Source organism: Bos taurus, chromosome 6 (genome assembly GCF_002263795.3).
Source record: "Bos taurus isolate L1 Dominette 01449 registration number 42190680 breed Hereford chromosome 6, ARS-UCD2.0, whole genome shotgun sequence".
NCBI lineage: Eukaryota > Metazoa > Chordata > Mammalia > Artiodactyla > Bovidae > Bos > Bos taurus.
The window spans coordinates 19,152,342-19,274,237 of NC_037333.1; the positions used below are offsets into that span (position 1 = coordinate 19,152,342).

Sequence of the window (121,896 nt, forward strand, 5' to 3'; positions counted from 1 at the left end):
TAATGTAAAATGTTTCTCTAAATTCAGTGAGCCACTCTAGCAAACTAATCAAATCCAAAGCAGGGTTGTAGGAATCTTCCATCTGTAGCTGATCAGTCAGAAGCACACATAACAGCCTGGGCTTGCAACTAAGGTCAGAAGTGGGGACTTGGTTGGTAGTCTTGTGACACTGAATTCTTAACCTATGGCATCTGTTACTGTCTCCAGGTAAATTATGTGGATATTTAATATCAGAATTGAGTTGAATTCTTGAAAATCCTGCTGGTGTCCAAAAATTGTTTGGTGTGTGGGAAACAACCCTCCCTCCCCCAACCTGCATATACATACATTGGAAATTGAATCTTGGAACACCAAAAGACTAATTATGATGAGTATTTTTTCATGTGCTTATTGACCAGTTGAATAGAACTTTTTTTGAGAAATATCTGTTCAAATTCTTTAACCATCTTTAAACTGGATTGTTTTGGTGAGTTGTGAAAATTCTTTACATATTCTGTTTACTAGACTCTTATGAGATATGCAGTTTGCAAATATTTTCTCCCATTTGATGGGTTGTATTTTCACTCTCTTAATTATGTCCTTTGCACAAAGTGTTTCAATTTTCATAAAATTCATTGTGCCCATTTTTTATTTTATTACTCATGCTTTTGGTGTCATAGCTAAGAATTCATTGCCAAATCTGAAGGTCATGATAATTTACCTGTATATTTTCTCCAAGTTTTATAGTATTAGCTCTCACATTCAGGCCATTGATCAGTTTTGAGTTAATGTTTGTATATAATATGAGGTATGGAGGCAATGTCATTCTTTTGCATGTGGATATCCTCTTGTCCCAGCTGTATCTGTGGCTGTCCTTTCCCCAGGGTTTATTTATGAACTCTTAATTTTCTTCCATTGATCCATGTGTATGTCTTTATACCAGTACCACAGTTTTTATTACTGTAGTTTTGCAGTAAGTTTTAAAAATGGGAAGTGTGAATCCTCCAATTTTGTCCTTCTTATTCAAGATTATTTTGGCCATTTGGGGTTCCTTGAAATTCCATATCAATTTGAACATTGGTTTTGTTGGAGAAGACTCTTGAGAGTCCCTTGGACTGCAAGGAGATCCAACCAGTCCATTCTGAAGGAGATCAGCCCTGGGATTTCTTTGGAAGGAATGATGCTAAAGCTGAAACTCCAGTACTTTGGCCACCTCATGCGAAGAGTTGACTCATTGGAAAAGACTCTGATGCCGGGAGGGATTGGGGGCAGGAGAAGGGGATGACAGAGGATGAGATGGCTGGATGGCATCACTGACTCGATGGACGTGAGTCTGGGTGAACTCCAGGAGTTGGTGATGGACAGGGAGGCCTGGCGTGCTGCGATTCATGGGGTTGCAAGGAGTTGGACACGACTGAGCGACTAAACTGAACTGAACTGATTCCAATTTTTTCAAGAAAAGGTCATTGGAATTTTGATAGGCATTGTTATGAGTATGTAGATCACTTTTAGTAGTATTAAGATATTGATGTTTTTTAATCCACACATACAGAATGTCTTTCAACTTATTAAAATCTTCTTAAACTGGTAGATAATTATTAATAGTTGATCTAAGAAAGGAAAAATTTTATTCCAATGTTTTATATATATATATATATATATATATATATATATATATATAATGTCCAATGTGACAATCTTTCAGAAAGCTCTGAGGACTATTCTACCTGTTAAAGGTCAAAGCACAATTATACAAAGTTTTGAGACAAAGGGTTGTATGTCAAATGATGTATTGCTGACAGTTTACATTGTCCAGATCTACACGTAAGAATGAGCAGTGGATCATGGGTTATCATGGCCCCTTAGCAGATTAAGAAGGAAGGTTATCTCCTAAGGAGGTCTGGTTAAATGCACAATATACCCTAAAGGAAATGAGGAAGCCCAAATAGGAGAAGAAAAATTTCATGTTTAAATTGCTCCCACCTTGCCATAAAATATAAATTTTATTTCATCACATTATTTAAGCAATGTGTTTTTAGTTTTCTGTGTACAGTTCTTTCATCTCTTTGGCTAAATGTATTCTTAGTTATTTTATTCTTTTGGATGTTATGGATGAAATTGTTTTCTTAATTTCCTTTTCACATTGCTCATTGCTGATGCAAAGAAAAACTGAGTTGTTAATTTTGCAGCTTGCAACTTTGCTGAATTTGTTTAGTAACTCTAGCAGCTTGTTTGTGGGTTTATTGTGATTTTCTATATGTAGGATCATGACATCTGCATTAGAGATAGTTTTGATTTTGTGTGGTCTTGGCCTGCAGTGACTTAAAGCAGGGTTTTGGTTCTTGGCCAGAGATTGATGTCAGATCATGGGAGTGAGAGCACTGAATCCTAACCTAACTAGACCAGTGGCTGGTCTAGTGACAAGGCCCTAGTTCTTTGGCTTTGCAGAAAAGAATTTCCACAAAGATGGAATATAGTGAAACAAGTATTTATTAAGAGAAAAAGAGTACATATAGTACATGTGGATAGACACACAGGCAGACTCAGAAAGAGTCACAGAGTCATATACTTATGGTAGTTTGAGTTACTTTTATGGGATATTTCTTCCAGGTTTCCCTTGGCCAATCATTTTAATTTGCTGATTCAGAGTCCATAGTTAGTATATCTCAGGATCCACCCATGTGTATGCACACATCTCTTAGCCAACATAGATTCTACAAAAGAGGCCTGTGGGTAGTTGGCATCACTTAGCATCACTCCCCTTTTGACCTCCAAGGAGCCTTTCTGTGTGTGTGTGTTTGTGTCTGTGTAATTGGTGAGGTCTCCTGACTTTGAGACATATGTGGTCTCTTACCTTCTATTTGGACAGAGCCCAGCCTCCTTTCTCAATTGTCCTGCTATTCTCATCTTAGAGAATAGGTCCTCAGGGGCATATGAGTGCTGCATGCTAAGTCACTTAAGTTGTGTCCAACTCTTTGTGACCCTGTGGACTATAGCCTGCCAGGTTCCTCTGTCCATGGGATTCTCCAGGCATGGACACTGGAGAAAACTGAAGTGGGTTTTCACGCCCTACTCCAGGGTATCTTCCTAACACAGGGATTGAACTTGTGTCTTATGCATTGGCAGGCAGGTTCTTTACTACTAGCACCATCTGAGCAGCCAGGTCCACAGGGGATGAATCTCTAATTGCTTTACCTTGTGAGGCCCATCTACCTCCTCTCTCAAATACCCACTAAGAGACCTCAAGAAATCTTTATTGGGAAGATGAAGGGCAAAGGTCTGTTTTCTGTAGCTTCTAAAGCATGGCAAGGGGCTCTTAGACCCTACCTAGTTGGGGTCACAGAGCTCTCAACCTGTCTCATTAAGGGGCCCCAGAGTGACTTTTATTGTTATTTCGGCAGGATCTGCTTTGAGGAGTGGCTGAAGTCCCTGCATCATCATTATCTTACGGTGCCCTGGAGAAAACAAACTGATTAGAGAAGCAGGGGTCTTTTACTAAAAACCAGTAAACGACTATTATAATCAGAGGCTCAAGCAAGGGTAGGAATCTGGTTATGCAAGGTCAGCATATCTGTTAATCTCAGGCTTAAAATTTTAATATCTATCTCTAAAATGGAAAGTCTGAACCTGTTGGTCTCAGGCCTCCTTGTTGGACTGAAAGGTCTAAGTTGCAGATTTGCAATAATATGGAAGACAACAAAGCACTAGGCAAAATATAGCATAAATCAGTATGGCTGAAATGAGGAAGGTTATAAGAAAATGGAAACCTCCCATCAGAAAGTTTTTAATACCTTGTGAAATCCAGAAGAACAAGTTAGAAAACCAGTTTTCAATTCTCCAGCCTGTATTGAATAGCGAGGATTGCTAGCTAATTGTTGAAGCCAGGTTGCTTGCTGTTGAATTTTCTCAATGTCCATCTCTACCTGAGTAGAGGTGTTAATATAAGTGCAACAGGAATTGTTGGCAACTGCACATACTCCTCCTTCTTCTGCCAACAGATAATCCAGTGTCATATGGTTGTCAAGTACAGCCTTGGCCAGTGAGTCTAGAGACTTCTGTAAACTAATGAGAATTAGCAGTACTGTTAGCTATGGCAGGAAGAGTATGAGACAAGTTTCGAAGGACATGTTGGTGTGCAGCTACTCTCCACTATGGTAACAAGGTTTACCCAAAGAAACAGGTGTCTCTGTCTGGGATGGCACCAGGTAAGTCTCAAGTTAATCCAGTGAACAGTTTTGATGAACTCGGCCAAATGCTTCAATTCATTTAAGGAGTGTATTGAGAAAGGAGTAATCAAGGTTCCTGGCATATACTGTGTAGGTGTGGAGTTGCTGCATAGGCAATTAGTGGCCCGTGGTTTCTTACCCACCTGGCATATGAAAACATATCCTGGTGGGATACAATATAGACTAGTGGGCTTAAGGTTTCGAGGCCCAGCCGCTCAATTCTATTGTTATGAAAAATGTTCTCCAACCTGATTGTTGTTGAGTCACTAAGTCATGTTTGACTCTTCTGTGACCCCATGGACTGTAGCCCCCAGGCTCTTCTGTCCATGGGATTTCCCAGGTAAGAATACCAGAGTGAGTTACCATTTCCTTCTCCAGGAGATCTTCCTGACACAGTAATCAAACCCAAAGCTCCTGCCTGGCAGGCAGATTCTTTACCACTGAACTGCCTCGAAAGCCCCTCCATCTTTTTTTTCCCCCAAGATGTCAGTTCTTTTTTTTTTTTTTAATTTTTTTTTTAACTTTACAATATTGTGTTGGTTTTGCCATATATCAAAATGAATCCGCCACAGGTATACATGTGTTCCCCATCCTGAACCCTCTGAGCCTCCTCGGAAGCCCCTCCATCTTGATACTTGTTCCTTAAGTGTTGATCCTTCTTCCTTCGGGTAGCAATCTAGACTCTGAGCACACATAGGTAACTGGAATTCTGGTTTAGGAGGAGACACTATAAAGTTCTGGGGTGTGTTAATGCCAATTCTTCGTCCTTCTAGTTTGGCTTTATTTTCTCTTTCTATTGCTAAGGGTGGACTTAGGCAAGAGACATTAGAATTTTCTTCAGTAGGAAAATGAACAATTCTGACCCTGTACATTACTGTTCTGAGCCTTTGGATCTCTGGTAGAAGAGCAATTTCCATCAGGAACTTGGTTAAAATTCCTTATGGGATGGGAAGGGGGTCGTTCTGGTGCATGATGGACTTAGCTTGGAGTAAACAAATTCAGCCTTCTGTCAACTGGGTGGAGGAAATGAAAGTTTGTGCATTGCAAACCAGAGAGCTGTATGTCTATCCTGTGGGTAAGGAAAATAGTCATAGAAAAGCTAAGGCAATTATTAGCTTTATAGCAGCACCAGTCAGGATCATATTTAAATCACCCAGCAAGGGCAGAAAAGTTCAGTGAATTCTGAGAGCAAGGGTGAGGGCAAAAAAAGACAATAGTTATCATTTACCAGAATATATCTATTTCTCTGTAAGTGGAATGGAGTACCAAGAGGCAAAAGGAAGACTGTAGCTGTGGATACTTAGGCCTAGGGCCTTTTTGAATAGTAGATTCAGGTCTTGTAGTGGCTCACTCCTCCACCTGAAATTTTCAGGCTGTCCTGGATCCTCTGGATCCTATGGAGTCTTGGAGGAAGGAGTGGATTCACAGGGATGGGCTGGAATGTGGGTCTTCAGATTCCTGTAACATATCAGTAGAAACAGGTTTAATCCTGGACAGATGAACCCAGCTGGTGAACCCCTGGGGTTTGACTACCATAGGGGTTGCTCAGCAGGACTTGGGAAGAACCCTTCCATTTTGGGAGTAGCTGGTCATCAGGGGACTCATTTTTCAAGGTCTTTTAAAGTACCCACTTTTCAGAGTTTACAACAGAGCCACTGGAACTGTTATCTGGAGAGGGCTGTACTCTGTTGCCATATTCCTATTTTTTTTAATTTCAGTTCTTATTTTTGGCTGTACTGGGTCTTCACTGCTGCATGGGCTTTTCCCTAGTTGCATTGCACAGGCTTCTTATTACAGTGACTTCTCCTGTTGCAGAGCAGGGGCTCTAAGGTACAACGGCTTCAGCAATTGCAGCTCCCAGGCTCTAGAGCACAGGGGTGCGTGGGCTTAGTTGCTCCATGGCATGTGGGATCTTCCTAGATCAGGGATCAAAACAGTGTCTCCTGCATTGACAGGAAGATTTTTTTTACCACTGAATCATAAGGGAAGTCCTGTTGCCATATTCTCGTTTAGGCTTTGGGATTTAGCCTAGGTTTATGACACCTAGAATACACTGCTTCCCTAGTGGCTCGGATGGTAAAGAATCTGCCTGCAAGGCAGACCTGGGTTCCATCCCTGGGTTGGGAAGTCTCCTGGAGAAGGAAATAACTACCCACTCCAGTATTCTTGCCTGAAGAATTCCATGGACAGGGGAGCCTGGCAGGCTACAGTTCATGGAGTCACAAAGAGTTGGACATGACTAAGTGACTAATGCTAGGTTTATGAGCTTGGTTTTCTGGATCACCTAGCATGTTCAGAGTAAGGAACGGTCTTCCATATGTCATTTCAAAAGGGCTTAACTTAGTCATTGTTTTAGGAGCTTCCCTGACCCTTAAAAGGGCTATTGGCAGCAGGCGATACTATGCCTCTAGCATATCCTAACAGAGTTTGTACAAGGTTTTTTTTAGAGTATGATTAGCCTGGTCCACTTTTCCTGAGGACTGAGGTTTTCAGAATGAATAGCTGCTAAGTCACTTCAGTCGTGTCCGACTCTGTGCAACCCCATAGATGGTAGACACCGGGCTCCCCCGTCCCTGGGATTCTCCAGGCAAGAACACTGGAGTGGGTTGCCATTTCCTTCTCCAATGCATGAAAGTGGAAAGTGAAAGTGAAGTCCCTCAGTCATGTCCAACTCTAGCGACCCCATGGACTGCAGCCCACCAGGCTCCTCCAGCCATGGGATTTTCCAGGCAAGAGTACTGGAGTGGGGTGCCATTGCCTTCTCTGCAGAATGAATAGAGGTGGTAGCTAATTCCTAATGCTGCAAAAATTGTTGAGTTACTTTCACTACAAACAAAGGTGTATTGTTACTCTGAAGATGATGGGGCAACCCAAATCTAGGAATAATTTCCTTTAGGAGCACCTTCGACACTTCAGTCTCTTCTCTTTTCTAGTAGGGAAGGCCTCTATTCATTCAGCAAAGGTATCTATAAAGACTAGTCAGTATTTGAAGCCCTGAAAAGAGGGCACCTGAGTGAAATCTACTTGTCTTCTCTTGGGTAAGTCCCACGTTGCCGTACTTGGTTAACAAGAGGGAGAGGCTTGACATTGCCTCCTGGATTATGGATGGTATGAAGGGCACAGGCTTGAGTAACTGTCTCCAGGAGCGCTTTGATAATTTTCCATTGGTCAGAAGTATGAGCAATTTCTGATCTATGTGCCACCACCCATCTGTTCCCTTAATTCCCTCTCTGTCTTGTGCCCAGTGCTTTTTGGAAGTCAAGTACCATGTATAATGTTAAAAGGGGTTAGGGATGGCATTACAGCCACTTTGTTTATGGGCATCAAAGCTGCTTTCTTTGCTTCTCAATTTGCCCTGTTGTTTCCTCGGGAAATGTGAGAAGTTCCCTTTTGGTGCCTGCAGCAGTGAATGACTGCTACCTGTTTTGGTTTTTGAACCGCTTCTATGAGATATAAGATCTCAACCCCATATTTTATAGAGGAATTTCTTACATTTAGAAGTCTCCCTCTTTCTAGATAGCTGTGTGGGCATGTAAAAAGAGGAAGGGATATTTTTAGTCTGTGTACATATTTACAGTATTTCCTCCCCTTAGGATTAAGGCTCAGGTTAGAGCTAACAGTTCAGTCTTTTGGGCTGAGTTTGTTAGGTGGCAAAGGTTTTGCTTCTATGACTCTGAGTGCTTACTATAGCATATCCTGCCCTCCTGACTCCATCTTTAATGAAACTACTGTGATCGGTAAACCATTCTTCCTCAGGGATTTCTATACCTGGTCTGTTAGGTCAGACCTATAGGCACAATTAGAACTGGACATGGAACAATAGACTGGTTCCAAATCAGGAAAGGAGTATGTCAAGGCTGTATATTGTCACCCTGCTTATTTAACCTATATGCAGAGTACACCATGCAAAATGCTGGGCTGGATGAAGCACAAGCTAGAATCAAGATTGCCAGGAGAAATATCAATAACCTCAGATAAGCAGATAACACCACCCTTATGGCAGAAAGTGAAGAGGAACTAAAGACCCTCTTGATGAAAGTGAAAGAGGAGAGTGAAAAAAAAAAAGAGGTAAGTGAAAATGTTGGCTTAAAACTCAACATTCAGAAAACTAAGATCATGGCATCCGGTCCCATCACTTCATGGCAAATAGAAGGGGAAACAATGGAAAAAGTGAGAGACTTTATTTTGAGGGGTTCCAAAATCATTGCAGATGGTGATTGCAGCCATGAAATTGAAAGACGCTTGCTCCTTGGAAGAGAAAGGTATGACTAACCTAGACAGCATATTAAAAAGCAGAGATATTACTTTGCCAACAAAAGTCCATCTAGTCAAGGCTATGGTTTTTCCAGTAGTCATGTATGGATGTGAGATTTGGACTATAAAGAAAGCTGAGCACCGAATAATGGATGTTTTTGAATTGTGGTGTTGGAGAAGACACTCAAGAGTCCCTTGGACTGAAAAGAGATCCAATCAATCCATTCTAAAGGAAATCAGTCCTGAATATTCATTGGAAGGACTGATGATGAAGCTGAAACTCCAATACTGTGGCCACCTGATGGGAAGAACTGACTCATTGGAAAAGACCCTGATGCTGGAAAAGATTGAAGGCAGGAGGAGAAGGGGACGACAGAGGATGACATGGTTGGATGGCACCAGCAACTCGATGGACATGAGTTTGAGTAGGCTCTGGGAGTTGGTGATGGACAGGGAAGCCTGGTGTGCTGCAGTCCATGGGTCACAAAGAGTCAGACATGATTGAGCTACTGAACTGAATGGGCACAGACCTGGTCAAGGGTTTTGAGGCAAGAATGTGTTAGCTATGGGATTTTGGTGGGCATTAATGTAGTTAAGAGTGTGGCAAGTATTTTTTATGTATAACTTATTTATTTTTGGCTGTTCTGGGTCTTCATTGCTGTACAGGCTTTTTTATAGCTGTGGAGAACGGGGCTGACTCTTCGTTGCAGTGTACAGCCTTCTCACTGCCTACTCTTGTTGCAGAGCACATGCTCTAGGTGCATGGGCTTCAGTAGGTCTGGGGCATGGGCTCAGTAGTTGTGGTTCCCAGGCTCTAGAGCACAAGCTCAATAGTTGGGACACACAGGATTAGCTGCTAAATGACATGTGGCATCTTCCCAGACCAGGGATCAAATCTGTGTATCCTGCATTGGCAGGTGGATTCTTTACCGCTGAGCCACCAGGGAAGCCCAAGAGTGTGGCAAGTTTTGAGGTTTAGTTCTGGAGAGTCAAGGAGCAAAGCCACTTAATAATGCAGCCTCCTGTTAGCCAATGGTGGCCTTTTATCTCTAGCATCCCTTGTACTTGATGAGTACATACAGTTGATGAGGCGTCCGGCCTTCCAGGGGCTGTCCAAAGGTAAGTTTGTTAGTTTCTTCCACTAAGAAAGTGGTGGCAACTACTGTCCAGAGGCAGCCAGGCCAACATCAGGCCATGGAGTCTAGTTGCTTGGAAAAGTAACCTATAGGTGAGGAACTCCCCCTAACTTTGGTATGAGGACTTTCACGTCTGTCCCCTGCTTGTCAGCCACATATAAGATGAATGGCTTTTTCAAGGTGGGAAGACTGTGAACAGGGGCTCATTATCGTTAAAAATCTTTTCCTATTCTCCATTCCAAAGTAACAGTTCTGTATCTGGGCCTTTAGTGGCTTCATATAGGGGCTTAACTATTAGCCCGAGTTCTGGAATCCAAATTCTACAAAGTCCTGCCTTGCTCAAAAATGTATGGAGATGTTTCTTTGTCTTCAGAGTGCTTAGGCCTAACATAGCTTGTTTTCTATTTGGAGATAACTGTCTAATTCCAGGGTTTATAATATAATCCCAAATATTTAACCTGTTGCTTTGAGATTTGTGCTTTTGTACAAGAGACTCTGTAACCCCAGGTCCCCAGGAAATTAAGGACTTCCATGGTATTTTGATCCATGGGGGGACTATATATTAATATATCAGCTACATGCTATAGAATAGCACCTCATTTTAGGTGTATTTCCCTTAGTTCCCTTCTCAGGGCCTGGGTGAACAAGTGTGGGCTTTCTGGAAACCTCTGAGGCAATATCATCCAGGTATATTGTTGCATTTGGCCCAAGTCAGGGTTAGTCCAGTCAAGAGCAAACAGATATTGTGATGAGAAATGAACTGGGATGAAAAAGAAGGCATTCTTGAGATCTAGTACCGTAAATGATATAGCGTCCTCAGAGATCTGGCTTAATATGTTGTAAGGATTGGCCACAAGGGGATATACAGTGACCATTGCATCATTTACCGCTTTAAGGTCTTGTACCACCCTTTGGCTTAACAGCTAGCAGAATAGGAGTATTGCACAGAGTCTGGCAGGGCAACAAGAGGCCAGGCCTTAAAAATTTATCCATGAGAAGTCATAAACCCTTCTTCGCTTTCAACTTTATAGGATATCATCTCCTGCTAGGTTAGGCAGTTTCTGGCCTAAGGCTAATTCTTATAGGATGGGCATTTATGGCCCTTTCAGGGATTTTTTTGTCCTAAACTGAGGGTCAACTGCTTGTAGAATATGGTGGGAATAACATCTTGCTCTTCTGGCTGGTCTGTCTTAGAGTCAAGATAAGGGGCTACTTAGGGCCTCCTACTCATAGTGTGGCCCCCAGGGAGCTCAGAAGGTCTCACCCTTGTAATGGGGTGGGACATTCAAGTACAACTGAAAAGCATGTGAAATCAACTACTGCTCTTACTGGCAAGTGAGAGACCAGTAAGATAGTGGGTGTGAGGCTTTCCATCAACACCAGTCACAGTACAGTTTTTGGAGGAAAGAAGTCAATGTGAGAAATTAAGACAGTAAGTGATTCCTGTATCAATTAAAAAATAGACTTTCTTACCTGCCCCTGCAAGAACTAGCCGGGGCTCCTCCATAGAGACAGACATCTCATTGTGGGGAGCCGCCAGAATCCCTGGGCTATCTCAGTCGTCCAGCATGGCCATCTCGAGAGCAGGAGCCCCCGCTTCCCCTTCAGGACTGAGGGCAGCCCCTCTTCCAATGACCTGTTTGTTGGCAGGCTGGGCATGGCCAGGGGAACTCTTTCTGGCAATCTTGGGCCCAGTGGCCAGTTGACTTGCATTTGTAGCATTCCCCCTTATTGGTCTTACCTCTAGCTGGATGGTTGGACGTTCTTGCCCCCTCAGATTGTCCTGAGGTAGCAAGGCATGGCTGTCAGCAACAGCTATCTGTTGTGTGTTAGCCCTGGCCTGTCTTTTCTCACTTTGGATTCTCTTTTCCTCCTGAGCTTGGTCTCAATTATTAAATACCTCAAAGGCCACATGTAGAAGTTGGGGCATGGGCATTTGTGGGCCAGATTGTGCCCCATATCAGGGGCTGCTGCTGCTAAGTCGCTTCAGTTGTGTCCAACTCTATGCGACCCCATAGACGGCAGCCCACGAGTCTCCCCCATCCCTGGGATTCTCCAGGCAAGAACACTGGAGTGGGTTGCCATTTCCTTCTCCAACACATGAAAGTGAAAAGTGAAAGTGAAGTCGCTCAGTCGTGTCCTACTCTTAGCAACCCCATGGACTGCAGCCCACCAGGCTCCTCCATCCATGGGATTTCCCAGGCAAGAGTACTGGAGTGGGGTGCCATTGCCTTCTCCGATATCAGGGGCAGACTGGTTAATAAGGTGTTGTCCCAGAAAGGACTGACCTTCAGAAGTGGAGGGATCTATGTTGATATATATTTCCTAAATGGCTCCACAAGCTGCCTGTGAAAGGGGGCTGGGTTTTCCTTTTCTTCTTGGGTCACTCCTTTAAACTTTTCATAGTGAACTGACTTTTTGATAACACTTTCTCATCCCTTCTAATACACATTGGCTCATGTGCTTCTTGGCTTCTGTTCCCTCCCAGGAATTATGATTCCAAGGGGGCTCCTGGCTTAGGACCGCATCTCCACCCATAGTATAATGTCTAGGTTGGTCTCCAACCAGCTGGTCAGCGTGCCCCTGGGCTTCTGTCCAGATTCTGTTCTTCCTCAGAGGTACAGTAAGTAGATAAAATGACTTGAATATCCTTCCAAGATAAATCAAAAACTGGAGTGAGGGCATGAAACCCTTCAACAAACTTACTAGGGTCTTCAGAAAATTGGCTCAGTTCCTGTCTGCATTGGGCTAAGTTGGTTAAAGAGAAGGGCATATGTACTCTGATCCTTCACCATTTGCCACTGCCTTGAGAGAGCATAAAATTAGGATCCTGAGTGATAGGAACTCCAATTAGAGTTACCCCAGAGGGACTAGTCTCTGTTTCTTTGGATAACAGAGGTTATGGAGGAACATAGGAAGGTGGTTCAGTTCAGTCACTCAGTCGTGTCCAACTCTTTGCAACCCCATGAATTGCAGCACGCCAGACCTCCCTGTCCATCACCAACTCCCGGAGTTCACTCAGACTCACGTCCATCGAGTCGGTGATGCCATCCAGCCATCTCATCCTCTGTCGTCCCCTTCTCCTCCTTCCCCTAATCCCTCCCAGCATTAGGGTCTTTTTCAGTGAGTCAACTCTTCGCATGAGGTGGCCAAAGTACTGGAGTTGCAGCTTTAGCATCAGTCCTTCCAATGAATACCCAGGACTGATCTTTAGAATGAACTGGTTGGATCTCCTTGCAGTCCAAGGGACTCTCAAGAGTCTTCTCCAACACCACAGTTCAAAAGCATCAATTCTTTGGTGCTCCGCTTTCTTCACAGTCCAATTCTCACATCCATACATGACCACTGGAAAAACCATAGCCTTGACTAGATGGACCTTTGTTGGCAAAGTAATGCCTCTGCTTTTTAATATACTATCTAGGTTGGTCATAACTTTCCTTCCAAGGAGTAAGCGTCTTTTCAATTTCATGGCTGCAATCACCATCTGCAGTGATTTTGGAGCCCCAAAAAATAAAGTCTGACACTGTTTCCACTGTTTCCCTATCTATTTCCCATGAAGTGATGGGACCAGATGCCGTGATCTTGGTTTTCTGAATGTTGAGCTTTAAGCCAACTTTTTCACTCTCCTCTTTCACTTTCATCAAGAGGCTTTTTAGTTCCTCTTCACTTTCTGCCGTAAGGGTGGTGTCATCTGCACATCTGAGGTTGTTGATATTTCTCCCGGCAATCTTGATTCCAGCTTGTGCTTCTTCCAGCCTAGGAAGGTGGAGTCAGACTAATCAGAGGGATCAGGAGAAGTAGGTGCCTCTGGAGAAGTAAGGGTTCTGTCAGAAGAAGGAGGAGCTGGGTTTTCCCTCTGAGAGACAGGAGAGCTTAGAAGAGAATCATATAAAATGTCAGGAGAGTCTTCTGGTCCTCCAGGCTTTAAATTATAAGAATTGTATCAGGCAGGATTTTGGTAAAGGACCACAAAGCCTGAATATAGGGACTCTCACTCCACTTTCCCATCCTGCAACAATAAAGATCCAATTGCAGGGTGATATTATACGTTAGAGACCCGTTTTTTAGGCCATTTTTCTCCATCCTCCAACTTACACAAAGGCCAGGCACAGCTACAATAGAATTTAAGTTTTTCCTTTTTTAGCCCTTCAGTTAAAAAAAAAATTCCAATTCTTTTCTCCCCCCTCCAACCAGGCTTATTAAACATAACAAAATTCTGTATACAAGGTGACCTAAACCTGCTGCTTCAAAACATGATACTTTCTTTATCTAGTATTTGATAAGTATTGATAGTATTCAATCCACAGAATGTCAAAAAGCAGTTTACTCTAAAATTAATAGAAAAGTACCCAGTGCATATTACATGAATGGTCTAATTACTGGAACTCTAATAGTTCTAGAAGATAATTAAGTATGACTGAGTCCCTGTGACAGGATGCTGGAGAACCACTATGAGTCATCAAGAGGCCATTTTGTGCACGGCCAGTGTGATGCTGTCGTGCTTCTAACATCCCCATTATCTAATTCTAGACATACCACGGGAATATCAGTGGGGTCTAAGGTTAGCTTAGCTGCTTGCTGGGCTAAAACAGATATCACCCCAGCATGCTCATGTGACAGGGTTCTGAGGCAGCCCAGATTGAGCCATTGTGAATCCGTGCCTAGCGCTCCAACAATGGATGGATTCTTCATCGTGTCCTCCAAGTACTGCTCTAAGGTAGCTCCATCCCACTGTGCATTGCCTTTCTTCATCACTGGTGTCAGGTCAGAAATTCTGATTCTCAAGTACACGCTGTATATAAGTATGTACAGAGGCGTTTCTTCTGGCTCAGAGGGGGCTCCTCCCATGTTGAGTAACCTACACCTGAGAACAAGAGAGCACTCCTAGAATGGAATCCAGTGTCTCAGAAACATTTACCAGGAAGCTGTAACCTGGATATCAGGGCGTCCCCCAAATTCCCTTCAAATCTGATGGGGTTTCAAGCATCCTCTACTCTCCCAGTGATTTCTGACCAGACATCTCTGGCCCTCCTTTTGACATTGCGCAAGTTGCCTCCCACAGCATACCCAGAGGAGGACTTTGGAATTAGAGCAGACTGGTTGTCAGGACTTTCCTTAGGAGGTATTCCTTGTCTAGAGAGCTTATGTCCTATAAGTCTTCCTACACTGGGATGTGGGCTTCCCAGGTAGGGTAAAGAACCTGCCTGCCAATGCAGAAGATATAAAAGACATGGCTTTGATCCCTGGGTCAGGAAGATCCCCTGGAGAAGAGCATGGTAACCCACTCCAGTATTTTTGCCTAGAGAATCCCATGGACAGAGGAGCCTGGCAGATTTTGGTCCATGGAGTCTATAGAATTGGACACAACTGAGCAACTTAGCACCCACTCATGCATGCCCACTGGGGTGTACTCCTTGTGACTGAGCATCCACAGAGTTTGTAATTTAGGCTTCTGGGTAGTGGTCAGCCTGATAAACCATAGCAGTGTGTTGGCTGCCAAGGCCTGGGGTGAAGGGAGTCCAGTGGATGCAAAGAGGAACCCTTGGAGAAATTGGAGCTGGGCACTATGGAAGATGGGCTTCCCTAGTGGCTCAGATGTTAAAGAGTCTGCCTGCAATGTGGGAGACCTGGGTTTGATCCCTGGGTTGCGAAGATCCCCTGGAGGAGGGCATGGCAACCCACTGCACTATTCTTGCCTGGAGAATCCCCATGGACAGAGGAGCCTGGCGGGCTACAGTCCATGAGGTTACAAAGAGTCAGACATGACTGAGTGACTAAGTGCAGCACCCAGCAGTGTGGAAGATGGCACAGGGTCTACGGCTTGAGGGCTGAGAGAGAAATTGTCATAGTAAATTTCTGAGGATTGAGTGAAACGAGAGACTAAACAGCAGGAAGACCCCAAATCCTTTGCCCTATCTGCCTGGCAGCTAAGATAGAATGGAATCTGTTTGACACAGACAGTACCGGGTATGACAGTGGGGCTGCAGTTTAGGAATGACATCCTAAACTCCTTCCCTAAAAGGGCTAGGAGATAAAATGTGGAGAGAGACCTGCTTGTATGAGTCAAGTGGGAAAGAAAAGAATAATGGAGGGTTCCAGATGGGACAGTGAAAGAATGAGAGTGAGACCGCTTGGGTTCAGAAATCATGTTTCCACCATGTTCCACAGGACAGCGTTAGCTGTCCATCAACCATTATTTGAATCTGCAAGGCCTGGGGATTCCCTTGCCAGCCACAGTGTTGCTGGCGGGGCCATAATGCTGTGAGCAGACAGATTACACCTAGCATCATCTTGAAAAGAAAGCAAAGGGGAGAGCAAGAGAAAGAAAGCAAGAAGTAAGTTAGGGGCCTCAAGCCGCAGCCATGTGAAGCCTGCAGTTTACCGTGATTTTCTGAATTCCTAGTTTTCGGCGCCAGTTTTACTTCTTCCTTTCCAATACATTTTATTTCTTGTTGTCGTCTAATTGCATTAACTAGATCATCCAGTAAAATTTTGAATAAATGATTGTCTTATTTTGAACCACTTTTCCCTTCTTTGCATAAATCTTTGACTTTCTGGCATAAATCCCGTCATGATATAGAATCTTTGGAATGTGCTTTTGGATTCAGCTTGCTAGTATTTTGTTGAAGATATTTGTACTTATAAAGGATACTGATCTATACAGTTGACACTTGAACAATGTAGGGATTAATGGCACTCACCCCCTGGGGAGATTGAAAATCTGAGCATCACTTCATAGTTGACCCTCCCACTATAAAGTGGTTCTGTATCCATGGATTTAACCAAACTGAGGGCATGTAGTACCGTGGTATTTATTGGGAAAAAAAATCCACGTATAAGTAGACCCCAATAGTTCAAACCCAAGTTGTTTGAGTCAACTGTATTTTCTTTTCTTGTTATATCTTTATCTAGTTTTGTATCAGTAATGCTGGCTTCATAGAATGAGTTAGGAACTGTCCCTCATCCTCTATTTCTTGGTAGAGTTTGAAAAGAATTGATGTTAATTCTTTAAATTTTGGTAGAATTTACTAGTGAAGACATTTAGGTGGTCCTGGAGTTTTCTTTGTTGGGTGGTTTTGATTACTGCTCCAGTCTCTTTGGACTTCCTTGGTGGCTCAGACGGTAAAACGTCTGACTACAATGCAGGAGACCCAGGTTCAATCCCTGGGTCGGGAAGATCCCCTGGAGAAGGAAATGGCACACCACTCCAGTATTCTTGCCTGGAAAATCCCATGGACAGAGAAGCCTGGTAGGCTACAGTCCATGGAGTTGCAAAGAAACAGAAAAGACTGAGCGACTTCACTTTCACTTTCATTACTTGTAATAAGCCTATTGAGATTTTGTTTTCTTGAGGGTTCTTTTGTTTGTTTGTTTCCAATTTGTAGGAATTTGTTCTTTTCATTTAGAATATCTAACTCATTAACTGTTAACTAACTCGTTAACTAACTGGCATATAATTGTTCGTAACAGTCTCTTATAATCATTTTTATTTTTGTCAGGTTAGTAGTAACAACTCCAGTTTCATTCCTGATTTTAGTTATTTAGAGCTTTTTTTGGTTGTTAGTCTAGTTAACGGTTTCTAATTTTTGTTGATCCTTTCAAAGAACAAATTTTTACTTTTATTGATTCTCTGGGTTTTCTCTCTTTCATTTTCATTCATATATATTTTCTTCCTCCTGCTGTTTTTAAGTTTAATTTGCATCTTTTTTGGCTGGCTCAGCAGTAAAGAATCTGCTTGTCAATACAGGAGACATGGGTCCAATCCCTAGGTAAGGAAGATTCCTTGGAGAAAGAAATGGCAACCCACTCTGGTATTCTTGTCTGGGAAATCCCTTGGACAGAGAAGCCTGGCAGGCTACAGTCCATGGGGTCGCAAAAGAGTTGGACATGACTTAGCAACTAAACAACATCAACATGGATTTTAGATCTTTTCACCATTTACTGCGTTCACTGCAGTACCTGAGCACTGCCTTCGTTGCATCCCTTGTTCATAGAAGACTTAATATTGTTAAGATGGTGGTAATCTCTGAAATTGGAGAAGGCAATGGCACCCCACTCCAGTACTCTTGCCTGGAAAATCCCATGGACGGAGGAGCCTGGTGGGCTGCAGTCCATGGGGTCGCTGAGGGTCAGACACGACTGAGCGACTTCCCTTTCATTTTTCACTTTCATGCACTGGAGAAGGAAATGGCAACCCACTCCAGTGTTCTTGCCTGGAGAATCCCAGGGACGGGGGAGCCTGGTGGGCTGCCGTCTATGGGGTCACACAGAGTCGGACACGACTGAAATGACTTAGCAATCTCTGAAATATTCTATATATGGATATTCTATATGGATAGATAGGGTGGGTATTCTATATATGGAAAGTGTATCCTCCTCCATATAGAATTTACGAATACTTAGTTTTGTTGTTGGTTAGTACTAATTCTTAAATACTCCATTTACTTCATTGCTTTGGTGAAGCTCTTTGGGCATTTTCTTTCAGTTGTGAAGTTTTTGATTATTAGCTCATTCCATTTACTTGAAATGTCTGTTCAAGTTTCTATTTGTTCTTGACGCAGTTTCAATAGTTTTTGTCTAAGACTCTATGTCATCTGGGTTCATTGACATAAGTTGTTCATAGTATTCCTTTAAAATCCTTTGTATTTCTATAAGGTCAGTGATGATGTCCCCTCTTTTATTCCTTAAAATCCTTTGTATTTCTATAAGGTCAGTGATGATGTCCCCTCTTTTATTCCTGATTTTGTTCATTTAAGTCTTTTTTTTTCTTTTTCACTCTATCTAAATGTGCATAAATTTTAATTCACCTTTTCAAAGAACCAACTTTTAGTTTCATTGATTTTCTATATTGTTTTTCTTTTTTTTCTGCTCTAATTTTTATTTTCCTTCTTGCTTACTGTGATTTAATTTGTTCTTCCTAGTTTTACAAGGTTCTTTTTTAATATAGGCATTTATGAATATAAACTTCCCTCTAAACAAGGGTTTAGTTTATCCCATAAATTTTGGAATATTTTCATTAATCTCAAAATATTTCTTAATTTCCTTGTGATTTCTTCTTTTAGCCATTGTTTAGAAGCATATTGCTTAGTTTCCACATATTTTGAATTTGTCATATTTTCCTTTGTTACTGATTTCTGATTTCATCCACTGTGGTAGAAGGACCTATTTTGTATAATTTCAAGCCTTTTACATTTAAGATAGTGTCTTATGGCCTAATTCATGTCTGTCGACATCTCTATGCATTTGAAATAAACATATACTCTTGTGTTTAGTGGAGTGTTCTATAGATATTTGGGCTTCCCACATGGTGCTAGTGGTGAAGAACCCACCTGACAGTGAAGGAGAGTAAGAGATATGGATTCGATCCCTGGTTTGGGAAGATCCCCTGAAGGAATGGATGGCAACCCACTCCAGTATTCTTGTCTGGAGAATTCCATGGACAGAGGAAGTGGGAGGGCTACAGTCCATAGTGTTGCACAGAAGTCAGACACAACTGAAGTGCATGCGTGCATGCTGGTTGGTTTATAGAACTTTTCAACATTTCTATATCCTTTTGATCTCAAGTCTAGTTGCTTATCCTTACTTAAGCTTTATCTTTCTTTTCCTTAAATTGGAAAATCTCAATTGACCAATCTTCAAATTGACTGATTATTTATTCTACCAGCTCAATTCTGCTGTTGAGTATTTTGATCATTTTTTTTCATTTTAGTGATTGTGCTATGATATCCACGTTTTTAAAATAATATTTACCTCACTTCAGTCGCTCAGTCATGTCCTACTCTTTGTGACCCTATGAATCACACATGCCAGGCCTCCCTGTCCATCACCAACTCCCGCAGTTTACCCAAACTCATGTCCATCGAGTTGGTGATGCCATTCAGCCATCTCATCCTCTGTCGTCCCCTTCTCCTCCTGCCCCAATATTTCTCTACTTAATTGATATTCTCTATTTGTTGAGGCTCAGAAGTTTCTTGAAGGAAAGAATACACTGGAACTAAGTGAATATTTGTAAATATACATCTTGCTATCATGGTCCTTTATACCATCCAACAATGAATATTAACAGAGATGAAGGCCCTAGCCACCCCACCCCCCACCCAGTGTATTATCAGTAAGGGCTTGTAATCCAAATTTGATTCCAACACCAGGAACATGAGCATCACCTGGGAGCTGGTTAGAGATGTAAAATCTCAAGCCCTGCTCCAGATTCCCAAATCAAGCTGAATTTTTAACAAGATTGGGCTTCCCTGGTAGCTCAGCTGCTAAAGAATCTGCCTGCAATGTGGGAGACCTGGGTTTGACCCCTGGAGAAGGGAAAGGTTACCCACTCTTGTATTCTGGCCATGGACTGTATAATCCATGGGGTTGCAAAGAGTGGACATGACTGAGCGACTTTCACTTTCACCTCCCACACACACGTGCATTAGAGCTTGAAAAGCAGTGAGCCAAAGGTCCTAGAACCCATCACATTTTCAGAGCCTTCAAGGTATACCAGTATTTACAACAGCAACTTTGCATTTATCTGTATGACTCTGATAAATGTCCATCTTCCTCTCTAGTTTCAAACTCCACAAAGGGGGTTGTACCTCAGAGCCAGGCACATAGTGAGTGCTGTAAAATCTGTCAAATAAATCAGTGACTCTGAGATCTTATAACTCATTTGCTTCTTCTAACTTCAAACACTTTAGGAAGAGGTTTTATTTCTAAAATATTTGGAAAACTTCAGTTTTCTCAGATCTCCTAGAAATGATTAGGAAGGATCTCTGAGATAAGGAAAAAACTGAGATAAGGAAGCTGAAGTTTTTTATTATCTTTTGCTTAAAGTATATATTTATACAAAATTTGAGCTTCCTAGCCACTAAGGGTTCTCTGAGTCCTGGAAAGGAAGAAGCTAGTAACATATTCTCTATAATAATTCTGTAGGACTAATTGTCAATCTTTAGATTTGTCTATCAGGAAAGATTAGAATAGGAGTAAAATGTCACTAACCAAATCAACACTTTTTTTAAAAAGGCTCATAATTCATATATATATACTTATTTATATCTTTATACTCCTTTACATAAAAAGATTTAAGACAAATGTTTAGAAGTAAATGAGACATGAGAAAACATAACTAAAGCAATTTGCTGAGGTATGACATGTTATAGTGATTTTCCGATCTTTCTCAGAAAGCATAATAATGTGGTAATATCTTTCAACTAGAAAATTATTCACAACCTGAAAGTTGAGAGTTATATTTCATTCAATGGCAATTTTTAGGACTTCAAGCCTGGGAGGCAGCATCTCAAGTAATCCCGAGAGAACTGCTCCAAGAAAGCAAGGGAAGGAGCCAGGTTATATAGAAGTCTTGCATTAAAGGGCAGGTAGTCTGAACATCAAGATTATTGTTAAAGAAAACTAGATATCTCAAGGAATTTCTCACTTTTTTTGGTATGGGAAGATGCAAGAGTCTGGGCTCAGTGAAATCATTTCTTTGATATGCAACTCAGCTCCCTGGGGTTTCGATCCCTGGGTTGGGAAGATCCCCTGGAGAAGGGAAAGGATACCCACTCCAGTATTCTGGCCTGGAGAATTCCATGAACTGTATGGTCCATGTGATCGCAAAGAGTCAGACACGACTGAGCAACTTTCCACTTCACTTCACTTCCCTGGGGCTAGTATCCTGTGTTTTCACATCCTGAGTTTCCTCAGGGCTCACCATAGGGAGTGGCTGCAGGCTAATGGCTGCTAGATGGTAGGTATTCTTTCCTTTCTCAGCTCTGTTTCTCAGGGCTCACCAGCTCAGGTTGGAGGGCTGCAATTGCTGATGACTGCGACATCCTCTGTTTACTGATAATGGCAATATTTTATCATCTTTGTTCCCAATATTCCTGGTATTAAAGTGGTTCTACTATAGATGGCTTCTGTGAAAACTCAAATTACCTTGATAATTCTTCCAGGTAAAAAAAAAAAAGAAACTCAAAGAGACGATTGGTATTATTAACAGTGTTTTTATTTACAAAGAATTATTTTTATTTGGCTGTTTGGAAAACCACTAACATTTTTCACTTTTAGAAAACATTAAATAATAAACAAGATGTTATACAGTACTTTGGATAACTTCTTCGATCAGTGTAGTGCAATGTACTATTGGCACCTAAAAGTCAAATTTTCTATTTTCCCCTTTCATCTCCCGTTGTGCAGTTATATGACCAAAAAGGAAATGAATCATTAAAAATGGATCTAAAGCTGTATTTCCTGGCCCCTAACTCAAAGGCTTGCTGATTTATATTCCCCCTCCAGCCCTGCCTCCACCAAGTTAAATGATGAAAGATTCTACAGTCCTATTGTTCCAAAAACAATACCATTTTGTGGGGCCTGGAGATTCCAATTGATGAGAGAAACTCCTGCTATTAGGTGAAGGAAAGGTCCTGGCAGTGGTGTTGGGCATGGCACTCTTTTTCAGTAGCCAGGTTAAGTTGTCACACACACTGCAGGGAGATTGCACCAGATAAAAATCTCTCTCAAGCTATGTTCTTAGCTATAGTCTCTCTAAAAATTTGAAATATCATCCATTAAGCAAGTGAAAGGGTTATAACTTTACTAAGAAAAAAAATACACACCACCACATTAGGCTGTCACTGAGATACTAAAATATCTGCCCATCATACTCTTTTGGAATAAATAGATTTTACATTTTTTCCTATTTTTTTTGGGGGGGGGGTTGTTTTTGTAACACTTCTAGGCTTGCCATAAACAGAGAGACCTTTTCATGAGCTCAGTACTGTGGCTTTCCCCCTTTTGATTCCTCTCTATTCGGAGGCCAAGAGGGAAATACCTCAGTTAGACCTTAGCTTAAGTCCATGTTACTTAGGCCTGGAAATTTTCATTACATAGTAATACAATCAAGGTATCTTTGGAGAGATTCTGTAATCTGTTACTCTACCTTGAGGTAAGAACACTTTTAACCATCTTAAATTAATAGAAAAGAATGTTATCAAATTTTTGTAAAGTCTCAAAAAAATTCACACTTTTTTTAAAAACAAAAGATTCTAATTTAACAATTGTCCCTGCCAGGAAACGCTCCCTCACACTCCAGTCTAAGCCTGTTTCCTCTTGTTCTATTCTTAGTGCATGTGGAGAACAGCTGGTCACCATCCTCTCTGTACCAACCCTTTATATACTTGAAAACCAGCAATGGTTTGCCCCTCAGTCTTCTCTTCTCCATGCTGAATAATCCCAGTTCCTTTAACTTTTCATCATAGATCTTTTTTTCCAACCCTTTAATCATCTTTGTGATTCCTGGCAAAAACAGCAGAAAATATTTTGATTACTTAATCAGAAACGAAAGCCTCAGGAATAAGTTGCCTTTTAAAAGTTCGGTATGTATATTTTTAAACCTACAAGTAAACTTTGCAGGGAGGAAATGTAGTCGGGGCTCATTGATCTTAGAATTCCAATCTTGTCCTGTGGCCCTAGTGTGTGTTTGAAACCCATTCCAGCACATCCAGCGCCTCAAAGCATGAGATTTGCCTCCTATCCTTTCCTGACACAACAGCACATAGGTCATGATCTAGATCTGCCTAAATTTATACTGGTTTAAAATTAGTATGAAAATCTATTCAACGGAGCTTCCCCCATGCTTCCAAACACCCTGCTTCCACAAACAGAACCTTTTCTTCAAAACAACCTGAACTTTCATAAAGCTTCTTATAGATTACCAGAAAGAGCCTTGATGTTACGGTAAAAGCTGTTGGTTTTCAAGCGTAACCTGAGACAGTGAGGGTTTTATATGTTAACCTCAGTTTCCTGTCTATTACTGAATGGTCTACTGTCCTTTGTAGTGATCAAACTCGATGCCATTAAATTCACCTCCTATGACCACAGCCTGACACCTCTTCCAATTTTCTCTTGCTGCCAATATAAGGTCATGGAACTGGATGCCATTCCACCGCGTATTTTTTAACTCAAGAGATCACAAGCTGCCTTTCCCTTGCAACTAGAGTCTGTAACAATTAGGAACACGTAACTACTTATTACCAATAACACATTTACACAAAACACAATACTACTAACGAGGGATTATGTGCCCACTTTACATAATTGTCTTTAGAAGAAAAATACAGTTAACAAGAATAAATGCATCTTGATATGTTATACACCCTTCTTTTACAAAGAGAATGGCAGTGAAAGAGTTCAGGAACTATCCATACCGAGTGGAGAGCAGAAACCAAATTTCACAAGTACACTGTACAACACATCTTAGGGGAAGTCACTACTACTTGTGGTACAACACTGAACAGATAACAGAATGGCCATTTGCACAGATTTCTTCTGAAACCTTCTCCCATAATTTGCTACAAGAAACACCTTGCAACCAGGATGAAGGATGGTATAGGTCACACACGCCGAAGGCCTTCTTAAGAGACTCAGCATGAAAGGTTAACACCCAAAAATGACTTTGGACACATCTACAGATGCCCTCCTGTATTTCAAGGAGGGTGTCACTGTTCGTTGGGATTGCACAACAAAAGCAGGCCAGCGGGATGTGGGTCACCAACCAGACTTTCCTGACCCACTCTTTTCCTAGGCCTGATAAGAGGGAGGAGAGGACAGGAGGTGAAGGCTGGAAAAAGAGGAGGGAGCAACACAGGGGTTCTTTGCTAGTTCTGGAGTTGCTCACGTTCTTCAGAGCAGTGGCCTTTTTTCAAGCTCACATCATCCAATCCAATCTCCCCAGTGTGACCATGCCTTTTTTCACCTTTGAAGATGACCTAGAGAGAGAACGCACACACGGGTCAAGCCTCCTCTGCTCCTGTCCAATGTCTGCTCATTTACCAAAATAAAGGCAACCTTTCCCCAAAACTAAATAGTAAGCTTAACAGAAGGAAAGACTAGAACAGAGTTGCCAGTGTCACCGATGCTTGCCTTTTGGTAGGAATTTAAGTCATCAGTCGACTGTTCACCAGATCACCTTACCCAGAATCAGTTCTTCTTTGAAAAGTCATTCTAAACAATAGACTAGTTACATTTAGGAATGATTATGAAGTGGAGACTTTGTCAAAGATTACCAAGGTCAGAAGAAAAGAGTGGGATGGAATATAATGGTGTAGAAATTAGGAGCCAAAGATCTGAAAGATCACAATCATGCAGCCTATCTTAGATGTTTTCCAAGTTTTGTTGCTTAAAATGGAGCAGAACCAAACACCCTGATGCAATCACAGCCTTGGTCACTTATGTAAAGACCAAAGTCTTTCCTGCATTTTATCTTCTGTAGAGTATCCTTGCTCCTTTTAAAACAGAAATCTATGTTAGGGTGTGAAACAACTTACTGTTTTTTATCTCCAAACAATGTAAATATTGAGAGAAAATTTCAGAAAAATAGTAAAACAAAATCCAATTCTCTGATAAAAGCTGTCTTCAAGGACTCCATCCTTTCTTTTTAAAGCAGTTTCTAGAAACTATACATCTAGTTATAGATGCAGAATCCCCTAATAATTTTTATAAGTATCGCCATAAAGACGACACATTTCCCAAATGCATTCACTATTTCAGTGGGGTGTTATAGATCTTTTATTGCCACCTATAACTTGATTACTTCAGATAAAATTTATATATTCCATCGAAGCTTTCCCCACATCCTGTCCTGAATAGAATAATACTTTCCAAACATATTGTTCTGGTTCCCACCCAAGGCTGCTTAACTATGATCTCTGAGCCAAAGAGGGGGAAAAAAAGACTTTAAAGAAACATTTAAAAAATAACCCACTTTAGGGTAGCTCATGGTGCTCATAGTTTGAAGTATAAGGAGTTTGAGTAAAAGGAAAAGCAGGTTAAGTCCACCACAACCCCCACCTTTTGAAGTTTTTGTTAACTTTTTTTAACTTTTGCAACTCCTAATTTTTTTTTTTTTTCCATTAAAAGTAGGGGCTGTTCACCAGGGTCAGGGGAGAGGTGGTGATCAGAGGTGGCCGTGAAGAACATGTATGAAGGAGCACGGGGTTAAAGAAAGAAGCAAGAGGCAGGGTCACCGCGCCTGGAAAATGCAACAGCCTCCGGCCTGAATTCAGGAAGAGAGGAGGAGGCTTCCACTGCAGACCCCCGAGTTCTCCTCTGAAAGGAAAACCTCCCCGGTTCTGCGTCCCTGGTGGGTCTACTTACGCTCTTGATGTCGGCCCCTCGCAGGGTGATGTGCGTTTGCCTCCAGCCATGGCCACCATTTCTTCCCCACAGGGCTGCTCCGTGGGCACCGTGTTTTCTCACTAACACCTGGAGCGTGCCGGAGTGCAGCCCCGTCACCTTGTGCCTGAATGACAGGCACAGGTCCCCTGCATGCAGGAGGTGGCCGAGAGGGAGCAGCAGGCGGGCGGCCCTTCCCAGCGGGCCTTTGGCTGCTGAGACTGTCAGATACTGTCCACCTGCAGGGGAAGAGCAGGGCCGTGTGTGCGCATGCGCTCAGGTGTCTGCTGGCACCAGGGCGGGGACTGGCGCTTCACTTCTGTCCTGGTAAGCCTCAGGCTGTGCCAGTCATTTGTAAATAATTGCAGACTTTTGAAGGAGGAAGACAGGACTTATCTCTATGACTGTCTTAAATTCTGTGGTTTTCTATTAACAGAGAACCTTTGCTCATGAGGGTCACAGATTATGCCAAGAATGCCTGCAATAGTAATCTTAATGCTATAAATATTTCCAGTTGAATATGATCAGACACACACAGGCAAACACACACTCACCACCTCTTGATCCGCATACATCTACTGCCTGCCTGGTGTGGTGGTTGCCTTAAGTTGCCAGGGAGAATTTTCTAGGTGGATTTTCTACTTCCCGGCAGTAGAGCCGATGGTGATTTAAAGGGACACTAGATCTGATTATTCTCGCTTCTCCCCACTTAAAAAAAAAAAATCTCTCAAGGGAGAAGGATCATTTACAAATGAGTTCACTGTGGTTCTCATACCTGACCTCAAGAAGCAGCAGAAATGTTCTGGGAACCTGCCACCCTTCCCAGAGCATCAGTATTACTTGGAGGCAAATAGTTTAAAACATGTTTATATGAAAACAAATCCATAACAATGCAATTAATATATATAATTTCTATTATGTATACATGAATACAAAATGTTAATAAAATCTTTCCCTTTGGAAAGGTCACTTTGATGATCTTGGATCCTCAGGGCTACAGCTTTTGCTTCCCCCTATTGTTAGAGGAACTGCAATTAAGGGGGAAAGATTTGAGCAGCAGTGATGTGGAAGGGGGTGCTGCTTCTCAGGATAGGGAAAGCTGCAAGTCATATTTTGAAACTCAGTCCGTGTACAAATGACATTCCCCTCAGGCTGTTTTATTGCAACCAACTGAAAAACACACTGATGTCTCAACACTGACTTGTCCATAGGAAGAATGTGGTTGCAATGCTAAACATGTGTATCTGTTTTGGTAGAAACACCACTTACATTTCATTGGAGATGATTTCTTAACACAAACTGCACAAGACATGACAAGGTTTGGGATGTTATTCTGCAAGTGACTTCTCCTCTACCAAGTCCCCTCTGGGCCTTTAAAGACCCAAAGAGGTGACCTGGGTGTACCTGTGCAAGTGCTCCATGAGGAGCATCTCATTCAGCCTGCTAACAAGCCTTGAGGTGAACACCTTTTAGCTTCTGCATCTGCAGACAAGCCTGAGGTTTTGAGAGGTGAAGTCACCCAAGGTGTCATCCAGCCACTGTGTAGCTGAGTAACAGTTTGAGTTCAAAACTGCTTGAATACCTGTTCAGCATGGGAATCACGTATCTCCACAATTCCCTCCTCCAGGAGACTATGAACTCTTTGTTGTAACCAACTTCTCCCCTAAACCCCGTTGCATTCCTAATACATGGTAGGTGTTTAATGCCATTTGTTGAATTAATGATGTTCCAAGAATACAGCAAAAAACAACAGAGAAATAAGTCCCTGAGTCATGTACTTGACTCACCAAAACAAACACAATTTTTTGTACTCCTTCCACCTCTCTCTTCCTCAAATGAATCCAAACAATATTTTGAGCCAAAATATTTAGATGGATTTAGAATGTCTCCCTGTTAGTCAGCTTTTTGAATCATCACAGGTATTTTGGTCAAGACAAAGATATAAGGTTATTACAGTTAATCTGTAATATTTAAGAAAACAAGGATTATCTTAAGTCCCTGTGGAATGGATACTATCACCATACCAGATACTGCCTGCAAACAAGACAAGCTAACAAAAACCAAGGAATCCTATGAAGAGTCAAATAATCCTTTTATATAGATACTTCAAATTCTATAAATGAGGTTACAATTGCTCTCCCCGTATAGGGCTACTTTGTGGCCACTAGGAATTTTTTATTTTGTTTTGTTTTTTAACCACAAAGAATTTTTTCCCTTTTTAATAAATGGAGCTATTACAACTTTAGAATGGTAAGGGAAAAGTGATTGAGCATTCCAAACAAACTACCCTATTAAATATTTTCACTTCTGATTACAAAATACTGGTTTAAATATAAAATTACATTTATTTTCATGGATTCAATTTAAAGCATCACAGTATCTAAAGTTGGTTTTGGTCAATAATAGATGCCAGATATACAGGTGATAAAATTTTAATTTCAAACAGATAGGAAATGATATCTGGACAAGGTTACTTACTACAGCATTGTCTGAACTATCCAAAGGCTGGAAACAACTGAAACGTCCCTCAGTGGATGGCTGTTTAAATACGTTTAAGGAGTAATGGAGTAACCACCATTAACAAGAGTGAGGGTGCCCTGTATGTGCTGATACAGAACAATCTTCAGCAGCAACAGCTAATACTATTTTAATGGTAACTCTGGGCCGGGGACTGCCTTAAATGCTTTACATATGTTTAGCAGACACTACTGAAGTAACTTAACTTGCTCAAGATCAAAGCTAGTAAGTGGTGGTGCCAGGTTACAGCCCAGGCTTCCTGGCTTCAAAGTCCACACTCATGTTAACTCTTAAGATAACACCGTTAAGTGGAAGAAGCAAGGTACCGAAGAGGGGGCTGTTGTGTGGAAAAATCTCTCTCTGGAAAGGTAACCAAGAAACTGGCTGCATCTGGCAGCCAGGGTTAGGAGGGAGCTTTTCTTTTCCTGTTTTCAAAATAATGTATTTCAAAATAATGTTTCTTAATGCTACAGTAGACATACTTGTACATACATGCTAGCATATAATTTTATATTTAAATGAATTCCCTGTAGCTCTCAGTAGCAGGCTGAGTCAGTTGCCCTTAACTCTTGATTCCCAGAGATTAGGGTTCCAGGAAAAGGGTCCCAAGTTTAGTCTTGACGCTACAGGAAAAGGACATGTATTCAGGGTCACAGCAACAAGTCTATAGCACAACATCACATCTGTCAGGAGCACACACTCCCTAGAGGATGGATTAATTTCACTAAGTCACAATTAAGTTCAAGACTGAATGTGATAACAAAATCTAATCAGCACGAGGAAAGCAGCTAATAAATGCACTTATTTTGCAGCTATTTCTCAAAATTGTAAGTTTGTTTAATTAAGGTTTGTCTTAGAGATATTAGTATCTAAGAATATTTGCAAATCTGGATCTTGCATAAGAAATACACAACATAAAAATCAGTCATAACTGCAGAAATCCAAACATATGTTCCCTTACAAATGGTATAATCTAGATAGAAAGAAGCAAAAAGCAAACAGTTTGGTAATTAGAATAATCACACAAAAGTGATTGATTAAATTGCTTATAGTCTTTTTCTGGCCTTAAGCATGTGATATACACACAACCTCACCTGGACTTCCTAGAAGAAAAGTAGGCTCAGAAAGTAAGCTTCAGTAGTATTTATCATCTGAGTGTGTTAGAATCTGTATATGGTCAGAATTTCCCGATATGTGCTAAAAAACAAAACAAAACAAAACAAAAAAACCCACCTGCAATTATGCCCTGACATATAAGCTGTATCATCTTTGGTCTTCTAACCACCTCTTCTAACTCTGTCATCTTTGGTCTTCCCATCCATTTTCCAAGATAGAACTCTGCTCTCTGATTTCCGTGGATGACCTGGGATGTTCCATTCTGGTTCAGAGGCTCCCAGGGCTCGAATCCAACCCTTGTCCAATTCTCAAAACAACACCTTGTCATGTGTCGCCCAGTCCAAGGTCCCCACTGACAGCCCCCTGATCTCTCTTTAGACAGCTCTGACTATGGGAAAGTTCTGATAGTGAGCAAAGGTCAGCCCCCCTGTAAGTTTCTACCTACTGATCCAAGTTCTTATCCCCTTGCGGTCACAGAACAACGGAGATAGATGTTGCCGGTCATGTATTTGAAAAGCTGCCCTGTTCCATTATTTCTACTCCAGACTAAACATTCTGGGTTCCTGGCTTTCTTACCTGTTTTTCTATAAGCTTTGAGATATCTTTCTATCAAGGTCATACTCTTCTGAGTCACCGACAATTACCTCTTTTCTCTGACTGGTAAGAACCAAAGTGTATTTTGCATTCTAGAAAAAAATACCTATTTCTATGCAAATGACCCAACTTTCTGGCAGCAGTGACACAGGGTTCACTCACATTGATTTTATCCATAAAAACTCTAAGTCTTTCACACTTACTGCTAAGTCACATCCTTGCACTCCCACAGTTGTGTGGGTGGTTCAAGAGCTACACTATGTATTCATCCCCAGGAGATGCCGCCTCTTAAGTGTGGCCCACTGGTCTAATCTTTGGAGGGTGTTTGTGTCAGCACACACAGTTGCTTTCTCCCATGGCTTTAAGTTATCCACAGATTGGTTAGTACGCCTTCAACATCCAGTTCATCCAAGCTGTTGGCAGAAACCTGGAGCAACCCCAGAAAAGGGGCCAGAGCCAATGAGCAGGAGCTGTCTAATTACCCAGGCAGCTACCATTCCTTTCCACTTGTTCTGTATTATCACAGCCAAAGGACCGTTTCAGACCTTTTTCTGTCTACCATTCTAACTGCCAATCCTCTTTTCATTTTCCTCTTGGAGGGCAAGTGGATTTGGTGGGGGTGCAGGGGTCGGGGGGGGCGGGGAGGGGGGGTTGGTCACAGCAAATTTAAATATTTACATATGTGATGAATAATAAAAACTATTGAAAAGTACTAAATTGGTTCTAAAAGACAGTATTTAAATTCTAAAAAGTCAAACATTTCACATGGGCTGTTTACAGACAAGTGCAATGAATTCTGAGTTGAGTGTGAATTACTCTCCCCAGTGTACCTTACTTAGAACAGTTATTCATTATGCTTATGAGCATTATTCACCATTTTTCACATCAGGTTGCTAAAGATCCTTCCTTCTATAGCACACTACTCCGGGTCAGTGGTCACTCAAATCTCCAGGCCTGAGACTTGCTAATCAGATCATGTACACAATCCCAGGACAGGGAGTCCAGGCTGGATGGGGCCAACCTCAGTAATGCTGCAAGGGTTGTGGGCACTGAACTGCTGAGGTGGCTGCATAGGCAGGATAGAGAGGCCTGGATGGGAAGTCTGTTCTGTAGCTCTGTAGCCTTAGGAAACTGATGTAACCCCTGGGCCTTTGTGAAATAAAAACATTACTTCCACAGGGTAGATAAGAGGATTAAATAAAACTGAGATGATGAATGAGTCAGGACTATAGTACATATCAAATAAATGTTGATTTCTCCCTTATTCACAGTTATCTATGACATTAATAATAATGTCATCTGTCTCAGAGCTAACCTTAAGTGAGAATGAGAGAGAATGTACTGGTATGTGTGTATGTGAGATTAAAAATTATTTTATAGTTAAATCTAAAAATCCCTCTGAATTTATTGCATACTTATTTTTTAAGAGAAACAGTTAGTCGTTCAGTCGTGTCTGACTCTTTGTGACCCCATGAATTATAGCCTGCTAGGCGCCTCTGTCCATGGAATTCCCCAGGCAGGAATACTGAAGTGGGTTGCCATTCCCCTCTCCAGGCAATCTTCCCAATCCAGGGACTGAATCCAGGTGTCTAACATTGCAGGCAGATTCTTTACCATCTGAACCACCAGGGAATTTTTTAAAAGCTTACCTCAAATTTCATTTTTTAAATATCTCTAACATTTCAGTCTTAGGGGATCTAATGAATATATTTTGGCCCCCAATCTTTAATAACTTGCTACTCAAAATGTACATGAGGGATGAACCTGAAAAGTATCCCCAGGAAGTATGAGAAATGCATGAAAACCTACATTTTAACAAGGTCTCCGGCTGATTTGGTGCATACTGACCACTAAGAAGAGCTGATTTTAATAGAGCATATCCTCAAGCTAACCTTTACATGTTCTGTGCTCTATCTCTATAGCTGGGATAGTATTGAGGAACTAGGCTTTTAAAGCAAGTAACTTTTTTTTATTCTTTTTTTCATGATTTTCATCTTTCATTCCCTAGTCTAGAATCGGGAGTGTAAAAAGGAAAAAAAAGAACCCAAACTTCTCACCCTTCCATTAAGTTTGACTCACCCATAAAAGATTAACTACTAAAGGGAGGAGGGGAAAACCAACAATAATATGTAGCTTTGTTTCCTGAAGCAAGATGACAAAACATGTTGTAATTTCTGAAACTTTAGATTTGTAGGACATGTGTAATTTAAAAGTCTTAATTTTCCGAGTGTCTATATTTACATCTACCTTTGCAATAACATTCACTTGTAGAAAAAGTGGTGGTAATTTATAACGAATTTGTCCAACATCCAAATTAGACTGAAAATTAGATTGTGAGAGATCCACAACTTCACAGAAATTTCCACTGTTTCCTTCTACTATTTCTTAAAGAAAGACATAATCAAGAAAACAACCAGGGACTATATGATGGCTGCTGTACCATATTATTTTTATCCTTGGGCAGGGGGCACTACACATAACTTTATATGTTAGAATGAGTCTACATGTTTTATATTTACACCAAGCTGTTTTGAGAGAAATTAGCTGGCCTTTTAATAAATTGCTTGTCTACTTATAATTCTAATTGCTAGCTAACAAATTCAGTTCACCTAAAAAAATGGAAGATGAATGCTGGACACACGTTCTTTTCTACTGAGTAAACAGAGAGCTGTGTCGCAGCATCCTTGGGTAGCGGAACTGGGTCCTCAGATAGGACCCAGCTGAAATGTGTACTAGAGTTAGACGAATGGTTTTACCTGCTGGATCCCTCACTGGTTCCCAGTGCACGTCACTGTCTTTTTCCCGGATCCATCCACAAAGCCCATGGTCAAAATTACAACTGTGTATCAGAACACCTGCAAGGAAATTACCAGAAAGATGAGTAGACCACAAACCCAAGGGCTAACAACAAAGTCTTGAGAACTAGGAGTATCTGTTCAAGTGTTCTCTCCTGTCCACATTTAAATATCCCACCAGAAGGTCTGTCCATGAGATCAAAAGGAAATCACATGAATCCTTTCTCAGCACAATGGTGCATCAGTGCTCAGCTGTAAAAATAGAACACACCATTGCTGCCAAATTATGACCTTGTTACATCATCACGTATAAAATATGACTTCCTCCTCAGCTTAATGCTGCTTAAATATTTTTTAAAAGAAGATAATGACGATTCACTGTTTTGCTCAACTGATCTAACTACAGGGGAAACCAAGTGGTAAAAAAAGAAGAAAAAAGTACCATTTTCTCAGATGTGACCAAACAATCTACAATTTAAAAGCTGTTTTACTTAAAGCTGATTCATGTTGATGTAAAGCAGAAACTAACACAACATTGTAAAGCAATTATCCTCCAATTAAAAAATGTTATTCTAATGAAATAGAGGGGAATAGTGTCATTATAACAGTACTAAGAATATAGGGATCTACCTGGATCATCCTTTGCTTCATCATCTGCACTGACTCCTCTTTCAATTTCAAATATTTCAAACAAGTCATTTGAAGGCTGCCGTGGAACTGCAAGAGAGATGCATTTTGTTCAGTTTTAATGAGGCATTGACAAACAGGCATTACCTTTAACAATGGGGGAAAGACATAGGTATTACACTCATCTGGAAACTCCAAAATATTTCATCACAGTTCATATGAGGATTCATGAAGTTTGTTCTGGAGAGATAACATTTTTCTGGGTACAATTTTAATAAATGGGTTTCAAAAGCTTCTAAAATTCAACATACATTAAAAAGTATCTGGAAAATACATTTTAAAACAGCTACCAATTTCTAGCAAAATATCTCTATGAAATTCTAAAATTTGTCTATGAAAGATACATTATGGGCTGTTTTAATGGGCGGGGGGGATGCCTGTAATTGCAGCGAACGGTTTAACTTTCTAACCAAAGCATGAACTCGTCTCCAGTGTACTCCGCATCTGCGATAGGCTTCAGGGCTTAAGCAGGATCCCGGGCTCCTTTTAGATCAAATCCAAACCCCTTAGCACAGAGTTCACAATCCACCCCCTAAAACACACAGTACTGCCCGAACATGCTGTCCTGTTCACCTCTCTGACCCCCTGCCCAGCCCGGGATGCTCTTCTTCCTGCTAATTAACCAATCTAACCTCCCCTCTCTGTTACAAAAAAAAAAAAATGTTTTTTTTAGTCGCTCAGGCATGTCTGACTCTTTGCGATCCCATGGACTGTAGCCTGCCTGGCTCCTCTGTCCATGGGATTCTCCAGGCAAGATCTCTGTTCAAAGCTCAGCATAAATACCACTGGCTGGGTGAAAACTCTAATGTTCTGAGTGAATTCAACTCTTCCCCACTGTACTCGGAAAGCTCATATTTACATGCTGCCATTCCACCCTTTCCTAAAGAACTGCAGTCATTTACACACATGTGCGTCTCTCCCTCTGCTGGCTTCTGAAGTCCTGGAGGGCATCAATCACGTCTTATTCATGTGGCATTTCCAGGGTTGAACCAAGTGACAGGCATTCAGTAAGTGTTTATTGAGTGAATGGGACGACCTTGTCAGAAGCCCATGTACACTTTAAAAATGGATTCATATCCATTTATTTACTTCTTCAATGTACATCTAACTGCCACACATATGTCAAGCCCTGGGGGAGGTCCCGAGGAAACAGACTGCACAAGAGCAAGAAGGACCCGGCCCCCTCGGAGCCTGCATTCTAATGGGAGAGGCAAATTTTAAATGTAGAATTTAGGACACTACAACTCCAAATTCTAATGAAAACTAGCATGGAAAAGCGCCAGATGATGTCAGGGAGAGTAGCTGGGCTGGGAGTGGAGAGTGTGAGAGAATGCTGGTGGTAGTGGAGGGGATTCTTGGCCCAAGACCAGGGAATCCTCCCTTTTCTTTGCCAGAACTTAAATTAATTAGCTCTATTTTTATAAGGCAGGGAGGAAAGATGTAGAACACCAAGGAACAGACATCAGTCAAAAAAGTTCTTTTTCAATAATGTTCCAATGATTTTTAGCAATAATTTTTAAAATTAAGTAACAAACCCATAATACTTGCCCTGATTTTTTTAGCTTACTACTTTTGAAGTTTTTCTTTTGTGGAAATCTAAACACTGAAGCCCCTTCCTCATCTCCACCCCCTGCCCCCCACTCATATATACCCATCTGAAATACAGCATCAGATGGGTGGAAGAAGAGAGGATAGTTAATGGACAAGATCTCGGGACAAACTGATCACAAGCGCCCTTGGGGAGGCCACTTTTACACCCAAATGACTGACAGCAAAGTCGTCCAATTTCAGCTTTCCTTTCCTCATCTGGAGTTCTGAGAGGCAGTCCGCCTCTTATGACTAGAAATATTACAGGGTTGTAGGCACACATGTTTCATTTCTCATGACATAGAGTTTTTTTAAAAAAACCAAATCCATAGAACAATTACTTTTTTGTTCCCTTCTCTTGTTATAGAATATACAAATCATCTCTGGACTGGAATAGCTCAAATTTGACACTACCATATTTTAAGGGCATTATGCTGGGAGGGATTGGGGGCAGGAGGAGGAGGGGATGACAGAGGATGAGATGGCTGGATGGCATCACTGACTCGATGGACGTGAGTCTGAGTGAACTCCGGGAGTTGGTGATGGACAGGGAGGCCTGGTGTGCTGTGATTCATGGGGTTGCAAAGAGTCAGACATGACCGAGCAACTGAATTGAACTGAACTGATGAAGGTTTATCAGCCCCCATTTCTCTAAATGAAGGACGTCAAATGGTAAGGAGAGTCTTGGTGCAGAGGGGAGGACAGGACAAAGGTTTCCTGGCACAAGGGCCTGTTTTACCAAGGAGGTCCTCTCTGAGCAACCACTGATCAGTCTGAGACGGAAAGAAGATGGAACCTTCCAAGCTAAAAGCCAAGTGCTGGAGACGGGGAAGAGCGAGTATTTAAGGCAGTGAGTACAAAGAAGGTGCTTGGAAATATGAGAGAAAGGTATTCACAGTGTCTGGAGGATGCTCAGAAATGAAGAAAGTGGGAGGGATGGAGGTTAAAAGTAAGGGATGAGACCACACGTTTGGAAAACAGCCACTCAGAGAATTAGTCATCTAACAACTTGTCAAGTGCCAGATGGTTCATTAGTATTTTAGGCACTTCGTTTCCAAGAACCATTTAATTTAGCAGTGGATGGTCATGCCCACCTTCATTGCAGTTCACCGGGAAGTATTCCAAGGAATTTAGACCTAAGATGCTCAGCAGCTATTAGTTCTTACAATTGTGTGTGCTGCAGTCTGTGGCTCTGCTAAATTATTCAACGAGTCCTCCTTCCTTACACACACCAGTATGGACTGAAGTGTCCCACTGAAGTGTCAAGAGAAGGTTCACTACCCACCCCCTGGTATATTTTACAGTTTATATAAAACTTTAAATGAAATGATTTCCACTATGTACAAGAAAAACAAATGAACAAAGAAAAAAACAGACTAGAAAAAAGTGATGAGATATACACTCCCATGCTTCACACTTACATGGTCAATTAATATATGACCAAGGAACCAAGAGTCTACAGTGTGGAAAGAACAGTTTCCTCAATAAAAAATGTTGGGAAAACTGGATGGCCACATGCAAAAAAAAAAAAAGTGAAACTGGATCATTATCACACACACAAAATGACAGAATGGGTTAAAGACTCCCCGGGGAACAGGGGGCTGACCAGAAGACAGATGCATGAACATCTCTGAGAGGAGCTGCTTACACTATGACCTGCAGGATGAGTTACTGTGAGCTGGCGCCCTAGAGACTGATCAGGTATGAATGTGAACATCATTCCAGGGGCAGAGCTCACGAGGGTGCTGGAGGCGGTGGTGGAGAGGGGAAGTAGGGAGGGCTCCAAATAAAGCTAGAGGTGCAGGCAGATTCTGCAGGGCCTTTTACAGCACTGTGAAGACTGTGGACTTCATTCTGGTTGAAACTGAAGTCTCTAAGACTGTAACAGAGGAGCGCCAAGATCAGGTACAGCATTCTGGCTGGAGCGTAGAGGATGAACAGGGGGGATTGGCTGCCAAAGGGCAGTTAGGACCACAATTAACACCAACCAAAGAATGTTTTCATATACTCTTTAGATAATTTCCTAAAACCTTCTCTTCCATTAGCCAATGTTTCATCCACCGAAACCTACTTCTTATAATCTTATGAACTAAAATAAAGAGAAGGAACAGGTACTGAAGCAAGCAGACAGACGGATAAAATGTGGTTGGATGGGGCTCAGGGGCCCAGGATGTTCCCGATGGCTGGGGGACACAGGAGCCCTGAAGCCTGGGAGAAGAACTGGCCACACAGACAAGCAAAAAACCTCTTAAAAGGAACTCTGCCCTGGGATGTTCTATTAAGTATATTTTCCTCAGGGATAATGATATTAATATATAACCTGTTTTCATAAATGAGGTTTCCCCAAGAGTCAACTGAGTATTTTTACCAAAAAACATTAAAAGTAAGCACAGTGACATATATACTCTACTTTGTATAAGTGTTAGTTGCCTAGTCGTGTCTCACTCTTTGCGACCCATCCGGCTCCTCTGTCCTTGGAATTCTCCAGGCAAGAATACTGGAGTGGATTGCCACTTCCTCCTCCAGGGGATCTTCCCAACCCAGGGACTGAACCTGGGTCTCCCGCATTGCAGGCAGACGCTTTACCAACTGAGCCACCAGGGAAGCCCCTAAAGCCTATGTATAAAATAGATAACTACTGAGAACCCGCTACACAGCACAGGGAACTCTGCTCAATTTCCCGTGGTTACCTAAACGGGAAAGAAACCCAGGAAAGAGATTCATGTACACAGATAACTGATTCACTGTGCTGTAGCAGAAACTAATGCAACACTGTAAAGCAAGTCAACTCCAATTGAAAAAAAGGTAAGCCCAGTGAAGGAAATGTAAATATTATCCCGCACACCTACTACCAGACTTCTTTCAAAGAGTAACTACTATAGCAGAATGTAAGCACAATTTATTAAAGGTAGGTTTACAAATTCTGTTTCTGTTCCAGGGTGGCTCCCATGACATTACCCAGGCCAGTTTTGGCATTTGTTGCAGGACTAGAAGATTAAAGATAACACTGTCTTAAATTCTTTCTATACTTAGCGGTTTAGTTCATCTGGAGAAAATGGTACATACGTAACTTCCCTAATATTCTGAAGGCTCTTTCTTGTGGCAGAAGTGGGCATGAATGACAAGGGTTTTAAGAGGCTATCTCTCACCTCTCTCTGCTCCCCTCCTCCTTTCTCCCCTCCCCTCCTCTCCCCCTGCCCCACTTCCCTCTCTCCCCTGCCCTTTTCTTCCTTCTCCAGATGAAGAACATACACAGTACAGCTTTAAATCACCACAGGGAAGCAAATAAAAAGATTAGAAAAGAGATCTGAAATTTCCTTAACTACCTTAGAGAAAATTCTCAGTCATCTACCGATCACTAACAAAATGCAAAAGGTTGCTGAGCTCCACAGAAATAAGCCCCAGTGTGCCAAAGCTTTCACTGTGGGAAAAATCCCCAAAGTTCAAAAGACACCTTTGGGCTGAGAGTAAAGAGTAGAACTGGAAAAAATTAAATCTCTAGTGAAAGGTAGGAACATAGACACAGCTAACAATAATCAGCCCCATTTTTGTAACTTCTCTTTCTCTTCTAGTAAGGTTGCAGGATGACTTGAAGCACTTGCCTAGAGCCACACCAGGAGAAGAGAATGTCTAAGAGATGGCTTTTCTCTAAGTATGACCTAAGAGTGATGACTCATCTTTTCTAGATCACAGATCACTGGACAAGGAATGTGGAGGCAAAGAACAAGGAAGAGAGGAGTGGTGGGAGGCAAAAGACAGCATCTCAGACTCCTTGCCTTTCATCCCCACTCTGTAATCTCTGAAGATTCCTAGGTTTTACCACCAGAAACATTTTGTCCCTTTGCTTTCCTATAAGCCAAAGGAAGTTAGAAGGTGAGGCCTGAGTCTGAGCCCTAGAACAGAGCACAGGTGGTACCATAGCCGACTCTCTGACTATTGCTGCCTGGATGAGCACAGCACCAATACCCTGGGTGACACAGAAGCCCACCACTGTGAGGGACAGGCCTCATGCCCTTGGGGCTAATGAATCACTTCAAAGGAAAAGGGAAAGCTTTTATTTCTGGTATTTAGAAGACCCATCATGTAAGTTTCCCATCTACATAGATTCATCTCTGAAAAGGCTGTCGTCACTATTTGCTCAGTAAAGAAGTTGAGGTGATACTGTCTCTGTTTTAACATTACCACTGTTCAATTAGGTACCATAAATACCTAAAAAAATAAAACAGGATATTCCAATTACTTGGTCATAAGTAATGAAACATGATAAAAAGCATCAGAAAAATATAAACTCAAAACTAGAAGACAAAATAAGGCTGTGTTTTTATGAGTTAAGTGGGACATGTTTTCTTCACCATGTAAATGAATTCAACATTATCAATAGAAGTAGTACAGCTTTTGGGTATTGAGTTCTTATTGTATGCCAAACACTATGGTAAGAGTTTTACAAGCACTCTCTCACCTGATTTTCACAACAGCCCAATGAAGCAGATACTGTTATTACCCCCACCTACAGATAAGGAAACAAAGGCACAGGAAGATTTGATAACATGCTGCAAGTCACAGAGTGGCTATGAGCATAGTATTTTTCATTACAACTCTAAATGTGCACAGCAACTCAACAAAAAAATCTGATCTCTGACTTTGCTCATGTTCACCAAGAACTCAATTTATACCTTCCGGAGAGAGCTATTTTTTTTTTAAACAGCCATCACAGGATCCAATTAAAATATAAATAAAATGCCTTGAAAACTTTCAGAATTCACAGCACTCGAACCTGACCTTCAAGCAGTCCTTCAAAACATTTGTTGAAATTTCATCTTCAGGAAGATGCCAGGCATCTTCTCCAGGGTCTCTCTAGGCCTTACGGTCTACTAGAAAGCAAACTAGTTTGAAGACCTTTTCACCCCTCAGCAGAAACAATCTTTTTACTCATCACCACACAGAATCAGAAAAGAGATCATATTTCCATGACTATGGAACAATGTGATCACACCAGCCACAGACTGCAAAATCCGTAAAAGGGAAAAGAGAAAGAACTTGTGGACAGGAGGCAGCCAAGCAGCAATCATTAAAGTGCAAACAACTCTGTCTTACTGATGGTGCTCAATTGGAATTTCAGCACACAGTCATGATCTAGAGTATTACAGCAACAATGAGTCTGTTTTTCTGATATGGCCACTCTTAAAAGCCCCTGATACATATTACATTATATTCCATAATCTTTATTCTGCAACACTTTCCTTCTTGATATGGCCCAGATGCTATACACTATGTTTTAGGCACAAGTGTTAAATTTTAAACAACCATGTGTGCACGCTCCATTGCCCAGTCATGTCCAAATCTTTGTGACTCCATGGACTGTAGCCCATGAGGCTCCTCTATCCATGGAATTCTCCAGGCAAGTAGACTGGAGTAGGTTGCCATGCCCTTCTCCAGGAGCTGTTCCAGACCCAGGGATAAAACCCGAATCTCCTGCATCTCCTGCACTGCAGGTGGAACAACCCACAGCTGGCTTTGTCTCCATTCATGGCATGGTTTTGCTGTACTGAGTTGTCACTGTGTTTTAGGGAACCCTACTCTTCAGTAAAGAACTTGCCTACAATGCAGGAGACCCAGGTTTGATTCCTGGGTCAAGAAGATCCTCTGGAGAAGCAAATGGCAACCTCCTCCAGTATTCTTGCCTGGAGAATCCCATGGACAGAGGAGCCTGGTGGCTACAGTCCATGGAATTCTAAGAGTTGGACATTTTTAACATAGTCTCTGTCTGATTTATACACACACTGAAAACTGAGACATGCCTCCCCAGAAAGTCCAAACTAGTTAATGTGTGGATTAGGACTCTACATCTTAAATAAGTACCCTAAATTACTCTGGTTCAACTGGGCTTCTGATAACACTCTGAGAAAAATCTACTTCCTGATCCCAGTGCTATTATATTCCTTGCAGAGCTTTCTAGCTAAAACTGGACAAATCTGACACGCTCAATTATAAACAAATTTTGAAAGGTTAAAAATAGAAGTTAACAAAACTTTGTGTTTTTAAAAACCAGAAAGTTCTAATAAAGTTAACATGATTCACCATCAACATTCCCTGGGGTACTTTTTCAAAACACAAAACTCTCTTGCTAGGAGGGTGGGATTCTACAGAAGACAATGAAGGACAGAGAAGCCTGGCATGCTTGGGGTCGGTTGCAAAGAGTTGCACATGACTTAGGGACTGAACAACAACCACCCTCTCCTAAGGAATGACTGTTGTAATAAATTACTGTGACCAGTAATTTACTACGGGGAATGGGAAGATTAAAAATCACTGCATGAGGATAACAAAAAGACAGTGAAAATCACCCCAAACATCAACAACTGGATAGATCCATGGTTACTATTTTGGTCTTTTTTCTTCCAGACTTTTGTATTCATACAGACATAGGAAGATGTGTATTTTATACCTAATTGGGATCAAATGGTATATCCAGTTCTGTATATTCTCTTTCACTTAACATTTTTATAAATTAAGTACTTTTCCAAGTCAGTGAACATTTTTTAGAAAAAGAAATCAATGCATAATATTTCACTGTATTGCTAGACTGGAATTGCATTTTTCCCTAACATCCTTTACTTTGGGTTCTATATAGCGTTTTTCCTTTTTTCTCTGCTTTGGGATCCCTCCTACTTGCTCTGATACCAGATTTTTGTCTTTGGTGTTCACTTGGTCTTCAACCTTTTAGCAATCCCCTGCAGCATACCTCTGATATCCAGGCAGGCAGCCCACCAGTTAAATCTGCCTTTCTTGCTCTAAGTCTGCCCGGTAATTTTCTGTCCTCCCTACACCCCCTTACTACATCCCCACCAGGCTCTTTGAGTCCAAGATCAACCCAGTAGTTTCAGAAACCACATAAATGACAGCTAATGGGATAAGGCTATTGGGTTTGTGGTCTCTAGAAGTCTTAGTTCAGCCCAGCCTGGTCTGAAGTGGGCTATAATGAACTCTGAGCCCAACAGTTAAATAATCCCATGGTTAAATCCATTTGGGAATTGATGCACCTTATATGCCTCTTCAAGAGATTCATAATGACCGCTAGCATATTGAAAAGTCCTATACTTAACAAACCTATTTAAGTTGACTAAACCTGCAGGCTTACTCAGTTGCTCAGTCATGTCTGACTCTTTGTGACCCCATGGACTGTAGCCCACCAGGCTCCTCTGTCCGTGGGCTTTCCCAGGCAAGAATACTGGAGTGGGTTGTCATGCCCTCCCCTCCAGGGGATCTTCCCAACCCAGGGATCAAACCTGAATCTCTTGTGTCTCCTGCGTTGGCAGGCAGATTCTTCACCACTGTGTCACCTGGGAAGCCCTGACTAAGCATAGGATCTCTCAAATTTATTCGACTTCAGAACTTTTTTAGGTATACACTTGCCTAATATCCCAGAAAACTAATGTTCTATGAAACACTTTGAAAAGCATTGGTCTGTCCCATTAGTGGAGGAACAAGAATTTAATGCTGTATCAGGTAACTTTGAAAGCAAAAGTGTTAGTCGCTCAGTCATGTCCAACTCTTTGCAACCCCACAGACTATAGCTCACCAGGCCCCTCTGTCCATGGGATTCTCCAGGCAAGAATACTGGAGTGGGTTGCCATTTCCTTCTCCAGGGGATCTTCCCAACCCAGGGATTGAACTCAGGTCTCCTGCATTGCAAGCAGATTCTTTTACCATCTGAACCACTAGGGAAGCCCATCAGGTAACTTCAGTGTTGCTTAAAACAAGCTAGGGCTAGTCCTGCAAATATATCTGATTATAACTCTGTTCACACAATCTGAAAAACCTAGGGTTCCTCACGTTGAAATTATTTAAAAAACATATGCTTAATATTCCATATCATATATAAAAGTTATTGTCTTAATCACATATTATTTAAATGCTCCCCATCACAGCCATTCCTATAAAATACAACAATCTTTTACATTTCACAGTATTTAAAAATTCGCAAACATTTTTACTTGTATTATGTTTGATCCCTGAAGCACTCTATGAGAATGTTAAATACCACTGCCATTTAACAGATGAAAACATGCAGGTAGAAAACACAGTAATCAGTCCAAAGTCACTGAACTCACATGTAATAGAGGTGAGAATCAAAACCATATCTTCTGATTCAATGTATTCTATCCTCAACACTGGCTAAAAACTTCTCATTTTCATATGCCTCTGTCTTATATTCTTTTCCAATGTCTTTTGACTGTTTCTCAGAATCATGCTTAAAAATTTAGAAGTATGTTAGATTTAGTTTTCCAGAGAATGTTTTATTTTAATAGCTACATTAAGCTTCATCAGCCTAAGAGAAAGATCATAAGTCTGAAATAAATTAGATTATTTGGGGATAGCCTGTAAGAATCAATAGTCTATTGAATAGTTGAGAAATAGCTGAATCCAATATAAAAATCCATTTCACTTCATTCAACAAATATTTCTGAGCGCCTACTCCGTCCCAGGCATTGTATGACCCGCCGCAGGGGAAAACACTTGCTGATTAGATACCTGCCCATGAATCTGCACTATAACATACCTGGCAGAGGAACCTTAACACTATTTCAGTTCAACACCATTTATTCATTGGATACTTTCTTCATTTCTGGCATAATTATTTCTTGCTGTTGTTGTTGTTCAATCACTAAGTTGTGTCTGACTCTGCAGCCTCATAGACCGCAGCACATCAGGCCTCCCTGTCCCTCACTATCTCCTGGAGTTTACCCAAGTTCGTAATTTCTTAAGCCATCCTTACTCTCCACTGGTCTGAGAATAGGCTTTGGCTCTCCTCATTTCATGAATTTTCAGTTGATGTTAGTTACAGCCACTGTTGGGCAGTCTCCAAATAGCCCCTTACTTTGATTGTATTTTTCTTTACATTGAAAGATATATATGTTTAGTGGAAGAGGTTGTTAAATAGAACTTTTCTTTATATTATGAATTAAAATCTTAGAACCACTCCCTTACTTGGAATATATGCTATAGACTCCAGACAGCAAATTAAGAAGCTTCCAAAATATCCTCATCCATGCTAATTTAACCAGCAGCTATGACTGAAGATGAACTGAGAGTGGAATTTAATTTTTGGCAGGAGTATCCCAAAGCAGCCACGCTATCTGCCGCATCCAACAGTCTTGGCATGGGATCAAGGTAATTCTTTCTGAGGGCAAGTCTTTAAGATCACAGTCTCTTAAAACGAGTACTCTCAAACATCATTGGAGCCCTGCATCTCCCCAGTTTTATCCTGCTAAATGCTAGGGGTGAACGTCAATGTTATTTTTAAATTCATGTGTGTTGGTATAGAGAGGAATAATGGGAAGAAAGAGACTATTAAAAAAAAAAAACACATTAAAAGGCTCAAAAAGAGGTTGAACAAAGCAAATTTTGTTCTAGTAATAAGGGGACAACCTCTTCCCCACTTTCAAAACTTCTTTACCTACAGCCTCTATCTCCATTGACACCCATTAAAAATCTGGAATCTTGAATCCAACCTGGTTCCCGTATAGATCTAACCACCAGTTTACAGTAAAGACAAGGGGTAGTTGGCCAGTTTTTCTTCTCAGTCCTTGGCTCAGCCTGCCGGTTTGCTGGGACTTTATTGCATATGCTTTGCTGCTTCCTACCCTTGCGCCTCTGCTGTGCCCATGAACCATGCCTCCCTTTTTTTAATCCCCTTTGCCCCATTTCACTCAAGAAGCCTCCCCATTCCCCAAACTGTCCCTGGCCAGTTAGGTACCCCTCTTCCCTACCTCCACTTCTCTCCCACTAACTAAGTACTACAGTTATCTTCGGGGCAACTGTCTTTTCCATCAGCGTGTATGCTTTTCTGTTTTACCTTCGTAAGGCCAGTGCCTAATACAGGGCCTGGCATTCTAAAATGTTTACTGGTTGAATGAATGAACACTTAGATTAAAAGTTAAATGGCATGTGCTATGTTAAGCTCCCCATCTCTGAAAGTTTTCAACTAAATCTGAATAGGTTAGGAGAATTCTCATACTGAATAGAAGCTATGATCTACTTATTCTTTCCTTTTCCACTCACATTCTTAGTTGCCCAATTGACAGACTTTTATATAGCTCTTTATAATATGTCACAATACGGATACATGACTTATACTATGTATAACTGGTTCTTATTCAAGACATGGCCTGTGGCTAACACAAAAGACCACAAACAGCCAAAGCAATCCTGAGAAAGAAGAACAAGGTGGTCGGCACACACTTCCTGACCTTAAGGTATACTAGAAAGATACAGTCATCAATCAGTATGGTACTGGCATAAAAACGGACATTTAGACCAATGGAACAAAATCAGGAGCTCAAAAATAAACCCAAGCACATAAGGTCAAATAACATTTGACAAGGGACCCAAGAATACTTAAAGGAGAAAATTCAGTCTCTTTATAAATGGTGCTGGGAAAACTGGATAATAACAGGTAAAAAAGAATGAATCCAGACCCTTATACTACTCACAAAAATTAGCTTGAAATGAATTTAAGACTTGAACAAAAGACCTGAAACCACAAAACTCCTAGAAGAAAACAGGAAGAAAGTTCCTCAACACGGATCTTGGCAATGATTTCCTTTGATGGGACCTAAAGCACAAGCAAGAAAATAATAAGCAGGATGACATCAAACTAGAAAGCTGCTGCACAGCAAAAGAAAGCATCAACAGAGTGAAGAGACAGCCTACAGAATGAGGAAAAATATTTGCAAATCATATATCTGGCAAGGAGTTAGTATCTAAAATATGCAGGAAACTCATATAACTTTATAGCAAAAAAAAAAAAAAAAACCACCACCAATAATTCAATTAAAAAATGGGCAAAAGACCTGGGTTCGATCTCTGGATTGGGAAGACCCCCTGGAGGAGGGCATGACAAGCCACTCCAGTATTCTTGCCTGGAGAATCCCCATAGACAGAGGAACCTGGTGGGCTACAGTCCATGGAGTTGCAAAGAACGGGACACAACTGAGTGACTCAGCACAGCACAGTATAAGTCAAACCATTATATGCTGTACGTCCTTAAACTTCTACAATGCTGAATGTCAATTACATCTCAAAAGAACTGGAGGAAAAGTCCCCCCAAATGTGGCAGCATTTGTGACTTACTGAACACATCTCCTCGAGGTTTCTGAGTATCCGTCTGTATCTTGTTGTCAACTGTGATCTCTCTTGGAGACGTGGTGGCAACTGGTGCTACGGTTGTCAGTCTGGTGGTTGGTCTTTCCGGGGCTGTTGCTGGTGGAGGTGTTCTGAGTTCTGTGGGTGGGGGTGGAGGGGGTGTAGGCTCTGGTATTGGCTTTGGTGTAGGCCTAGCTGTTGGCTTAGAAGTGGGCCTGTCGATCATGACGGGAGGCATGTATGGTGTCTTCAGAGGCCACCTAGTACTTCTGACATCAGGAATCCAATTACCGTGTCCTCCATCGCCCTTTGAGATGGTACCATTTCCCTTTGGAACATGAATAGGACCTGAAGGTTCAATCATTACTCTTGGAATATCTAGAAGAGTAAATATATTTTAATTAGTGCATAACCATCTCTCCTTAAAAACAAAGATATCGACTTGTAAGAAACAAACACATCAAAATACCTCATGCCAATGAGGCTTACTTTTTACATTTAGAATATTCCCCTAATGTAAGTCATGCTGTTTAAGAAGAAAAAAGCAAGTACTAGTGTGTATATATAATATATACATATATATACTCAAACACACATCGCATAAACATATCTGGTGGATGTACAAAGAATTATATTGTGTTTCTAAAGTGAAATGTATCAAAACACAGTTTTAAGTATTTGTAAAGTAGAAAGAAACAAGAATCGATGAGATTTTTTTTTAATGCAGAGATATTCTAAAATTTTAAAGTATGAGAAATGTATATTTAGAGTCAATGTTAAATGTCCCCATGGTACGTGTATATTAGCAATATAAAATCGTGTTTAGAATTGTCTAAAGACTAATACTTTTCTTTTCCACACTTCATATAAATTCAATTCACACAAACACATTCTCACTAAATGCTCTATTTATTGTTTAATATTTGGCTTTCCTTCCCCTTTATTAATTTATACAATTGCTTTTTAGAAAAATGTCCAGAGATCATGAAGATCATCTGTGGAAACTTTGTCCTTGATTGTATTCACCAAAAGGAATTAATATTTAATCTTTCTGGAATGATCTACTCCAGACTGGGCATATAACCACATGACCCTTCAAAAATCCTTTAATCCTGATTTTATGCTCCATGATCTTCAGTAAATATTTTACTACAGAAATTTTTAATTTATCTATTGCTGCATGAAATGTATGCTAAATTGTGGCCTTTGGTTTGTGAAACTTTCATCTTGGAGGGTATTTTTTTCCATGTTTATCTACTAACATAGCCATACTACAAATAGAATGTATAAAGTTTTAAAAAGCAAAACAGTTCTGAACATAGAGAAAATAAATAAAGAAATGCTTTTTTAATAGCAGAATTGGAGGCATAAACCAGAGGAACACAAATGTACAAAATATTCAGATTATCCCAGCATTTTAGTCTAATGATAATGACAAACATAGATTTATTTCTGATTGTAACAAAATCAAATTCTCAGGAAGGGCTCTAAAATGCCTTACCTGCTAAAGAGAAGCTATTGAGAGAGTTCAGTCAAGGAACTCAATGCTTTTAAGATTAGAGTCTATCATTGAGTCTTTAATTTTTTAAAACACCTGAGCAAGTGATTTTTATTTGTGGAAATCAAAGACTAGTTTTACTAGCTATGAAAAACGATATTTCTTTGATACTTAATCTTGTTCCTTATCTTCTCTAGCAATGGCCTTTGTGTGACCCTGTACTTCCTGCTGGAATTCAGAGCTGGGAGAGAAGCATGACTCACACACACAATTCAGTCCATCGCCCTGGTATCCGTCTTTACATTTACACTTGTAGGACCCGTGTATGTTGTAACATCGCGCAAAGCTGCTGCACTGATACTGCCCAAGGGAGCATTCATCTATATCTGCATCAGGAAGTAGGAAAAGAAGAGGTTTATTTGGGAGATAAATAATGAGTCACAAAAAATACATAGTTTCAAAAAAAAAAAGGCCTCTTTTTTGCAATGTGAATGTTCACGTAAAATCGCAGATAAAGGGAAGAAATAAAGTACATTTGCATCCATGACTACTAGGGTTTGAATTTCACGTCTGCTTAATTTAATTGCCAGTAACCTCCTGTGCCCTTGACATCCCAGTCATCATCATAATTAAGAGATCTTTCCGCTCCACAGGAAAAACACAACACAATGCAATGGCTGGGGTTTATTACCGTGACATTGGTATTTGCCTCCTATGTACATGAGGTCGAAGCCTTTATGACATTTGCAGATGTAACTCCCAAAAGTGTTCACACACTGCCTGTGTCTGGGGCAGGAGGCTCTTCCAGTAGCACATTCATCAATGTCTAGAAACAGAAGCCAATTGCATTTTAGGAAGAGCAACAGCATGTTCAGGTGGAGTAGATTTTAAAATAAACAATTATCTGCAAACGGTTGCCTGACGTAGTGGCTCATCATAAATGTTATCCGGCTGGTGGCCCTGGCAGGCAACATAAATTCTGTATCTCCAAATTTCAATTCATCCTTACAACCCAAGCTGTCCTCCTCTTGCACCACATCACAGGATGCACTACACCTATATCCCCCTGCTAGCCTGAACTAGAAACATGAGTCATCCTTGACAACCCCATTTCCCTTAATCTCTACATCATTGATCCCAGCTGTTTGTTTCTCTGGAAAATTCTGTGAACTCATTTACTCTGCTCTTCACCTACTGCCATGACTATAGTCCAAGCTCTCCCAGGATAGACTATTATAGGAGCCTCCAAACTGGCCTGTCCTCTGCCAATCTTATCCCCTCCAAAGCATTCCCATTCAATTGCCAACAAACGATTTTATTAAGACATAAGAGGGCTTCCCTGGGAGCTCAGATGGTAAAGAATCCGCCTGCAATGAGGGAGACCTGGGTTTGATCTCCTGCAGAAGGGAATGTCTACACACTCTAGTATTCTTGCCTGAAGAATTCCATGGACAGAGGAGCCTGGCAGGCTACAGTCCATGAGGTCGCAAAGAATCAGACATGACTGAGCGACTTTCACTCTCGAGACCTAAGAAGGGATTGTTACCAAGCTCAAAACTCTCAACTGTTTCTACTTGCTTTCTGAATCCATTCCTCGTTCCTCACCATGTCTTTGGTGACCCTGTAATAAACAGTCCTCACCTCCCTCACCGGCTGTATCTTAAGCCACCACCCCTCATACTGTGTACTTAAGGGTATGGTCTTCTTTCTTTCCAAACCTCAAAGAAGTCAGCCTCTCTTTCACTGCAGTGCTCTAGAACATGTTCACCTGCTTGGCTGATTCTTCACATGGCCAGCAGTCCAGGTCTTACTTTATGGCTATCTTGACCATTATTTTCTAAAACAGATCCTTTCTGTTTTTCACTCTCTTAGTACCTCATATTAACAGTTGATATTGTTTGTAATTTCACTGGATATTTCTTTCTTTTCTGTCCCTCCCATTAAAATATCAGTTTTGTAAGGATTAAAATCTGGTCTGCTTTGTCCATTACTCTACATCCTAGCACTTAACAGTGTCTGGAATATAGAAAGTACTCAATAAATATCTCTCAAGTCCCCAAACACCTCCATTCACTCAGTGCTTACTCCATGTAAGGTACTACAAGCTTAGCTTACTAGATGCTAAGCTCTTTGCATCCATGATCTCATTCAATCCTCACAAGGGTTCCATATGGCATTACTCCCATTTTAAAAATGAGAAGACTCAAGCTCAAAGAAAGGAAGTCTCTTACCTAAGGTTACATATCAAGTCTATGGCAGAGCCAGCTTTGAAATCAAAGCCCACACTCTTATCTTTACTGCCTTCCTAATTTACAGGAGAAAAAAATCAAATCCTTAAGTGCAGGACATGCAGTCTAGCCCTGTCTACCTGCTCAGCTTCAACGCTCACTGCCCTTATGTCCTAGAAATACTGAGCTTTTCTTGTTCCCTGAACACTGCGCTCCCTCTCAACGTCAGTGCCTTGGCACATGCGGTTTCCTCTGGCTGCACCTTCCTCCTGCCCCTCACAAGGTCTTCACAGAGAGAGTGGGTCCCCCTGTGAGACATGTGACAGCCTCTCAAGGGCAACTAATTTCCTGATGTTATTTAACTGCCCTTTTCCTTTCTCTCCATCATATTTCATTTTCTTCCTTACCCTCAAGAGGCTGCTGACAGAGATGCTTGGACTTACAACTCACCCACACAGGTCCTCCCGTCAGGAGCCAGCTGGAGCCCAGGAGAGGGGCACTTGCACCGAATTTGACCTTTGACAACATCACAGCCATACTGACAGTTTGCCATGGAGCACGTCAGGGCACCTGGAAAGACAGGGACTGTCTGCCTCAGAGACGGGGAGCATGCCTGGTCCCCAAAACAGCTATGTTTTCTACTTATCCTGAAATCAGTGACACGGAACCAACAATGAAGACAAAACGGGCTTAATTCTCCAACAATCTAAAAAAAAAGTCAAAAATAGGAAGGAGATCTCTTCCCTCAGAGATGATTAAGAAGTGAACCAGTTCTGTTAGTATCTGGGGAAGATCCTTAATGCATCTGAAGAACTAAAAGACAAATGTAAAACTTGGAAAAATCATATGGAACTTTTTCCAGTGGCCAAGCCAAATAGAAAATGGAGGTTATTTTTCCCTGATTACTCATATTAAGTGTTGGTCTTAGCTAAAACATCCAAGTAATTGCCTCAACCATCCCTTAAATGTCTCCAGGTATAGCACATTTCCCAGTGAGCTGTACAAAGATAGAGGAGTCTAGCATCCCTCCCACTTGTTCATAAGCATGAACTCGCCGCACTGCAAAAAGTTCCACGCTAAATATGAAATAATAAAATTAGCTAACCTTTTATTTTATAAAATGCAATCCAATTAGAGATAGCTGATACCTATTGATAATTAACTGATCTAGCTGATCTATTTCAGTAAAAATAAAATTCAAGTCATTAACTATTAGATATCCTATAACCACAACCTCAATTCAACATTCAGCCTGCAGAGAATTTTAGGCCATTGTCCATTTATAAAACACATCCAAATGACAGTAGGAAACACCATCCATTTCTTTCTTACAAAGACACATGTGAAATCTACTTTTAAGTTATTATAAGCATTTTTTTTTCATTTGAACTATGCTTTTTTCAAGAAAAAAGCTGTAACTTAGCCTTCAGACTATTATAAAGAAATGTAAAACTGAAGTGAGTGGTTTATTGAGTATAAACCACTTGTGGGTGGTTTATACTCAATAACCAGGCTGGGTGGATTCCCTACCAGCCAACAGTTTACTGCCCAGCCTTATGGAGAGCACAACAGTCCTCAAATGGTCACCAAAGTTCTTTTTCTACATGGAACAGTTCTTAAACCAGATGGAAGACAGGGAAAATGTGCTAGGAATAACATCAGAAGACCATTTCCAAATTAATTTGACATTGGCACCCACAGTAAAAGAATGCTAGACATCTACAGTGGGCAGCTCTTCTGGTTTTCCATTCCTCAGGCACACATACAAACACACGCTCACATCCTGCTTGGGAGGAGGTTAGGAGGCCACTCTCACACACTTGCCGGGCATGGCGTGCAGTCAAGCCCAGAGCACTTATAAAGCAGTTAAGATTCTTGACATACTTGAGCAGGACCCATCCGGCAGAAGCATGTATCCACTGAGACAGTAGCACTTGTAGCTGCCGAAAGTGTTCATGCACCTGTGCTTGCAGGGCCGCGGCTTCAGGCCACACTCGTTTAGGTCTGCAGAGAACGGGGAGGAAGCAGAGAGATGACAAAACCTCGACACCACTGCGAACCACTGCAAATGCTTCTCTATGCCGAAGAATAAAGGGAAAAAGTCAATCAAGCTATCGTAACCAGCCATAAACATAAGAGATCGTTTGCTCACAGTGTCTTCATTTTAATGCTGGTTACACTAGAGCTGTGAAGAGTCTGCTAGCAAAGGTGACCAGAAGCCTTATAACAATGGAAGGCTGTGTGAATTTCTGGGACTTAATCTAACATGTGTGATCTCTCTTTACAGAGGACAGTTGGGGAGATTCTCCTCACCGACACATACATGGCTTATCATCCCTAGAAAGAGCAGTGTACACACCATCTATCTGACTTCAACATCCTCAAAATATCTGGGGTTATACTGCTAGATTCACTCTGGTCCATGTGATCTTCCTACTTCAACTTCTTGTCTCTGTTTAAAGAAGATACTGTGTGAACCTATCTTAGTTTGTAGAAAGTATACGGATTTTTAATATTAGACTGCTTTGACCTTCCCAAAGAAAGGCTATTTTTTTTTAAGAGGATAGAAGCTCAATGAATTAGAGTGATCACTGTTGAGGTTCCTCTTATTCATAGTCTATAAACTAATCTCAGATTAAAGAAGCTTCAGTCTCCTACTATAGTAAACCATTCGAGTCACAAAATAAACTTAAAAAAAGACCCTCCAACATTATTTTCATTCATTCTGCAGTTAGGAAGGGCATATAGAAATACAAATGGACAATACATAATAGACTATCATCCTGTATTTTAGGTTTACTGGTTTAAATATCAATACGAAGGGAGCTAATGAACTTCACGTGAGACTTTTCCAACCCAAGTTGAACATTGCCTCAAGTGAAAATAAATCTCATGACAAATATACACTGAAACACTAATGCCCAAAATACAGATTTCATTAAAAAGAAATATGACGTGTTTATTTTGTCAGGACTGCCAGCAAAGGCACCTGATTAGCCTAATTTAATTATCTATTAATCCATGTCATCAAATTGGAAATATATCTAGTTACAAGTTGTTTTCAAATCTAACTAAATTTAAATCTGACCTGCTCATTTATTAAAAGTCTATACTTTTTTATATACTTAATGTATACATTTTTATATACTTAATGTAACCAAGTACACTGTTTTTTAAAACCATCAAGTAGTTATTTCATATAAAAATTTTAAAACTGTTTTACCAACTTGCCGATTTAGTCTATTTTCTAACCTTAACACAACTGTGAGCAGATCCCCAGCTGGGTGAAGCCTGGGGAGGTTACATAAATAAACCAGATACCTTCATCATCTCCTATGCTTTCTTTATTTTTAAACTTCATACACTCTTCCCCAGTCAAGGATATTCAAAACAGAATCATAATTAAAATTTTTTATTTCAAAAAATTTCCTCAAAGAAACTGCTTTGCAAATTATAATATCAACAAAAATTTGATTTTCCCCCCTCTGTTAAAATGAGTAAAATTTTTAAATCAAAGAGAAAAGACAGAGAAAGAAATCCATTCCACTTCTTATATTCTTCTACCTTGTTTTTCAGTATTTATTAAAAATTAGAGTCAAGCAGTCATTTCTCATGTTCTAAGAGTTAATTACAATGCTTAATGTGTCCCTGCAGATTCACATCTGGCTTTGATAAATCCCTGAATGATATTAGGAGAAGGGGACAACAGAGGATGAGACGGCTGGATGGCATCACCGACTTGATGGACATGAGTTTGAGTGAACTCTGGGAGTTAGTGATGGACAGGGAGGCCTGGCATGCTGCGATTCATGGGGTCGCAGAGCCGGACACGACTGAGCGACTGAACTGACTGATATTATAGTAAATAGTATTTAAATCTGAATACATTAAGAGAAAGGCTTTGTGTTTTAGAATAGAACAACAAAGAATAGAGTAAGACTGAATTCTATACCCCAAGGGAAGCATACTGATGGATATAAAACATGTCAATTAAGAACCCTTAAAAAGCATCAGAAACTTCTGTGGTTTCCGGATGGGATTGGTTAGATGTTTATAGCACCAGGCAGCTCGTATACAAGGCGTATTTATGCCAATGGAAATGTCTGCAGACACTACGGTCATGAACTAAAGCTGAAGCCCAGCTGAGGCCGCTCCAGTCTTGGTGGATAAAGTGGCCCTGAGGATGCCCAGGGGAGTCTTTGCGACTCAGACTGGGGTTGGTGGTGGTCTTCAGTCAAATTTACCTTTCCCTTCCCATAAGAAAAAAACACTTAGGGGTTAAGAAGCATAAAACTGAAAGGAAATGAAAAATCACTAAGATATCATAATTCCAATAAAAAAGACCCAAACAAACCTGAGAATCACCTATGAAATGATATGGAAAATTAAATAAACATGCAGTATTTAGGGGGGCAAATATGGAGACACGTGTTGGCTATTTTACTATTATTAAATTGACACATAAGCATCCAAATAGGCTGAAAGCAATTTGAGAAAGCTGTACTCTAACAGCTGGTGACAGGCTGGGTGACACCCCCCGACAGCTGGCCACTGTCCACGTCCTGAGTGACTGCCACCATTGCCCCATCTGCCATACGCAAGTCTCCTAAAAACTTCCCACTGACCCTTATAAAACCACTGCAGAAATGATGAAATAGAATTCCACAATTATCCATGATTTTCAGTATTTACCAAATATTAGAACTCTAAGGCAGGGCGCTTCAACAGATTAAAAGCATCTGGTGTCCTGTGATGAACTTCCTTTTCCTCAATATTCTTTAGAGTTTCTAGTCTATGATTACTATCTTGTACTTTATTTCTGCCTGCAATGCAGGAGACTCAGGTTCAATCCCTGGGTTGGGAAGATTCCCTGGAGAAGGAAATGGCTACCCCTTCTAGTATTCTTGCCTGGGTAATTCCATGGACAGAGGAGCCTGACGGGCTAGAGTCCACAGGGTCACAAAGAGTAGGATACGACTGAGGGACTAATACCTTATTTCCTTATTGACCTTATAAAATTGAGTTGATGTTTCCTGCTCCCAAAATCTCTAGCGTAATAGCCCTTGTAACATTTTTATTACTATCAAATTAAGTCAGAAATTCGAAAATGACACTTCCAATTTATAGGAAAGGCTCCTACAATAACGAGCAGATTATAAAGAACAAGTAAATTCCCCTTGATCGCACTTTCTCAGATCACTCTTAGAAGTTGACGAAAGAATGCAGGAAAGAAAACTTGTGTCTTTGTTTTAAATTTACTTAAATTTTGGTCTTTCTCTAGAAGTTTGTAATGTAATATACTTCATAAGGAAAATCTATTATAAAAAAATGAATGACTTTATCATGTACCTATCTTATCACATCAATGACAGAAGTTTACAATTAAACCACTTACATTCAAATACTCATATTGTTATATATACAATCCTTAAGGAGTGTCTATTACAGTCAGGAGTATATTTAAGCAAGTGGGTGAATTCAGGAGCTTGGATTGGGGTGGGGGGAGGGGAAGTGGGAAGGAGCTGGTCCAGGACAAAAATGCAAGCTGCATAGCATTATAATTACACTTCAGGAAGAAAAAAGAATCAGAAATTTTATTAGCATGCAGACAATGAAAATTAACTTGAAAATCTGGAAGAGATTCATTGAGTGAAATAATGCCATGGATTTTTAAGGAATATCACCTTTCATTCATTTAATGTAATTTGGACATATTTTTCTTCCTTTGAGACTTAAACTATGCAATGCCTCAGAAGTCTAATAAGCTTTTGCATTTTGTCTGACTCAAGTGGAGGCCACAGGCAAACAGATCTCAGTATGTCAACCGTCATAACTCTTACCCCTTAAATTTTCAATGATTCTGAAACTCATCCTATTGCCCGAATTTCTTGATCCAAATCAAGTTCCCTATGAGCACAGGCAATAATAATTTAAATGAATTTAACTCAGTCATTCTAAGTTCCTAAATTTATGAGTGAGGAAAAAAAGTCTTTCAGAAATACTGTAAAGTTATACTGCCATTTAATTTTTCTACAAAACTTTCCAGCCTAATGAAGACGTTAATATTTTGGGTGTTTCTATTCTCACGCCAGCCCTGCAGATGACCAGAACAGGAATTACTCTCCTATTATTAATTGGTATGCCAAGATTTGCTCACAATTATAGAGCCACTTGGGCCTTCCAAGGTGGTGCTAGTGGTAAAGAATCTGCCTGCCAAGAAAGGAGATGCAAGAGACATGGGTTCAAACACTGGGTCAAGAAGATCCTCTGGAGTAGGAGATGGCAGCCCCCTCCAATATTCTTGCCTGGGAAATTTCATGGACAGAGGAGGCTGGAGGGCTACAGTCCATGGGATTGCAAAGAGTCAGACACTACTGAGCACGATGACAGAGCCTCTTAAGGCCTGTGCTGGAACCAGAACTCAGACTTTCTAATATCACAAGAAAGTGAAAGTGAAGTTGCTCAGTTGTGTCCGACTCTTTTCGACCCCATGGACTGTAACCTACCAGGCTCCTCAGTCCATGGAATTTTCTAGGCAAGAGTACTGGAGTGGGTTGCCATTTCCTTCTCCAGGGGATCTTCCCAACCCAGGGATTGAACCCAGGTCTCCCACATTGCAGGCAGATGCTTTACCATCTGAGCCACCAGGCAAGCTGGTTCACCAAAAGAGGGAAGCTCACATATGGTCTGATTTCCAGGTGACCTAAAACTCTATACACCAAATGTGGTGGTGGGGAAGAGAACTTGCACACTTCTAAAATCTATTCAGCAGAAGTCATCAAAACCCCAGTCTCAGGTGCTGTGGAATTCCTGACTTCGCCTACGTAAGAAAACAGAAGCTACTTTGTTATCTGATTCTCTGAGAAAAAGTTTGAAACTCAGAAGAGAAGAAGAAAGGCCACAGGTACTTGAGGCAGGGAAAGGACAGCAGAGGCGCCAGGCTTTTAGGAGCGCAGAGAATCGGCACCAGCTGACAATTCCTGCCACTTGCTTCACATGCTCAGGACACGGAGGACTGGGCGCTCCTGGGGGAGCCTTCAGGACACCGGCAAGAAATGACAACACTGCAGGAAGCCGTGCAGGTGGGGGTCAGGCCACCTGAGACGACGCACGCTCACCCCTTGAAGGCAAACTGGTGGCTGGATGATCCGGGGGTTGCAAAAGAGGCTGTTCACTGCCTTGGTCAAGAGGAGTTGGGTAGAGGTGCTCGTCTTCACACCAGGAAGAAGGTAATAAGAGTCAACTTTGAACTGATGTCATTTTAGCCCTAAAAATCTTTGTAAGTATATATTAAACAATTACATAAAGTTGGTGGAGTTCAAAAAGAATGCTTTAGATACTTTACAAAAATAAGTTTCTAGTTCTTCTGGCTTCTCTTTTTCAGTTTTAATTTCTGTGTTTCTTAAAATTTATCACTGCTATCTTGCTTCCGAAGAACACACAAACATTATAAGTTAACAATCCACATCTTCATATCAACTTTTTTAAGCACACACAAAAAAGAGATGGTCATTTTAAAAATGATTTTAGTCATCAACAAAGAGAAAATTCAAAGATTATACAAAAATTGACTATAATCAACCTGCTCTGTTTAGGTACATCTAGGTTTTAAATGACCAACTTAATATCTTTTCCTATATTAGTATGTTGTACAACAGTTTAAAACCTTACATAATCATGCATAAACTTATGATCTGCATAAAGATCTCATTTAAATAAGTAACATGATAGATCATTTATGTATTCATTCAGGTGTAAGAACTAATGTCACATTTAGGTCACTTTTAATTAGAATATACCTAAGAGACCCTGCCCAGACACAGATAGGATTGAGATATCAGGGGTTGGGGGAAAAAAAGAATATACATTAGAAGCTTTCTCCAAAAAAAGTGGTATTGCCATTATTAGCTTACCAAAATATTATGAGTAGGTCCCAAAGTAGGCAATCACATCCTGTTTCAAGACTATCACATTATTAACAGCCAGTTAAATTTCCAATTTAAATGAATATTGGTTTCTGGGGTTGAAACCGCATATCATTCAAAAAATAAAGCCTTAAGAAACTACCTTAATCTTAGTTAAAACACTCCAACTATTGTGCTAAGGAAGGCAATCAATTTAGACCTAATTAGCTTACCACAGTTGACTGTCTGGTTCCCTGGCACAAGATACCGATTCTTTTCTTAGGATAAGGAATTCAACATTTGAAACAAAAACCATGTGAAGAGATTAATAACTGATACTTATGAACTATTTCTTCTGAAATTATTATACTGTAAAGCATGCTGTAAATTCAGCAGGATATCTTTCATTCCTGAAAATATGCAATGATATGATACATTACATGCCCCAAATAATTCTCTAATGGGAAAGTTATGAAAAACACTATTATCTATAATAGTATCCTTTTTTGGCTGAGGAGAAAGGGGATTTGTATGGGTAGAGGCCCAAGGTTGGCGGGGGGTGGGGGCAGTAATCTTCATGAATAAAATTACCAGAGAAAGTAAGCTGGAAAAAAAAAATTTCGCCAGAGTTCAGATTAGAATGAATATGGTCAGTCCATGCCTACGATTTTCTATGTGATCTGGCTATGGCAAATCCAGAGTGTGACCCAGAGGGAAGCACAAGCCATGACCAGCAGATTCACACTAATCTTGTACCAAGGCTTCTAAATTAAGCCACTTCCAAAGTGGGCCTGCCCTGCTCCTCTGCTCTCTGGCAGCTCCAAAAGCACTCATTAAGTGCTTGTCATCCATTCGAGCTCTTCACTCAGCTGTTCAAGCAAGTCTCCAGGGGTGAGTTCTTAAAGTACACAGCTCGTAACACAATTTTTAGTGGGTATAATTTTTGCCTTATACCCAAACCTACTTTTAATCAAATGCTAATTTCCAGTTCTGTGGAGATTTATTTCAATTCCAACTCTTCTTAACATTTCTCTCCTCAAGAAAAAAGAAACCAGGGAATTCCCTGGTGGTCTCCTAGTTAGGACTCTGTGTTTCCATTGCAGGAGGCATGGGTTTGATCCCTGGTCAGGGAACTAAGATCCTACATGCCCTATGGTGTGGCCAAAAAATAAACAAAAACACCCTGGGCTTAAAAAAAAAAAAAACCTGCTTGATTTCTCATATCTCTGAGGCATGTTTTCCATTTTATTAAAACGTATGGATAAAACGTCTGGATAAAATCAGTCTAAGTTAATTTGTTATGTAGCAGATATAAACACTTAGTTCTAATACTTAACAACATTTCTGGGGCTCTCTGGCCTCTACCTGGATCACTGCGGCAGCCTCTCTGACCCTGACAAATAGTCCATGGATACAAAGAATAAAGAGCTATACCAAACAGCTCCAGGGAACTCTCTCAGTTCCTATGGTGTTAGGACCAAGAACCATGACATTAAACAGTCACTAAGCAAATATTTCACGTGCACTTATCATGTGCAAATCATTTTGATAAAAATTTTCAGGAACCAAGAAGTCAGAGGGACCCCACAAATGGTTCCTGCTCTCAACGAATGTAACTTGCCACAATTGCTTATATGGTAAAAAAGGAAAAGAGAGATGATCAAAATATGTAGGTTTACTGTAGACTCAAGTTTTATATGGAGAAGGCAATGGCACACCACTCCAGTACTCTTGCCTGGAGAATCCCAGGGAGGGGGGAGCCTGGTGGGCTGCAGTCCATGGGGTCACTAAGAGTCGGACATGACTGAGCGACTTCACTTTCACTTTTCACTTTCATGCATTGGAGAAGGGAATGGAGGCCCACTCCAGTGTTCTTGCCTGGAGAATCCCAGGGACGGGGGAGCCTGGTGGGCTGCCATCTATGGGGTCGCACAGAGTCAGACACGACTGAAGCGACTTAGCAGCAGCAGCAAGTTTTATATTCAGGATTTAACTTGAAATTACATTTTCAGTAAGGCTCACTATTTTTGCAGGTGTAAAATCCCATTTTGCCACTGATAAAATCCTCTTTCCCCCAATTATATTTAGTTTGGGAAGGCAAGATTTCAACTTGGTATATTTCCATTTTTCTTAAGAGAAACAGATATTATTGCAAGGAAAGGTACACAGTCAACTAGTTTTCTGAAAATCAGAGATACCCAGAGATGGATCCGTGTTCCAATGATAGTTTTAGTGTCTACGAATCATATTAAAGTTGATGTAGCTCCTGCAAATAAATTTAAATGAATTTCTCCGCAACCTCAACAGTGGCTTCTTTTAATAATCTTCTTTGTATACATTCCTGGCATGAGGACAGCGTTTCATGGTGCTGACATATTAATGAAACCTGCGATGCTTTATGTTCAGCACTTTAAAAAAAAAGAAGCATGCTGGCACTCTAAGATGAACACTGACAACTCAATAATCAGAACTGAACATGCTGCTACTTGAGAACTCACACTGGAGAGGAAATTAAATGGGTTTTTAAAATCAAATGGGTTTAAAAACATGTCACATTTCACTAACATGGATTTCATCTGGTAGTTCAGGAACAATTACCCATACTTTTAAATTTCAGTGTGCCTGATTCTTGTGAAAACTATGTCTATAAATCACAAGTTTACATGACACACTTCAAGGAACATCAGATACCGAAGAACAAGAATATTTCAACAAGATCATTTCTGTATCAGATGAGGTCAACTAAGTATCTATGGGACAGTTAGACCCTATACAAACTGTTTCATTTGACATTTAAAATGCTAGGAAATATTACTTTAAGGAATAAATGAAAAATTTTACTCCTTTTATCCTTGAATCTTTCTAGTGAAATCTAACCCTATCTTTTCTTTACATCTGTTTTTAGCTCTGAACGGTAGAAAGATTTTGGTTGAAATTAAACAGACAAGCCTTGTCAGCCTTGTGATGCAGCAAGTCAGAGGATCACATTTCCAATGTTTTTGCCATCCAAAACTACACTGGTAGAAAGAACATGAGTTATATAGACAACAGCTCTAAGTTGACATAGATCTTTTACCAATTGATTTTGTGAACCTGGACAAAACACTGATTATATACGATGTCTCATCAAGAGGAAAATACTATTTATAGCTTAATTATAATAAATAACATTCTACCTCCTAATGCTGTTGTAGTGATATAAACAGGTAATATATGCAAAATACCTTAGCACCATGAGGACTAAATAAAGATCTACTTTTAAAAGCAACTGACACCAAATTAAAAATAACTTGTTAGGTTAATCAAAATCTTGATTTCTCAGAGGAACCTCACAAACTGGTCAAAAGTTGAAGAGAATTGAATCACAAAGATCAAAGAGCTCAGAGTTGGAAGGGACCTCAAAATTTCAAGCCAAACCTCCTACCTGACTTTGCGTATTAAAGTGTTTTCACCTCACAGAGATCCAAGGAGGCGAAGAGTTTGCTAAAGTTTTCCAAATAGTTAGTGGAAGACCAAGGAGGAGCAGACGTAAGGCTTCTACTGACACTGTCATTTTCTTTTTCAAAATGCATTTTCATTATTAATAGTGAATGAAAGGACGAAATTCTTTAACTGCCCCACAATTAAGTAGATTTAACAAGACTTATCATTATTCGATTTTTATCTTTCAGCAAAATGACATCTCACATGTTTGGGGACAATGGTCATGGAAAAGTGGTCTGCATGAGAACTTAAGTTTCTATATCAGGGAGGAGTAGAGAGGGTTTATGACTGTCTACTTTGCACAGGGTTTCCCTACCTTGATTGCAGGTCTTCCCGGCAAATCCAGGGTGACACTTGCACTTGTTTGGCCCGACACATTCACCATGTTTGCACTGTGGCTGGCACACAGCTGTGGAAAGAGGGTATCACGCATTATTCCTAGTTCAGCAGCACGTCAACCATGTAGAATCTATGTCATGTACCCGTTTGATAATCAAAGAAAAAACTAAGAACTTGCAACAGAGTGAGCAGTAAGCACTGTCTAGACTACACAATCACACACATGTATTTTGTGTGTGTGTATATTGCTTGTGTGTGTATTGCTTGGGGCTGGAATTTTGCTAAACTTGAGGACAGTACTCAAATAGCCAAAAAAGAAGAAACATTGGAAAGCTATATACAAAGACAACTGATTTTTGTCAATGGTTATCCCTTTACAGTAACCTGCACCCACAATTTCAGAATGATTTTCTCAAATATGCTTCAAAACATAGTTCTCAATCCAAAGATATTAGTTAAAAATGAACCCCTAGATAAATTTCCTATTAAATAACAAATATTTTCTTGGAAAGGATATTTCCAAGTATACAATGGTTCAAAATGAATTAGAAACTGAAACTCAGTATTTTGGAAACTTCAACTTCAGTATACTTCTGGCATTTTGTCCTTCCTTCACCTTAAGTTACATCATAATCACTCATCAATCTATAATAGGCTTCCTATAGCTTATCACAGAAAAGAGAAAGTTCCATTTTACACTGCCAATCTTCTATCAGCTGAGTTTGTCATCGTTCAAGACCCTAAAATGCTGTAAACCATCAATCAAATCTTTTCATAGTCTTCAATTCCTGCTAAGATACTGATAAGAATTTATTCTGTTTATACAGTAATTCTCAGCTGGGGATATTTTGCTGTCTATGGGGCACTTAGCACAAATGAAGACATTTTCTATAGTCACACTGGGAACAGGGTACCACTAGTATCTAGCGAGTATATAGTGATGCTGCTAAACATCCTTCAATGCTCAGGTAACTCCCCATAACAAAAATTATCCAGCTCAAAATGTGATGGTGCCAGACTGAGAAATCTTGCTCTATACCAAATCTGTATATGGTGCTACACCAGATATTAAAATAGATGCAAAATCATTGGATAGTGTGGTCCCTGGTCTCAAAGAGCCTATACTCTAGACACAAAGACAAAGCAATCATGTTTTTATTCAAGGCAACATTTATGAGCAAAAATGGTGGCACACGTGGGATTTGTGAAGAAATCATCACATATCCACATAGAGTTGTACAGAAAGCCTCGAAGAGGAGGTCTTGAGGTGGATCTTGAAGCCTGGTAGACAGAGAAGACAGTGGACCATCCAAGGTGTGCAGATTTATACAGCAAAACGGGTCTCATTGATTTAGAGGAGGCTTATCAAGCCAAAGAGATAGGCAAAAACTAGGGGAAGAATAAGAGGTAGACATCATAGGTGAGTGGTACCAGAGCATGATGCTCCCTAAATTCCAGACTGAGGAATATGCACTTTGTCTACAAGAACTGAACACTTCATCATTATCTTTAGGAGAATTACCTGATAAAAATAACCTGGGAATATTAGCATGGTGATGATACGCAGGATGGACTGGAGTCTGACATGCAGATAAAATGATCTATGTTTGGTGACAGGAAGAGGTGGGCTTCACTAACCCCTGAGGGACGAGCAAATAGGTCTTGAAGACCAAGGGGAGAGGGGTCAACAGTGATTCTGTGTCTCCAGTACCTGACACCTGCTCCCTGCCATATCAGCCCACACTCTTCTCCATCCTGGCAGATGCTCCCATTTTTGGACAATTCTCAAACATCATCTCCTTCAAAGCACTAACACTCCTATGAAACTGTTGTGCATTTTATCTTTGGTGTTTTCCTCATTTCCTCATTTGACTCACCAACCCTCCCCTTGCTGAGCACTCCACACACAGGTTTGTTTGCCAATCTTACTTTTAGCCCTTTCCCGCCTGTGTTACTCACCCCAAGTGAACCCTGTACCATGACTAATCCTTACTGCTGCTCTATAGGTATTTAATGTAAAATCTTGCACAAAGAAATGATGAGCAGAGAGTCAAGTATAAGTGGTAGAGAAATGCACTGGGGAAATTCTTAAAAATCCGATTTTAGACATGGCATGACATTCAACAGAAAGCAGTGAGAAGAAATGAACTATCTAGGAGGTCCTTCCAACATTATGCTTCAGTCAACTGTATACCTGGTAGATGGTTTATATGCAGTTTTAAAAAGAAGTCCCAGAAATAAGCCATCCTTTATGTAAGTTCCAGGCCCAATCAAGAAATGCAAGTTAAAACATTTTAATTTTAAAGGAAAGATGTTCCATAAATCTTAACAATTATATATTAATACAACCTGAATTGTTATCACAGACGCATCCCAAGTGCCATATTTGAAAAAAAAAAATTAGTAAATCAACTAGATTGGAATAAAATAAATTTTTAAAAAAGAAGAAGGGGGAAAAAAGTAAACACCTCAAAATAATTAAATGCAAGTCAAGGTAAAAACCTCCCCAAATAACTGGATTTTGAAAATATCTCTAAAACATGAAAAAGAAATTTAGAAAGTAGCACATGAAAAAGTTTGTCAAACAATTACATATGAGGCACCCAGGCTGGGCTGCCTTTTGCCCCACTGACCAGCCTGAAATCCATCCATTTATGGTGCTTTCAGGTACTTTTCAGAAATAAAAGGTTTTATTGTCCCCCTTCCTTTTTCCTTGTTTGTTCGGAGTGAAGTGCCCTAATCTCGGGCACATCAAATGCCCTTGTTCCAAGAGGCCCAGACTGTTAATGTTTCCTACATGTTTAGGGAGCCAGTATTTTCAAACAGACTGCTATTTACACTTCTACCTAACAGACTATTCACTGAAGTAACCAACAACCTGTATATTAGTCAACAGCTATTAAGTAGACTAAGATACTTACAATGCTGATGTGTGTGTGTGTGTGTGTATATATATATATATATATATTGCCTTACAAAAAGAACACCCTTATTGCACAAAAAGACTTTCTCCTATTATCCTGCTAGCATTAGGTCTGCAATGGAATTCAATACACATGTACTAAATATTGAGTAGATGCAGTTATTCTACTAGGCAAGTGAGGGGAAAGAGGGACTCACATAGGATATGAAAACTAACTTTGAAATTTTACTATGTTGGCTGAAAGTTAACAAGAGCTGTGACAGATGAGATGAAAGAAGCAGAGAGGGGCAGAGAGTAACTGTGACTGTGGTCCTAGAAAGGCTTCCTGCCAGAAATGCAATCTGAGCAACGCCTGAGAGGTAAGCAGCAGAGGCAGTTGAGATGGGAGACAAAGCCTTGCAGAATCAAGCAAAGGATGAGGGAAGGACAATAAAGGGCGTTCTCAGGGGCCACCAAGGCTCTGTGGAGCCATACAGGGTAAAGCCATACAGTGCTTAGAACAGCAGATGGGAGCAAAAGATAGGTTGGTGTAAGTCATAAAAGGCACTGGTGGCAGAAAGTGATAGGTTGTTACTAATATTTGTTTTTCCCTTCTTTAAAATAGAGTGGCTTTTTTTTTTCTGAGTAGGTGAAGGGTTTATTGTTTAGTCGATGTCATGTCTGACTCTTTCACAACCCCATGAACTGTAGCCCACCAGGCTCCTCTGTCTATGGGATTCTCCAGGCAAGAGTACTGGAGTGGGTTGCCATTTCCTTCTCCAGGGGATCTTCCTGACCCAGGCAGGGATCAAATCTGCGTCTCTTGCTCTCCAGCTCTGGCAAGCAGATTCTTTACCACTGAGCCACCAGGGAAGTCCTAAGTAATGAGTTGAAAGTGAAATTGCTCAGTCGTGTCCAACTCTTTGCAACCCCATGGACTGTAGCCTACAAGGCTCCTCTGTCCATGTGATTTTCCAGGCAACAGTACTGGAGTGGGTTGCCATTTCCTTCTCCAGGGGATCTTCCCGACCCAGGGATCAAACCTGGGTTTCCCACATTGTAATGAGTAACCCATAACAAGTAATGAGTTAGCAATAGACAATTATATTCCCTGTCCTCCCTGACATATTTGGGTAGTCAAGTGACTAAATTCTGGTCAGCATAAAGTATTAGGTGCAGCTTTTGGAACTTGAAAGCTACTTAAAAAGGTGACTGATTAGTATATATATCCTCTGTCTTTTTGCCTGGAATATAGAAGTCATGGCTGAACTACAATGGCTACTTTGTGATTATGGGATGAATCTTGAGAATGGGAAAGAGGCTGAACTAGAAATCATAATATTAACCCTAAATGGCCATTCTAGCCTTTTAGGACACTGGTCTTTGTGTCAGTGTTCCTTGCAGCCAAGTACAATTACAATATAGTATAATTACAAGTAATACCTGACTATCCTGGAGCACAAGGCTGTGGAATCTGGACTTACTCTGTGTTTACCATCAAGCCAGCAGATGCTGGATACAAACTAAGGACAGAACTGTTATGACTGAATCTTCGTAAAGAAACACAACTTGTCAAGTTATCTTAAACTTCCACTATCATATACTTTAGAAGTATCTAAAGAACTTCACTGCTACATCTAAAAATTAGATGAGAAAACACAGATCCACCTTGACATTAGGGAAAAATGATTCCCAACTTCCGTGTAAACAGACCCACCCTTTGACAACCCATTTCACTATAATGTGAGTTCTCAGTGGTCAGCACACACCAACCTTCACAACTTGCTGTGAATAGTAGGTCAAGGAAAAAAAAATAAGCAGACTATTTTTTTTTTTTAGCCGTCTATTTCAGAATGATCTTCTCAAAACAATAAAAATAGATGAGACCCTGACTGGTAGGAAACAATGTGTCTGCTGTCGCTAAAGGTTAAGCAGAAGTCAGCAATGTTTCGCTGAGCTTCCTGTGGATCAGGGACAAGAAGTCTGGGCCACATGTGGTCCATGGAGGACCACTGGCCTCCACATATGATTTAGCAGCTCAAGAAACCAAATTCAGGTGAAGATCACAGGTAGTCAGTGAATGACAGATTCTCTTCCCCGCAAAATCAGATGTTGGAATTAAGGTCAAATGGGCATATCACACTCAAAATTTACTCTGTAACATTCCTACAACACAATCTCCAAAGTGCCCTTAAAATAACCCCCTAAACCATTACTTGAACTAAAGAAACAAGTCTCAACTGGCAAAGCAAACAGAGTTCTTTAATGGCACATGTTCCTGTTTGACTACAATCTAAGATTTTCCTCTTAAAAATTCATCCTAACTGATGTAACTGGGGTTTTGAGAGTTGGACAGTGTTTTCTGACACTGTTAGACAATGTTATCAAATAAGATGGGGGAAATTAAACTCCCACATCAGTTCTATATAATATCTTATGTAATCTAATCACAGTTGGGAGTCAAGTGCCAACATTTGTTAAAAAAAAAAAAAAAAATGAAGACCCTGAGTTGCCCAAGCAGATGTTGGCTCTGGCGAGGGGCAAGGGAAAAGCCAACTCAACCTCAGGTGTTGTTGTAACTTGAGAAGTACTTTCTTAACGTAAATAAGATCGTCTTCTGAACCTGAGATGGATGAAACTGGAACCTATTATACAGAGTGAAGTAAGCCAGAAAGAAAAACACCAATACAGTATACTAACACATATATATGGAATTTAGAAAGATGGTAACAATAACCCTGTGTACGAGACAGCAAAAGAGACACTGATGTATAGAACAGTCTTATGGACTCTGTGGGAAAGGGAGAGGGTGGGGAGATTCGGGAGAATGGCATTGAAACATGTATAATATCATGTATGAAACGAGTTGCCAGTCCAGGTTCGATGCATGATACTGGATGCTTGGGGCTGGTGCACTGGGATGACCCAGAGGAATGGTATGGGGAGGGAGGAGGGAGGAGGGTTCAGGATGGGGAACACAGGTATACCTGTGGCGGATTCATTTCGATATTTGGCAAAACTAATACAATATTGTAAAGTTTAAAAATAAAATAAAATTTAAAAAAATCACTTGTAATCTTCCTATTCTATATCATGTTGTAACTTGGGAAGTATTTTCTTAATGTAGATAAGATTGTCTTTCAAATCCTAAGAATCACTTGTAATTTTTGCAGTCTCCATTATGTTGCTATTCAGACATGGCACCATTAAAGGCAGAACAAAGAAACTGCTCTCCAGGGTGAGTAATTTGGAAACAACAATGACATAAAGTATTCCAGAGCAGGGCAGAAGGATGATGGATACAAAACTGGGACATTTCCTAGAGTGCTCATGACACCTAACAAGCTTCACAGAACTCAGATATGGATACACTCATTTTAAGAAAAGAGGAACACAGAATAAGGAGTATCTTTTTCAAAGAGCAACTGGCCTTGGGAAAGAGAGAGTTGCTAAAAGAGGCATTAAGCAAGCCATTGCTGTATTAATGGGAGCTGGAAGGAACGGAGGCAGAATGGTAGAGGGCTCCACCGAAAAGGGCCTTGAGTTTCCTTTATCATAGGTACCACAAACCCAGAGAGAAGAATCCTACAGATCCCAAGATGTCCAGAGGAAAACAACTCTCCAGCCTCCTAATATCCTGTATTCTAGTGCTGCATATCCTATTTTCAAATCTAAATCCCTTCTGTCGTAAAAACTGGAGGAAAAGTGCCTCTGATTGTTATCATTATAAAAAAACTATCTGTTAAACGATCTCACGAATACAGAACGCAAAACCACTTTATATGACTGATTAGATTTACCCTCACAATATCCATATAAGGCAAGAGAGAGACAGACATTATCCTTATTTTGCCAGCAGACAAGCAAAAGCACAGAAAGTTAAGTGATTTGCCCGATTTCAGAAAAAATTTCATATAATCTTCTAATTCTTTTGGTATTCAGAAAAACTCCAGAAACCTAGGTTTTTGAGTGGATTTGGAAGAGAGGAGAGTGAGGTTATAGTGAAAACACTAACCAGGAAAGGATGAGAGGGATAGAGAATATCAAAGGTAATTAAAGGCATAAAAGTATTTAGAAAGGCATAAAACTTCTAGGAAGAAGTCACAGTTAAGAATACAACCTATATGGGGAGGGAGGAGGGTTCAGGATGGGGAACCCGTGTATGCCTGTGGCGGATTCATTTCGATATATGGCAGAACCAATAAAATATTGTAAAGTTTAAAAATAAAATTAAATTTAAAAAAATACAACCTATAATTTGAGAAAATTTAAGTTAACACTGCCAGAATATTTCAACATAAAATGATCTTCTTAATTCACTGCTTGTTAGGTACAGAAGCTAGATTCTGAATCATTAATGAAGTATATAGAATTGTTATCTCTTCTGATGTATTATTACATCTATGATTTTTTCGCTCTCACATTTTAAGAAATATTATTTTCATTAAGAACTTAAACTAATCATAAACTACAGTCAAATATTAAGTCAATCAACTCTAAGTTGGTAATTTAGAGTATGAAGTTAAAATAAATAAGGATTTCTGTTCTATATAATGTTATTTTCCAAGAGATGTCTGGTTAATTTATTTCATTTTTGTCTTTTTGGAAACATCCAACTGAAGTTTCTCAAGTGTCTATTTAATCTCTATTTAACCTTTAATTCCTGAAGTAGACCAAAGAAAATAAGTACCTGCATCTTTGAATCTCAAGCCAACTTTTATTTACTATAATTAAGCACTATCCATTTTCACTTAAGGAATCTTCTTCTGAAAGTATTGTCATTTTTGGTTTACTTGCAATTTTAACTTTTTTTCTGTTTTCATTGTAGCAGAATACTAAAACTTAGATTAATGCTAAATGAGACTTTAAGAACATTTCATAAAGTGTTATTACTTATCTGGAAGTGTGAAGTAGATTTGGGGGAGGTTTTCTTTAAGGAGGGTTAATGGAGCTACTCCACGTTCAAGGTCAGGAGGGGTGGCCTCGTCCAAGGTAAGGAGCAGCGGCTGTGCTTTGCTGGAGCAGCCGTGAAGAGAACCCCACGTCCAAGGTAAGAGAAACCCAAGTGAGACAGTAGGTGTTGCGAGAGGGCATCAGAGGGCAGACACACTGAAACCATAATCACAGAAAACTAGTCAATCTAATCACACTAGGACCACAGCCTTGTCTAACTCAATGAAACTAAGCCATGCCCGTGGGGCAACCCAAGACAGGCGGGCATGGTACAGAGGTCTGACAGAATGTGGTTCACTGGAGAAGGGAATGGCAAACCACTTCAGTATTCTTGCCTTGAGAACCCCATGAACAGTATGAAAAGGCAAAATGATAGGACACTGAAAGAGGAACTCCCCAAGTCGGTAGGTGCCCATTATGCTACTGGAGATTAGTGGAGAAATAACTCCAGAAAGAATGAAGGGATGGAGCCAAAGCAAAAAAAATACCCAGTTGTGGATGTGACTGGTGATAGAAGCAAGGTCTGATGCTATAAAGAGCAATATTGCATAGGAACCTGGAATGTTAGGTCCATGAATCAAGGCAAATTGGAAGTGGTCAAACAAGAGATGGCAAGAGTGAACATCAACATTTCAGGAATCAGCAAACTCAAATGGACCGGAATGGGTGAATTTAACTCAGATGACCATTATATCTACTACTGTGGGCAGGAATCCCTTAGAAGAAATGGAGTAGCCATCATGGTCAACAAGAGAGTCCAAAATGCAGTACTTGGATGCAATCTCAAAAACAACAGAATGATCTCTGTTTGTTTCCAAGGCAAACAATTCAATATCATGGTGATCCAAGCCTATGCCCCAACCAGTAACGCTGAAGAAGCTGAAGTTGAATGGTTCTATGAAGACGTACAAGACCTTTTAGAACTAACACCCAAAAAAGATGTCCTTTTCATTATAGGGGACTGGAATGCAAAAGTAGGAAGTCAAGAAACACCTGGAGTAACAGGCAAATTTGGCCTTGGAATACAGAATGAAACAGGGCAAAGGAACGCACTGGTCATAGCAAACATGCTCTTGCAACAACACAAGAGAAGACTCTACACATGGACATCACAGATGGTCAACACTGAAACCAGATTGATTATATTCCTTGCAGCCAAAGATGGAGAAGCTCTATACAGTCAGCAAAAACAAAAGTGGGAGCTGACTGTGGCTCAAATCATGAACTCCTTATTGACAAATTCAGACTTAAATTGAAGAAAACAGGGAAAACGACTAGACTATTCAGGTATGACCTAAATCAAATCCCTTATGATTATACAGTGGAAGTGAGAAATAGATTTAAGGGACTAGATCTGATAGAGTGCCTGATGAACTATAGACGGAGGTTCGTAACATTGTACAGGAGACAGGCATCAAAACCATCCCCATGGAAAAGAAATTCAAAAAAGCAAAATGACTGTCTGAGGAGGTCTTTCAAATAGCTGTGCAGAGAAGAGAAGAGAAAAGCAAAGGAGAAAAGGAAAGATATTCCCATTTGAATGCAGAGTTCCAAAGAATAACAAAGAGAGATAAGAAAGTCTTCTTCAGCGTTCAATGCAAAGAAATAGAGGAAAACAACAGAATGGGAAAGACTAGAGATCTCTTCAAGAAAATCAGAGATACCAAGGGAACATTTCATGCAAAGATGGGCTCGATAAAGGACAGAAATGGCATGGACCTAACAGAAGCAGAAGATATTAAGAAGAGATGGCAAGAATACACAGAAGAACTGTACAAAAAAGATCTTCATGACCCAGATGATCACGATGGTGTGATCATTGACCTAGAGCCAGACATCCTGGAATGTGAAGTCAAGTGGGCCTTAGAAAGCATCACTACGAACAAAGCTAGTGGAGGTGATGGAATTCCAGTTGAGCTATTCCAAATCCTGAAAGATGATGCTGTGAAAGTGCTGCACTCAATATGCCAGCAAAATTGGAAAACTCAGCAGTGGCCACAGGACTGGAAAAGGTCAGTTTTCATTCCAATCCCCAAGAAAGGCAGTGCCAAAAGAATGCTCAAACTACCGCCCAATTGCACTCATCTCACACGCTAGTAAAGTAATGCTCAACATTCTCCAAGCCAGGCTTCAGCAATACGTGAACTGTGAACTTCCAGATGTTCAAGCTGGTTTTAGAAAAGGCAGAGGAACCAGAGATCAAATTGCTAACATCCGCTGGACCATGGAAAAAGCAAGAGAGTTCCAGAAAAACATCTATTTCTGCTTTATTGACTATGCCAAAGCCTTTGACTGTGTGGATCACAATAAACTGTGGGAAATTCTTCAAGAGATGGGAATACCAGACCACCTGATCTGCCTCTTGAGAAATTTGTATGCAGGTCAGGAAGCAACAGTTAGAACTGGACATGGAACAACAGACTGGTTCCAAATAGGAAAGGAGTACGTCAAGGCTGTATATTTTCACCCCGCTTATTTAACTTATATACAGAGTACATCATGAGAAATGCTGGGCTAGAAGAAGCACAAGCTGGAATCAAGATTGCCAGAAGAAGTATCAATAACCTCAGATATGCAGATGACACCACCCTTATGGCAGAAAGTGAAGAGGAACTAAAAAGCCTCTTGATGAAAGTGAAAGAGGAGAGTGAAAAAGTTGGCTTAAAGCTCAACACTCAGAAAACTAAGATCATGGCATCCAGTCCCATCACTTCATGGGAAATAGATGGGGAAACGGTGGAAACAGTGTCAGACTTTATTTTTTCTGGGCTCCAAGATTGCTGCAGATGGTGATTGCAGCCATGAAATTAAAAGACGCTTACTCCTTGGAAGGAAAGTTATGACCAACCTAGATAGCATATTCAAAAGCAGAGACATTGTTTTGCCAACAAAGGTCCATCTAGTCAAGGCTATGGTTTTTCCAGTGGTCATGTATGGATGCGAGAGTTGGACTATGAAGAAAGCTGAGCAGTGAAGAATTGATGCTTTTGAACTGTGGTGTTGGAGAAGACTCTTGAGAGTCCCTTGGACTGCAAGGAGATCCAACCAGTCCATCCTAAAGCAGACCAGTCCTGGGTGTTCATTGGAAGGACTGATGCTGAGGCTGAAACTCCAGTACTTTAGCCACCTCATGTGAAGAGTTGACTCATTAGAAAAGACTCTGATGCTGGGAGGGATTGGGGGCAGGAGGAGAAGGGGACGACAGAGGATGAGATGGCTAGATGGCATCAGTGACTCGATGGACGTGAGTCTGAGTGAACTCCGGGAGTTGGTGATGGACAGGGAGGCCTGGCGTGCTGCGATTCATAGGGTCGCAAAGAGTTGGACATGACTGAGCGACTGAACTGAACTGAACAGTAGCAATGAGCACACATAACACCCATATCTTAGTTTCCAAATACCATTCCACAATAAAACCAGGGCTGAAGTAGAGAGGCTGGAATATTTTGCTGTGACAAAAAGCAAAGGCATATTCAAAAAATTATGGAAAGAAATGAAAATGACACAGGAGCTACTTGCAAGTGTTCCCACTAGCCATATTTGACATAATTTGAGCACCAAGAAGAATAAGGATAGTAATTGATAACAACTGAATAGTCAAGGCTCTGGTTTTTCCAGTGGTCATGTATGGATGTGAGAGTTGGACTGTGAAGAAGGCTGAGCACTGAAGAATTGATGCTTTTGAACTGTGGTGTTGGAGAAGACTCTTGAGAGTCCCTTGGACTGCAAGGAGATCCAGCCAGTCCATTCTGAAGGAGATCAGCCCTGGGATTTCTTTGGAAGGAATGATGCTGAAGCTGAAACTCCAGTACTTTGGCCACCTCATGCAAAGAGCTGACTCATCGGGAAAGACTCTGATGCTGGGAGGGATTGGGGGCAGGAGGAGAAGGGGACGACAGAGGGTGAGATGGCTGGACGGCATCACCGACTCCATGGACGTGAGTCTGAGTGAATCCGGGATTTGGTGAAGGACAGGGAGGCCTGGCATGCTGCGATTTATGGGGTCACAAAGAGTCAGACACGACTGAGCGACTGAACTGAACCAAACTGAACTGAATAATGAAAAAATTCATGGGTCCAGAATGATTCTAAAAAAAGAGAACAGAGCTCCTCTTTACAGAATGCCAGCAAACATGCAGAAGGAATGACAGAATCTGAAAGGATACTTTTACAACCACGACTGAAATAATTAGAGTAAAAATTATCCATAGATGTTAAAACTTTCACTGGGTGTAAATTTGTTAGGAACAGAATATTCAGAGAGCCTCAATGTGTCACCCCATGGGGTACTTACTCATTACAAAGAGAAGGTGCCGTTCAGTGGAGAAATCGGGTAGACTCCTTAATCAAGTGATCAAACTTGGCACCACCAATTACAGAATAAACTAACATGTGCAATAGGAATGTCATAATACATGATCACCTATGTAATATTTTTGCCAAAAAGGTTTAACCAGCATCTAATAATGAGGAAACTTCAAATTCAGGTCTACAAAAAAAAGTAGGTCTAGAACTGTTCTAAGGAATGTCATCTAAATGAAACATCTATGATTGGCTCTGGATCCAAAAAATCCATAAAAATCATTTGGAGATAATTTGGGAAATCTAATCATGGACTGTTTGCTACATACTATTATTGTACCTATGTTAAATTTAAGTGTGACATGGCATGCATGCTAAAGTATGTAAGTACAAAGAGCCATTATATCTAGGTTACTTTCCAATGGCTCACTAATTGTGTGTGTGCGCGCAGATAGTGGTGGGGAGAGAGAAAGAGAGGGGAAAGAGTGTATGTAGCATACCTGCAAATGTGTAATATGTTAACAATTGTACATGAAAAGTACATGGCTATTTACTGTTGCTATACTTTCAACTCCTGTGTAGATTTGAAATTTTTCAAGTACAAAAATGGGGAAAAATGTATAAACAAATGTAGTATGATATGCATACCTTGACAAATATTACTGAATTACTCTGACAAATATTTCTTAACTTGTGGGCTTCAGTGTACTTAGTGCACTCTAGAGAAGGGGTAAGGGCCACGTGCTGGAGTCAGAGCCCTGGGTCCCAGGTTCACCTATGCAGAGTATCCAGCTCTCTCTGCTCTGAAATGAAGACTACAGGTTGAACCAGAGGAAAATGTCAGCACTGCCATTTTTTACTTAAAAAGTAGTAAGCCAACAGGGTGCATATAGAGTTTACCCATAGGTTTATGGGGATGATTGAATGAGAAAATCCAAATAAAGTACTTAGAACAGTACCCACTTCACAGTAAGAGCTCAAAAAAAAATATCTATAAACAGAATTATAAGAACAACAAAGACGAATTGCTACAGTGTCTAAGAAACTGTATTAAGGACTAGGGATAATAAAATCAGTAAGAGGTCAAGTCCTCACCCTCAACTAGGAAGTCTAGTAAGGAGAGAGAGAAGTAAGCAAAGATATCTTAATAACAGATATATGTAGAGGATACAGGAGAGGAAGCGGTCAATTACATAGGTTTAAGGGAGTCAGAAAAGGTTTTGGAAAGGAAATAGTGCTAACAGATTTCTTTCAAAAAAAGAAACTTATAAAACACCGATAGCATAATGTAAGAATTCGTTGAGATTATGATGAAACACAGACTTCCAGGTGGCGCAGTGGTAAAGAATCCACCCCTTAATGTAGGAGATATAAGAGATTCAGGTTCAATCCCTGGATTGGGAAGATCCCCTGGAGTAGGAAATGGCAACCCACTCCAGTATTCTTGCCTGAAAAATTCCATGGACACAGGAGTGTGGTCGGGCTACAGTCTGTGGAATTGCAAGGAGTCGGACATGACTGAGCACACAAGCAAGCAAGCAATGATGAGAGACATATTAGGTGAAAATTATATTTGTTTTGGCTAAGGAGATGATGCTCTAATTTTGAATAGGGGTACTGAGCAATCATCAAAAAAAGGCCAGAAAGTGTTAAACTAACCATCACCACTTCCTTCAGTGACCAAAATCCTTACGTTTAAAGGAGAATGAGTTGAGCCATTTATTAACCATTTTAAGATGGAACCAACTTTGTGACTGTACACAGAAATGCAGGATGTGAAGCATTTTGTCAGTGCGGCTCACTTTTTTTTTTAAAGGAAAGCATTACTTCACTAATTGTTCCAAATTTATCTGATGGAGGACCTTACACAGAAACTTGGAAACAAATGTCCATCAAAAAGGGATTGCTTAAATAAGTGGTGGCACAAGGGTCTTGCTGCCTCCAGGATTGTGGACTTCAAGTCAGGTATCATCTGCTGTTAGAGGGACCTCACTAAAAACAGGCTTCACCATGATTTCACCATGCCATTCTCCCCACACACTCACTGACTCCCCTTCATGTTTACTTGGAGCTCATCACGCTGGTTCTAACTTTTTGTACGGCATTCAACACCACATTTCACAATCTGACTCCTGCCTATCCCACCAGTCTCCTCTCCGGTCATATCCACAAACAGACCAACTAATGGTAGTTCCCAGGAAATCACATACTCCAATACTCCCACGCTTTTACACAGACTGCTGTTCTTCCCTTTGTTTGCTGGACTAACATCTAGACAGTTTCAATACTCAGCTTAAATAATATTTGCTTTAGCCCTTAATTCTGATTTTGGGGCCCTCCTCAGCACCTTCATAAACCTCTGTGCATAACTCTGCCATAAATTATATATATATATGTATGTGTGATTCACACACACACACACCATCCTATAGTATCACAAGTATTATTCTTACCTAGCTCCTTCTCTAGACTTTGAGCTCTTTAAATACACAGTATCTGCTCTGAAATTTCACACAGTCTCCTAACAAAGACAGGCATGACAGGTGTACAAGGTGTTAAAAGAATATAGAAGAAAGAATTTCTCAGCAGGCAGGCAGGAGTAGGGAAAATGTCAGGAAAGGCTTGCAAGAGGAAATGTGAACTGAATCTTAAAAGATGAATAGGAATTCACCATGTGGATGGGTGAAGGGTCTTTTCAGAACAACCAGCATAAGCAAAGCCAGAGGCGCAAGAAGCAGCAGAGGGTCTGGCAGCACAAGGGTAGCCCACTGTGATTGTGTCCACAAGGCAAAAGAGAGTCCTTCTAAGATAAGGCAATCACCAGCTTAAAGACTCTCATACTCAAAGAAACAGTATTCCATCCATAATGGCAAACAATCAGTCGATTGTAAGAAGTAGATGCCACAATCAGACAATGCTTTATGTGTTTTCAAGCGTGTACGTTGATTTAAGAACCTTCCTCAAGTGTTAAGATCTTTTATACAATATGTGGTAAGGTCATAAGAAAGGCAGACAAATTAAATATAGTTATTTCCTCAGTAAACTGTCTTTCCTAAAACTACAATCTGCTTAGTAATATTACATCATGTTCACATTTTTTATTTCTTTTATATAGAAGTGCCTGGTCCTTATACCTTCAAAGTACTGACTGAGCTAAAGAGGTATAAGACACAGTCCCCAGATTCATAGAACTAACAGTCTAGCAGAACAAATGATATAGAACCACAAATAATCCCAACGTAGAGCAGGATGAGACAGGTGCCACGCCAGCATTATAACTCAGTGTAGAGAAAGAGAAGACTTCCTGTCACTAAAGTCAGGAATGCAGAGTGAAGGCAGCATCTGAGCCAGGACCCGAGGCAGGGCTGAGTCACAGTATGTTCTAATAAGAAAGAACATAAACTTCTAACATGCGTGTGGGCTTCCCCAATGGATCAGCTGGTGAAGAATCTATCTGCAATACAGAAGCCACAGGAGATTGTGGGTTCGATCCCCAGGTCAGGAAAATCGCCTGCAGTAGGAAATGGCAGCCCACTCCAACATTCTTGTCTGGAAAATCCTATGGACCAAAGAGCCTGGCAGGCTACAGTCCAAAGGGTCACAAAGAGTCATACATGACTGAGAGACTAAGCACGTACACACACACACACACACGCATGCACACACACACACAAGTGTGGCTGTTCATTCCTAACAACAATTCACTTTGAGTATCTGCTTAGAATTAAAAGCGATAGTGATGGGATACAGAAAAAGTTAACCAAAAGGGGAAGAAAGATAGAATGTTTTAAGAGAGTGGTTCTCTTTTTCAGCCCTTGATATAAACAAATGTTGAATTACTCATTTCTTTTGGCTAAAGGCCAAAATGGTAAACTGGAAAGAAACTTTGTCAAGAACCGAAAACTGTCAAGAGAACATTTCAGCCCACATGCAATACAGTATTTTCCCTCTCCCACATTCCTCGGATATGTTTAATGTTATTCTTCTATGGAGGAAGTTGTGAGGATTATTAATGTTGACTGAAGGTGATGGTGGGGAAAGAAGGTGCGAGCAGGACAGAGGTGAAGAGATCATTCAATCAACCCCAGCTGGTGCCCCACTCAGACCCGCCCTGGAGCTCTAGGCCTGGAATCCACCCACGTATCACATCTCTCCACTTCTGAGTCTCACAAGAACTTCATCAATGTCACATCCAACGCTGAGGTCATCCCCTGAACTTTCTCCACCATATCACACATCAGAAACCCGGGCATCGTCCTTGATTCTATCTTCCTCACACCATTCTCACACCATCTGCTATCATTTCACCGAATGTGAAAAAATAATTACTAAACCAAGTGCTTCACATTTTTTCATTTGATCTTCATAAAAAAAAAAAAAAAAAACCCTATAAGGTTGAGTTCTTATCTATATTTTACCAAAAAAGAAGCTATTTCCCAGAAAGGTCAGGTAAGTTTCTCAAAAACACAGGTCTGGTAACAGCCGGGTCTGACCAGGAAGACTGAACTCCCCGCCCCTGTCCTAATATTCACCCCTCCATCCTTTCTTTTTATTATCCGTCAATCCCTATTTTTCTCTGCTCCCACCAGTGTCGCTTAAGATAAAACTCGGATGTCTCGCCAGGTTTACTGTAACAGCCTCTAGCCCTGAGCCTCAAAAGGCTCTCTCTTAATTGCCAACCAGCAAAATGTTCAGCGAGTGGCCCCAGAACCCAAGTGCCTACAGATCCTGGCGTCTGTCCTGAAGCAGTGAGTCCTATGGGAGTGCCTGCTTCATCCAACAGGGCAGCACCAGGCAACTCCAGCCCACCAATTCCTTGTAGCAAGAGGAGCGACTGATTTATTAACAAAGCCTGATCACTTTTCCTTGGAAACACTGGAACCTATTTTAAAAAATGTTCAAGCTCTCTGTGAGCAAAACTACATTCACCTGTAATGCTAGATTGGACCCGCTGCATGCGTGTATGCTTAGCCGTGTCCGACTCTTTGCAACTCCATGGACTGTAGCCCATCAGGCTCCTTCTCTCCATGGGATTTTTCAGGCAAGAATGCTGACCCATTAGAACGAGCTTATAACTTCTGAAATATAAATCTGATTGGGTAATTCCCCTGCTTAAAATATACACAATGCTCCTCTACAGCCCTGGGATAAACACTACTCTAAGATGCCATCAAAGGCCTTCTGCAAGTCAGCTCATTTCTCCCTCTCCCACAGCATCTGTCATCACAAACCCTTCAAACACACACCCCAATGCCCAGATGAAGGTTCTTACATTTCCTGGGATGTGCCCCTAACTCTGGCTTCTGAGGCTTCAGTGTATTTTTTTATCTGGCCCGGTGTCCTTCACTTGACTTAACCCTGAGGATACAGCTGGGCCACCAGCCCATCACTCTTGGCTGGGACACTGCCCACTGTGATGGGCTTTCACAGTGCTTATCTCAAAGCACACCTGCATCAAAACACACCTCTCATCCAATACTGTCTTCATCTGCAGGCCTTCCACATGGACAGGGAATGACATCAATGCCTGTAGCTTCATCTTACTGATGTCTGCAGTGGTTGGCCCAGAATGAGACAGGGGATAGCCCTCAGTATGTAGCTACTGAATGAATGAATCACCTGAAGCCCACTGAGTCTGTGAAATCTTCCCTGATCCACTCCGGCAGTAGTTCTTCCTCTAAACAGCCTCAGCTCTTTAATCCCTAACTCTTGCCTACTTTAGAATCCAGGAAGGAATAAGAGACAACCATCTTATCCAAGGGCTTCCCTGGTGGCTCAGACAGTAAAGCGTCTGCCTGCAATGTGGGAGACCTGGGTTCGATTCCTGGGTTGGGAAGATCCCCTGGAGGAGGAAATGGCAATCCACTCCAGCACTCTTGCCTGGAAAATCCCATGGACTGAGGAGCTTGATAGGTTACAGTCCATGGGGTTGCAAAGAGTCAGACAGGACTGAGCGGCTTCACTTCACTTATCAAATCAGCTCCTCCTAAGCAAGAGTCCATGTTTTACTAAACTTGGATTAAACTTTTACTAAAGGTCTCTCTCCCAGCCCTTAACTTAGCTCCTTACCTTTAGTAAGTTCTCAAATGTGTGTCAAATAAATCTCTAAGTAATTCTACATGTAATTCTACAATTCAATTCTTCCAGTTCCTTTTTCCTGGGCTAGGTAACCAAAACCGTACCTCATTCTGACATCTGCAAATGGATGTTATTAAAGAAGTGGAAAAGAAATGGTTCAGAAGCACAGGCAGTTATCCAATGACAATTTTTACTTTAGACATGAATAATTTGAGAAATTTTCTACTATTTCCAATGGATTATTTCCAAATGATGGGCATGGTAAACAAAATGTAATTTAAAACATGCTATATACCAAGGATGCTATCATGGACCCTGGTAAAACACCATTTCAAAGTTCAAACACTTATCAAGAACTGTTCTTCATGAGAAGGAGGCTTTCTCCTTATGGCCAGCAACAATCCTGCCAGTAGGTTTAAAGATTAGGAAACCGTGGCTCAGAAAACTTAAATAAAATATCTAGTATGTCATGGGAGAAGGCAATGGCACCCCACTCCAATACTGTTGCCTGGAAAATCCCATGGATGGAGGAGCCTGATAGGCTGAAGTCCATGGGGTCGCTAAGAGTCAGACACGACTGAGCGACTTCACTTTCACTTTTCACTTTCATGCACTGGAGAAGGAAATGGCAACCCACTCCAGTGTTCTTGCCTGAAGAATCCCATGGACAGAGAAGGCTGGTAGGCTGCAGTCCATGGGGTCGCACAGAGTCGGACACGACTGAAGCGACTTAGCAGCAGCAGTATGTCATAGTTGGTGAGTCACAGGAAAGAGTCCTGAACCCACATGTGTTGGGGACAAAACCCAAATTATATTCTTTGGCACTGACTCCTTAACTTCAGCCATAGCTCTGATAGTTAATCCTATAGCTGACAGTAAATAAAAGATACACATGCTTTGATTTTTTAAGTCTCTCTGAACAGAAAAAGTCTTAACATTTATTTCTATAACTATCAAGCTTGTTCCCAAATGGTTTTATTAAAATCTCCCCTTAAAGACACTTTCTCTGACACGTAAAAATATAAAGTACATTGTCTTTTTGGTACCAAATCCATAAAACAGAATTACACATATTTCACCAAAAATTTCCAGTTAAGTATCATAAGGATGATTTGTCAGGTGACATTGTTCATTTTCAAAAATATTTAAAACAAGAAATTCCTTATGCACCAAAATCATAGCATGAACACTCCTAGGTGCTAGTACAACATCTTACATATGCTATACAATAAAAATATTTCTTACCTGATTTTTCCATGGAGAATTAATGAATACGAGACACAATTCCCTCAGGTTAATGATAGGATGGTGTTAGTAATTTCATTTGGTGGATTTTTTTTTTTTTTTTTTGCTTCTTTAAGTATTAAAAATATAAACTGTCCTTTAGGTTAGAATGGAGGTCAATTTATTAGATTCGTAAAACAGAAGAAAGGAATTATAAACTGAAATGGAAAAGTTTAATGTAAGAACTGAAAACAAAATTATGAACAGAATAAACACATCTCTAAGGAATACAGCTTCCCCCCAAAAAGCAACTCAAGAACACAACTAGTGTTGTTTTATTAATAACTTTACAAAGTTAATATTTAGAAGTATGCCTTTCAAGACATAGATTAGCTGAAATTATTTCAAAAAAAATGTTCATCTAACCTTTGAGCTGGCACCTTATCCTGGCTATTCTCTGCCTTAAGACGTAGAAAGCTGCAAAACAAATGTCCAAAAAAAGAAATTCCAGATCTTTTCTCTGTAAGGAGGCTGGACTTGGGTATTTATCAACTTGTTACATTCCCGGAGACTTACATATTTGCAACTTTCAGTGCTTTTCTGAAACAAACAAAAAAAATCTAGGACATGTTCAAAATAGTAATATTTTAGTCACCATTTTGTCATTAAAAAACATTCTGTAACAAAAATATTAACCAATAATTGAAGTTGTGCTATTCTTTCATAGTTCAAATTCTAAATTAAAATATTTCAGACCTCAACGACATTGTACCTTCCAGTCCAATTTTTAATCTTCAGAATATTAATGTTTGGTTCCAAGAGACAGTATCCTTTTATTTAAATGAGTATTGGACAAAATATCTGAAAAAAAATTAAAACTTTTGATCAATTAGTAACCAAGGCTGGTAGTTTTTTAAATTGATATTTTTTTTACTTACCTGTTTCTTACATACTGTGTTTCCCTTTTCTCTCCAACTTTGAGAAGGGAATATTAAGGTTTTTTTTTCTTTTCCTTCCACAGCATTTTCTTCTTGCATGGCTGCTTTGGTTGTCAATAGCAACAGGAATTAGAGGGAAAGCTCAGCCATTTCACTCGAAGATACAAATAACCCAGTATAATGAAAGTAAATGGAAGAAACTTGAAACACTACTAGTAATGGTCAGGGTTCGACCAGCCTAGAAATCCTAGAGGTAAGGGAAGAGATGATTTTATTACTTCTCTTTTGGATCATGCCTTTATAGCATAAAATATTAGTCTTCTTTAAAGCATAAAATATTCACTTTAACTGTCCATTTGTGTTATTTGTTTGTATAATTTAAAGCGAGGTGAATAGAGCCTTCTTTGGGGTAGTATCAGAAGAAAAAAACTTTAAGTCCAATTTGACTCAAAGTAGCAGTTTATCGATCCAGAATGATTGTTTTATACTTTTAAAGGCACACATAACATTTGCTTTTTAGAGTATTATTTTCATGTCCATTGGGTTTACAAGTTAGCATGTTGTTTTTGTTATTGTTCCTAACTTTAAAAGAACTCCTGATCTTGATACATTTCTTAAAATAATGAAATATATCAGGCACAATCTAAGCAAAAAGCTGAAAATATATCGAAGCATAAATTGCAAATTATATTCTGGATCACATATTAAGGAAAACCAGGACTATGGTTATGTATGAGAAGGAAAAATATAAAAGGATACTGTTTCTTTAATACTCTTTAAATGTCAATTTTGAATAATCTATCAAGAAAAAATATTAAATGATTTAAAATAAAGGTGAAATAAGCTAATAAAGAATAGCAAACATCATTATTTTCTAACTAGTTATGTTAGTATCAAGCAGCCAAACAGTTCTGTATAGTTTATTTTTGTCTCATAATATCTTAGTTGGGTCACATTTCTCCTACTTCACTTAAATCAGTGTTGACACACATAGATTTAGCAAGTTTTATGGTATTGGTATCTACATCCATTAAATAAGACTTCCAGAATGAAATTTTAGCCGAGGTCCCATATTCTAAAATTTGCATTTTAAAACTATACAAAACTGCATTTTAAATCAAAGCAATGTTAAACTTGGAGTAATTATTTCCAGGAAGTTTCTGGAATCTATTCTCTAATAATGTGTAAGGAAATGTTCATAGGCAACCATCACCACAATTTTTGTGAAAGCTGCCAAAATAAAAATGTCCTACATGTATTTTTTGTGTGGTATAAACCCCACAGTGAAAAGCACTAAAATAGGATTCATTCGTAGCACATAATATAGAAACGCCTGTCCATTTTCTCCTGATGATCAGTTTTCCAACAGCCACTATAAAAAGCCATAGTGTTTAATACATGCAATTTTGCCAGCTCCAAGCCACCCAGTGAGAATTCTCAACTGCAGAAGTCTCTCCTGAGACTTGCCCCAGACCACTGCTTCAGTTCACCTGAGGGTTCCCAGTGACACTCTGACTTTACAGACAGGTCTCCGTGATTATTAGGCATCCTTAAACATCGTAAGCACTCTGATGACTTTATAAAATTGTAACTAACATAAACCAGAGAAGCTAAACAATTTGGGGATGTCTTTTCTTGCCTGCTAAACACAGGTCACAGATTTGGAGTCCATTCTGGGCCCTGGACAGAGTTAGGGAAAATAAGGGATAAGAAACCCAAAGGAATTGAGCCTCTGTATTATCCAAAGGGATCCCTATCTTATGGTGTATCATCACACAGCCTCTGAAGCATGATACACGCACTTCCTTCAAGGCGATAAATCCAGGCTCCCAGATGAAAGGGACTGGTCCTCCCAGACTTTGCACCTCTATCTTCCAACCCTAATCTCCAGCTGGAAAAAGCAGTAACTCTAAGATGTTCTCTATGTCCCAACCCAAAATTTCATGTATCTCTCATTGTCAAAAAAGTTAATATTGGCCCAGGAAACACTATTTATAGACAACTCTCCAACTCTGCATGTTTATTAAAGCAACATCCAAGACAACAGATCCCATGAATAGAATTTTGAGTAACAATCTGGAATCTTTCCACTCTTTTATAAGTATTTAAGTTACAAAATTCATCAAACCTCAACACAAGATTAGAGAACAGAACATTTAACAAATCTACAAATTATCTCTTCATAATTTTGTATTTTCTCCCCCCTTTTATTTTATTTTATTTTTTTATCCCCGCCCCACCCCTTTTCTCCCCCCTTTTAATTGCTTAAAAAACAAAACAAAAAAAACCCCACAATTCTGCCTTAATTAGGAAATAAGCTATGCAGGGGGATATCTTAATTTTGGACCATACACAAAGATGTAATGAACTTTTTAATTCATCAGTGATTTAAAAACAATCTAAGGGACAAAAGAACTTGAAACTAACCTTATCAATATGAAACACCATGAAATACTTATGTAATCAGATGAACTGAGGACAATTTATCTAGTAGAAACTATCGCCATAGTAAATTATATAAAATCATGTACCCTAACCCATGTATATTTTAAAAAATACATTTAAGTGTAAGCTGCAATTTGTGTTTTTCTATTACTTGCTATTTGTTGGCATGAAAGCATTTGGACACTAGATTTCAAGTACCTACAAAACCTTAACAGTGAAAGAAAACAGGAGGTCACAAAGGCTTTAGAAAAATATTTTGGGTGGCATGCAGCTATATTCAGAAAGTCTATCCTAGGAGTTAGTTTCTGTGCTAGTTAGTTTCTCTGACCGTTTAAGGATTTTTCATAGAAACTGAGTTTGAAAACTCTGATCTATGAAAACAAGGCTAAAGTTTTATAAAACAGCATTGTTTTCAGCAAAGTTAAGCATAAATCCAAAAATATTAGTTTCTTCATTTGTGTACATCAGTGCAAATTTTAACTGTGATGACATAGTTCCTAAAAGTTGAGAATAAGTCAGTAATATTTACAAAAGACAACTTTAACCTTGTGATTTAATGATGTTATAATAGGAAAACAATGTCAGATTTGGAGAATTTATATCGTTAATCTACAGGACAGTTAAAGACATATTGACCAAATTAAATGTTCAGTTTTAAATTTTATTTGATTCTAGAATACCCTCATTTGAATCATCTACAGCAAATCTTTAGTCTTAACTTGTACTTCCCTGGCATCTAGTACCTATGAAGACTGTCTCCAGCCTTTGGTTAAATATGGCAAAAAAAAAATGAGGGCTTCTAGCTAAATATAATTAAAAATAAAACTGTTTCTTCTACAAAATCAACTACAATAAAGCTAAGAAGCCAACTTAATTATTCATAGCTCTTTTTGCTTCAATCAGATAAGAATAACAAATTGACTTGTGCTTCATAGGCTAAGGTAAAACTACAATTCTTGAGAATATTTATGAAAGAATATGTAATAACACATGGGTATCTGACATTATTTTAACATATAATAATACTTTATCACATCTAGGCTATAATGTATTCCTTTATGCTGGCTTTGTTAGGAATTTTATTAGTAATTATATTATGACCATAATTATCTGAATTAGGCACTAGCAGTAACTTGAGTGGTAAAACTGGAAAATTTTAAATGAAGCTTTAGTGCATTAAAATGCACTAAATATAATTTAAAATGCACAAGCTTCTTTATATTTGACATTACTTAACTGAACTCTGTACCTTGCAATGCACCAGTTTTTAAGTAACTAGATTCATATTTTGCAACCAGTTTGCTCTGGTCAATTTCCAGGGATACACTGTCAATCCCATTAAGCCTATGCTAATGAGTTGGTGATGGACAGGGAGGCCTGGCCTGCTGCAATTCATGGGGTCGAAAAGAGTCGGAAACGATTGAGCGACTGAACTGAACTGAACTGAACAGTATTTTGCTACGGGCAGTGATTGATACCACTTTTAAATTTTTTCAAGCCAAATTATCTTTGCTTAATTCTTTGAGAACTGATCATTTATTAATCCCCACAAAGAAGTGTAAGATCTTGGCCCTGGCAATGTAAACTCCTTGGCTCCCCTCCAGGTTGATACAAGGTGGCAATTTTTGGACAGGTTAGATTCTCGGTTGGTGCTGATCTTTGAGGAGAGGCATTCAAAACCCCTTTCTGCGTTTCTCCTAAAGAGATGGGGGACTTACTGGATTGGTGCCCTCTCAAGATTCATGGTGAGTCCTCTTCTTTTTTGAGAGAGAGACAGAGTGATTCTCCTGGGCACATGTGTCCCAGAGTTTCAGGTTCCAGTGCCACTGGAGCTTCAGGAGTCCCTGAGAATTAGCCTTTCCTCATGTGTGTGTATGCTAAGTCACTTCAGTTGTGTCTGACTCTTTGTGACCCCATGGACTGTAGCCCGCCAGGCTCCTCTGTCCATGGGATTTCCCAGGCAAGAATACTGGAGTGGGTTGCCATTTCCTCCTCCACAGGATCTTCTTGACCCAGGGATCAAACCCACATCTCTTATGTCTCCTGCACTGGCAGGCAGGTTCTTTACCACTAGCCCCACCTGGGAAGGCCAGGCAGGCTTTCCTCAGGCCCCAGTGAAGTTAAGTTTATGTCTGGATGGTGACCTGAGACCCTGCTTTGAGTCTATTCAGGTCTAAGTAGCTTATTTAAAGCAGCCTTCCATGAGATCCAGGTGAACTAAAATAAAAACTAAGAGTCATCTTGGCTCCTCTGCACATGTATAACAATCAGGAGCTTTGGGGAAATGAACACTGGTCAAAGATTTTGTTGTTTCTTGGCTCACTGGCCCTTATTCCATGTTACAGCATAAGTAGGATAAATGATGCGTTCATGCCTCACCACTTATGCCAAGTCATAATTTGCACAAAAAGGAGAAAGTACATACAAAATGATAATGACTTTCACACTGATGTTCAATGAATACAAAAATAATAACTCATTAAAATTGATACAAAAAAATTCTCCCACTGATTTCTTTGCAGAGCCTCTTTATACTGGATCCTGCTGCTGCTGCTGCTGGTGCTGTCGCTTCAGTTGTGTCTGACTCTATGCGACCCCATAGACGGCAGCCCACCAGGCTCCCCGGTCCCTGGGATTCTCCATGCAAGAACACTGGAGTGGGTTGCCATTTCCTTCTCCAATGCATGAAAGTGAAAAGTGAAAGTGAAGCCGCTCAGTTGTATCCGACTCTTAGCGACCCCATGGACTGCAGCCTACCAGGCTCCTCCGTCCATGGGATTTTCCAGGCAAGATTACTGGAGTGGGGTGCCATTGCCTTCTCCGATACTGGATCCTAGGAGACATCTATCTGTATTCCATTCCCAGTGCCTCTAGGTACCAACTCCATCAACTGCTGACTGATCTTAAAATACATGGGCTAAAAAAGTAAAGATATACGGTTAGCTTTTAATTAATATTACAGAAAACCTGACATTGTTAGAGATCCTAACTTGAAACTGTCTGGTCTAACCAAAATCTAATTGGTTCATCCAATTAGTCCATCCAAAATCCCATAGTTAACCCATTGCTGCCAGATATTCTGAAATGAATCAAGCTGAGCCATCAGAAAGCTCAGTGTGTGACTCAAATTATACCATATATATTTTTTTTAATTATTTTCCATTATAGGTTATTACAAGGTATTGACTATATTCCCTGCGCTATGCAGTAAAACTTTGTTGCTTGTTGCATACTTATTTTTTAAATTAGAAATCTAGCATTCTATTCATGCTAAGGCAAACAAACACACAAAAAAAGGAAAGAATTCTACTTTTTAAAATTTAGTAATGTGTATCTTTTTGCCAGTTTTTCTAAATGTCCCATGGACATCTAATAACAATTTATGAGAAACAAAATTTTAAATATATTTGTGTAAGATATAAGATTAATATAAATTAATATAAATAGAAATCTATTATGTTTAAATTATTAATGACATCATTCAAGATGCTCCTATTCTTATTCTTTCTGTACCTGATAAAATATTCGGAGAAATGTTAATGTGTCTTACTCTGATCATATACTCTTCTTTTCCCCTAATTTCTTCTGACTTTTGCTGTATGTATCTTTTGTTCCTTTGTTGTTAGGTGTCTAATGGTTTATGATGTCTATCTTCTTCATACATTGTACCTTTTATCATTAAAAATATTCATCTTTGTTTTATTTAAAAAGAAAGAAAGAAAAAAAATGGACAGCTCAGTGTGTATGTTTCTTAAGCTGCATATAGAACAGTTTTCTACGAACTGCACTTCTCGAGTAAAGGCCTCATCTTAGGCTGGCCTTCTTTTTTGGAACAGCTTCACAAAACCACCACTATTTCATGGTAAAAATGTTGCTGTGGCCCCTTCCACTCCATCATTCACCCCTCTTCTCTAAATACCACATGAAAGTCTTTCAGAACTGTATGTGGTAAAAGCCATAATTTCCCCCAAATAACGGGCTTGCTTCTTCCCTAACAAACAAGAAGAATTATATGAGCAATGAAAATTCCCTTTTCTCTTTGGCTAGGAAAAACTAAGAGCCAAATTGTACAACAGAATTTGACTCCTATGGCTTACGTGTCTGCATTTATTAACTCTCCTCCCATCTTACATTTTGTTCTACCCTTTTTTCTTCCTCTAGACTTTGTTAATTCTATTTTCCTATTTTAAGGCACTCGTTCCTGGAAACCACATCCTCTTCCAAACAAGGTAGGACATAAAACCATAGAAATAAATCCATTCTGCTTGTCTTTTAAGGTATCTTCTAAGGAGCCCAAAATAGAAAGTGACTGAATGGAAGGTTTACGCTCAGTAATATTATCCATGACTTAATCTCCTTTAAGTTACATGTTTTATACAAGAAATTTTATAAAAAAATAAAATGAGAGCTATTTAGTAACTGTACTTACATAAAAACAGAATGACTCTCCAATTCCCCCACATCTGTATGTATACAATAGTGATGATGAATATGTAAAGATATTCACTACGGCTTATTTTGTAAAAACAAAGCACTGAAGACCATCTAAATATACATAAACAGGGGATTTTTTAATTAATTAATTTAAAATTAATTATGGTGCATCCACATCCAATTTACCTTGGTTCATAGACCTAAAATTCCAGGTTCCTATGCAATATTGTTCTTTACAGCATCAAACTTTACTTTCACCACCAGGCATGTCCACAGCTGAGCAGCATTTCTGCTTTAGCCCAGACTCTTCCTTCTTTCGGGAGCTATTTCTCCACTCTTCCTCAGTAGCATACTGGACACCTACCAACCTGAGGGGCTCATCTTCTGGTGTCATATGCCTTTTCATACTGTTCATGGGGTTCTCAAGGCAAGAATACTGAAATGGTTTTCCATTCCTTTCTCCAGTGGAATGGAGGAATTTAAATTAGATGACCATTATACCTACTACTGTGGGCAAAAATCCCTTAGAAGAAATGGAGTAGCCCTCATAGTCAACAAGAGAGTCTGAAATGCAGTACTTGGGTGCAATCTTGGAAAACAACAGAATGATATTGGTTTGTTTCCAAGGCAAACCATGCAACATCACAGTAATCCAAGTCTATGCCCCTACCACCCACTTCTTCATAGAAAAAGTCTATGCCTTCTTATTTCAAAGAAGCTGAAGTTGATCCGTTCTATGAAAACCTATAAGACCTTCTAGAACTAACACCAAAAAAGAAGATGTCCTTTTCATCACAGGGGACTGGAATGCCAAAGTGAGAAGTCAAGAGATACCTAGAATAAAAGGCAAGTTTGCCCTTGGAGTACAAAATGAAGAAGGGCAAAGGCTAACAGAGTTTTGTCAAGAGAACGCACTAGTCATAGGAAAACACCACCAGATGGTTAATACCAAAATCAGACTGATTATATTCTTTGCAGCCAAAGATAGAGAAGCTCTACACAGTCAGCAAAAAACAAGATCTGGAGCTGACTGTGGCTCAGATCATCAGTTCCTTATTGCAAAATTCAGGCTTAAATTCAAGAAAGTAGGGAAAACCATTAGACCATTCAGGTATGGCCTAAATCAAATCCCTTATGATTATACAGTATAAATGACAAACTGATTCAAGGGATTAGATCTGATAGAGTGCCTGAATAACTATGGACCAAGGTTTGCAATATTGTACAGGAGGTGGTGACCAAAACTATCCCCAAGAAAAAGCAATGCAAGAAGGCAATGTGGCTGTCTGTAGAGGCCTTAGAAATAGCTGAGAAAAGAAGAGAAGCAAAAGGTAAAGGAGAAAGGAAAAGATATCCCCAACTGAATGCAGAATTTCAGGGAATAGCAAAGAGAGATAAGAAAGCCTTCTTAAGTGAACAATACAAAGAAATAGAGGAAAACAATAGAATGGGAAAGACTAGAGATCTCTTCAGGAAAATTAGAGATGCTAAGGGAACATTTCATGCAAAGATGGGCACAATAAAGGACAGAAATGGCGAGGACCTAACAGAAGCAGAAGATATTAAGAAGAGGTGGCAAGAATACACAGAAGAACTGTAGAAAAAATATCTTTATGACCCAGATAACCATGATGGTGTGATCACTCACTTAGAGCCAGACATCCTGGCGTGTGAAGTCAAGTGGGCCTTAGGAAGCATCACTATGAACAAAGCTAGTAGAGGTGATGGAATTCCAGCTGAGCTATTTCAAATCCTAAAAGGTGGTGCCGTTAAAATGCTGCACTCAATACATCAAATTTGGAAAACTCACCAGTGGCCACAGGACTGGAAAGGGTCAGTTTTCCTTCCAGTCCCAAAGAAAAGCAATGCCAAAGAATGTACAATTGTGCTCATTTCACATGCTAGCAAGGTCATGCTCAAAATCTTTCCAGCGAGGCTTCAACAGTATGTGAACTGAGAACTTCCAGATGTATAAGCTGAATTTAGAAGAGGCAGAGGAACCAGAGGTCAAATTGCCAACATTCACTGGATCATAGAAAGAGCAAGAGAATTAAAAAAACCTACTTCTGCTTCATTGACTATGCTAAAGCCTTTGATGTTGATTACAACAAACCTTGGGAATTCTTAAAGAGATGGAATACCAGACCACCTTACCTGTCTCTTGAGAAACGTATATGTAGGACTAGAAGCAACAGTTAGAACCAGACATGGAACAACAGACTGGCCCCAAACTGGGAAAGGATTACATCAAGGCTGTATATTGTCATTCTGCTTATATAACTTATATGCAGAGTACATCATGTAAAATGCTGGGTTGAATGAATCACAAGTTGGAATCAAGATTCCTGGGAGAAATATCAACAACCTCAGATATGAAAATGTATCACTCTAATGGCAGAAAGCAAAGAGGAACTAAAGAGTCTCTTGATGAGGGTGAAAGAAAAGAGTGAAAAAGTTGGCTTAAAACTCAACATTCCAAAAACTAAGATCATGGCATCTGATTCCATCACTTCATAGCAAATAGATGGGGAAAAAGTGGAAACAGTGACAGACTTTATTTTCTTGGGCTCCAAAATCACTGTAGATGGTGACTGCAGCCATGAAATTAAAAGATGCTTGCTTCTTGGAAGAAAAACATGACCAACCTAGACAGTGTGTCCAAAAGCTGAGATTACTTTGCCAACAAAGGTCCATCTAGTCAAAGCTGTTGTTTTTCCAGTAGTCATGTATGGATGTGAGAGTTGGCCCATGAAGAAGGCTGAAGAATTGATGCTTCTGAACTGTGGTGTTGGAGAAAACTCTGGAGAGTCCCTTGGATAGCAAGGAGATCAAACCAGTCAATCCTAAAGGAAATAAACCCTGGATATTCATTGCAAGGACTGATGCTGAAGATGAAGCTCCAAATACTTTGGCCATCTAATGCAAAGAGCTGATTCACTGGAAAAGATCGGATGCTAGGACAGATTAAGGGCAGGAGGAAAAGGGGATGGCAGAGGATGAGATGGTTAGATAGCATCACTGACTCAATGGACATGAGTCTGAGCAAACTCCAGAAGATAGTGAAGGACAGGGAAGCCTGAAGCGCTGCTGTTCATAGGATTGCAAAGAGTTGGACACGACTCAGCAACTGAACAATAATATGGCAATACATATTTAGAAGAATGGGTCAGGCTTACATGAATTGATAAAAACTAGCCTCCAAAATGTAGTATTATATGAAAAAAGAAGGTACAGACTAGGTTTACTTCATGCCATTACTTTATGAACAGGAAGAATTTTGATTAATCAATTATAACATAGTCATATGGTGGAATATTAATGCTAAATCACTTCAGTCGTGTCCAACTCTGTGCGACCCCACAGACGGCAGCCCACCAGGCTCCCCCGTCCCTGGGATTCTCCAGGCAAGAACACTGGAGTGGGTTGCCATTTCCTTTTCCAATGCATGAAGGTGAAAAGTGAAAGTGAAGTCGCTCAGTCGTGTCCGACTCTTCACAACCCCATGGACTGCAGCCCACCAGGCTCCTCCGTCCATGGGATTTTCCAGGCAAGAGTACTGGAGTGGGGTGCCATTGCCTTCTCCAATGGTGGAATACTACACATTCATTAAAAAATGATCAATTGCTTCATGTACTGATGATAAAGAAAGACCCTCAAGATGCATTTTTAAGAAGGTAAATGGGGTATATAGCATGCTTTCATTTGCATCAAAGAGGTAGGCGTGGAGATATACAGGAGTTTGCCCACAAATATGTAAGATATTTCTGAAAAGTATACAAAAACCTGGTAATATTGTCTAACAAGGGGTATTTAAGGACCTGAACACACTCTTATAAAATAAAATATATTTTTTTTAAAAATTAGTGGGAAAAAATTTTAAACCTGCACAAAATTGCTGGGAGAGAGACAAAAATATCCACTATAGTTAGGGGAGTGGGAAGTAATGAGAACTAAGGCTAAGAATGCTCCTCCTCTTCCCTTTCATCTCCCCTGTGGATATCTTCCATTATTCACCGAAGGAAACTGCAGAATCACTCAGCATCACTGGATTGTCATTTTAAATGCATGCGGTTGGTTCAATTGACTGAAAACGCAGATAACATGAACTCTACATCTGAAAACCACCATTACAATTGCCACAGGAGGGGAGGGTGAGGAGTACACCTACATTTTTCAAAGCTTATCAAAAAATTTCGAAGGAGGAAACAGTGTCGTTTCTGGGCCCGAAGCGGCTCCTTGGGACCAGAGGTGCATATGCTTTCAGGCAGCATCTCCATGTGGCAGGTATTTGAGGGCAGACGAAGCAGCTGAAATTCCAGCCACTAAAGTGCTTCCTTTCACTTGACCTGATATCCCAGGCTGAGAAGTGCTAACATTTTTGGTCTATAAACGTTAAGACCCGCCCAGATTAACTGAAATGGGGATCTTAGGAGCACGCTAAGTTGCTTCAGTCGGGTCCAACTTTGTGCAACCCTTCGGACTGCAGCCTGCAGGCTGTGTCCAGGGGATTCTCCAGGCATGAATACTGGGCCCTCTAAGGAAATTAGTAATAGTAAGATATAAAGATCAGTTCTAATCAAGGGAAAGAATGAACGAACAAGGTAATTTCTCTGAACCTTGACTTGCAAGAAGACTCATCCTCCAAAACTACCTATGTGAAAGAGTCAAACTTCTTCAGCGTTGATTTTGGTGTGGAATCTACATTCCAGGACCACTTGAAGTTACCCAAAGTACATGCCATTCTTAAATAACCTTTTCATGGAAAGTGGGTGGTTTGGTTTATCTTGAAGACTACTTCCTAAGGATGTGGAAATTCAGATTGAGTGCTGAAAGTAGTTATAAGATGGTCCACAGTCTAGCATTTATTCCTACCTCCAAAAATAAACCATGACATTTTGCATTCTCACCCCAAGATTAGAGGAGGAAGCTGATAAACATTAAGACAGTGAAGCATGCTCAACTCCATTAAGCTGGCCCAGGACCTGCTGGCAGTCTTCAACACGGCTCTGAGCAGCACAGCCCGCCTTGAGATTCCCAGCCACTCCTGGTGGGATGCATACAGTTGTATGGGTATAGAAAACTGCTTCATCCATAAAACGCTGATTCATGTCCAGTGCAGGCTGCCATAGCTGTTCACTACTAAGGGAAAGGCACTCACTAGGAACAGTGTGGGAACACTAGAGGTGGCCTTCAAAATCACTTCCGGTATTTCTCGTTTACTCTTATTTTAAAAAAGGATTCAAAATCCAAATAATCCAAGAAGGGTGTAATCTATGTATTTTGTGACTAGGGACATGAAATCAATGACTAACATAGGGAGCGAAAATGAACAAATCATGTTCCTTTTATGAGGCTGGATTTCTGAAACCAGATGTGAATGAGGAATAAAATATGAATTTTAAGTGTTTCATTTACTGTATTAAAATTTTCTGCTTCAACTAATAACCATTTCATTTGACATACAGCAATAATACATTCAATAATTTCCTCATCATTCTTTCTAGTGATCCACGATCATTAGCCATAACGCATATTATCCAAATGAAATTATTGGAGGTACAACTCCAAAACAGTTTCAGAATGAATTACTGTTTCTCAGTCCTTGAGTTAGTCCTTGAACTAACCTGTAAGTTTATCAAGCACTTTTAAGAATCCAGAATTTTCACTTTACATGGCAATTGTACAGTTGTAGCCTTTACTAGGAGAAGGCAATGGCACCCCACTCCAGTATTCTTGCCTGGAAAATCCCATGGATGGAGGAGCCTGGTAGGCTGCAGTCTATGGGGTCGCTAAGAGTTGGACATGACTGAGTGACTACACTTTCACTTTTCACTTTCATGCATTGGAGAAGGAAATGGCAACCCACTCCGGTGTTCTTACCTGGAGAATCCCAGGGATGGGGGAGCCTGGTGGGCTGCCATCTATGGGGTCGCACAGAGTCAGACACGACTGAAGCGACTTAGCAGCAGCAGCAGCAGCCTTTACTAACTTCGGGGCGGGGGACGGTAGGAGGAAATGAGGTTTAGAACTAGTAAAGTAAAATCAAACTTTAGGTGTGGGTTTTATTTCTCACCAAAATCTCCAAAGAAACATAACAAAATTCCTACAGTTTTTCCTGGTCTTAAGAATAATTGCTCAAGGACAGCCAAAGAACTCAGAAACTTAATAGCTTTGTTGAAAACTAGAACTAGTTGCATTTTGAATTTTTCTTCACACCTTTACAAAGTGCTTTCGACAGAAACACTATTGTTACAGCCACAGAGAGAGCCAAACCTCCCAGGAAACAGAGAAACAACCATACAGAAATGCAATGTCTAGGTCCTGTATACTTTAAAAAAAAAAAGGAAGTTCTCAGGTGGGATTTAGAGCTGCAGGGCACCTTAGAATCCACTGGTAAACTGGGAAAGTGCCGCTGAGAAATGTTAAATCACCAATCAGGTGCAAACGTCAGAACTCCACTCAGTCGTCTCAAATTGTCTTGTGCTTTTAGTTAAGAACTGTTTCCATGGCATGCATGGCTTTTTAAAATCAGAGAAACACCGAGAAATCTTTATTACTGAGATCTCCACTTGTTAGGAGCAGAGAAATTGTTAAAGTAATTGAAATGTCTCATTAACACGATGGGGAAGTTAAGGAAGTGAAGCAGAATAACTACAAAGCAAGTAACAAGTAGTTTGTGATCCTCTGAGTGATTAACGTGCTGCGTTCTGTAAACATAGACCCATCCGGTGTGCTGCAAACATACTAGGAAACCTCCCTTTTCCAGTCCAGAGTTATATCAATAGTCAATAAAGGTAAAGTCCAAGACAGGTAATTAGAAACTCCAATTCTGAATCCTCAACATGTAGAGATCCGTTTGAGTCAAGAATACGAAACAAAGAGTCAAAGGATAGAAGGAAGATACAGGTATGACCTCTGAAAGCGCAGTGAAAACGTAACCATATCTGGAACAGGGCGTGCTTTCCCCGGCCAGGTGGAAGTGTTGGGTGGCATGGGCAGGATGCAGGATGGTTCCTGTGCCTGCTGGGGAGCATCTCTGGTCCCTCCTTTCTTAGTCCCAGAGGAAAGGACGGGAGGTCTGGCGGAACTGTGGCTGGACTTGCAGGCTGAGCAATGCAAGCCCCATGCCAGGTGAATCGTCCATGAAAAGGTGGGCAACAAGTGAAAATGAAATACATTTTCACTTCATTGTATACACTTCACTTCATTGTATTTCAGTGAAATACAAAAATCTTTTGGGTAAATACATATACTCGACTCACATAAATATTGAGTCAAAACATCTCACATGTGCTCAACCAAATGGAACAGACATCACAGGGTCAGTGCTCTAGCCTGTGAGATCTCCCCCAACTTACACCTTTCCTAAGGGATAAATTGGGAGGTACTGTACGCAGGAGGGAATTTCTCCCTTTTGCTTTGCTGGGCTGATTTGAAGGAAAATTTCAAAGTGAATCATTCAGAAAAACGAGACCCAGGGCACCTTGTTGAGGAAGGGAGAACGCTCCTCATGGGAAAGGGACTCTGAGATTATACAAGGGTCAGAAAGGCAAAAACATTTTTCACATTAAATTTCCCAGCAGCTGTTCGGAATTTTTATAGGTAATCCATTACCAGATGTAACTGTTAAAGAATAGCAAGTCTCTTTTCCTCGAATAAATATAGTGACAAGGGTTTAAATTTCACAAAAGCTTTCTTTAAAACCCATCAGGAGTTTTCCTTCTGTCCCCGACAAGCCTCTTTTTGGTGCTGTTCACTCCCACTTTGAGCAGACTCACCCCCAACATGCACATTCCTCTACCTGTTTATAGCAAAACAAAGACAGAGGGATCTCTGAACTGGTAAAAGATGCTGGGACCATCTGAGATTCTGCAAAAATAAAACACAGGCAAGGAAGCATCCATCGGTAAAGATCCATCTGGCCCTTTCTGAAGGCATTGTATTTTACTGCAACAAAGAGAATCTCAGAACCATTTTTTAAAAAACATAGGCGGTATAAAGAACAAAGAGTCTAATGGCACATAAGGACCCATCCCACAACACTGTGTCAACACCAGCATTCCTTTATATTTAATTTCACCAGACACACATAATAGGGTATACCTGGAGTAGTTTTCTATGCTTTACAAATGATAATTTACTTCAACTCTGTTACGGTCCTAGGAGGTATTGTACTATTTTAGATCCATTTTAGAGATGAGCAAAACAGAGCAGAGAGGGACTGAATGATCTGTTAAAGGTCACACAGCTAATAGGTGGTGGAACTAGTTTAAACTCAGGGAGTCTAGCTCCAGAGTCCACATTTCCTCCATTATGCTGCCTCTCAAGTTTTCATCAAATCTAAGATACACTGGGATTTGTGAAGGATCACCTTAAAGCATTTATCACCATTTCAATAAGTAACTCATGCCACGTTGCAGCTTCCTCGGATCCAATGCAAGAAAGAAAAGATAAATACTATCAAATACTATATTTGACTGCTTGTGCGGTCTTTCAGAAACAAAATGAAGGTACAGAAAATTAGAGTGTCCCGTATCTGCTGGGAAAACTACTGCACAGAAAATGAAATGCCAGGCAATCACTTGGATGTTTAGATTTTGTCATACCACTGGACTCTTCAAAGGTCTTTAAACTCATTCAAATTCAGAACTGCCAAGGCAGTGTGTATCAGAGCAAATTTAATTCCAAGATAAAGAGACATAAAACAGCTCTTTCTGGGGGAATTCCACAGTTGATGAACCTCTAAGAGAGTTTTCTCCTCAAAATTCTTTAAGCACAGCTGGCAGAGTGCAAATATCCTCCCACTTGCCTCTGCCGACTGCCCTGGCACGCTGCCTTCATGGGAGGTGCACTCCAGTGCGCTCTGCCAGGCAGCCTTGTCCTGGGTGGGGCTGGGGGCCTGTGCACACCCCACAGTGCTGCAACACTCGCTTTGGCGGTGTTCAGAAAACAAAGGCAATGAAGGAGGTGGAAACTACCTTCCTTCCTGCCAAGAAGCTACTTATCTTTTATTCAGGAGAGGTGTGTATATTGACTGGGTCAAGGGAAGAGTCCTCTTTTCACCTTTCGCTTAACAACACCTGACTGAGCTTCACATTCCACACCTGTGGCCTCCAGCTGTGCAAACACCTCTGCCCCAGTGGCATAAATGGCACCATAGACTATAGTCTATCAGGTACCATTCTTCTCTCTGACCATCTTCCCTTAAAAACAACGTGAAACAGACCAACCAGTAGGGGCACAGAAGCTTTACCTGGTTCTTTTGTTTACCAAAAACTGGAGTTACCACCATCTGCCTTTAATAAACGCAGCAGTGACCCAGCTGTGCAACAAGTCTGACCCAGTGGCTTGCAAGGAACGGGCAAACAACCATGAGTCCCCTTTCCCTTTTCCTCCCTAACCACAGACGTCAACCCAGGGCTGTTACTCTCCCTCTTTCACAAAGTTAGGGGCAGACATCCCCAAAGACTGAAATAACTAAGAAATGCCTAGCTTTCCAAACTGAAATTTACCTGATTCCTCACCTCGCCAACCCTTCTCTAAGGCAGGCTCCTCCCTTTGCAACTCCAGCCTTTTTAACCACCCTTCCATATTTCTCTAAGCCCCTTTTTTATTACTGTTAAAAACAATGGAATACATCGAAATCAACTCAGTTCCACCATCTAACCAGACATACCAATCTAGGGATCCAAAGATATGGCAGAAATTTACTTGAATGTTTTGTGAATTTTTTTGTTAGGGCAATTGGGAAAGATACAATTTTAAGATGTAGATAAAAAAGGGGGAATGAATTTCTCAAACTTCTGGGGTGTGGCTCTGATTTCTACCAGTAAAATATCCATTTGTGATTACGGAAAAGGTAAAAAAAATCAGTGTTCTGATTTGGCACTTATTACATGATGTTGACTACTCATAGAACTTCAAAATGATTTTTTTTAAGTGCTATTTGATTATACTGGGTGGTCCATTTAGAATCCAGTCAATACAATCTCACTTCAAAAAAAAAAAAAGATTTACAAATAGGCCACTTTATACAACAGCTATGGCAAGGAATTTACAAGTGCTGTAAGGTTCAGAGTTTATTTAGTGTAAATACAGTCTAGACTCATTATCTTACCCCCATCTCACAGCCCACAGCAAAGAGTAAGCCTGATGGGAAAACAAGAGCTGGAGGTCCCTAGGACAAAATGCTAAAATGGGCATCTTAGGTACCTCTGGGAATAACAAAACTGGCACCTTACTTTAGTAGGGGGGATTCCGGTTGGAAAGGGGCAGAGTAAGAGGTCAGGGGCAACTCCCACGTCAGAACCACACCAGGAAGCCTTGCTCAGTAAGGAGCCCTCCGATGTGCACAGTGAAGCCATGACTGACAGTGGACAGCCCGCCCCCCACAGATGCTGGCGTCCCCGGCTGATACTCACGCTGACACTGTCCCCAGGGCCGGCGGGCCCAGCCCCAGCAGCAGTCAATCCTCCCACCGTAACGACACAGGCCAATGGATGACACTATTTGCCTGGGCCACCTACCAAACAAAAAGATGCAAATTAAATAAAGACACTCTTGAAATCAAAAATAATTTTCTCAGTACTTTAGAAAAACTTTTTAATAGCACCCAACAATTTTCTAGGAATCCTTTTCATGCCTGAAGAAATTAAACAACAGAACACCTTCAGAGAAATGGTTCTGCTATGATCTAGTTTCAAACATCAGACAGACATATATACAACAGCGCAAGAATTGAGGGGAAAAAGGAGGGGAAGATCCTTTCTTATAGGGAAATAGCACCAGCTAAAATGAAGAATTCTCAAGTCTGCCACTCACAGGATGGTTTCTGAAGTTTGAAATAAAACAGATTCCTCAAAGGCCCACACCTGTTACTGAGGGGAAGGCCAGTTTTGGCTGATTCATGGTAAACTGAAAAGTATTAAATCAGACATGTCAAAGCAGAAAAAAAAAAAAAAGTCTGCCTTGTATAAGGGGGTACCTGTGGGAAGGGGCAGAAAGAGGGGAGGTTTCTCAAAATCAAATGGAACAAAACTCTTTTTGGGATATGACTCTTCTGCAAAAAAAGGTTTCAGAAAAAAAAAAACGTACTGGAGAAAGAAGACTAAATTAAACCAAGGAGAGTTTAAAGTGTAGCTAACATCTCAAGTGTCCTTGTAGTTTGAAACTTTCCTTCCTGCATCAACAATTCGTGTTACCGTCCTCTCTAACATAAATAAGGACTAAAGCAAACACTGGATTTCAGGATCCGATTTACCAACCAGATTCCACTTTGACACCTTATTTGGTACATCGGTTCCTTGTTTAGATTCACACCTACCTCGACGACTCTCCTCGCCACCCCCTCCACCAGAGGATCAATATTTTAATCGTCTGTTTTAGATATTTTTAAGACTACATGAAAATCTATGCATAGTCATCTGATTATTTCTTGCTGCAAATATGTGTGCAAGAAACGCACAGGATATCCGAATGTGAGGAAATCATTGCTTTAATAAAATAAAACAGCCTCTGGCCGCTACCCACTTTTTTTTTTTTTTTAACTTTACTAATCTTTTCATTCCCCTTGCCTTCATCTCCCGCTTCTGCCCCCGAGCCCAAAGGACAAATAACCCCGAACTTTACATTTCCTGAGACCAGGTGATAAACAAGCGGCTGCGCTTTTTCTCTCCAGCGCTCCACTGGCTCCCCTCCGTTCCTTCCAGGCACAAGAAAGCCAATCAATCGTGGAATTGATTCGTTCCAAGACTGCAGGTAAAACAGGTGCGGCAGTCTCTCGGGCTGCGCGGGGGCGGGGGTGAGGGTCATTGCATGAGGGCTGACTGGGTGGCGGTGGGACCCAAGTTAAAAATCTCTCCTGGCTCCTGCTGCCTGTTTTCTGCTTAAGCAGCAGCGATGGGCACTCGGGGCAAGTCTGGTCTGTAATAGCACCGAGGTGGAGTAACCAAGCACGCCGTCCCGACACACACACACACACACACGCATGCACGCACACACTCGGGAGCCGATCTGGCAGCCGGGGCGAGGGCTCCTCGCTCTGCGGTAGGAGGAGCGGCTGAGTGACAGGGGAGCGGAGCAGAGCCTGGGGTTGTTGGGACCTGTCAGAGCACGCAGCAGTCAGGCTCGCCCGAGGTCTCGGGAGCTGTGTGTGCGTACAGGCACCCACACACGCGCACGCAGCGTCCTCCCCCCGGCCCCTCGGTCCTTATTTTGAGTCCTCCCTCCCACCAAGGAAACCAAGTCGGGAAGCAAACGGGTCTCCCTCTGGAAACACAGTGGCTTCCTCTCCCTACCCTTTGTGTGAGTCATCGTGACAGCCCCCAGGCGGGATGTGGCCCGGACCACCTGGAAGTTTCCCCACTGCAGAGCTGTCTAAAGCAAGAATTTCCCACCCAAGGGATGTCCCGCACGTCACCGCCTGTGGGGCAGCTAACCCGCGCCCTCAAAGCCCAGATGCCGGGCTCCACCTCCCTTCTCCCGCAGCCCCGACTAGGGCTCGGCGGCCCACCCCGCAGCGCAGCCTCCCCGGGTTCCCGGACGCGCAGGGGGCGCGCCCTCTAGGCCTTGGGCAGCCACGGGTGGAGACGGCTGCTCGACGGCTCTCCTCCCGCCGAGGCCGTGCGGTGGCCCCGTTTCTGGCCCGAGAGCAGAGAGATGGGACTCCAGGGCGGTGTGAAATTAGCGCTGGATAGAGCAAGAGAGGGTCCCCGGGGGGGCGACTTACCTCCCGTCGAACTCCGCGGCCGCCTGCAGGTAGAGCGAGGACCCGAGCAACAGCGCCAGAAGGAAATCCATCTCGGGCGGCGAGTCCCGGGCGGAGGCTCAGCTGCAAGCGTGGAGCAGGTGGCGGGTGCTGGGGGCGCAGAAGAGGCGTGCTCGGCTCCCCCGAGGAGCTGCGGGCGCCGAGGTTACTGCTGCCCCTCTCGGAGGAGAGCCGCGCGGCACGCAGCCGGAGCAGGTCTGCTTGCGGCGTCCCGAGCCCCTCCGGCTCCCTCCCCGCGAGGGGAGGCGCTGCCCGGGAAGCCGCGCCGCCTGCGGGGAGGGGCGCAGGGGCGGGGGGCGCGCGTGCGCTCGGCTCGCCGCCCTCGGGTCCCCGGGTGAGGGGTGGAGGGCGCCCGGCCCTTCGGCGGGAAGCTCGGGGGCGGGGGCACTGCAGGAAGGCAGAGTCTCTTGGGGACCAGCCAAGCCGGGCGATCGCCAGGCTGGGAGAAAAGTTGCCAGCCCGGCCTGGACCAGGGAGAGCAGGGTGCTCAGCAGGAAAGTCTGAGCCGGGGAGGAAAGCGGCCCCGGGCGTAGGTGCGCGCTCCGCGGGTTCCTTCCGAACAGGTGGGGACCGCAGGGGCGAGCCGTAGCTTTCACCGGAGGGCGAAGTCCAAGATGAGAGGTTTGTGGGGCCAGAGCTGAGCTGTGTCTGCATTTAAGCGAAACCGCAGCACGACTTGGACAAATTAGCGAAGGCAAACTCTGGGAGTTTGCTTCTCCCGCAGAGCTGGCAGAGGCAGGGTTTTTAAAAAAATTTGTAACCAACCGAACGAAATGCTTGGCGTCTTCGAGTTTTGAAGAGAGGTGCAGACTGTTTCCGTCTCCGCCAGCTCAACTGAGCACAGTAGGAGGATAGCAGCGGCTACCCCTTCAGGGGCACATGCCCGCCAGAGAGGGAGAGCAGTTACTTCTTAAGTCTTGTGGTGCCTGATCCTCGGAGATCATTTAGAGAACCATTTTGAGCAATTATTGCTCTGTTACTGCTGAGTGAAATGTATTGTAGAAGGGCTGTGTTCAAATATAAACACGCAATGATTATACTAAAATTCATGTTAAAGCATCAGTAGGATCAAGTCACCTCTCATCCCACACCCAACCCGGAATGACTTCCCGGGGCACTGATCTGGCATCCCATACCTCTCCGACCTAACTAACAGCCTATGCCCTCCCTTCCTCTAATCCGTGGTTGCCCATGCCTTTCTTCCACACTCAGGCGTTCCTGCCTCAGGCCATTGACGGTCACTTCCACCTGAACACAGAGAGTTCTTCTCTGTGTGGTTCTCACCCTCCCTTGTCTTTACTCTATGTCACCTCTTCTAGGTGACCAGTCTTGACCACCCTATTTAAAAATGCAACCTGTCCCCTCCTGATGTCCCCTGCCAGTTCTCCTTTGTCTTTTCTGCAAACCACTCATCCTCTAGTTTCCTGTGCCTGTGTGCTCAATCCTGTCCGACTGTGCGATGCCATGGACTGTAGCTTCCCAGGCTCCTCTGTCCATGGAATTTCCCAGGGAAGAAGACAGGAGTGGGTTGCCATTTCCTCCTCCAGGGGCTCTTCCCGACCCAGGGATCGACCCTGCCTCTCTTGGGTCTCCTGCGTTGGCAGGCAGATTCTTTACCACTGTGCCATCTGTTTCCTATATAATTTGCTTATTTCTTATTTTGCCCGTCTTCCTGCTAGAATGCAGACTCTACAAGGGCAAGTTTCTTTGTTCGGTGTGTTTCATGTAGTGAAACGGTATGTTTCATTCATGCTCATAAATGTTTATTGACTGAGTTTGCTACGTTACAAACTTTACCCCGATCTTTATTTTCTTTTTGAGATTTCTCCAACTTTAAATTTTTTAATGGAAAATTTTGTGGCAGAGTGACCTCACTATCCTGATCTCTTAGTGTGTATAAACGCAGGCATTTTCTGCAAGAAAAGGAAAAATAATGGTTTCAACTTAAATGACTCTTTGATTTCCAAGTTGTTTTCTGTTAGCAAAACAAGTTTCTATTTTAATCTCAGGAAACATCCATGCCATTTTGGGCTTGGGAAATTATTTTAGGCAAACAGCTTGGTGTCATCCATTTCAGATCTTTCTAATGAACTCCAAAAATGTAGTAGTCAAAATATTTTTTCTGCAGAAAATAAAAATTTTTAAGTGTAATGTAGGCTTGGTTCCAGGTTTCAGTGGCTGCTCCTTAGTCATTTTCTTTGTTTTATAGGTTCCTGGGTTGAGCAATGGATGATTAGAGAGAAAGGGGCTACCGACAGGCTAGAAACTGGAGTTGGAAGGAAAGGAGGATAAGTAGTAGGTGAAAATAGGATGGATATCTGGAGTAAGATTGTAATACCCCCTCTGTTTGCCTCCTTTTTTTTTTTTTTTTGTATCTTTTCTTTGACCTAGAAAACACTCCATTCATCATCCTTCTTTTTTTTTATTTTTAAAATTGGAATATAGTTGATTGACATTGTTTCAGGTGTACAGCAAAGTGACTCAGCATCTCCCTCCTTCATACAGACACACTTTCCACTTACCCTTTGGGTTCAAGCTTAGCTGACACTTACCCAGGAAGGAAGCCCGTGTACTTTTTCACTTGGCTGAGACTCCTGTAGCTTGTGTTTCTACAGCCCTTCGCGTCCCCTAGAGTAACTCTTAAAGCACTGGTGGAACTGCCTCTCTACCACGTTGAGGTTCACCCAAGACACTAACCAGCAGGAGGGCAAGAGCAGTGTCACTATATCCCTTGTGCCCAGCACGGTACCTGGCACGGGCTGGACTGACTTCTGCTTGGTGATCGTTAGCCTCTCCCTCAAGTCAGCTGTAGTTAATTATATCATTCTTTGTTGAATCATGGAGCAGAGGGGGTTCTAAAAGAATTGCAAGGTCTAATCGGGTAGCCTGATGCAGTTAGGACCACCAGTGCCCATTCCAAAAAAGAAGCGGGGTTCCCATGGGAGTGACATATTGCTATCTCAGTCTTAAAAACAAACAAGAAACAGTGAGAGTTTTACTTCTTCTTTTCCAATTTGGATTCCTTTTATTTCTTTTTCTGCTCTGATTGCTGTGGCCAAAACTTCCAAAACTATGTTGAATAGTAATGGTGAAAGTGGGCACCTTTGTCTTGTTCCTGACTTTAGAGGAAATGCTTTCAATTTTTCACCATTGAGGATAATGTTTGCTGTGGGTTTGTCATATATAGCTTTTATTATGTTGAGGTATGTTCCTTCTATTCCTGCTTTCTGGAGAGTTTTTTATCATAAATGGGTGTTGAATTTTGTCAAAGGCTTTCTCTGCATCTATTGAGATAATCATATGGTTTTTATTTTTCAATTTGTTAATGTGGTGTATTACAAAACATACTGAACAGCATGCTTTTTGCATGTATTTTTCCAGTAGGATGACATTTTGGTTAGGTTTCACACGGGATAATGCCACCTTGGAAGGAGTAATCTCAATATCCTTGCACAAAAATCATAATCTTTACTGGTCACAATGTGACACAGATCAACAGCAAAATAGAACCAAGTGAACACAGCTTCCCCCATCCGGAAATCAGAAGCTCTTAATTATTGAGTCTTTTTCTCCCCCAGTAAATATTTACTGAGACCCTACCATGTATTAACCATGTCTATGTGCTAGGACTTCAGCAACAAGACAAAGTTATGCCCAGAAAGAGTTTACATTGCAGTTGGGGAGCAAGACAATAGGTGCTATGGAGAGGGTAAAGGTGTAGAGACTCAAGGAAGGGTAGGTAGTAGAAAGAGATGGGCTGTGATTTTAGGTCGCCTCTCAAGTGAAGTGAAGTGAAAATCACTCAGTGTCCGACTCTTTGTGACCCCATGGACCATACAGTCCATGGAATTCTCCAGGCCAGAATACTGGTGGGGGTCGCCATTCTCCAGGGGATCTTCCCAACCAGGGATCGAACTCTTGTCTCCTGCATTCTTTACCAGCTGAGCCACCAGGGAAGCCCAAGAATACTGGAGTGGGTAGCCTATCCCTTCTCCAGCGGATCTTCCTGAGCCAGGAATCAAACCGGGGTCTCCTGCATTGCAGGCGGATTCTTTACCAGCTGAGCTACCAGCACCTCTGGAAGATGACATTTGAGCAGCATTGGGATAAAGGGATTGTGGGTCACAGGAAAGAGAAAATGTGTTTTATCTATCAGCTTCTCATTGTCAGTGTCATGCAAGACATTCAGCAGTTTATTGCTCCTCCTGTCCCATATGCAGCGGTGCTTAGGGACAGGATTACTGCTTCAAAAACTCCTATAGAGCAGTTCTCTTTTTAGGAAAAGAGAAGGATGAGGAGCACACAGCTGCTCATTCACAGCAGTCTTGACTCCCAGCTGAGCAAGAATTATGGCGATGCACTGCTCTGGCCATGGAGAGAGGGCCTTGGTCAGACAGTCAGGTCACCCCTGCTTCTACTACCTGATCCATGAACCATGTCAGAAATGACTGTTGGAGCAGATACTTTCCTTGGGGCTGTACATCATTGTCAGTTCTTTTTCTACTGATACAGATTTGAAGGCCTGACTGTTTCTTTAAAGGAGCTAAATAGAGATAGCACATTTTCAGGCCAGAATTAAGGTTTCTGTGGCTTTAAGATTTCCTTAAAACCCTAATAGGCTTCTAATTGTTTCCAGTCAGTTCCTTGTGCAGATAACCATAACCAAAGTCTTTTCTAGTCCTAGTTCTTAAGCCTGCTTTATTTCTTTGCTTCCTTGTGTCCATACTTAACTCTTTCATCTTAATGGAGGCCACCTTGAGGCTAGCTTAAATAATAGGGTTGTTTGGGAAGGTGACACCCTTACCCTGATCCTCACCACAAGGCGTGGATCCCTATATTTATATTAATGTTCAGGACATAAAAGCAGTTGTCTTTTTCAACCCTGGGAGGCCTGAAATTTCTGGACATTCTCATTTCCTGCCATTTCTGCTTGCAAAAACAGCTAGTCCTTGCCTGAGCCCACCTCTTTCTTAAGATACCTTATAAAAGCAACAAGGAGCAGCACATATACAAAGATTTTCATTTTTTAAAATGATATCCCCTTTATCTGGATATATACTGTACCTTCCAAGTGAGCATAAGTAATGATTTTACAAAATGACATGTGTCATAAGCTTTCCAGCCTACAAACAGCAGCTGTATAGTTAATACCATAACTGTAGCATACCACCTCTTCAAAGAAGAGAGAATTCCAATACTATGTAAATTCTTTTAAAGCATCAAAAAAGAAACACTTACAAATTATTCCCGAGAAGTCATTGATATCTACACCCAGAAAAAGTGTTTTCATATGTGCACAAATATACACACATATACAGATATGACTATCAATGCAAAAGCCCTAAATAAATGATTAGCAAGTACAGTCCAGGAATATACTGAAAGAATCCATTGCAATCAAGTTGACAGAAACCTTTATGTGGGTAAAGGGCTAACAAAATCCTTTCCCCTTCTGCATGAGAATTTGACCTTATGCTAACTTTTTAGCACTGTTCCCCTGGCAACCTGATAAAGTGATTTGTGAACCATGTTGCTGGTAAAAATGGACCCCTGATTGGTAAACTGCATTTAGACAAGGAGAACCACCTATGCCTGATGCATAGCATTGGACCGACCTGAGTTCAGTGCCTCTTCTAACTGGGCATGTCCCTTGCAGAGGCCTTGGACATTAGGCCAATGGAATTGTCACGAGAGATGGAACCAAAGATGGATCACCATTGGTTGAATCTGCAGATGTGGGCCATATACTGGACCACAATCTTTTATTTGAGGGTCTTGAGCATCTGTGGAGTTCGGTCTCCATGGGGGTCCTGAAACCAGTCCCCTGTCGATATAGAGGGACCACTGTCTTTAGTGCCAATAATTCTCATCCATCTTCAAATAATTCTGCAGTGACAATGGAAGACTATTTGATGGGCCTTCGGTTCTATTTTAAACATCACCAGAAGAACTGAAATAGGCATGAATGGCTCACCAACAAATTAGAAAGAAGTTTCAAGAGTTATGAAATAGTCATGTTAAGTTTCCTAACTTTCAACTCTTTTAAATTTGTATCGTAATACTGGAGTGAGTTGCCATTTCCTACTCCAGGGGATCTTCATGACCCAGGGACTGGACCCACATCTCTTATGTTTTCTGCATTGGCAGGTGGATTCTTTACCACTGCACCACCTGGGCATGATCTGATGCAAATTTCAAAAAATTTTATTCATGTTTTTGTGTATAAAATAGAAAGATTCTTCTGTGCTGTCAATACATTTTTAGTATCACAAAACCAGGAGGGGTAACACTAGCCAGCTCCTTTAACACGTTACTCACAATCTCTTTGGCTTAACAGAATTAAATTCCTTTCATTTGTGCACAGATTTAATGAAGGTTGGACAGTTTTCCTAAGTGGTCCTTTACAAGTGGCTCTTCAGGGATCTGGGCTCCTTCTGTCCTGTGGTTCTGTCTTTCCGGAGTTCTCCTCCTGTAGCCATAAGGCCAAGGGAGAGAGAGAGCCCAGGCAGTCATTTCTGGGGGTTGTGGCACTCCACTGGCTACTACCCAGTTACATGGCTCCAACTTAACTGCGAGAGAATTTGGAATGAATATTTTTCCAGTGTGCCAAGGAGGAAAATGAAAACTTTTCATCTAACACCTAGCATTGCCTTTGCCTCAAGAAATCAGTGAACTTTGTATTTAACTACTGCCAGAAAGGAAGCCTAACATTTAACTATGACATCACTGAAAAATCATTATACTTGGAAATCATTCTCCAAAATTCACTTAGTCAATGATTTTCATCATACAGCGGGCCAATATATCTACTTGGGAATTCTTAATATATAACTCACCCAATTAAATTAGGTAAACTGTATATAATACCTAATCAAGCAGCTGGTACATGTAGTAAGTACTCAACAAACACTGACTCAACTCAAGGGAAGGTTTTACTACTGGGAATTAAATGCTTCTCTAAGATTTTCTTTTATGACCAAGACAGGCATCTTCAAACACTTGCCTTAACATTTTCTATGCCTAAACCAGCTCTGATAATGCTATGTTGTGAATCTCTAATCTCAGTTTAGCTTTTATCAAAGTATTTGAGCAAATTCAGTTGCCTAAAATCCTCTTGCATCTCACTGCCACATGGGGGAAGTACTAGTTAAGCTTTTCACCTTTGCTACTAAAATATCAACCTACTCTTCTGGTCTCTAAAGCATGGCTCTGTTCTCAAACAACATGGAAGACCATTCTTTAGGCAAAACTTTGGTGCTTATAGAAATCCTTCTTAAATGATATTTATAGAAGCCAGTCTAGGTAGGGGGTGTGCTATCTAACAACCCCTGTGGTTTACCCAAACATTAACTCAATCAAGTTAGTCTCTTGGAATTTAACCTGGAACCTGGAAGACTCTTACTAAATTGGGTTTACAGCTTTAATGAGTTTATTATAGGATATAGCTAAATAAGATCTCCACCTGTACTTTCTGGAAGATTGTCATGGATGTTATCTGATATATCTGTCTCCATCCCTTAAAGTAGTTAATTTCTTACAGAATTTCAGGCCAATAAACATGTTTCTTTGGAGAAAATTTTGTCTTCTATTTTCTGATGAATACTTACTGTATCAAGTTTCCTTTTTAAAAGTGGGTTCCAGAAAACTATGGAGACAGTAAAAAGATCAGTGTTGACAAGGAGAAGGGGATGATGAACAGAGCACAGAGAATGTTTAGGGCAGTGGGACTATTCTGTATCATATGATGATTGTGGGAAAATGCCATTATACATTTTTTGAAACCCACAGAATGTACAACACCAAGAGTGAACCTTAGTGTAAACTATGGACTTTGGGCGATTATGTACTAATGTAGGTGCACTCACTGTGACAAATGTACCACTTTGATGGGGGACATTGATAATGAGGAGGGGAAGGGGGTGTATGGAAAATCTCTGAACCCTCCTTTCAGTTTCGCTGTGAATCTAAAACTGCTCTAAAAAATAAATCCATTAAAATTTTTTAAAAGAGAGGGTTTATAATTTTACCATTAATTTTCCTCAATAATTTAAATTTTATGTGGCAGTTGTGTTTAATGTATTTACTTTAAATTATGGATGATTAAAATTTTCATGTAAACATGGAATATAAATAAATTATATATGTATTTATTATTATACAATATATTATATGATATATATGATATGTAATATGTAATTATTATAAAATTATATGTTTTTTATATAAATTATATAAATACAATTTTAAAGTGTCTACTACAAAGCTCAGAGTTAAATTCTGCCTTGAGTTATTTAAACTCTTGGAGTGGATTAGCGTGTGTGCTCATTTCTTTCATTCACTAGTCCCAGTTTTCTCTTTCTGTTTTATTTCCTAACATGCTGTGATATGATGGGCTTCCCTGGTGGCTCAGATGGTAAAGAATCCGCCTGCAATGTGGGAGACCTGGGTTCAATGTAATAAATGTATATTTAGTCTTTGTTCTGGTTCCTGGCACAGAGCTTCTAAAACCTTTGTAATCACCTGAATAATTAAGGGTGAGTGGAGTGTCTTTTGTTATTCACGATAAGTCCCTTTTGACCACGTTGTTGTTTAGACCCTAAGTTGTGTCCAACTCTTACAAACTCATGGACTGTAGCCCGCCAGGCCCCTCTGTCCATGGGATTTTCCAGGCAAGAATACTGGAGTAGGTTGCCATTTCCTTTTCCAGGGGATCTTCCCAACCCAGGGATTGAACCTGTGTCTCCTGCGATGGCAGGCGTTTTCTTCATCGCTAAGCCACCAAGGAAACCCCATTTTGATCATACTTGTGTTTAAGTTAGTGAGGTGATTCTCTATGGAACTCTAGATACCTTAGGATGGGGGCTGGTTGCTAGAGAAACCAACCATGTGATTAGATGGTTGGAACTTTCAGCCCCATCCTGAGATCTCTGAGGAGGGGAGAATGGCTGGAGACTGAGTTAATGGCTAAAGATTTAATCAGCCATGGCTACATAAGGAAGTCTCCATAAAGGCTTAAAAGGAGTGGGGTTCAGAATGATTCCAGATTGTTGAAGGCATCCATATTACCAGGAGGGTAGTGATCTGGAGAGGGCATGAAGCTACCCCGCTTTTGATACGTATGTTGCCCTTGTATCTCCACTTGGCTGTTCCTGAGCTATATCCCTTATAATAAACTGGTGATGGTAAGTAAAGTATTTCTTTGAGTTCTATGAGCCATTCTAGCAAAGTATTAAACTCAAGGAGAGAGTCATGGGAACCTCTGGTTTATAGCCAGTCAGAAGTTCCAGTGACAAGCTAGGACAAGTGACAAGCGTCTGAAGTGGGGACAGTCTTATGGGACTGAGCCCTTAACTTGTGGAGTTTTTGCTAACTCTGGGTAGTTAGTGTCATAATGAATTAAATTGCAGGGCACCCAGCTGGTGTCACAGAGAATTGGAGAACTGCTTGGCATGGAAAGCCCACACATTTGGTGTCAGAAGTATTGTGAGTAGGAAGAAATAGAGTTTTCTTTTATTACCCTTATTTTATATTATCATTTCTTGAGGGTTTTCTCCAAGTTCATTTTGGAAAGAAACAAGGCCAAAATAAGTTCAATAAGTAAAAAGATAAAAATATAGTCTCCCAACTATTAAGATTTAGGTTTGATCTAAAAGCTGTAGCTTAATTGTTGTTTTAGGATTTCCCATCAAAAATTGCTTTTTCCCTGCTTCTAACACTAAGTTATGTTCTCCAGAAATTCTTTAAATTTTGAATTGTTTTAGCTTACTTGTAATATATATAGTTCACATTCTTTGTAACAGTTCACTTTTGCACCCCCCCATTCAAACAATAAAATCTGTCTCCCATAGAATAAGTTTTTCTAAATGAAGGTGTGAATACAACTCCAAGACCTCACAGCTCTTTGTTGGGAAGTTCCTTATGTGAAACGTAAATGAGCGAAGACCATGTTTACTTGTCTGTCCCAGATGATAAAGAACCCACCTGCTAATGCAGGACATGTAAGGGATGTGGGTTCGATCCCTGGGTTGGGAAGATCCCTTGGAGGTGGGCAGGGCATCCCACTCCAGTATTCTTGCCTGGAGAATCCCATGGACAGAGGAGCCTGGTGGGCTACACTCCATGGGGTCACAAAGAGCTGGACACGACTGAAGTGACTCACGCATGTCCCGGCTGGAGAAAACAAAACACCATACAATACACCGACAAGCTATATGGTCTACTGAATGAGAAAGCCCTACTCCCCAGTGCAAATAAGATGAAATATAAATTTGTGAAAATTGAACAACTGAAAGTATTGCTTGATGAATGTTTTTAATTACCGTGTCTTCAACTCTGGTAAATGTGCATATTAACTACAATGTACTAATTTACAAAATAATCCATCAAAAAAATCAAATCACTCTAGCAGTATTGTCTTGTTTGTTTAAATACATATCTGGAAATACTGTGGCTTGGAAGAACTTTACTTAAGGAAAAATTAATGCAGGATAGCACTTGATGGTTGTTCAGGCTTCAAGTTTAATTTTACTCTGATAAATACCAGTTGAGCTCTAACTGGACCTCTCTGAACCTCAGTTTCCTCTTCTATTATAAAGGAATACTGTATTGTGTATACATAATTTCCTGTATATTATGATGTTTTGACATCATAAGAAACCATTCTGGCTGCAGAGAGACTGCCCCTCCCTGGTCGAGCTGATTCTTACAGATGGCAAATGGCCCAGCCTGGAGCATGACTTTGATATGCAAACTAACCTTTCCAGAGCCCTATCTCTTCTATCTGGTGCATATTCAATCCACCCCAGAGGCAATATTCCTCTGCTTTAATTATCCCAGGGCCAGGTGCCAGGAACTAGGGATCACTCTACAGGTCAGAGCCAACACACAATATTCCAACTTGCCAGTCCTAAACTGTTTACCCTGCCCTGCCTTGCCTTTTGCATGATCACCTCAATAAAATAGCCTAAGTGCTTCCCCCACCCCAACTCCTGTCTTCTGCCTTCTAACCACCCTGTTTTTTCCCATTGGCCTTGCTTGGTGTGCCTCCTGCCTCTAGGACCTGTGAGTATAATAAACCTTGTTTCTTCCTGACTATCTCATTAAAGAATATAAAACAACCAACATGTGTCTTGCAGAGTTACTGTGAAAACACAATGCCATCATTACCATCCCTAGTACGGAGAAAACCTTCAGTGAAGAGTTGCTGTTAGGAAAAGTAAGCCTAACCTAGGAAGTATTAATATAATTCCATTATTAATGATCTGGACCACCATCCATGCTCATACTTTATCTGAATATAAAGCTTTGGAGGGCCTGCACCTCTGTCTCTTGACACAGCATCTGAGATAGAAAGGAATGCTGGACCATTTCTGCATTCTTATGAACACGTCTTTTTTTTTTTTTTTTTGCCACAGGGATTTCCTGTCTCTTACTCTCATAGAGGCTGGAAGCAGAGGCTCCTATCTTTCAACAACAGGTATGAATTCTGCCAACAGTCTAGCCAACTAATGCTTCCAGATAAGGAGGGATTCACCTGGACTAGAGACATAAAGAGTTTATTATTTTAATGAATTAAAGATGAAAGTGGAACATACCAACTCAAAAGAAGGCAACGAAAACACTGACTGGGTTTGATACCCAGGTTTGGTTTCTAAGAGCAGCACCAAATGCTCCCCATCAGGCGGGAGATGTTTTCTCGGCTCGTGTCAACCCTTGGCGCAAGCAGCTCGTTTCTTTATAGTCTCAGAGAGAGATTTTATTTTGAACAGGTATCTACTGCCTAACTCTTGTGTGTGTCGTACTGTGTCATAGCTATGTCCTATCCAGCCTTTCAGGCGGGCCTCATCCCTCAGAGTCATTTAATTTGGTTTTGTTTTCTAAAAACAAACAAAACAAACCCCTACAAAACCTATAAAAAAGATTATGGTCACCATGCTGTTGCCTTTTGTATGGTAGTGAGTCCATCATTTTTACTCATCAAAAGTAACCCCAGGATGAGCTAGGAGAAAGGAGATTAAAATCTAATAGGTTAGACATATGCTATTATATATAGAATGGATAACAACAAGGTCCTACTGTATAGGACAGAGAACTGTATTCAATATCCTATAAACCATAACAGAAAAGCATATTTAAAAAAGAATGTATATATATAAAACTGAATCACTTTGCTATACAGCAAAAATTAATACAACATTGTAAACCATCTATACATCAAATAAATTCTTTTAAATGTAAAAATAAAAAAAAAAATTACAGATAAGGAGTAAAGGCTCCCAAGGACTTTAGTAACATCCTGGAAACTAAAGGGGTCATACAACTAAAGATTCCTCAAGTTACTGATAATGGGATTTATGAAGGAATGAAGGAATATGTTGGCCTTACCATCTGTGGGAAAGGTGTGGGGCTCCTTAGGGATGTTTCTCTCCTTTCCCACTGACCTACCTGTGTCTTTAACATTTATTTTCTCCACTAAAAGTTTGACAAGTTGTTTGGAACATTATCACATTTATTATTAATTTTTTGGAAATAGTCATGCTGCTTGAAATATGAAAGGTAAGAACATCAGATATGCAACAAAATCAAAGACAAGAGTTCCAGTTCTAACAGTGGTGGACAAGGATGTTTTGAACCAACCCTCTCTTTGAGAATTAGAAATGTCACCTAGGTGGTAAGGAACTGGGTTAGTAGGGTCTGGATATGGGGACAGAGGGAGGCCCAAACAAATGAGTGTGAAATTCATTGCTTTTCTTTTCAGTGTGTGTGTGTGTGTGTGTGAGTGAGTGTGTGTGTGTGTGTGTGTGTGCACGCGCGCTCAGTCATATCCAACTCTTTGTGACCCCATGGATTGTAGCCTGACAGGCTCCTCTGTCCATGGGATTCCCCAGGCAAGAATACTGAAGAGGGTTACCATTTCCGACTCCAGGGGATCTTCCCAATCCAGGGATTGAACCCACGTCTCTAGTGTCTCCTGCATTGGCAGGCGGAGCCTTTACCACTGTGCCACCCAGGAAGCCCCTTTTCTTCTTCAGGCAAATGCCAATTCTAAAAGTGGGACCTGAGAGACTGGACCCTGAGTAGAGCTTTCTGCAGATGTGTGGGTCATGGGAAGAAATATTAGCAGTCAGAGCTTGCCAAGGAGGATGGGACCTGGTAAACCAGCAACCCCCTCCCCTCCAGGGGCTGTTTTGGAATCTCAAAGGGGTATATTCCAAGAACAAGAGTATGCTGGATGGGTAGAGACTAGAGACTAGCCTCACAAAGACCAGAGCCTGATTGCCTAGGTGATCTGTGTCTGCTAGTACTCTAGCACAGCTGCTTGCCAGAGGCAAACTGAACCCTTTCTGGAGGGAGATAACATCACCTATGACCACAGATTATCTCTGAATGTTTTATTGCAAAATCTAGCAATCAGTTAAAAAGTATCAAGCACATAAAAAGATGAGACTCAAAGGAAAAGAGAAAACGATGGAAATGGGCTTATAGGGAATATGGACTTCAGAGTTATTCAGTAAGAATTTTTGAAAATTAGGGTTAACGCATTTAAGAAATTAGAAGGCCAGAATGATAAAACTGGGAGAGAATAGGAAATGAAGATAAAAGTTAAAAAAGACAATTCTAGAATTCAAAATACAATAATTGATATTAAGATTACAGTGAATAGGTTTAAATAACGATTAGATACAGTTGAACAAGAATCGGGTAAGTGAGAAGAAAGCATCGAGGTTGAATCATGGAGAGACAAAAGGATGGAAAATACACACAAGAGTATGAGTGACATCAGGGAACAGGTGAAAAAGTCTAAAATATATGAACTGTAAACCCAGAATGAGAGAGAGAGATGGCAGGACAGAGAGAATGGGACAGAATAAAGGTATGCAGAGATAATGACTGAGAATTTTCCAAAATTTCTGAAAAATATCAAGCCAGATTTAAAAAGCATCACGAACCCCAAGTAGGATGTTATAAAGAAAACCATATCTAGATGATACTGGTAAGATCAGAGATAAAAATCTTAAAGCAGTTAAAGATACACAAACTTTACTGGCTATTCTTACTTCCTTTCCTAGGGTGGGGTGAAGAGGAGAGTTTTGTGTGGGGGTCTGTACAGAACATGGGCATTGAACTTGGCTTTGCTTTACTCTGTGATCTGTCCATTCATTGTCAGGTATACTTAGGGGACACCGAAGCAGCATTCCTGTTTCAGAATCTTTACAGCATTTTCTTATGACAGTGGATATTCACTTGGACTTAAATTCTGCTCTGCACTGTATATATAAGTAGGTTTGAGCGCTTGTGATGGAGTGGGTGAGTGCATGCTCAGTTGCTAAGTCATAGTCAACTCTTTGTGACCCCAAGGACTGTAGCCTGTCAGGCTCCTCTGACCATGGGCTTTTCCAGGCAAGAATACTGGAGTAGGTTAACATTTCCTTCTCCATATGATGAGGTACGAAGAAGGCAATGGCACCCCACTCCAGTACTCTTGCCTGGAAAATCCCATGGATGGAGGAGCCTGGTAGGCTGTAGTCCATGGGGTCGCTAAGAGTTGGACACAACTGAGCATCTTCACTTTCACTTTTCACTTTCATGCATTGGAGAAGGAAATGGCAAACTACTCTGGTGTTTTTGCCTGGAGAATCCTAGGGACAGGGCAGCCTCATAGGCTGCCATCTATGGGGTCGCACAGAGTCTGACACGACTGAAGCGACTTAGCAGCAGCAGCAGCAGTGGCATGATGAGGTAGACCCCATTATGATGCCCAATTTTAGGCAAGCAAACCAGGGCTTGGAAAAGTTGTCATGTGGCTCAGGTCAGAGGGCTAGTAAGAAGTAAAGCCTGACTTCATGACTCTTGCTCCCCTCACCTATGTTATCCAGTGGAAAGTGTAAACTTCTGATGGGACATTACAACCCAACTTTTCATTCTCTCTCATACCACCTATCCTCGACTTGCTCAAATAATACTAACAACCCTCCCAATGATGACTGACTTTCTTGAGCACATACAATATACCAGCACTCATTTACTTCTCACATCCTTTTTGTGAAGTAGGTAGTGGTATTCTCCCATTTTACATATTAAAACACTGAGGCACAAAGAGGTTAAGTAACTTGCAAGGTCCACAGCTGTTCAGTGGTGAAGCTGGAATCCAAAACTAGGCAGTTTGGGACTTCCCTGGTGGTACAGAAGTTAAGAATCTGCCTGCCAAAGCAGGTGCCACCAGTTCGATTCCTGGTCCACGAAGATCACACATGCCATGGAGCAGCCAAGTCTGTGTGCCACCACTACTGAGCCCGAGTGCTGCAACTACAGAAGCCCATGTGCCTAGAGTCTGTGTTCTGCAACAGGAGAAGCCACTGTGATGAGAAGCCTGTGCACCACAGTGAAGAGTAGACCCACTCACTGCACCTAGAGGAAGTCCATGCAAAGCAACGAAGATCCAGCACAACCAAAATAAATAAGTGAATAAGGAAAGAATTAAAAAAACAACAAAACAATTGGGCAGTTTGGCTTCAGAGCCTGTTTCTGACCATCATGTTTCTCTGCTCTTTGTGCATGCGTGCTCAGTCATGTGGAGAAGGAAATGGCAACCCACTCCAGTATTCTTGCCTGGAGAATCCCAGGGACGGCGGAGCCTGGTGGGCTGCTGTCTATGGGGTCGCACAAAGTTGGACACGACTGAAGCGACTTAGCAGCAGCAGCAGCAGCTCAGTCATGTCTGACTCTTTGTGACCCCACAGACTGTAGCCCACCAAATTCTTCTGTTTGGGATTTCCCAAGCAAGAATACTGGAGTGAGTTGGCATTTCCTCCTCCAGGGGATCTTCCTGACCCAGGGATCAAAACTGAGTCTCTTGCGTCTCCTGCTTGGCAGGTGAATTCTTTGCCACTGGGTCACCTGGAAAGCCTTACTGTTATTCATTAACAGAAGTAAAGGGAAAGAGAGTGAACTGTGTCCACCAGGACAAGGTTGGAAGCATCGTAATTGTGGCTGTTAAAACAGCACACAATTTGGCTATGAATGACCTTATTTGTAGAGACATCAAGAAAAGGCAAATGATCTCACAGGAAACTTCAAGCTAATCCATTAGGCTTTGGGGCCTTCTTCAGAGCCTATGCGGTCATGTGTATTTTCCCCACAAGGTGAATGTTTAACTCATGTCTTTACCACAATTATTTTTATCACATATATTTCATTCTCTTATTTGTGTATCTCTCCAAGTTCATTTTACTTTTACCTATCCCTTAGGTTGGGGCTTCCCAGGTGGCACAATAGTAAAGAACCTGCCTGTTAATGCAGGAAATGCAAGAGACATGGGTTCGATCCCTGGGTTGGGAAGATCCCCTGGGGTAGGAAATGGCAACCCATTTCAGTATTCTTGCCTGGAAATCCTATGGATAGAGGACCCTGACAGAGTACAGTCCATGGGGTCACAAAGAGTTGGACATAACTGAGCGACTGAGTGCACACATCCCTTGCTAAGTTGCTTCAGTCGTGTCCGACTCAATGCGACCCCATAGACGGCAGCCCACCAGGCTCCGCTGTCCCTGGGATTCTCCAGGCAAGAACACTGGAGTGGGTTGCCATGTCCTTCTCCAATGCATGAAAGTGAAAAGGGAAAGTGAAGTCGCTCAGTCGTGTCCGACTCTTCGCGACCCCATGGACTGCAGCCCACCAGGCTCCTCCATCCATGGGATTTTCCAGGCAAGAGGACTGGAGTGGGTGCCATCGCCTTCTCTGACACATCCCTTAGGTAAAAGATAAATGAACTGACTTCATACCAGAAATAGTCCTTTGCTGGATCCCAAACAAGTTGAAGCTGGACAAGAATGCTAAGACCCCCAGCTCTTGTTTAGCAAACTTTAGAAGGAGAAAATCACCATGACAAGAACAGGCCTACTGCTCAGGGAAGATGGTAAATGTTAACAGATGCCAGGAGGAGACAAAGCCAGTCAATAGCTGCTGTTCTTCTCCTTCAAGGAAAATGAAACATGTTCACATTGAAAAGAGTAGGGCAAATGTAAAGTGAGGCATAAATTTTACAACGCACTCTCTATAAAGGAATTAAATTACAAATTATGATGGTATGATTTCCTCCAAGGCCATATATATCTAATCCAATACTGTAATTAACATTGAGTTTTAAATGTCGCTAGTCTCAGAAGAGTGAATCCACAAGTCTTGGGTGGAAGTATTTCAGAGAGGATGTCATTATCAAATACTCCCTTGCTGTCAATGGAGTCAGACGTGGAATTTCTAAAATAGGAAGGCTTCACTCGAGGTCTTGGGGCTCATTTGGTTGCAAGGAACACAACCTCACTCTGGCTACTTCACGTTAAGAAGATTTATTATACAGAAGCTCCTCACAGAATTCAAGACAGGAAGGACAGTCGAGCCCCGTCGGGAATTAGACTTGGAAACTGAAGAGGCTTTGGGGCTATGCAGCTGTTCTGGGGCTGCACGTTCTCGTGCGCATTTTTCTGTTTCCCCTGCCTTGTCCATCCCCTCCCTGCAGACCAGCTCTCTGTGTGAGCGCCACACACACACGGCTGTTAATAGCTGTCACAGTGTCTCATTCCACAGGACCCCGAAGCCCTCATCACCACCAGCACATGACCTCCCAGCCTGTGTCTCTCAGTTCAAATTCTCAAGAGAAAAATAATCTGACTGGTCTGGTTCATGGATCACCTAATTAAGAAGGGTTGGGTTTATTTGGTATAAACATAGGGAAGATAGGCTCAGAGCTCTAGTCGGCCAAGGGATAGAGGGGTTCTTCAAGAGAACCGGGAGGAAATCTCAAAATGTGTCCCTAGTCATTATAATCTGGACCTAGGGTTTCCGTGTCCTGGAACCCTCTCAGTATCTTAAACAATTACCAAGGACAAGTTCAAATACTGGGACAAGCTTTGGGGGGGAAAAAAGCAATTAAAATGGAAAAAATAGTATATAAATATATGTAAATTATTCCCCACCAAATGAGATTTAAGCTCATGAATTACTCTCCATCAATGAAACGAATGAGATGGTTGGATGGTATCACGGACTCGATGGACATGAGTTTGAGTAAGCTTTGGGAGTCGGTAAGGGACAGGAAAGCCCGGCGTGCGCAGTCCATGGGGTCACAAGGAGTCAGACATGACTGAGCAACTGAACTGAACTGAATGAAGCGAAATTCCAAAACCGAAATAAAAACTTTTAGTGACACATTTGATCATTAACTGAAGATTTTTAGGACAAATACCAATGGAGTTGAGTACCTAAGATCAACATAATGTGATACATTAGGCATACAATATCCATTATCCAGGTATATGCAATAAATATTGATCAATACATGATTTGAAAGCAAAATGCTTTATTGTGCTATAACTTGAGTGAAACAATATAAACATTTCAGAAGCGTCATCAGAGAGTAACATTTTTCATTTTCTCTCTGATACCTTCACCTAACCCCATTGGAGTTCACTTTTAAACCAGAGCAGGGCCTGGATCAAGAAGTTCCTAGAGAGACAGCTTCTGTTGCCACCATCATCCCCAATAGGATCAAAGCCAGAGCCAAATACTAGCCCCACCCAGATTTGGGGGCCAGACAGAGGGGACTTCATGGAATGTAACCAACTGGCTTGACTTCAAATTCCCAGGGCCATTGTTTCAGGATTAGAATTTATCTCTGGTAGTGGAATAGTTTAATACTGAAATATTCTCATTTTTGAATACTGAATTTAATAGTCTATTTTCAACTAAACATTTAAATATTAATTTAACATGCAATAGTAAATATGAAAATGTTTATATTCATTGTTTAAAAAAATAGTGGTAAATCCTATTCAAGCAAAAAAATCATTTGATTATACAGTTGTCAATATTCTTTAGAAGATTTTGAAACTTGGCTTTTTAATTTTAGTTTCTCAGGTATAATTAAAATAAAATCCATTTTTGTCCATTACTTTGATTTTACATTCTGTTTGAAGCATGTATGATTTTTTTTTTTGCTATCCAGTTTCCGTGTCACTTTGTCACTGTAGTGTTATTTTGTTTGAATCCTTTTACATTAAACTTTTGTGTATTGAGTGGTTGTCATTTTCAGCCAAAATTAAAAAAAAAAAAGTTTCATAGTATTCTAACACTTGAGGCTATCTTATTTTAAATCCAACTTCAGTTTTAAATGAAAGACAAACAGCATTTTTCCAGAGGGGAAAGAAAATATGTCTGTAATTGATTGGCCATTGGCACTTGGCATACACTATTTATTCCTTGGCCTTTATTTGCAGAGAGGGAAGTGAAGTTGGACAACTAAGTAGAATTTTTCAGTTTCTTTTCTAGAAAAAAAACAACAACACTGGTTAGTCAGTACTATTCCTGGTTCTCAGATGAAGAACTTGAGACTTTGAGAGGTTAAGTAGCTCTCACTCAGGGTCACATAGCTAGTAAGTGACAGAGTCTGCTTGCTAATTCAAGTATATCTGATTCTGAAATCCATGCTCTGTAGCACCTCTGGCCTCATGATTCCACAATTGTAGATCTGCAGGTATTCCCAGGTCAGAGAACATGTATGTTTGAGTTAGTTACAGCCCACTTCAGTGTAAAAGCTCCATGTTAAGTGTTATGTGTATGTAGAAGCAGGCTGGGGCCATAGGAAGGTGATTATTTCAGTCCATCATTACAAAATTGCACACACTGTAGCCTTGTGACAATGCACTCTCTCTTGCAAAAGAGGAGAAAATAGCTGATAGTATCATGACAACAGAGCCCTGTGCAGTAAACTCTCATTAGGTTTGAATTATTATAGCCAGAGGTAGACCCACAGACGTTGTACTGTAATTACATGAAAGGAGCACCATAAAGGCTATTTCTTTTTTTCCCCCCACTCTCAATTCACTCTCAGAACATACCCCAACACCTGGTTCCCAGGACTCAGACTGCACAGTGATCACATCATTGCCAACCCAGGACTCACAGTTACAGGAGCAGAGGCCTCCTACCCTCCTTCATCTCTAGCTTAACCTGCTGTTCCTAACCCCCCACCCTGGTCCTCTGGCCCCACTTCTCCAGACACATTTTCATAAGCCTCAGAAGCTACCTGGCAATATGGCAAATACTGAAGGTTCATCTGGGAGCTGCATTGGGGACCCAGCGGCACCTCTCACATCCCAGTCTCCTTACCCCCACCCAGCAGGCCCAGGCTCCTTTGGACCTGATGTCCTA

At 40.9% G+C, this 121,896-nt stretch overlaps 1 protein-coding gene, 1 non-coding gene and 1 pseudogene across 7 annotated transcripts; all 3 read right to left on the reverse strand.

Annotated features, from left to right (window-relative positions):
* Positions 1-13,860: 13,860 nt before the first annotated feature.
* Positions 13,861-15,321, reverse strand: LOC132345478 (ragulator complex protein LAMTOR5-like; annotated as a pseudogene).
* A 6,251-nt stretch (positions 15,322-21,572) lies between these two features.
* NPNT (nephronectin) lies at positions 21,573-101,893 on the reverse strand. Of its 6 annotated transcripts, XM_024993511.2 has the most exons (15): positions 101,653-101,893; positions 99,347-99,447; positions 81,535-81,585; positions 61,627-61,719; positions 57,042-57,134; positions 51,808-51,927; positions 50,374-50,493; positions 48,387-48,521; positions 47,959-48,081; positions 46,186-46,575; positions 33,409-33,495; positions 32,740-32,838; positions 25,739-25,995; positions 24,261-24,351; positions 21,573-22,879 (listed from the first exon to the last, which is right to left on the reverse strand). In XM_024993511.2, the coding sequence occupies exons 1-15, from the start codon at positions 101,721-101,723 to the stop codon at positions 22,635-22,637; spliced, it is 2,076 nt and encodes a 691-aa protein (XP_024849279.1). In that variant the 5' UTR covers positions 101,724-101,893; the 3' UTR covers positions 21,573-22,634. The 6 variants fall into 6 exon arrangements, with proteins under 6 accessions (XP_024849279.1, XP_024849280.1, XP_024849281.1 ...); XM_024993512.2 differs by lacking the exon at positions 81,535-81,585; XM_024993513.2 differs by lacking the exon at positions 57,042-57,134.
* Positions 101,894-121,556: 19,663 nt separating this feature from the next.
* Positions 121,557-121,639, reverse strand: LOC112447189 (small Cajal body-specific RNA 18). Its single transcript, XR_003035295.1, has one exon. It is a non-coding gene; the product is annotated as a small Cajal body-specific RNA 18 (non-coding RNA).
* Between the last annotated feature and the right edge of the window lie 257 nt (positions 121,640-121,896).

Bases quoted from the DNA above. Each gene is read 5' to 3' on its own strand.
- NPNT (XM_024993511.2), bottom strand. From the start codon at position 101,723: ATGGATTTCCTTCTGGCGCTGTTGCTCGGGTCCTCGCTCTACCTGCAG. The intron at 81,586-99,346 runs GTGAGTATCAGC...TTTGTTTTGCAG, and splicing joins GCCCTGGGGACAGTGTCAGC to CTTTCTACGTCTTAAGGCAG. The intron at 48,082-48,386 runs GTAATAAACCCC...TTCCTGATGCAG, and splicing joins AGGCAAATACCAATGTCACG to ATATAGATGAATGCTCCCTT.